At 38.1% G+C, this 144179-nt stretch overlaps 4 protein-coding genes and 1 long non-coding RNA gene across 7 annotated transcripts in view; 3 read left to right on the top strand and 2 right to left on the bottom strand.

Moving 5' to 3' along the window:
• Window positions 1-51436, top strand: part of LOC120417459 (LIM homeobox transcription factor 1-alpha) — a 58355-nt gene extending 6919 nt beyond the window's left edge. The window contains exons 2-7 of the mRNA XM_039579516.2: window positions 14089-14554; window positions 22199-22419; window positions 22489-22679; window positions 22753-22924; window positions 29416-29604; window positions 50551-51436. Coding sequence (XP_039435450.1) covers window positions 14089-14554; window positions 22199-22419; window positions 22489-22679; window positions 22753-22924; window positions 29416-29604; window positions 50551-50963 — 1652 coding nt within the window. The 3' untranslated portion in view covers window positions 50964-51436. The remainder of the gene's footprint in view (window positions 1-14088; window positions 14555-22198; window positions 22420-22488; window positions 22680-22752; window positions 22925-29415; window positions 29605-50550) is intronic.
• Window positions 51437-79421: 27985 nt separating this feature from the next.
• Window positions 79422-109554, top strand: LOC120417450 (LIM homeobox transcription factor 1-beta). Of its 2 annotated transcripts, none has more exons than XM_039579501.2 (4): window positions 79422-79789; window positions 106286-106490; window positions 108427-109127; window positions 109195-109554. In XM_039579501.2, the coding sequence occupies exons 2-4, from the start codon at window positions 106315-106317 to the stop codon at window positions 109482-109484; spliced, it is 1167 nt and encodes a 388-aa protein (XP_039435435.1). In that variant the 5' UTR covers window positions 79422-79789; window positions 106286-106314; the 3' UTR covers window positions 109485-109554. The 2 variants fall into 2 exon arrangements, with proteins under 2 accessions (XP_039435435.1, XP_039435433.1); XM_039579499.2 differs by lacking the exon at window positions 79422-79789 and adding an exon at window positions 86466-86721.
• A 3328-nt stretch (window positions 109555-112882) lies between these two features.
• On the bottom strand, window positions 112883-113513 carry LOC120417451 (U6 snRNA-associated Sm-like protein LSm2). The gene is made up of 3 exons (XM_039579502.2): window positions 113360-113513; window positions 113236-113303; window positions 112883-113175 (listed from the first exon to the last, which is right to left on the bottom strand). Exons 1-3 carry the CDS (start codon window positions 113360-113362, stop codon window positions 112959-112961), a joined length of 288 nt encoding a protein of 95 aa, XP_039435436.1. The 5' UTR covers window positions 113363-113513; the 3' UTR covers window positions 112883-112958.
• Window positions 113514-114941: 1428 nt separating this feature from the next.
• LOC120417449 (uncharacterized) lies at window positions 114942-129773 on the top strand. Of its 2 annotated transcripts, XM_039579498.2 has the most exons (13): window positions 114942-115099; window positions 115282-116237; window positions 116307-116397; window positions 119275-119425; window positions 119483-119659; window positions 119719-119894; window positions 122346-123149; window positions 123207-123324; window positions 123387-123563; window positions 123627-123802; window positions 126666-127640; window positions 127699-127836; window positions 127896-129773. In XM_039579498.2, the coding sequence occupies exons 1-13, from the start codon at window positions 115061-115063 to the stop codon at window positions 128667-128669; spliced, it is 4752 nt and encodes a 1583-aa protein (XP_039435432.1). In that variant the 5' UTR covers window positions 114942-115060; the 3' UTR covers window positions 128670-129773. The 2 variants fall into 2 exon arrangements, with proteins under 2 accessions (XP_039435432.1, XP_039435427.1); XM_039579493.2 differs by having other exon boundaries at window positions 122346-123324.
• Window positions 129774-131197: 1424 nt separating this feature from the next.
• On the bottom strand, window positions 131198-140932 carry LOC128093227 (uncharacterized). Its single transcript, XR_008212333.1, has 2 exons — window positions 137868-140932; window positions 131198-134530 (listed from the first exon to the last, which is right to left on the bottom strand). It is a non-coding gene; the product is annotated as an uncharacterized LOC128093227 (long non-coding RNA).
• Window positions 140933-144179: the final 3247 nt, after the last annotated feature.

Below are 144179 nucleotides of genomic sequence, written 5' to 3'. Positions count from 1 at the left end.
CATACGAACGCGTAGAACTTCTCAGCATACGAACGCGTCGATCATCCTTGTGTTTCGTCTCCCGTCTCTGCCATATTTTACTTCAGTTTTTAGTTTTGTTTCTCCCACAAAAATTTCTTACTTGTTTTCTTCGCATGAACAATATTTTATAATTTTCAAGAATCTATCATTTAATTTCTGTGCAAAATTGAGATTCAAATTTACTTACAATCTTATAAATCTTGTTGATATTTTTATATGAAATCAGTTCTATTATTTTTAATACTAAAAAAAAAATCAGTTCTAATCAACTATTATTTTTATACTTGAATAAAAATAATTACTCTATAAAGTTTTTCATTGATCTATACATCCTATCATCTTATCATTGCAAAACTGCGTATGTTAAAATATCCTTTCTGTTATTCCAACTTTTTATGAAATCTGTACATCACTTTGTGTTTTCAAATTTGTCAAACCCATTAAATTAATTTGTTTATTTTAGCAATTTGCAATAAATGCTGAATTTGCAAGATAATTAGTTGGTTCAATTATCATTCTAATGATAACGATCTGATTTTTTTCCTCTGAATTTTATCAGTTTAAAGGTGTTTTTCCCTTGAAGCATTATTTTATCCCTTGATTTTCCCTTGAAGCGTTATTTATCCATTCCCTTTTATTTTCATTTGACTATCCCCGTAAAGTGCAAATGTTTTGAAATGTTTTTAACATATTGAATCCCCCCATGGATTACAACTGTTTGAAGCTTTATTCGACATAAAACTCTCCCCATAGAGTACAATTGTCTACTTTTTAATCCCTTTGGCGTTGCTTTATCAGTTTATGTATCCCTAGATCGGAACTTATACCGTTCTTTCCGATCTTTTTAGATTCCCCACGATGTACTCACAAATTTTACCCTTTCTTGAGCTGTAGTCCATATTCGTCTTTGCAAGCGTCCTTGCTGATATTGTTGTCTTCTTGATTGTTTTCCAATGGTTTCCTGTAAATCCTTCGTATAAGCGTATGACATTCTGAAAATATATTCTTAATATTTTGTTAAGTAAATTATAAAACACATGTTTACATTCAACATTCATTCTGGGGTGCACCTCCCTTGTCCAATTATTCTCACACACATTCTTACTTGCATACATGTTGTTTTGAAACATTTAATAATCACACCATCTTCATTTGCCTGTCGTTCAAATTTCATTATTGTTCAGTCCGTTTGATTTGTTTTTATTTGTAGTTAAAAATTGCGTCATTGTTTTTCTAATACCCTGTTAACCCATTTTAGCTCAATTAAGTATATTCCCAAAATTGCAACCCAACAGCTTCTTAATTGTTTTAACGTGTTTCATCACTGCTTCATTATTATGTTTATATTTGATCATAATCGCTTCACGTGTCAAAAAAAAAAATTATGTATAAACTCAGTACTGGTATTTTTCTTAATCTGTTTCTTGTTTAAATCCCATCAATTTTATCATTTGTAAAACATCTTTCATCACAATTCATAACATTCTTGTTTGCGCATTTCTTTTTTTTTTTTAAATGATCATTCATATTTTGTTTAACTCAACATTCATTTATCATATCAAATCAATCATATATTCTTTTTTCATGTTTATTTTTCTATATAAAAAATCGGTATTTATAACACATTTGTTTGATTCATTTAGTTCTCTTGATAACAATCGTTTTTTTTCTAATTCATCAATCATATCAGTTCAATAAGTTTATTATTATTATTATTTTTTTTAATGTACATAAATAATCCCGTGTGTTAAAATAAATATTTTAATTCATTGCAGTCTTTAGATATTGATCGTTTATGATACTATGTCATTCATTGCATAACTCGCTTATTTTTTTTTTTACTTTATTTTAATGGTACTGTAATTGTCAAAAATATTTGTCTTGTATTGGAGCATTTAATTTTAAATTATGTTAATTGTATATTGTTAAAAATATGTTAAATGTATTTTAATACGGGTACATTCTGAACTATCATTTAGTGATATGTTAATCATTATATTTTCTTAGTCTATTATTATGTACATCTTCAAATTTGTTTCCATTTTTAATAGTGGTCGTTTGATCGCTGTTGAATTTAACGATATCATAAGGGCCTCGCCACTTATTTTGTAACTTTTGACCAATTCCTGTTTGTACCATTTGTACCAAAACTCTATCTCCCCACATTGGTACCCAATCATTTGTCTTTTTGTCATAAATTTCCTTTCTCTTTTCTTTTGACAATATTAAGTTGTTTCTAGCAGTTTCATGAGCCTCCTTGAATATATCTTTCATTGAACAAATATAGTCGTCATAATTTAAATCTGAATCATTGATTTTATAAATTGTGCTTGGTATAGTAGCTTTTCTTCCATACAAAAGTTCATAGGGAGAATATCCAGTTGATGAATTTTCTGTAGTATTGTATTCAAACATAAAATATGGTATCAATTCATCCCAACATTGTGGATCTTTGCCAATAAAATTTCGTAAATAAATTTTTAACTCTCTATTTGATCTCTCAACTAAATTAGCTTGAGGATGATATGCACTTGTAACGATCTTTTTAATGTGTAATATTTTGCATGTATGTTGCAATAATTTGCTTACAAAGTTTGTACCTCGATCGGTTACAACTTCTTTAGGAGCACCAAATTTACAAACAAAGTTTTCGACAAAAGTTCTAGCAACAGTAGTACTTTCTTGGTTTTCCATGGGAGCTACAATCAAAAATCTTGTCAAATCATCTTGTATCACAAGACCACAATTGTTTCCATTATTAGAAATTGGTAACATAACCACATCCATATAAATTTTATCAAAGGGTTCATACGATGTTGTCGTAATTTTCATTGGCATCTTATTTGCTGGCCATATTTTATTCTTTTGACAAGAATCACATTGCTTTACATAATTCAAAACATCTCTTCGCATATTTTCCCATGTAAATAGAGGACTCATTCTTTTAATCATTCGTTTACCTCCGACATGACCACCCAACGGTGCGTCGTGAAAATCTTTAAGCACTTGATCTCTATCTTCTGGCTTTACATAAATTCGTTCATTTTCTGTTGCATATAGTGTAAATGACTTTGAAAGTTTCATTGCAAAAAATCGTAATAAGTTTAGTTCCAACTCTGTTTTAAATATTCTATGAGAAATAATTTGTATAACTGATGCATCTTTAGCAAAATCAGGATAATCTTTAAAACTTTTAAATAAACCATCGAAAAATTCTTCATTTTTAACTGCTGAACGATATGTTCCATTCAAAATTAAACCCCAAATTTTCTTTTGCGGGAATACAAATATATTTTCATTGGTGTAATCCTTAATACCATGTGGAAGGTCAATGTATTTACTCAATTCTTTGTGTACCGTAACACTGTTTAATATCATAAAAGTAGCTTCGGCTTGTTCAAATGGTATAATATTTTTAGAAAATTTTAAAACGTTAAAATCGATATCTGTATCTTGGAAATCCTTGTAGGTAAATGTTTTATCGTTGCTATCATCGTCATTATCTAAATTTATGTCAATTTGTTGAAGTCCATTCATATTATTATTCCAATTAGTGTTGTTTCTAGATAAATTCTTTCTGTTTGAAGTATTTGTTGTGTTTTGATTATCTGAAATATTTTGTCTATTTTGTTTTGCTTGTTGACGAGTTGTAATTGCTACTAATTTTGATGCTTGTTTATCATCTGCATGATCTTCATCATTATTTAAACGTGAGAGAAAATCTGCAACCACATTTTCCTTTCCTTGCTTGTAGCGAATTTCACATCCAATGCCTTGGATTTTCAAACGAAGCTTTGTCAACGTTGGTGAAGTTTCCTTCAAATGCCATAGAGCTACCAACGGTCTATGATCTGTGTAAACGATAAAATCTTGGTTATAAATAAAATGTTTGAAGTGGTCTACTGCCCAAACAATTTCAAGTAGTTCTTTCTCAATAGTAAAATAGTTTCTTTCAGCCCCGATAAGCGCACGACTTGCGTAAGCGATGGGGTGATCATTTGATTTCTCATTAGTAAGAACTGCTCCGATAGCATAATCGCTAGCATCAGTTGTCAAAACAAATTTGTCATTATAGTTCGGTCTAACTAAAACTGGTTCTGAAATTAAATAGTTTTTTAATTATTCAAAAGCATTTTCACATTCTTCTGTCCAAATAAATTTCACATTTTTCTTTAGTAATGCATTAAGTGGCTTACGTTTATCTGCAATGTTTGGAATAAATTTTCCATAAAAATTAACAGTTCCCAAAAATGATCTCACATTTTTAAATTTCGGTATAACTTTTGTTTACTCACCCTAAACTGCCAGATTTCCATGGTCGTCTTCTTGGGTGTTCGATGCGGCTGAATTTCGTCTCCAGTTGATCCAGATGATCTCGTCATTGTTGAATCCCTAGTGTTGTCCATCGTTGGCCGGTTTTGAAATTTTCGATGCTTCTGCCATTGGTCGAGCCCGTTTTGGTTCCATCTCGTAATGCTGCACATTTGCTTCCATCTTAGAACTCCTCACATAACATTTTCTTCAATTTAACGTTTTTTTTATTTTTACACTATTTTAACTGTTTGTTACTTCGCGACATCATTTTGTTCATTAACTTTCACACATAGTCACATTTTCAACTCTCGGTTTTGTCCAATCATAATGGCATGTCCAAACACACACAGCGTTGCTTTCCGCTAGTCACCACCTGAACGGCCCGAGCGGTTTAGGCTTTCAGGATTTTTGTGATATTTACTTGCAGAATCAAAACAGATCAGTAAACATCACTTATTTGTCTATTACACTTTTTAAAGATTACATTTTTTTCGGTAACACGCTTAACTTTTACGCGCACGATCACATCACTTTGCATTAAGATCTTCGTCGAGCCAGTTCTCTATGTTGAAGCCAGACTTGCCCTCCAGACCTCTGCGCCGAGCCATGCCAGACCCGAACTCTGCTACGTCCCTGGTTGACTCCACGGCGGCTAAGTCCCGGCGGACTCTTCCCAGCGGCTAAGTCCCGGCGGACTCTTCACGGCGGCTAAGTCCCGGCGGACTGCGGCCTCCACCGCTAAGTCCGGCTGGACTGGGGCCTCTGCTACTGGTGGCTGCTGGCGGGTCCGGCTGGTCTGGAGCTTCTTCAGGATCTGGAACTGGACTGGGCTTGAACTGGCTGGAACTGACTGGAACTAACTGGAACTGATTGCCCTCCTCAAGAATTTTGGGGTTTTTATAGTCAGTCTCCGAAAACTCTACTAAATTTTGTTCTACTAAAAGTGGTCCGTTTCGATGAGAAGCATCGATGAACCTCATGAATTAAATTATGCAGACCTCTGCAATTCTTCATGACTTTCCGTATGGTGTAGTGAGTACACCTCAAAATCGGAAGTCATGGGTTCGAACCATTGTCGTGAAACTTTAAATTATGTTATTGGAATATCAAAATTATGTTCCTAAAACATTCTCAAAAATGTTGGTCAATAATGAGAAGGTCGAATTCTCCATTGAACAAACATGCCAATGAATTTGGTTAAGCCACACCCTCAATTTCCCCTGTGTAATAACATCGCACATTCATAATTGAAAGCTTAACCATTTTTTGATTGCCTAACAATTGGCGAAATTTAATAAAGGGCTTTTCAGGTGAGGATGACTCATGATCCACACCTGTACATAAGCTTAATTATTTGTCGCGCAACGCGAGTCGACGGGTAAAATTATTTATGCTTGCGTAAGCGCGCATGGTCAGAACTGTGGTGAGGATCGATAAATGGACAAATTTAATGATTTAAATTTGAGGTCGCTGCAACATGAAGGTAAAAGCAAATCATTATGTTTGTTGAACATTGGCCGATCTGTAAACTGTTCCGAATATGAGGGATGGCTGTACTTCCAGAGATATAGCCTTATTAGTGTTTTACGTCTTATTTTTACCCTATTTTTTCCTATAATAACATCAAATTCATGTCATTTAAATTCAGTTCCGGCTCATTTTCACTCGACAAGTCGTCAAGTCGAAGCATAAAACGCCAGCACATGTTTTTTTTTGGCTTTTCATAAAAGATCAACTAAGTGCGCTTTTTTTTGTTTTTCTTAATTGAATATAATTATCTTGCGACCCATAATGTACCCCTGAAATTTTGAAAAATGGCATTCGAAATTTATCCTAAAGAGATTCGAAGCTTTAGGTCAAATTCTCACTGGGAGCTAAAATTATGTTTCTGAAAAATTAATTGCACAAGTATTTTTGTCGGAGTTACATCATTTTGTAAGAGAGGCTCTATTTCACCTCTTGGTGATATTAAATCGTTTTTTTAAATTAACATTTTGAAAATCCTTGGTCATGCATACAGGAATGGTTTGATGAGTCTTCACAACAATTTTGAGCCGATTTGGTCAAGAAAGTTTTGAGATATCGTGGCACCCGTTTTTTTAAACTGATTACTTCAATTTGCTATATCTCGGCAATGATACAACCAAATGACTCCAAATTTATTTTGTTAATAGATGAAAATGTAAATTTCAATGCCCATCAACAGATTTTAAATAATATTAAGTGTGTGCTCATACCAACCTTTGACTTTTTTCCGATTTACATGTATGTAACCCCTTAAAAACCTAATTTCAAAGCTTATCCCTAGCTCAATGGAACACTTCCATTCGAGCAGTATTTGCTTTTTTCTACAATGTATTTCTTATAGAGCATTCTACGTGCGTATGTATTGCGTGTAAGTACACAAAAAAGTGAGGTTAAATTTTGTCCGGCCAGCAAAATCAAATTGTGCGCTAGTGTGCGTACGCGAAACATCATAAAGCTCTATGGAGCGAACTGTCAAAAAATGCTCGACTACGGGTGCTCCATTTTGAAACACAAAATTCTTTATACACTGCTACTATAGTTATGCTGCTGTAAAAAATGCAAAATGGTAGTGAATTTATGAAAACATTTATTATTATTGTGGTTAACCCTCTACAACCCAACCCCGCCTCTAGACGGACTTCGATCTAAAAAAATCGCCAAAATCAAATTTTCAACCAATTTTTGAAAAGCACTGGAAAGAAAAACTCTCAAATTTTTAAGGATGGAAGTTTGACTTCCGGTGTTTTGCCTTCCTCACCTTACTGAGGAAAGGCTATAAAATCACTCGAAAAATGAACTAATTAATTTGACTTCGTAGACCCACCTTCACGTATACATATCGACTCAGAATCATGTTCTGAGCAAATGTCTGTGTGGATTAGCACTTAAGTGTTTTTTATACACTTTTTGGAGGCCGGATCTCAGATATTTCAATGAAAATGATGTCCGGGTCCATCATGCGACCTGTCGTTAGTTAGATAATCGAAAGACCTTCTTAATGAGCCTAGAACATCAATGATCTGACAACCCTATCAAAAGTTATTAGCACTTTACTGCCCATGATCGCATAAATGTCCCATATGCATTTTCATCACTTTTGAGTTATTAATGCAGTTTGGTTCAAAATCGTGTGCTTTTTCTAAAGAGCCTATAACATCCAGTACTTTGTTCTAGAAATCAGGAGGAAATCCAGTTTTTTCGTCAAAACTTAACACGTAGCCTTATGTGTGAGACAAACTTACCTTGCGTTTTTCTCAGGTTGCTGTTTTTGCATATGGGACATTTATGCGATCATGGGCAGTTTAGTAATATTAATACACTTTTTGGAGCCCGGATCTCAGATATTTCAATGAAAATAGTGCCCGGGTCCCTCATGCTACCCGTCGTTAGTTAGATAATTGAAAACCCTTTCAAATGAGTTTAAAACATCGAAGATTTGACAACCCTATCAAAAGTTATTAGCACTTTAGTGTTATTTATACACTTTTTGGACACCGGATCTCAGATATTTCAATGAAAATGATATCTGGGTCCCTGATGCTACCCGTCGTTAGTTAGATAATTGAAATACCTTTCAACTGAGTTTAAAACATCGAAGATCTGACCACCCTATCAAAAGTTATTAACACTTAAGTGTTATTTTTACGCTTTTTGGAGGCCGGGTTTCAGATATTGTGATAGAAATATTGTCTGAATCTTCCATGCGAACTATCGTTGAATAGGTTTTTTATCAGACCTTGCGATGAGCCAGAAATATTGAAGGTCTGCGAACCCTATCAAAAGAAATGAGTAATAAAGTTGATTTGTTAAACATGTTAAGGGGGAATGTTGCTATTTTTACTGAATGTATTGACTTTATGAATGTGAGGAAGGCACCAACCACCTAAGGGTGGATTAAGTAACGTTTTTTTTTAAAAGGTCCAATAAACCAAATTGTAAGTTTTTGCTTTTTGGGTGTTTTTGAAACCGCCTTGAGTCAGGGGTATTAAAAAACACCCAAAAAGCAAAAACTGACAATTTGGTTTATTGGACCTTTTCAAAAAAAAAAAAAAAACTCCAGACTTGTTTTAGGGTATTTTAACCATTAGTGGACCCCCTAGTAGAGCCGAAGCACATTTTTTACAAATTTTCAATATTTTAAGCACTTTTTCATAACCCTTTGAACAAAATAATGGAATCTGGAGTGTTTTGAACAATTTTGCGTATTTGTTTCATCAGTTTTTTGTTTTTGAGCAGAAAAATAGCCATTTGAAAAAAAGTTTTGTTTTGCCTGTTATGGACCCCCTTTTCCTATAGTGGACCCGGGTCCATAATCCGATTGTGGACCCGGGTCCACTATAGGCAAACTGTTATTTTTATACCTAATTTAACCGATATTTGATGTTTTGATGCATTGTGTAGGTCTAATGATAGATATAATGAATAAAAGATGGATTTTGCTCACTTTTAATCATGAACAAATATGTTTTGTTAACAAATTTGGCTTAAAACAACAAAAAAACCTAACAGACATTTAAACACATTTATTTCCGAAAAAGATCAGAGAAAACGTTTCAAAAACCACTGTAAACATACAAATAATTTAAAAAAGTAATTTTGATGCAATTTTTTCCATATTAATTACATAAATGATTGACCGAAACTAACAATAGATTTGTTTACAGTTGCTGATAAAACTACGCATGTTTATTTAAAAAAAATGTTTTGTGATTGATTTATTATTATAAAATATCATTTCAAACTGCAACTATGATGCTTCAGTTAAGTACCATTAACTAATGTTTTGATTAATTATAAATTCTTTCGGCTTCAGCATATTTGGTACTTTTAACATTAAAACATTTTGGAAAAGTTTAGATTTTCGTTGTCCTATATTGGACCCCCATAATTTTTGCTCGAAAATGAGCAGTTTTTCGCTTTATTTTAGTAAAGTTTCTTAAACTTACATTATTTCGACCTGCTGAAGTTGAATAATCAGTCAAAAAATGATTGGATAGTTAATTCAATCATTAAATATAAATGCAGTTTTGTTGTGAAAATGCTAGTGGCCATGGCTGATTTCAGATGTCGAACTCAAAACACTTATTTTGGCTGAAAGGACACGTCAATGTCAGCCAACATTGTTTTAAATTATGCTGAACATACCAAATAAAAGATTTGTAGACAAAAACACGCTCGAAATTGTGATTTTATTGATTTTTTCATCAAAAACACTTCAGAGGGTCCACTATAGGAAAGGGGTCCACTAATGGATAACGTACCCTATGTGACTTTGCCAATGTTTTTAATAATGACATTTTTTTTCCATTTTCTATATTTTAAGTAAAAAGAAGTATGCAGTAATTTTTGTAGTGTACCAGACTATGCCGCTAGGCATTTTTTGACAATTAAAATAATAATTAGGTCATTCTATAGCAGAAGATGTGAAAAACAAGCAAAAAATTTAAAAAGTGGCTATGAAAACATGAAAAAAAAATAGAAAAGCAAAATGTAACGATAAGAGGTGGTAGAATAGGCCAAACACTAAAAAAAACTAAGATAAATTAAAATAAAATAAATGCAAATTAAAATACTAAAAATAAAACAAGAAAAACATAAAACAAGATAAGTAAAGTTTTTCGTAGAACAAAAGTTAAATACCCGAAGAAAAATTGGTCAGTACATTGTTAAAACAACGTTTTACATAATAAAATGTTTTACACTTCTAAACATCTGTTCGACAAACTGTTAATGCTGCCATGAATGATCTATGTCTGTGCGTAACATTTCCTTCGCTCTTTAATCTATTTCATTCACCGGTGCTGGAAAAGTTTCTCGCAACTCTTTCGCCTTTCGATACAAACCCCAGCAGACGATTCTTCGTCACGCGAGTCCGTAAAGTGACGACAGACTTAAAAGTGTTACACAATGTCTCAGACACGACAGGGCTCGGGAATGGTTATTTAAGTATTTATACATAATACAACATCATTTCCCGACTTTCAACATCTCCGCCGACACTTCCGAAACAATGACTGGAATTAGGATTAAATTTCATGCGTTTCTAAACGACGACAAAGAGTTGAAGGCGACATCGCGCCACGTGGAGAAAGGGAGAACACGAGCCAGCCCAGACGCCTCAGAAGTTTTCCTTGGAGTGCAAAAAGGCCAGAAAGGGTTTAACAAGGGCGAGGCTGAGGAGCCGATATTTATGTTTATGGTACCTAATTATTTCAGGGCCGCCGAAAACGAAAACAAAACAAAAGGCGATAAATTACGCCGGTGAAGAAATGAACGAAGACGACGCGCGTCGACGCATGTGGCACCATGCTGAAGGATGGGCTACTGATTGACAAAGGCAGCAGAGACCGACCGACGGCGCACAATCCAACTGGCCAACTTGTTCCGGTGCTACCGGCTGGCTGGGGAAAGTTTTCTTCCGTCGTCATTGGTGTGGGTTGTGTGATACGCTTTGGAAGTAATTTTACACCCGATGACTGCTAAATGATCTGTGAATGGGTTTTGGTTGTCGGTGAATGGGTTAAAAACAAGATTGTTTTGGTGGAAGTTGGCATTCCTATTTAGGGTCTCTAATTCATTCCGCTAAAACGCTCAACCGAACCACAAGTGTAACTATGTGTAAAATAAAAATATATTATTTAAAATTTTATTCTTTTTCAGCCTCGGATAAAAACTTGAAAAACAAATAACATTTTTAAACATTTTAGAGCCCATAAAATAGTAGTTTATGCAACAAGTTGCAAAAAGAAGATTTTTTCAGCACGAGTCGTACATTTATCCAACGAGGTTCACCGAGTTGGATAAATACGAAGAGTGCTGAAAAAATCAAGTTTTGCAACGAGTTCCATACAACATTTTTTGCAATTACAAAAAACACACACTGAGTGAAATTTTATGTCAAATTGGTCATGTATTTTGTCAATAAAACGTTTAAATCAAAAAAATGTTGAAAAGTGTTACTTTTCGAAACAAGTGCTGAAAAGTTCAACTTTTCAGCACCCATTTGAGTGCTGAAAAGTAGAACTTTTCAGCATTTATTTTGAAAAGTGTTGCTATTCGATTCTGTTATTTTTGGTACAGAAAAGTAGGCTGTTTCGTCGTTCAAGAATGACAGGAAAAGTAAGTAGTTTCACGACGGAATTGCAAAAATGTTTTTTTCCTCATTTATCAAATTACAGTTCCAGGTTCCATCAAGTTCATGCTTAGAATTAAAGCAGAAAAAAACCCACCAGCACAACTTGTATGCCACCTGTTCAATTTCACTTGATGTCTGTTTACAAACAGTAGCAAATTAATCCTTTCTGATCAACACTTTTCACGCGCCCAAATCTGTTACAGTCAAACTGTATCCGATTACTGTCTCAGTCATTTTTTTCACCGACACTTTACCACCTATCACCCACTGGTTAAGCTACAAAGGACTCCCCTCAAGTTTCATTCATTGGCGGAAAACTGTGAGGAGAGAAGGGAAAACGCACGATTATGCATGCACATTAGGGTGGTCCAAATCCGGACTTTTTTGGGGCTACCCCCTGAAATCAAAGATTGACCCATCACTAGGCTAAATTCCAAATTTGAGCTCATTCTGACCACGGGAACCCCTCCCTCCAATCGCTTAAGGTTTGTATGGGAAAAATCGTCAAAATGTATGGAGAAAAGCAACTGTTTTACTTTTTTACCTGTGGAAGGCGCCATAGTTATCCGATTCTTACCATTTCTCAAATGTAGAACCTTCATTAAATTTAGAACAACTTTCCCGAAGACACCATATTTTTAGGATTTTTTCCCGCGAAGTTATTAGCGCTCAAAACTGACCATTTTTGCGCGGCTAGCTGTAAGGGGCTACCTAACAACGATGTTTAATTACAATTCGTACACGCACGTGCTCTCTCTCAGGTTCAAACTCTCTCACGAGCTTGCTCGCCTGCCTGCCTGCCTGCCTGTTTGCCTACAAGCGCGCGCGCTGTTTCTCTGCTTGGACTTTTGTCGTCGTCGTCGTTTTCGTTTGCTATCCGCTGCGCTGCGTTCCTGGCATGTTTTTTTTATAATTTTCAACTAAAATAGCAGGTTTGTTTTGAGATATATTTAGCATATAAATTCTTAGATCACGTCAAAATTTTTTTTTTAAGGTGCACTGAAAAAAAATAATTTGAATAAAAGGCAGCTTAGGCTTTGGCTTAGGCTCATTTAAAAGATTGAAGCAAATGAACAGGGTTTGTTCGTTTTTCCAAGCATTACAAGCAGTTGTTCGTATATGCTCATTAGAGTTATTTAAAAAAAAATCTTCAGGTAATACAAATTTTGTTTTTTTACTCTAAATATCATCCGACCAACTGCTTGTCCATTCGAAGGCAATTTGATTTCAGATATAAAACTAGCTAACTCAACAATCTCTATTTTTGAGGCACATCGTTGCACTTTTTGGATGTTTCGGAATCTGACATAAACTTCTAATAATCGTCAAAAGCAAAATATACCACAATTTGTTGTAAGGAAGTTTGTTATATTTTCGGCAGATTAAAATATTTTGTATGGAATGAAAAATAGTCGTGATCATAGGGCTACGAAAAAACTTCAAATATTTTCTTTTTAAGCTTGTTTGATGGTATACAAAAGTGGAAAAAACAGTTCCCATAATCGATGAATTGTCTAAGTATATTGTTCTTTCTGAAATCTATACTTGACTAAGTTAAAAATAGTCTTTTATTTTTTCTAGAATAGTTAAAATCCCAGTCTTGAGTTTGATATGGTACCTTTTTAAAAAAACTAGAAATAAATTTAAATTACAATATCCCTATTTAAAAATTTACTCAATAATAACAGATGACAATTCATGGAGGAACTAATTTATCGAAAATTGTATTCTCTCACACACGCTCTGATAATATGATATCTATTGTTAATCACATATTACATTTAATTTTATATCTCGAAATAAATATCGAAATATATCCTGAAAATTATAATAAACATGCCAGGAAAGCAGCGCAGCGGAACGAAAACGATGACGACGACAAAAGTTCAAGCAGAGAAACAGCGCGCGCGCTTGTAGGCAAACAGGCAGGCAGGCAGGCAGGCGAGCAAGCTCGTGAGAGAGTTTGAACCTGAGAGAGAGCACGTGCGTGTACGAATTGTAATTAAACATCGTTGTTAGGTAGCCCCTTACAGCTAGCCGTGCAAAAATGGTCAGTTTTGAGCGCTAATAACTTCGCGGGAAAAAATCCTAAAAATATGATGTCTTCGGGAAAGTTGTTCTAAATTTAATGAAGGTTCTACATTTGAGAAATGGTAAGAATCGGATAACTATGGCGCCTTCCACAGGTAAAAAAGTAAAACAGTTGCTTTTCTCCATACATTTTGACGATTTTTCCCATACAAACTTTAAGCGATTGGAGGGAGGGGTTCCCGTGGTCAGAATGAGCTCAAATTTGGAATTTAGCCTAGTGATGGGTCAATCTTTGATTTCAGGGGGTAGCCCCAAAAAAGTGCGAATTTGGACCACCCTAATGCACATATTGATTAAATCGTGTTATTTTTACGGTAATCGCATTATCTCTCGTGACAAAAAGGGCGCGAACCACGTGGTGCCCATGGCATTGTCGTCAAATGCTATGAGTTTTAGATAAAAAAAGGAATTCTATTTCTAAATGTTCAGGTATCTAGTCCTACAACGTGGCAAATGTTAAAATTTTAATGATTTTTTTTTATCTCTCCTCATTCTCGTAGTTCCCATGGATATGAAGTGCTCGTTGGTGACCGGTCCGCCGTCGTCGGTTCATGGTGACGGTGGTGGCCACCCGGGGATGCCGCCAGCAAATGAAAATAACAACAATTTAAACAACGTCATCAATAACAATGCCGGCACCAATAACAATAGTTGTAGTGGCGCTAGTAAAACATCCTCTCTACAACAGGCATCAACAACAACCTGTTCACCGGTGCAATCAACCACAGCCGGAACGACCAACCCGGAAGCGTCCACGCCGGGCACGGGTGCGGCGTCAAATACGATGTCCATGGCCACCACCCTCTGCGGTCAGTGCTGCAGCCCCATCTGCGATCGATACATAATGAAAGTGGTGGACATCTCTTACCACGAGAACTGTTTGCAGTGCACATCCTGCGCCATCCGGCTGATGCATTCCTGTTTCATGCGGGACGGCAAGCTGTACTGCCGGTTCGACTATGAGAGGTGAGTCCGGTGGTTGTTGGTCAGGGCCTACTAGCGTGCAGTTTGCTTTGTAGTGTGGTTCAATTGAACTTGTCATTGCCAGCCGGGAATGGGGTGTGAGCGTTACATTGTTACACGGATCTCATCGGGAGGTTCCGAGCAGAATAGTGCTTTTCCGGTTTGGTCTATACTCCATGAAAACAAAAGTCACTACCATAACAGTTTAAAATCCGTAATACATCCATTTTCAGCCACCATGCGTCTCCACAATGTTAAATTCCAAGTTAAGTTTTTTTTGCGAAACCTAATGAAGCTGTCTAATTTTGCTCATCATGTTTTGCAAATTAAAATAAATATGTCCTGTTACATTTTAGTTCGTACAATTTACCCATAATCCGGATAATAAAAAAACTAATTTCGGAATCCTGTAAATGGATATTCACCATTTTTAGATAGGCGACGTTAAAAATCACCTTCCTTATTATTATTAGTTTTATTAAAGACACTTTACCATTGCAATGGCATTCGTGTCGTCACCTTCCTTATGCAACGCGGCGAAAATGTAGTTCAAGCGAAAATCGTCAAAACCACCCTTATCGCAAAAAAAAAAAACAAAAAACAAAAAAGAAAAGATCTGATTAAAACAACCTTTTATCTACCATCTATATTCTGTGAATACAAAGAGACGAGTTGTTCCTTTTAATTCCGCTATATATTTTTAATATCTTGACAGATACGTATTTCGTCTACTACTTGCAGACTTCATCAGTGTTCTGTTCTCGAGAACAGAACACTGATGAAGTCTGCAAGTAGTAGACGAAATACGTATCTGTCAAGATATTAAACATATATAGCGGAATTAAAAGGAACAACTCGTCTCTTTGTATTCACAGTAATGCATTCTGCTAAAACGCTCAACCAAACCACAATCTATATTCTGTTTATTTTGTTTCACTGATTCTCTAACACGCCTTCTGTTTATTATCGTCTATTTGTTTTCGATTTTATTTTCTTGATTCTCTTATTTCTCAACGCTTCTCCACTCTATTTACTAATTGATGCTGCTGTAACAAACTGTCTGTTTTCCCTTAATTTGGCAGCGACGTCAATTTTGTTTATCTTTATTTATCTATTTGAATACTTTTTCATCTGCCATCTTTTTCAATCTAAGCTTGTTTGTTGCCTCTATTTTAACTATTGTTAATTTCTTTATCTACTTCATAAATTACTATCTTTCTTTTACTATTGATTCTTCAAATAGTATGTTTCTTTCACTGTCCAGTTTTGGGTAATGATTTTTAACCTTATTTATTTTAAATTATATACTGGATTTATTCAATTTTTAATTTTGTAAAATAAATATTACAAACTTTTCCCGAAGATATAGATATTAGAATGTGTATCAAAAACTATTATTGGGGCTTGTTCTGGTGGGCGCCAAATATGAGCTTGATTGGACGTAACAGAAGGTGGCCTCCACTTGCAAATTTTGGAATGGAATTTAATCGGTAGAATTTTTCTTTCTAAATTTAAACATTCTTTGCAAAAATAGAAAGAACAGATTATTCAAAATTCAAAGCATCAGAAATTCAAAAAATCGAAAAAAATTGTTATGATAGTTTTTATTATAACAAAAAAAATCTAAATACATATTAATTTTTTTTTCGAAATTTCTTTAAAACATCTGAAATTTCGAAATACAAAATTTTAGCAGTCTGAAATTCAAAATACCAAAAATTATGGTAATCAAAAATTTGAAGATTTAAAAAAATATTAAAAAGTCAAAATTTAAAAACTAAAAAATATCAAATTCAAAACAATGTAGAAAAAAAACCTCAAATCTAAAATAATTTTAGAATTCTTGAGCTTATAAATTCTAAAATTCTTTAATGCAAAAACCTAAAATCTTAAAATCTTAAATTCTTTAATTCTTAGATTCTAAAATTCTTGAATTCTTAAATTCTAAAATCTTAAAGCCTTAAATTCTTATATTCGTAAATTCTTAAATGTTTTTATTTTTAAATTTTTGAATTCCACAATTTTTGAAGTCCTATTTTATGTAAGAGATTTTGAAATTATGAGAAGAAATTATTTTAAATATCGGAAATTAAATTTCTTTCGGAGTGAAATTTTAGCTAGGATTTGGATTACAAACTGTATAAAAATTCTTAGATTTTGAATATTTAGTCTTTCGAAATTTAAAATTTTATCATATTATAATTTTAGATTTTGATTTAATTTTGAGGTTTTATTTTTGAAGTTAAATGTTTAGGTATTTAAATATTGTATTTCCATTTTAATTTTTTTTTCTTGACCCTTGCCTTGAACGTCTCTTTAGGATTTTTTTTAAATGGATTTATTGCTTTCATTCTTTTGGAGCCTTTAAACATAAAACGAGTTTTTTTAATCAAATACATTCTGAATTAGTTTTTCTTCATTAAAAAATAAAATTTCTTAAATGTTGGTCGCGAAATTTTTTTATATGGCGTGGATTTCGCGCGGTTTTGGATTTTAGGTCGGCGCGGATTTGGCGCGGATTTTTTTTCGACTCTCCCGTAACAACCCTGCATCATATTAACACGACTCAACACTAGGAAAGATTTCAGGAGAAAAAAATACACGGTAAAATAACGACTAGTTTTTGAATTTAAACTAAAAATAAAACAGTTTTTGCTTCAATAAATGTTGATAGGCACACTATAAATGGTTAGGCACGCTTATACTTGCATCAAACCCTACGTATAATTGTCCAATGTTCACAAAAGTGCATCTGAGAAAAACGCGAATGAAATTTTTCAAATGTTTTCTGTGTTTCTACGCATAATTGTCCTGTGGGTCCCTATCCGCCCTATATGTCCCTAATCACCCCGGTTAACATTTTATCATCCTTATTTGTAATCCTCTTGAAGGTAAAAAGGTAAAAAAGATAAAATGCTTCGTAAAACTTGATAGAAAATACTTGCGTAGAAGTTCAACGATGGGACAAACAGACTAGGTGTTGTTTTCAATGATTTTCTGAACAAAGTACTAGATTTTAAGTGTTTTTCTGAAAGTATACGTAAAACTAAACTTAAAAATGATAGAAAGTCAGAATCGTCCAAAAATGACATGGGACAATTATGCGTAGAACGGCAGTAAACCTAATAATAAATTATTTGAAGAGTACTTCTAGTTTAACAACGAAATCATAAGCTATGTTGATTCTTAGCATTTTTGTACTTTTTTTATATTGTGTGTGAAAAAATATTAGAATCAACATGACATCGGTTAACTATTGATTCTGTTAGAAGAATATTCCTAAACACAATTTCATTTTCTATCGATTTAACATAAGTCTGACCCAATCGCCCATTTCTGCCAAAAGTAGGTAAAACAATCATTTTCCTAACGACAGCAACGAATGTTGTCACGACATTTTTGCGTTCCCTCAACGAGACCTCAACTCATAAAATTGTTTCGAAATGATCCATGAATGATGTGTCCGCATATTGGGGCTGCCTGGCCAACCAGAAGAAGTGAAAAAAAAATAAACCCCAAATGCCATAAGAAGGCAAAGACATGACTTCGAGCTGTGGCACCAACAACCGGACCCAACCAACGATCCCAAAGACAAATAGCCGCCATCCGTTTTATGACCGTTTCTGGTTCGGACCGAAGGACTTTTCTAGGGAAGGGTGTCCGGTGCGGCCATCGAAGAGCCGTTTCGGCAAATAGAAATAAAAATTGCACTAGATGGCTTGGCCTTTTTTTTTGGTCTACGGAATGTTACGTCGCCTTGGGTCGTGAACCACTTGCCCGACGGATCCTAACGAGGGTGAAAATCTCCTCGCCCCGAGAGTTCGGGAACTTCGGGGCCATCAGTTTTTATCTTACGACCTATTTCATTTCCACAGCCCCGGTCGTTAAGATGACATAAACAGATTTGCCCCTGCCGTAAAGATGTACTTTCATTCAAAATTTCGCCCGAGCTCCGGAACAAGTGTTCGTTCAAAAGTTGTGAAAAAGAACGTGAGCATTGAATTAATCGCCGAATTTTGCTCAACGTCAAACACCAAACGGAATTAGAAAGGGGTACTGCATCTCCCTCCTTTAAACAGCTTCGGCTTCGAATCAGCATAAATTTGATCGATTCTCCCTTCACAGCAGCCTCAGCAAAAGAAGGGTGGTGGTGGTACAATATGTTTCATCCTTTTGACCACCGTACGATGTATGACTTCAACCCCTAACGCCAATGCCAGCTTCAAGGTGACTTGTGCGGCACGTTGCATTGTTTGAGCAGATGATAAATTGAAATTTAATGACATTCTGAATGTGCGGTGTAAAATAAATCGTGTACAATTTGTCATTTTTTATGTTGCACGTGTGTTGATGGAAACGCGGCGCGGCGTCTAAGGGAGGTTTAAAACTAACCTCAATAATATTACAGAACTGTATTTTTTTTATGTACTACATAAACTTGGAATCATGAATGGAATAATAGCTTACAAATCTTTTTCTCTTGCGAACTTTCTTCACCCGCGAAAGAGAGAGGAAGCGAAACATGCCAAAGAAAAACGCTCCCGAACTTCTCGAAGAAAATCAATCAGTTGAAGATTTTTTTGTGAATTTCCTTGTCCTTTGCCTTGTAACATTGCCTATCAACAAAAAGTGACAGGTCATTTTTCGACGTGTGACGTTGCACCTTCAAGTGTAGTGGTGAGACAATGTCACTGAGACATGTTCCCTTCCGACTTTTCTCTTGATGAGCGTCAAAAGATTTTCTTTTGAAGTTCCATCGGATTTCCATCGCTGCTTGGAATTTATCGTCACGAAATATGATTTATACGTAAAAAGTGGTGTTTTACCCTCCTGAATAAGAATATGTGTCGCCCAAAATGTTCTACCTGTGAAAATTGCGGTTTTCCCAAAAACAAAAAAAAACTTTTTTTTATAAGAACAGAGACGTCTGGTAAAAAGTAATAAATATTAATTAAAAAACGTTACTTAATCCACCCTTAGGTGATTGGTGCCTTCCTCACATTTAGAGGGTAATGTTATTCAAAATCTGGTGCAACCTTCCATCGGATGAGGAAGTAAAATGTCGGTCCCGGCCTTGGTTGTTAGGCCGTTAAGTCATTCCAGGTGTAGGAGTCGTCTCCATGCCATAAGTACAAACAACACACCAAACCAAGCCTACTCCGGTGGAATCGCTGGCGGCGGTTGGACCCTAAGACGGATCGAATGAGACCAAAACGGTCCAAATCGGTTCAGCCAGTGCCGAGATAATCCAGTGCAATTTTTTTATCAACATCCCACCACACACACAGACATTTGCTCAGAATTTGATTCTTAGTCGATATGTTTACATGAAGGTGGGTCAAAGAACACCCACAAATTCGGAACACTTTTATGATAATTTGTCAATAGCATGCCAAAAGTAGCTTTTCTGTCGACCCTACTATTTTTAGAACCTTCATTTGGACATTATCTTGCTATTTCACTAGTAAAAGTAATACTTTTTGAACAAAAAACTTCATTTCAAGACTATTTTGTCCAGAGCAGCAAAACACTGCCTCCAAATGGCCTGTTTCATAATTGTGGGATGTTATTGTGCCTCCCACAATTGTGGAACACCTGAATTTAACTGATATTTTCACAAAAAAAGTTTTCAAACCATGTATAAGACATCACTAAGCTTGAGTTTCATTGGTTTCAGTGTGTGAAGTCATTATTTGATGATAAATATGTACTCCTGGAGAGATCGAAAGTTTGTTTACATTCGTAAGAAAAAAGTGTTCCGAATTTGTGGATTTCAAGGGTCAAAGTAATTCTTCAAAAACTTCATATAATAGTTAAAATTTTCAGATGTTCGATACAGCATTCAAAAGATCGCAAGAAAAGCTTTCAAATGAAGGTAAAAGCGAATCATTAAGTTCAATTATTGATTTGCTATGATTTTTTGAACATTGGCCGATCTGGAAACCGTTCCGAATATGTGGGATGACTGTACTTTATAACTCAACCCCAAAAAAAAAAATCAAACCATCCACATTAACGACCCTCGGGTCTTTTGTGGTCTCTATTGCAAGTTTCTGCTCGAACCTAGGAGTCCGAAGGCTTGAATGGGGAGAGCACCCAAACCTCTTTTACTCCAAGGAACCTTCCACCCCAGTGTTTGAACTGACGACCTTTGGATTGTGAGTCCAACCGCCGCCAGCGATTCCACCGGAGTAGGCTTGGTTTGGTGTGTTGTTTGTACTTATGGCATGGAGACGACTCCTACACCTGGAATGACTTAACGGCCTAACAACTAAGGCCGGGACCGACATTTTACTTCCTCATCCGATGGAAGGTTGGAGCAGATGGGAATCGAACCCAGAATCATCCGCTTACAAAGCGGACAGCGCAACCATTCGGCCACGCACTGCCACTCAACCCCCGGTGGTTGGTCAAAAAAATCTAAAAATATGATGTCTTCGAAAAAATCGTTCAAATTTAATGAAAATCTTAGTTCCGAGAACTGGTAAGAATTGGATAGTTATTGCGCCTTTCACCGGTAAAAAACTGAAACAGTTCCTTTTCTCCATACATTTTGACGATTATTCCCAAACAAACTTCAAGGGCTTAGAAGCAGGGGTTCCCGTGGTCAGAATGAGTTCTAATTTGGAATTTAGCCTAGTGATGTGTTGATCTTTGATTGGCCCAATTTGGACCACCCTAAAGGTTACTTTTCAACAAAAGCGGCTTATTTGGATTTTTTTCACATATACTGCTATTCTACGCATAATTTTCCCATGTAATTTTTCGCCGATTTTGACTTTTCAACATTTTTATGTTTAGTTTGACCTATACTTTTAGAAAAACACATAAAATCTAGTACATTGTTCGGCAACTCATTGCAAACCATACCAAGTCTGTTTGTTCCATCGTTACACATCTACGCATACTGTTGTGTAGCAAGAGGATTGCAACAAAGTGCTTATCTGCTAACTGGGGCGATTAGAGGCACATGGGGCGAATAGGGAACCCCGGGACAATAATGCGTGGAAACACCGAAATCGGTCGAAAAATTGTAAACTCGTTTTTCTCAGTTGCACTTGCAGTGTAACGATATGTTGTAACTATTAATTTTATAAGCAAAGCAAAACGCGTAAACGTGAACAAAGTTTATGCCGTCGGGACACAGGCAGAAACCTGTTCAACTTTCATGGCGGAAAATTCAATGAATCATAATAAAATGTGAACAGTTCCTTTCTGATTCCCGATGGCAAGAACCTTGTTCACGTTTGGGGGAACTCGTTATTTGCATGTTGTCATACTGCACTGCGTTAGTAAAAATGTCCTGATTTTGAGTCTCGGGCTTTTTTTTTAAATTGAAATGTGCCATGTTCAAGGAAGTGAGGCCAATGATGAATAATTTCAAAGTTTGTGTTAGTTTTGGGACTATCTAAAACTCATGAGTTTCAATCAAAACTTTGGTTAAATAAAAACAATTTTACACGAGATGCCAAAGAGGGATGTTTTGCAAAAAACTTTGGCAGCTTAAATTTTCCAAACTTTTTTTTCGCTTCACATTCATTACGAAGAGTATAGACAAATATAATCGGAAAAATGAATTTCAATTCAATAAATTAAATTTATGTAAAAGCATTTATTCTAATTTTGCGCTTGCTTCCACCTCCATAGGTTGTACGGCCGCAATCGATGTCTCGGCTGTGGCGAGAAAATTGGCGCCGATGAGCTGGTAATGCGCGCCCTCGACAACGTGTTCCATCTAAAGTGCTTCATCTGCGTCGTCTGCGGAATCCGGCTCCAGAAGGGCGATCAGTACGTCATCAAGCAGAGCCAGCTGTTCTGCCGGCCGGACTACGAGAAGGAGGTGGAAATGTTCCAGGGGTACAATTACGGTAAGGACAAATGCGTTTCAAAGCTTGTGTTTGTGCGTCATAACGAGCGTGATGGCCATTCCTCCGCAGATGATTACTGTTGTGATGATATATTCCAAACGCGGATCGACGGCCGACGGGGACCAAAACGGCCGCGAACCATCCTCACAACGCAGCAGCGCCGGGCCTTCAAGGCATCGTTCGAGGTGTCACCCAAGCCGTGCCGGAAGATACGCGAGGGCCTGGCCAAGGACACCGGGCTGAGCATTCGGATAGTACAGGTGAGGGATTAACAGTAGCTAAGTTTGGGTTTAGGTCATGCTTTAACAAAATCAATGCACTTTATTTGGACAGGTTTGGTTCCAAAATCAGCGTGCCAAGATGAAAAAGATCCAGAAAAAGCAGCTGAAGGAGGGCAACAAGGGCAACCACAACAGCAACAGCAGCAGCAAAGGCAACGAGTCCCAGGACGAACTTTCCGAAAACGAAACCAAACTTTCGGTAAAGATTAAGGACGAAAACTCAAGTGAGTAAAACAGGTCAGAAAACAACCTTTAATGTACTAACCGTGGGAGGTGCAAAAGTTTTTGCAAAACAGTCTCGGTGTAACCGCAAAGAATGAGTTTGGTAAATAAAATACCAACCATTCTGGCAGCTTCCGCTCGGATACTAGCACCTCTACACATGCCCCGGAAGGAACAGCTTTTACGCCCTCGGTTTCCCCCACTTAACCCAGAGTCAGTCAGTCAGTCAGATGAACTTCCTCGACAACCGACAAATCGACACCAGGACGACACGCACGGTGTCAAAAAGGTGTAAAGGAACTTTTCATTTACATTTCGGCATACTTTTGGCTCCGGGTGGAAATGTATTTTGACACTCTTCTCCGGGTGCCATTACTCTTTGTCAGGCTTTTTAGCCCAGAAGTGTGTTTGTGTACGAGTGTGTGTGTGTGTGGAAATAGCTACTTTCCAACCTTCCACATCCTCATTCCTTCTGTAATACCGGTAGGCACATACCTGACGCCTTGAAGTTGTTAGAAAGTCATTTGGAGTGGGGTGCACAAGTGTGGGAGACCGGGTGAAAGGTCGCTTTCACTCTGTTTTTTTGAAGATTTAGAAAATTAGATGACAAAGCTGTTTTAATGTTGTACTTTTTTTCTCAATTCATGTGTTGGTTTAGAAATTTGGCCCAAAAAAAATGTTTAAAATCAAAATGCAAAAAATTGAGTTTGTTTATACAAAATTAAAATGAAATGCGCAAAGTGTGAACGCAACCAATCGGTTCCAACTTTTAGGGGGTTGTTTTGATGGCACAAAGGCACCGGAAAAGCTTTTTTTTATTTACGTTATTTAATCTTCAACACAAAAAGTGTTATACAATGATTTGTATGATTTAAAATTCCTTGAAAAAACCATGGAAAAAAAAGTGTTTAGCTAAAATAAATGTAAATTGTGTGTATTTTGTTGCGAAATTACGTTTGATTTCCTACAAGTTTGCCTTTGATCATTTTTTGATACGATGAAATGGCTTCGATTATTTAAATAACGAAAAAAATCAACTCGGCATGATTTTTTTAATTTTCATTTTAACTTAGGCCAATGTAAAATTTATTTGAAATGTTTGTAAATTATCACAAAAAAATCAGGAGACAAAAGTATTTAACATTTATGACGCTTCCACCACTGATTTAAAACAAAGCCACTGTATCTCCTTGTGGAGAATGGATTTAGGACAATGATCAATATGGAGACTTTATGTAAATTTGTCTGAAAAATCGATTCCCGCGATTGGTGTTTGCAATTTTTCACGTTTAGACCACATTTAACAAAACCCAGTTTAATGAATGATTTTTGTATTTTTCAGGAGAGACTTATCATCTGGCATTTTTTGCGAGGCTTTTTGCATCATCTTAGGCTTTTTGCCTTCCTCACCTTACTGAGGCAAGGCTATAAAATCACTCGAAAAATGAACTTCACGCAGAAAAATCCGATAGTACATCCAGCAAAATGTTGGGGTTTCCCCACAAACATGATTGTCATCTCAGGGCCAGCAAACATGTTTATCAAATTCAACCTAACAAGTTTGTGGGTTTGATAAACAAGATAGTTGCCATTCAAATGTAGCTTGTTTGTAATTCCAATAATCATTATGGTCAGTGTAACAAACATGTTTGTTGAATCTACAAACATGTGTGGTTAAATGAAACATCACGATTTTTTATTCAATAAATCCTTTTAACTATTTTTTTTATCCAGCCAATCAATCAATGCAAACAATAAAAAAATGGAATAAATTGCTTTATTTTCAGTTAATATTCTAATTCAAGTTACAATATCGAAAGTCAGTTTTCCGTAAGTAAGAGGTTTGGATTTGGCAGTCTTGCCGAACGGATGTTTGCACGATAAAAAGTGATTCGACAACGATAGCAAGTTGACATTTTAAACATCTGAAATAAAGAACTGTAAATTTTTGTTCTTTTTGGGTTCACAATGATACTATTTACCTTCTGACAAGTTGCCGTCGAGTGAAGTAAGTCGCCTTTTCTTCTAAGAATCTGGATAATTGCACTGAAACTTCCCGAACTTGGTCCGGTAACCGGTAGTAGAACTCGACCATAGCAATGTTTGTAACCGCAATTCGGTCCTCCCGGGTTAGAAACATTTGTTCCAATGAGTTGTAATGATCGATATCTCTTAAGAAGTTCGTAAGTGGCCGTCCACTGCTCTCGATAGACGGCGGTTTGTGCCGTCGTCTCCGGATCGACCGCTGGAAGGAACGATTCGGTCGTCACGCTTGGAGACCCTGGAATGATATTTTCCGGATTATTGTTTATGAAAAAGCAGACAACCATCGTTTTACCATTCTCTAAGAAAGGTGGCTGGACCAAGGCTTTTACTTCCGATCGCTCGATAATCTGTAGAGTAGAAAGTATGTAACGATTTGCTTTACAAAATTTCCTTCCTAATCCTTCCAACAAACAACAAATACTTACTTTTGAACGCTGAAATCACCTCCACCTGCACTAGAATCTCACTAGAATCCTGCGATTTAAACACGAATTCTTCCACAACTTCCACTTCGTCTTTGAAATCGCTTTCGTCCGCCATATTGATCTGAGCAGCGAAAAGTTTTCACAAGTACACTGTAAAATTTGGCTACACGCTAGAAAAAAGGAACGCGCAAATGGCAAACCAGTTTGTTAAACTAATAAAAATCATGGTAGCGTTGATAAAATATGTTTATTAAATTGGTAAATATGGTTTGTTCGCCTAATAAAACATGATTGCTGGTGTTAAGAAACATGTTTGTTGTTTCAAGCTTACACAATTTCTGTGCGTGTACGTTATGTACCACCCCCGGCCGAGTTAAAATGCGTAACCGGAAAAGAAGGTGTGCATGCCTGGCACGAACACTCAAAGCGTGTTCTAGCGTGCTGCTCGTACTGACTCAGAGCAAGGGTGAGATGTAGGTGTAAGGGCAGTGCGTGTTCGTCGGGAACCTAGTGCATAAGATCGGTCAAGGCCCGTTCTTACACTGAAAATTGCGAATTGCGAATTGCGACAACACGAACTTTTTACTGAAATATATAACTCATGAGACTTTATTTTTATTTTGAAGAGTTGGTAAACAAAAAAGAATTGAAAATTGCTGTTCAAGTAAAATCAATAATTAAAAAAACAAATGAAAAAAATAATTTAAAAAAAATAAAAAAAAACTCTTAAATTAATTTGTAAATACCACCTGAAATACAACATGAATGCGAGGAAGGCACCAACCACCTTAAGGTAGATTAAGTAACGTTTTTTCCAAATAAACCAAATTTCTTTAAACTTAAACATCAAAAAATCTTATAAAAGCGGCGTGTTTTTTTCGAAACGCTCTATTTTCTACTCCAAAATGAGAATAATGTTGTAAGCAATGGTTTTTCGACGGGTTTTGTTTGAACATGTTTAGTATGTTTAAATTTTTTATGTTCAATGCTTTAAAATGTTTGGTAGGTATTCTTCTGACTTAAAAAAAAAAATGTTGTAAAAATCTTAGTAAAAATAGTTGTTTGAAATGTTTCGTAAAATGTTATAAAAAAAAGTAACCATAAAAAGTCAATTTTTACTGAATTTTTATATAAAGTTATTAAACAAAGTTTTCACAAGTTTAAAATTTTTTGGAACATCAATACCAGGGTTGAAATGAGGACTTTCTCCCGGAATAACATTTTTTGTTATGGAAGAATAACTCCAACTGTTATAAGGATGATAGAATTAGTTGTTAAAATAACAAAACATAATTACAAATGAGCAATTCTCTACCAAAACTGGAAATGGATTTTATTTGTATTTTTAGATTTGGCTCAAACTTTGAAACCTTCTCTATGACCAAATAAGCTATTTTGTGTCATTGGTTCACCCATACAAGTCTCCATACAATTTTGACTACTGTCCATACAAAAATGGTATGTAAATATTCAAACAGCTGTAACTTTTGAGTGAATTTTCTGATCATATTGGTGTCTTTGACAAAGTTGTAGGTATTGTTGAGGACTATTGAGAAAAAATAGGTAGACGGAAAATAAATGCAGATTTTTTTTATCAACTTTTTTTCACTAAAACTCAATTTCCCAAAATACGTATTTTTTTTATTTTCGAGATTTTTTGATATGTTTTAGGGGCAAAAATCAGCAACTTTTGAGCCATAGAGAAACATGGTCAAAAAATCTGCTGAAGTTTTATGCAAAAACAAGTCTGACATTATTTTTTAATGCAAAATTGAATTTGCAATCGAAAAGTACTTTACAGATTTTTTGATAAAGGGCTCCGTTTTCAAGATATAGCCACCGAAAGTTTGATTTTAGCGAAATATTTGCAGTTTTTCGATTTTTAAAAATAGTGGCAATAAGTGACCATTTCTAATTTTTTTTTAAGTTTAGAAAATTTACTATAAACTTGTTTAAGAGAAATTGAAGATTGGACCTCGGGTTGCTGAGATAGAACCGCTTTAAGAAAAAGAAACATGAAAATTTCGTTAAATTTTCTGATCTTTTCGAAAAAACGTATTTTGAAAATTTTGAAATCAAGACTAGCATTTTAAATGGGCGTAATATTCAATGTTTGGTCCTTTTAAAATGTTAGTATTGATTAAAAAAAAATCAAAATATTTTTTCGAAAAGATCGAATTTCAAGAATGTTTAATGCATTAACATTGAAAATCGGACCATTAGTTGCTGAGATATCGACATTAGAAAATGGTGGCTTGTTTTGGTGAGATTTAGAAAACTTCAATTTTCGTGTTTCTTTTTCTTAAAGCGGCTCTATCTGAGCAACCTGAGGTCTAATCTTCAATGTCTCTTACAAAATTTTATAGCAAATTTTCTGAACTCAAAAAAAAAATATTTTTAGAAGTGCTCACTCATGGTCACTATTTTTAAAAATTGAAAAACTGCAAATATTTCACTAAAATCAAACTTTCGGTGGTTATATCTTGAAAACGGAGCACCTTATCAAAAAATCTGAAAAGTACTTTTTGATTGCAAATTCAATTTGCATAAAAAAATAATGTCAGACTTGTTTTTGCATAAAACTTCGATTTTTTCCAAAAGTCACTATTTTTTCAAAAATTTATAACTCGGCGGCAGATTTTTTGACCATGTTTCTCTATGGCTCAAAGTTGCGGATTTTTGTCCCCTAAAACATATCAAAAAATCTCGAAATTCAAAAAAATACGTCAAATGCAATTTTTTTCGTGTACCTATTTTTTCTCAATGGTCCTCAACAATACCTACAACTTTGCCGAAGACATCAATATGATCAGAAAATTCAGTCAAAAGTTACAGCTGTTTGAATATTTACATACCATTTTTGTATGGACAGCAATCAAAATTGTATGGAGACTTGTATGGGTGAACCAATGACACAAAATAGCTTATTTGGTCATAGAAAAGGCCCCCACAAAGTTTGAGTCAAATCAAAAAATACAAAAAAATGGTCGAAATCGGCCGATTTCGTAGAGAGTTGCTCAAATATATGTTCGAAGAATAACTAAAAATGTTATTAGTCTGTTATTACAATAACAATCCCATAGCAAAAAATCCTAACGACGAATAATAAATCCTGTTATAAAATATTAGGTATTGGCCTAGTATTTTCAAATATCAAAAAATGTTATTCCCAAGTTATTTCCGTCTGTTCGTGGTAAGTTTACTAAGATTTTAGCTATTATTACAGCGAATAATGTTTCCCTACAGGGCTGTACGGACAATTTTTTGATACACTGTATTATTTAGAAGATTCCTCTCACCTTGTCACCTTATCTCTTAGACAAAAATATAACTCATCGACTAAAAGCATACGGAAACCACCCTCACAAAACACTTCTCCCGTCGAATGCCGTGAGTGGTTCATAAAGTTTCATAAAAGTCAAAAAATCGTGAAATATGCTGAAACAATGACCGATTGTGTCATCACCATTAAGGGTTCGCGAAATGGCGCGCTCCGTGAAAAACACCCTTGCAAAAAAGAAAAGGACTCATTTCACGCGGGGGACTTATTGAAATGGAAATTTTCATGCTGAGTGAAGGGGGGAGGAAAATGGCTAGACAGCATTCGAGAATAGAGTCGTTCACACATATTCGTATTTCCCCGCTTGGTTCACTGCTCAGTGCACACACATACTGTGGCATTATTTTCCTATTAGGAAGCTGAAGGGTGGATTTTCACTTGTCGTCGAGTTGTTCGCATTGGCCTGCGGAAAATCTTTCGACCGTCGGAAAAGTCGGCAAAACTTTGGCCACACAATAATGGCTGACTGGCGGGAAGAAAAGTGGGGCGCGTGCGTCGTATGTGTGGCCACAATCGATGCGAAAAGTTTTGCCATTCGGAGAAGGGGATTTCTTTCTTTTCTTGTTCTTACTTTTTTGGAGTCGCCATTATCGATTGGACATGATCTTGAAGATGATGGCGGCAAATTAATTGGCTGATCCGTGACGCGTTTTCTTTGGCTTTTATTTATATTTGTTTCCAGGATCAAATAATTATCTCCATGACAGCTGCAGTGACACCGAGGGAGGCATCAACGATAACGATTCGTTTGGGTCTCGGATCAGTTCGGGTGCGGAGGCATTCAAGCCGGTCAAGGAGGAGCTGGAAATGGACGAGGAGTACTTTCGACTGATGAATGCGGCGACGAGATTTGGCGGGAAGGCGTTTGATGGTAGGTTTACAGTGATATTATTTGTTTTTTAAATATAACTTTCCAAGTAGCATCTCGCAACAACAATTTTACTAAGTACGATTCTTGTTGTGATGCAATATTTAGCGCTTTTGACATGTTTAATCTTGATTTTAATGTTTTCAAATATCTTTTTTCGAAGAGATTTAATTTTTAAAATTTGACCGTTAGTTGTTAAGATATTGGTACTAGAAATGGGGGCTTATTGGGTGAGACTTCAAAACGTCAATCCGCTGTATCAGTAACCAGAGGTTCTATCTGCCAAATCTCTTAGATTTTATTTAGACACTATTTTAAACATCGTAAAACTTTTTTAATTTTGAATCTAACTTTAAACACTTTAGGAAAATTTCTGTAAAATACTTTTCACTTGCAAATTTTATTATACATTGAAAACTGAAGCCTAAACAAATTTAAGCTATAATTTATATAAAAATTAACAAAGCTCTACGGCAAAATTTTGGTCCGTACTTCTCTATGGCATAAATGTAACGTAAACTGAGTTCAAATTAAATACATACAGGGTCAGTATGATTCCATACCATTCCGTCTTTATTTTTCGCGCAAAAAAAACCGAAAAAAAACGAAGTGCGAAAAAATCTATTAAGCCGATAAAAAATGTTGTGGTTTGTCATTAGTGTCTACATCAGCCTATGGCGCAAAAACCGTGACAGGTTGCGCTCGTATTTTGATTTTTGTCTGCTTTCACAATAATTTGAACTTTTAATTTTGCGCAAAAATCTAAAACCTATCAAAGTTTCCCTGGTTATCAATGTCACTCCGGTTTACGGTAGCGTGTTTTTGTCCCCTAAAACATATTTTAAAAGTTAAAAAACAAACAAAAAATACGCGGTTCTTGGATTAGAGTACTCATTTTTGCCTTCCTCACCTCAATGAAGAAAGGCTATAAAATCACTCGAAAAATGAACTTCTTAATTTGGCAACCCAGACCCACCTTCACATATCGACTCAGGGCCAAAATCTGAGCAAACTTATGTGTGTGTTGTGGGATGTTGATCAAAAGATTGTCACTCGATTATCTCAGCACTGGCTTAGCTGTTTTGGACCGAATTGGTCTCATTTGATTTATCTTGGGGTCCCATAAATTGTTATTGAAAATTTTAAAGTTTAGTTAAGTACTTTAATAGTTATGCTAAAAAACGATTTTGACTAAGGTCTGGAAGATTGTAAAAAGGTGGTTTTTGAAAATATAAGTACATCATGTTATATATTGTTAGAAAGGTATTTATAAGACCTTTCCAAAGAACTTAAAACATTGAAAATCTTACAACCCCATCAAGAGTTATAAGCACTTAAGTGTTATTTTAACACTTTTTCAGGCTGGATCTCAGATATTTTGATGAAAATTTTGTCCGGATCTATCATGCGACCTATCGTTGGATAAAAAGTAAATCTTTCCCAGTTCCTGAGGGGAACATCCTTGAAGAGTATCGGGGCCGGCATTTACAAAGCGGATTCAGTGGCAGTTTCATTCTCAACTTAATGTTAACATGTTATGGTTAATGATAACATTCCATATGTCGCCTCCCTAAGGTGTCGTGATAAGGTCCAGTTTGTGACGATACACTACCTTCCCTTTACTAAGCAATCGATTCCAGAAGGGAAAAGATCACCAGTTGTGTTGGTCCGAGCCGGGATTTGAACCCCGATCTACCGCTTACGAGGCGGAAGCGTTACCACTGGGCTACGTGGCTCGGTCATCGTTGGATGGGTATTCAGAAAACATTTCCAAAGAGTCAAAAAGAATGAAGATCTGACAACCCCATCAAAAGTTATGATTAATCAATTGTTAGTCAAACAAATTTGGAGGCGGATCTCAAACATTTTGATGAAAATGATAAAAATGGAAACGAAACCGTGCAAACTATCGTTGGATGCACAATAGATTGAAAATCTCTGGAGCAACATTTGAAAGAGGCGGTACGACATTGCTCTTACGGAATTTCATTACACGTGTTTAAATAGGACGAAATGCCGTAAGAGCAATGTCGTACCGCCCCTTTCAAATGTTGCTCCAGATCTGACAACCATTTCAAAATTAGGATTAGGAAGGCACCAACCACCTTAAAGTGGATTAAGTAACGTTTTTTTAAATATCTACAACTTTGTCGAAGACACTAAATTGATCAGAAAATTCCATGTGCCCCCTTTCGACAGATATTTGCTCTTTTTTGGGGGGTCATTCACAAATACCGTAATCCAACATTTTCTCATGCGATAGTACCACCAGTGATCGACCGCCTGTCCATTTGAAAGCCTTTTTTAAACATTGAAGTATCGTGAAACGGGGTGACTTTGATAGGCTTGAAATTTTTCCGCAAACTGAAGAGTACAAATTAACCCTTTCAGGCCTGATGGGTCATATATGACCCATACCGAAATTCGGTTGTATAAAATCACACAGTGCTCAAAACATATAACATTGTTCAGCAAAGTTGTAATTTATGAGTTTCTCTACCTATGCAGCGACCTCAAATTTAAATCATTAAATTTGTCCATTTTTCGAACCTCACCACAGTTCTGACCATGCGCGCTTACGCAAGCATAAATAATTTTACCCGTCGACTCGCGTTGCGCGACAAATAATTAAGCTTATGTACAGGTGTGGATCATGAGTCATCCTCACTTGAAAAGCCCTTTATTAAATTTCGCCAATTGTTAGGCAATCAAAAAAATGGTTAAGCTTTCAATTATGAATGTGCGATGTTATTACACAGGGGAAATTGAGGGTGTGGCTTAACCAAATTCATTGGCATGTTTGTTCAATGGAGAATTCGACCTTCTCATTATTGACCAACATTTTTGAGAATGTTTTAGGAACATAATTTTGATATTCCAATAACATAATTTAAAGTTTCACGACAATGGTTCGAACCCATGACTTCCGATTTTGAGGTGTACTCACTACACCATACGGAAAGTCATGAAGAATTGCAGAGGTCTGCATAATTTAATTCATGAGGTTCATCGATGCTTCTCATCGAAACGGACCACTTTTAGTAGAACAAAATTTAGTAGAGTTTTCGGGGACTGACTATAAAAACCCCAAAATTCTTGAGGAGGGCAATTAGTTCCGGTTAGTTGCAGTTAGTTCCAGTTAGTTCCAGTCAGTTCCAGTCAGTTCCAGCCAGTTCAAGCCCAGTCCAGTTCCAGATCCTGAAGAAGCCCCAGACCAGCCGGACCCGCCAGCAGCCACCAGTAGCAGAGGCCCCAGTCCAGCCGGACTTAGCGGTGGAGGCCGCAGTCCGCCGGGACTTAGCCGCTGTGAAGAGTCCGCCGGGACTTAGCCGCTGTGAAGAGTCCGCCGGGACTTAGCCGCTGTGAAGAGTCCGCCGGGACTTAGCCGCTGTGAAGAGTCCGCCGGGACTTAGCCGCCGTGAAGAGTCCACCCGGGACTTAGGAGTTCGGGTCTGGCATGGCTCGGCGAAGAGGTCTGGAGGACAAGTCTGGCTTCAACGTAGAGAATTGGCTCGACGAAGGTCTTAATGAAATTAGCAACAAATAGTTGAGTGATATGATCGTGCGCGTAAAAGTTGAGAGTGTTACCGCAAAAATGTAATCTTTAAAAAGTGTAATATACAAATAAGTGAAGCTTAAAAAAAAAAAAAAAAAAAAAAAAAAAAAAAAAAAAAAAAAAAAAAAAAAAAACGAATATGGACTACAGCTCAAGAAAGGGTAAAATTTGTGAGTACATCGTGGGGAATCTAAAAAGATCGGAAAGAACGGTAAAATTTCCGATCTAGGGATACATTAACTGATAAAGCAACGCCAAAGGGATTACAAAGTAGACAATTGTACTCTATGGGGAGAGTTTTCATGTCGAATATAGCTTCAAAACAGTTGTAATCCATGGGGGGATTCAATATGTTAAAAACATTTCAAAACATTTGCACTTTAAGGGGATAGTCAAATGAAAATTAAAGGGAATGGATAAATAACGCTTCAAGGGAAAATCAAGGGATAAAATAATGCTTCAAGGGAAAAACAACTTTAAACTGATAAAATTCAGTGGGAAACAATTCAGAAAATTTCTACATAGATTATTGAACCAAATACTTTCGTGCAAATTCAGCTTTATTGCGAATTGCTCAAATAAACAAATTAATTTAATGGGTTTGACAAATTTGAAAACACAAAGTGATGTACAGATTTCAAAAAAAAAAAAAAAACTGGAAGAACAGAATGGATATTTTAACATGCGCAGTTTTGCAATGACAAGATGATAGGATGTATAGATCAATGAAAAACTTTATAGAGTAATTTTTTTATTCAAGTATAAAAATAATAGTCAATTAGAACTGATTTTTTTTAGTACTAAAAATAATAGAACTGATTTCATTTAAAAATATCAACAAGATTTATAAGATTGTAAGTAAATTTGAATCTCAATTTTGCACAGAAAGTAAATGATAGATTCCTGAAAATTATAAAATATTGTTCATGCGAAGAAAACAAGTAAGAAATTTTTGTGGGAGAAACAAAACTAAAAACTGAAGTAAAATATGGCAGAGACGGGAGACGAAACACAAGGATGATCGACGCGTTCGTATGCTGAGAGGTTCTACGCGTTCGTATGCAGAAGTTTGTGATGGCAAGATGGTGAGTGGCAAAGTCATGCGGGAGGTTGGACAGGTAACGGTGTTGATGTTGTTGTAAAAGGTCATATCAATGAGGATCAAGTCGAATTAAAACGCAAGTTTAGTAACGAGACATTCACGTAAAACAAATTACTAAATCGAAATGTGCAATTAAGCGAAGTAAAGATGATTTGAATGCGAAACATCAATTATGGAACAAAAATGCAAGTTGAGATCACACTGCACGTCTGAAACTATTGAAAAGGAGAAGATAAACAAATGATAACATCATCCGATGTCATTAATTTACAAAAGCCAAAGTTGCAAATTACACGAAAAGACAATTTTGGACAAACAACATGTTCTAAACATTTGAAAAAAAAAAAAATTACACCAGCCGATGTAAATAATTTGAGAATGTCAAAGATGCAAATCAACTGGAAAAGTCAATTTTGGACAAAAATACTGGATTTACGAACAATTCACAATACTCAGCAAGTGAGAAGTCAATGCACTCTCAAAACTGACCATAGTAAACTCACAGCTGAGTTATGAAGCATAATTCATTATGGAAACGACAATTGCACTAATCGACGAAATTCAACACCTTAGCCTCGAAAACTGACCAATTGATCAAGTCACTGTGGAATGAATAGCCTCACGATAAAGACGATTTTTAATGGAAGACGACGACGATAACAACCAGCCGATCAACACAGTTCTACAACAACAACAAATTTTGCTTACAGTGGGAAAAATGCAATTATTTTTTTAGGAGAGATAATGAAAATTAATTTCAAATGCAAGTTTATTTAAATCAGTTTCAACGAAAAAATTTTTACAAGAGAAGTTCAAAACAGTAATTCAAGTAATTTAACAGGACAGAAGATCAAAAGAGTAATGAAAAGTAGAAAAATCAAAAGAGCAATTATAATTATAAAGCAATTTACAAGAAAGCACAAGAAGAACAAATTGTAAACCGCACGATCACTACACCCGACAATATTCTTTCCATAGATGATCATTTCTTTCAGACGATCATCTAGCTGATAAGTGTGGGGGAGATTAACCGAACCATTTTTTTAAAATCATTTTTTTATAGCCAGCCATTAAAGTATCTTTTTATGATTTTTTGCAAAGTATTTTTTTTACAATTTAAATTATTAACTTTGGGAATATTATTTCAACCTACAAATAACTTTCGATAGATGTTCTTAATGCTTTTCAAGAATACAAACATCTAGCTGGTAAGTGTGGGGGAATGCAGCGACCTCAAATTTAAATCATTAAATTTGTCCATTTTTCGAACCTCACCACAGTTCTGACCATGCGCGCTTACGCAAGCATAAATAATTTTACCCGTCGACTCGCGTTGCGCGACAAATAATTAAGCTTATGTACAGGTGTGGATCATGAGTCATCCTCACTTGAAAAGCCCTTTATTAAATTTCGCCAATTGTTAGGCAATCAAAAAAATGGTTAAGCTTTCAATTATGAATGTGCGATGTTATTACACAGGGGAAATTGAGGGTGTGGCTTAACCAAATTCATTGGCATGTTTGTTCAATGGAGAATTCGACCTTCTCATTATTGACCAACATTTTTGAGAATGTTTTAGGAACATAATTTTGATATTCCAATAACATAATTTAAAGTTTCACGACAATGGTTCGAACCCATGACTTCCGATTTTGAGGTGTACTCACTACACCATACGGAAAGTCATGAAGAATTGCAGAGGTCTGCATAATTTAATTCATGAGGTTCATCGATGCTTCTCATCGAAACGGACCACTTTTAGTAGAACAAAATTTAGTAGAGTTTTCGGGGACTGACTATAAAAACCCCAAAATTCTTGAGGAGGGCAATTAGTTCCGGTTAGTTGCAGTTAGTTCCAGTTAGTTCCAGTCAGTTCCAGTCAGTTCCAGCCAGTTCAAGCCCAGTCCAGTTCCAGATCCTGAAGAAGCCCCAGACCAGCCGGACCCGCCAGCAGCCACCAGTAGCAGAGGCCCCAGTCCAGCCGGACTTAGCGGTGGAGGCCGCAGTCCGCCGGGACTTAGCCGCTGTGAAGAGTCCGCCGGGACTTAGCCGCTGTGAAGAGTCCGCCGGGACTTAGCCGCTGTGAAGAGTCCGCCGGGACTTAGCCGCTGTGAAGAGTCCGCCGGGACTTAGCCGCCGTGAAGAGTCCACCCGGGACTTAGGAGTTCGGGTCTGGCATGGCTCGGCGAAGAGGTCTGGAGGACAAGTCTGGCTTCAACGTAGAGAATTGGCTCGACGAAGGTCTTAATGAAATTAGCAACAAATAGTTGAGTGATATGATCGTGCGCGTAAAAGTTGAGAGTGTTACCGCAAAAATGTAATCTTTAAAAAGTGTAATATACAAATAAGTGAAGTTTACTGATCTGTTTTGACTCTACAAGTAAATATCACAAAAATCCTGAAAGCCTAAACCGCTCGGGCCGTTCACCTAGGAAAAAATGTTTGAGTGGTTGTTAATGGCCTTTTTGACGACCTAGAACATCCTGAAAACCTGAAATTTGGAAACTTCAGAAAATGTTGAAGATAATTTAGGTTTACAACGATTTTTCAAGGCAAATGAAGTTTATTTATTACCAGTCACATCCCCTCGACCATTTGGGACCACTTCGATCCCTTTGGATCTCTTTTGGGATAATCTAGGTCCTTCAAAGTGTCCTGGAATACAGATCTTGAAGTCTACCGCCGTAACAACACGATTCTACCAAGTTTCCGATTATGGTTCATATTCGTATTATGGTTCATATTCGTACGGAATGGTATGGAATCATTCTGACCGTGGCAGAGAAGTGTTCAAAGTACTCCTAGAAGTAGTTCTCAAAAAATTTTCGGATTCTTTGGAGGTAAAATACGCTTGGAAATAATTGATATTATGTGTTTTTGGAACATAATCTAAAAAACTTTCCCATTTTATTAGCATTTTCAGTAGAACAAATTTCATAAAATATGGGAAAACTTCTGATTCTGGCTTCGATTTCAGTTTAATATTCAGTTCGGTTTCAGTTCAGTGCAATATGATTCGATAATTTTATAAACCAAACTAGTTCTAACGAATTTTATGCAATTTTTTTACTTTTTAACAATTTTAGCTGAAATTTATTTGTATTCTGTTAAAAAGCTAAACTAATTTTACACATTGCTTTTTTTTCTTAAATACTGTATTAGGAACCTTAGTAGTGGTACATTTGACTTAAAAATAAAATTTTTATGCATTAAATTAGATTTTTACACGAATATTTATGATTTTAGTCACCCCGGAATTCAATTTTAGAATTTTCAAAGCAACTATTTTTTAAAACACTATTGAAAAAAACTTTTTATCAAAAATAGTGCATGCACCTTGTGTGGTCTACCCCAGTAGGGTAGGGTAGTCATCAATGAGACACTTTTGGTTTTAACAATCAATGATATTTGTATTTTTTTCACTAACATGTTTCAATGAGCTTTTTTGTTGCATTTTTTTTCTTTAAATGTGTTCTAACATTGCCCAAAATATGAGGTCGATATGACGTCTACAGCCAGAGTTATTCAACTGTCTCATTGTAGACGCACTTGGCAGGAACAATGGGACAGCTGGGGAACAATGAGACACTCTACAAAAATCAATACGATTCTAGCTAAACATCATGTTTTTGTGTTGTTTCATTGCAGGTGACTTGTCTTGGAAATTTTGAAGTAATTTTGCCAACTTGAAACTTTAATTAACAAAAGTTATACTAAAAAGTATATCCAAATAACTTTATATTATTGATTAAGTGCCAAAAATAACTACCATTTCATGTTTTGAAAGATTTCTACACCCAAAACTGGCAGCGCTAGTCCGAGAGAATGATGGTCTCGAGTCGAGAGAATAGTAGTACCATTCACGGACGCAGAGAACGCAGCTCGAGATGGGTGATAGAACTATTCTCTCGAGGTTCATTTGCAAAAAAAAAGTTCATCCATCAAACAAAAAACCAAAAGTGTCGACAACGGGAATCGAACCAGAGGCCTTTGACAAACCAATCCAATGACTTAGCTGCCTCGGCCACCACAGCTTGGTGACCAAGGAGAAGTCAGAAGTCGATGTATGACACTTGTTGGAGATTTATTGATTCAACTAACGAATGAACTCATTTGTTATGATGGTGTGAGTTGGTACCATTATTCTATCGATTTTGGCACTGAGCCCTCAATAAATTTTGAGAGAACGACTATCTCGATTCTGAATTTTGGGTGTATAGGTTTTGAAAAGTTTAATGAAGAAAAATCAAAGTGTCTCATTGTTACCCATGGGTTGAAATGAGTGGGGAACAATGAGACAGCCCTGGTTTCTGGGTACATTCTAATTTTTGGTCAAATCTAATAAAAGGACATTGTAGCCCAACTCATTCCCTATGGAGCGTCGAAAAAAATCAGAAGAAATGTTAGTTTTGGTGTTAATGAAAGCCTACGAGCGAAAAAGTAATTTCTGTCCAAAATTTACTTTTACACCCCAGAATCAAATATTAATGATTAACTTTTCAAGGGAGCGTCCATAACCAAAGCCACTATTATGACATACGTGTATCCAGTAGACACACCTTTCCCCCAAATATGAGCCTGATTGGTTGAAACTACAACTTGTGAGAGCCATTTTATCATTGTTCCCCGTGTCTCATTGATGACTACTCTACCCTACATGTTTTAAAAATAATAATCTCAAGTTAAACCTTACCATTTGAAAAATATTCCAAAAATAAATCGAAATTCCATCAATGTCATCCCAGTTTACGGTAAATCGTTGACCTCCGTAATGCACAAATCTCGAACACTCATTCTTAGAGATGTCAACAAAACTGGATTCCTTCCAGGTGTACATATTTTCAACAAAATATAAAAAAAGTGTTCAAAATTCGCTCTGAAACCAATAAAACTGAAGCTTGTGAATAAAACTGAAGTTAATTAGGCTTCCCCTCACAATTTCTCTGAAAAAGCAGAGGGACAAAAAATACTAAAATTGTCATTTTCATTTTAAAAATAACTTGTGAAATAGATGGAAAATTCGAGGCGGACCCAGGGAGACGACTACTACACCTGGACTGAGCTAACGACCTAACCTCGAGGTTAGACCGGGCAAACAATTACTTCCCCATCCGACGGAAGGCTGATCTTTAAAGAAGGGAAAACTCTCTTGACTGCTGATACAAGTAGAATTTTCCCTTCTTTAAAGAAGGGAAAACTGTTTGACTGCTGATATAGGTGAATATTTTTAAAGAAGGGATAACTCCCCCAGCTTTTTTAGATTGGATCCAAAGCTGAAGACGGTGAATTAATATGTTCCTACAAAGTGGAATGCTTTACATTTCAAATAAAAATCTCACTTTTATATTCGAATGGAAGTAGCGCCACTTGCTGATCAAATCGTAGAAAAACTAGTTTCCAAAACTATTATTGTTTAAATTTTCTCAATTAATATACACCCTGTAATATAAATGAGTATATGTTGGTAGGATGTAACAAAATGAGTGAATTTTGCGTACATTTCAGGGCATGATCCCCTGCATAATAAGCCCGAATCCCAAATATGAGCTTGATTGGTTGTGACAGGGTGGGTCTCGTGGCGCAGGGGTAGCGGCTTCGGCTGCCGATCCCGATGATGCTATGAGACGCGGGTTCGATTCCCGCCTTATCCACTGAGCTTCTATCGGATGGTGAAGTAAAACGTCGGTCCCGGTTTCTCCTGTCTCGTCAGAGGCGCTGGAGCAGAAATCCCACGTTAGAGGAAGGCCATGCCCCGGGGGGCGTAGTGCCAATAGTTTCGTTTTGGTTGTGACAGGACCTGACTTTGAAATTTAAGGCCAGTATGGAAATCGGAAGGAAAGGGGTCAAGAAACGAACTTTACGAACAGCAGAATAAAGGAGAGCTGCCCGCCCATTTGAAATTTTTCTTGACCGATTCCTTCCGAAGTGCATACACCGCTTTAAATTGGATTTAGATCCGTATAATCGGTGCGTTTTGGTTTTGAGTTCCTTAATGATTTTTGAATTTTTCGTCAACCTCACGAGCTCATAGTTCGTGTTCCAGGGAACAACTTTGCCGAAGAGTGCGAAAGGATTCGTCAAATATTAAGAATGTTACAGAATTTATAACACCACCGCTGAAACTTCAACTTTTTCTTTAAGCTCTTCTGGCAGCACTTGCTGCTACTGCAGAAAAGATTGAGGCAGGCGTCGCGACTCTCATGTAACCACCCACTGAGAATTTTATTTGAGTCTCAACTCGATTCAGGCTCGATCTCGAACCAGGTTGATTCGAGGCTCGAGCCAAAACTCACAGTGGGCAAACAGCTGCCAAAAAAACTGAAGTTTTCAGCGGTGGTGTTATAAATTCTGTAACATTCAAAAAAGTGCATCGTTTCCTAAATGTCAAGTGTACTAAACAATGCTGTCCTCATTCAAACTGCAGACCCAATTGATATCAGTTTAAAAAATTTAAATAATTTTGAAAATTTAATATTATTATGCCAAATGACCATTATGCCAAATGACCGTTATGCCAAACGTCCATAATGCCAAACGGCATTTTGCCAAACGGCGTTATGCCAAACGGCATTATGCCAAATGGCATTATGCCAAATGGCATTATGCCAAATGGGATACACCCTGGAAAATTATCTCGGAATGCATTACACAATGCTTGTTTATTTATTTTTAATCAAATCCAGACTTTTGGGTCCACAGAGGAAAATGGGTATGAAAAAAATATTTTCATAAATTTAAAGTTTAACATTTTTTTGAAAGTAGCATAACGTGATACTTTACGCTAAAAAAATTAAAATCAGGCTTATAATCAATTTTGTTTTCGCCCAAAACAAATCACAGTTTAGCAAGTTTTCGAAAACATGTGTGGCTTTGAAAAAAAAAAACTTATGTAGGTAAACTCGTTGAAAAATATAAAAATATATCTTCCTCGGAAATGCTGAGAGATTGATTCAAGGGAAATAAAACGTCAAAAATGTTTGGTGAAATCGAGATTCATAGAAAACGAATTATTTCTCGCTTAGACTACGCTGAATATGCCTTGAAAAATGAATGAAATTCCTTGTTAATACCTTCCACAAATATCGTCTGTCAGCTCTCTTATACGGTTTCCAATGGTGAAATCTGTGTATCCAAGCATCCCCCCCCTTCAAGAAACCATTGCACAGAAGAGGACAGGACACCGAAACGTTTCAACACCATCTAAATCTTGCACAACCGTTCTGGATGCTAATAGGGGAGATGGGGGTAAGACGGCCACCCTAAGGGAGAAGTCTAATAAAATTTACACAACAGATTATTTTGATCTCAAATTACGTACATATTGTTCTACTACTAGTCCATTATAGAAATGACATAAATTAGTTGGTCTAAAAACCAATTTTCAATACTTTTCAGCAATTTTAAAAAAATAATTGAAATCGTATATATATGAAATACGCGGGGTAAGACGGCCACCCATGTGGGGTAAGACGGCCAGTGCTATAAATTAACTTAATAACTTTGCTAAATCCACCCAAACACCTACATGGTTGGTTCAACAGACTTCTCTGAACATCATAACTATTTTGGTTGAAAAAAATCAGGTTTCAAATGTGAAGAAAAATGCTGTTTAAAAAATTTCATATTTTGGCTCAGTGAATTTCATATCATTGAGACCACATTTTATGAAAAACTATGATTTTTTTATACAAAACAAACACAATTTGATACAAAAAAAATAGTTTGTGTATTTCGATTAGAATAAGCAAATCAAAATTATGTAAACAATATTAAATAAGCGATTTTTATAAAAAGTTTGATAGGATTTCATACTATTCAATGAGTTTTTCTATATCACAGTAAAGAATGTTGTCGAAACGGTAGTTAACAGCATTTTGATTAAATTTTGATAGTTTTATTGAAAATGCTTTTCCTTTATCTACAAATATGTCTTAATAGTCAAAAACCGTCAAAAATATAACCTATATCAAATAAAATCTACAAATTACGGGTGGCCGTCTTACCCCCGGAGGAGGTGGCCGTCTTGCCCCCAAATAAATTATTTTTTAAAACATTTTTTGTAAACAGTTCATCGCATTTTTTGAACTTTTTCGAGAGACATAATCTAGAGAAAACTTCAATTTAACGTGAAAAAATATTTGAAGACAGGAAAACATATTGTTATTTAACAAAAATGCCTAAGTTGTAATTCATCAAAATTACATCCAGTTTCAAGCTCAAAAATTATTTGTTTATTTTGAGCTATTTTTATACTATTTCAAACAATATTTCTGGCAAAGGTGACTCCATATGCATTATTTAGCATGAGGAACAGTATTGCTAAACATTTTAGTAATATTCATTAGTATACTTATTAAAACAGTTGGGTGGCCGTCTTACCCCGCCTGGCCGTCTTACCCCCAGCTCCCCTACTTGTTTTTTTTTCTCCTTAATACCGCCTGTCTGTGTGTTGCGAGAATATGCAAAAGTATTTTCCAAAAAATAAGCATTCACAGCATGCCTTCTTCCACCCTCTGGAATAAGACGACCAAGGAGCAAGCAAAATTCTTTATTGATTTTCGCAGTTTTATTCCTGGCACATCTTTGAACGTAACCGAGGCATGATAGCTGAGAATGATTTTTAAATGTATATTTCCTCACAAAGTAAAAAAACTATTGTAAAATACTCTTTAACTGTGATAAAAATTAGGCCAATTATGCGTTTAGTTTTTTAATCAATTTTATAATCATTCATAATCGTTGTTAATTACCTTTTGCTCTAAGGTCTGAAAACCCATCCATGCTTTACATTTTAAAAAGTTTCCTACAAAACTTTAAGACTATCGAATTCCTCAGAAAACCAGCGTCTATAAAGAAGTAAAAAATATTTGCGGCCTTATGACGGGACCACCCACTCCTCAATGCATTATCGCCATAAAAGCAGCATCGATTAACTTTAACTTCTTGCTGTTGTGACCCTTAAAGTTTGGGAACGTAGTGAATTTAAAGGTGAACTTTTTGAAGGAAATTTGATTATTTTGATCATACGTGTAGTCTGATTGTCGCTTAAGTGTTGTTTGATTTTTTTTTCTTCGAAGAAATCAACATTTGGCTTAAACTGTACCGTCAGTGGGGGTGACACTGGGTATGGGGGTGAGATTGGGTCAAAGTGATTTTTTTACGGATTTTACAATTTCTCAGGTTCTTCTCAATGAAAATGAATTCTGTTGAAAGGGTTGTGTAGGGGACATCTTAAGATGACTTCGCTGAAAAAATCTCGTTCCTTGAACAAATCCTGTTATTTTGGCAACTGTCTAAAATTGAGGTACGTTTTTGGCAAAAAAAATGACCTTTCGCAAATCATTTTTCTAATATTTTTGTTGGAATTGCTCGAAAACTACCCAAATGTTTGAAAATCTCCACTTCAAACATTGTAGCGTGTCAATACGATTCCCTCGAACAAAAAACACTGTTGGATGACTTGTTTTTACCATATCGTTGTATTTGAGCATCACTTTAGTTTCATTTGACCCAATGTCACCCCCTCTAAAGGGGTGAGATTGGGTCAATTTTCAAACTATTGGCATTTAAGGTAGTGTTCATCAAAATCCCCCATATTTTGGGAAAATGTTAGTAAACTATCTAAGAACAAATCTGCGTTGAAAGATTTTCGATGTTATTTAAATTGTTTTTGTTACTAAGCAATTACAAGAGTTGTATCGTTTTTTGACCCATAGTCACCCCCACTGACGGTATCAAAAAATTGATATCAAAATTTAAAAAAATATCGCAAAATATCAAAACATTCCTCCTACAACCTAGCTTCATAAAAAAAGAGAAGAAAAATCACCAACCAAACATAAATCTGTGCGGCATCAGCAGATTATGGAGTCGTGTAATGGATTAGCCACCTGTACGTGCAAACATATATCCCGCAACGCATGTGGCCGGAACAAGTTTGTCACCACAACCCGCGCCTCATGACGGTCGGTGGCGACGGCTGCAAACTTTTTTGCCCGCGCGTGAGCGGAAAACTCTCCGGTGGAGCATGGAGCATATATACGTTGCAAGAATGTGTTTGCCATAAACATAAATATTTATGAGCGATTTGTCACAACAAAAACAAAACAACACAAGGGGACAAACAATGGACACCCTCCCCGAAGGGTGGAGGGGCATGGGACGTTTTGTGAAGGTGTTTGCTTTATTGGGATATTGTTTTTTGTGTGTTTTTATCATGTTTTGCCCTATGCCCATGAGTTTGTAGAGCACTTTTTTTAGCCCTCAATAGAGAAAGTTTCTCCGTGACAAATTGTATGGCTTTGTACGCTGTGCCAGGTCGCCGATTGGTGGAAATGCATTTTTTTTAAATAAAAACGTTTGGTTTGGCCTTGATTGAATTGGTTATCGACTTTGACGCAAATTAAATCAGGGCTGCGGAGTCGGGTCATATTTCAAACGACTCCGACTCCGACTCCGACTCCGGCTTTCTCAGATGAGCCGACTCCGACTCCGACTCCGGCTCCGGCTTTCAACAAATGGTTGGCTCCGACTCCGACTCCGACTCCGGCCTACCAACTCTAGCCGACTCCGACTCCAACTCCGACTCCAGCTTTCAACAAATGGTTGGCTCCGACTCCGACTCCGACTCCACATATTTTTAAATGATTCAAAAGTTAGTTAACTATTATTAGTTAATTATTTTTAAAACATTGATAAATAGGATTATTTGAATACTCTCTAAGCGTCATGTTTTTTCTCAAAAAAAATAAGTTCGAAACACAAAACGAAAAAAAAGTTTCTAGGTTACAAGTTTTATACGTTATGGAAACAGAAATCAAAAAATATCTTCAGTTTTAGAGGCATTTTGAGAAGAACAGCTTTGTAAGTAAATTTGGATTTATTTGCTTAACCTCAAATTTGAAAAAAAAATTCAAAGCTAATAAATTTAAATATTAAATTGTTACTTTTGAAAGAATAACTAAAAGAAACCTGGCCTTAATGATGTATTGAACATTAAAATTCAATTTGCTCACTTTCAGGCTGACACTTGTAAAAAGCACAGTGACAGGCACCTTGTTTTTAAAATGACAATTTTAAACGAAACATTTTTTTTTGTTTTTTTAAGACGTACATGGATATCACGCCATGGCTGAAGGAGCACGATACTTCGTGAATCTTCACCAAAAACGAAACTTTATGAATGATCATGCGCCTCCATCAAAATATATGAAAAAACTTAAAATATAATAAAAAACAAATATCCACAAGTAAAATATTTTCTAGGTCACAAATATTTTTTTTATGTACAGTGCTATGCAATGATTATCACCTTGCGTCATATTGGTATGGTAAATTCGTACCAGTTGATAATATTTTGATTTTGTTTTTTGTATAATATTTGAAAAAAAAAAATAAAATCCTACATTTTGTTCTATACATTTTTTTTATTAGTTCATTTTTGTACTGAATTCTTGAGATTTGTTCAACGATAATTTGTAACGATATCAAAATAGTTTAACAAAAATCAACATCAACATCAACAACCAATGATTAATTCAAAATTTGTTGCAACTTTTTTTTGATATTTTTTGTTAGTTTCAATTATTTTAAATGCAACATATTGATTTTCTTGTACTTAGTGATAAACAAAATGCGCATGTTGAGTTCCAAGTAAGAGATTGTTATTATCGTTGATTATTTGTTACAAAAGTTAAACTGTCAGTGACTCTTTTTCGATTTGCAAAAACAGTGATTACTATTTTTAATCTTTTTATGTACCTCGTACCAAGACATATGCTATCGGGGTAAATGATGACTATGTGTGTACTTTTTTTCAGAAATAACTGGATGAAATTTGGTCAAATTTAAATTGAAAGTTCACATAAATATAGGCAAAAGGAAGCATTCAAGAATCAATTAGATATGTCTGACTACATAACCAATGTTTTTTATTATTTTTTTTTATTTTATGATACTATATACTTGGGTAAGAGGTTACTTTTAGTCATTATAGTGTAATAACACAATTAGAGCTTTTCAATCACAATAAAAAGCTTCAAAAACACAATGACATCTGATAAATCAATCAAAAATATAAGATGTTTTGTAAATTAAGCTGTTCTATAGGAAATACTGAACAATAAAAAAAAACATATTTTTTGTTGAATTTAAGATAACTCCGGCTCCGACTCCGGGTTATCAGAAATCCTCGGCTCCGACTCCGACTCCGACTCCAGCTCTTAAAATTTAGCCGACTCCGGCTCCGACTCCGACTCCAGCTGTTAGAGTTTTGACGACTCCGACTCCGACTCCGACTCCAGGTCCCCAAAAAGACCCGACTCCACCGACTCCGGCTCCGACTCCGACTCCGACTCCACAGCCCTGAATTAAATCTTAATTTACTTGAATGTGTCTTCAAACATTCGAGGATTTCTAATTTTGGTCAAATATTACAATCGGAAAAATGGTCTGGCTGTGGAGTCGCTCCATCAGCAGCTGGCTGGTTGACTTTTGCGAATTGTTACAATTATTTTGCAGTTTCAACTACTTTTTGTAGAATCGCACTTCCTAAAATTTCGCTGTTTAGTTATAAAATTAGCTGCCTAAAAAATGCCGTTGAATCACTTTTCCGCAAATCAGCAATCCCGCCAAGGGTTTCCAGAAGCGTTTATTACTTGCCAGTCTGCGAATTAATTACTCAAATTACTGGTCCAAATTATACATATATATACATATTTCTCGACTTTTTTTATTGAGCCCTATAAACATATAAAAGACAATAACTTATAAGTCCTTTAAAGAAAAAACTCTGGATTTTTACAATGATTTATTAAAAATAAATAGATTTTGGATTCATGAAACATTTTTCACTGGGTAATATATCATGGCGTTGCCTCTTGTTGTTAACCAACTTCGCTAAACAACATGTTGAAAATAAATGAATAAGGCCTTCTAACGGTTGTCGGATTATGATTGTATCGACCAATGCGAATCGAGAATCTACTGGAATTCTGACGATCAAATGGTCGTCTCTTTTTCAATTCACGACTTGTAAAGTATGAACTGTTAATCTATTATTTTTTTGGTTTTTAAAAGAAACCAGACAGGTTTTAAATGAAACGAACTAGAATGTTTGGCAATTAATTAAAAATTCAATTCAAGTTAGGTAGTTATCCGCAAATGAATATTTGGACTTGAATGAATTGTGATTATGAATAACACACAACTGTGCATTTATTCTAGAGTCAGATCCATACAGCGTCGTTTAGTTGGTCGAAGTATATTAATTTATTGGCAAATCTGTTTCTAGTTGTAATGTACGACAAGACTACTGACGAACGTGACAGGACGAGTTCCCAGTTTAGAGGATTCGACATCAACAATGTGCGACTGGATCACCCTCCCAAAAAAAAATAGGCTTTACTATCATCAGGGATGACTTTGGATCTGGGGTTGAGATTAGTTAATCTTCTAAGATACCGTCATCTGGAACGAATTGGGACAGCAGTTTTTGCGTTGTTTTTCCACAATATTTTAGCATTTTTTATTGGTTTCGACTAGAACAGACACAGAACAATAAAAGTAGTACATTGGTTTCCGAATTTTTAGCTTTTAAGAGCTCTTAACACTGCTGTCCCTATTTAGACTACAGTCAGCATTGCAACTTTTATGGCCAGCACTTTTATTTCTAGCTGAAATTTGGAATTCTATGAAAACTCGGTTATTTGTTAAAAGTTCTCAGAACACTCTCTTCTAAACTGGACAGTCGCACAGTGTATTTTCTAGGCCAACTAAAAAAATCGGGTTGTATGATGTTTGGTCCCGTGAGTTATTTTTTCTAAGAAAAATTGTACAATCGGTTGCAATAGTTTGGAGAAAAAATGTGTTCATGAAATCATTAAAATTTAAATAAAAATTTACCGGTAGCATTAATAAGGTTGTTACCAATATGATGTTGCGCCCTCCTCAAAATCGTTCAAAAAAATTAAGTGACAAAACAATTTTTATCAACTAAAAACAATATAACTCTTTAAACATATTTTGATCTTTTCAATTCGAACGCACAGTTCCGATATCAAAATAATGATTGCCTTTTCAAAATCAGAAAGTACCTGACACATTCTCCGGCAATGTACACCTTGGGATGAATTTTTGAAAAGCGTGTATGAGCTATTTGGATATTTTTCCTCGATTCTAGACTACTTGAAGCTTCAAAAATCATGGTTTTCATTAATTGATCATTTGAATATAATTTTGTACAAGTTGGTTAAGTTATGCATCAATTCGTGATAAAATCATCGTATTAAAACATTTTTCTAAAAACTCCTGGTTTTCAGCGAAATAAAATCCAAAAATTATTCTTTTGATTGCATTTTGTAGGTTTTTAGATGTACTAAACGGAAATGTCATGGATTTGCAGTTTATCTTAAGTTAAGTATTTTTTCAAACTAGTGTAAGTTTACCATTTTATTGCGTTGCAACGTCACGAAAAAGGGACAGTTGTTTATGCCAACAGAAAACTAAACATTCAATCATTTTGATATTTTGGATGCTCTTTGTACTTGGAAAGAGCTTTCAAATGCAACCTAGAGCGACTAAATTGGTTGTCTAGATCCAAAGTTACAACAGGTTTAAGTTTGCGTTGCAACGTCACGAAATTTTAAATCATATTAGTCACATGGCAAAAAAGGTGTATGCGTAGTTGGTTTTTGAAAATAAAAGGATACTAAATATTATATATTTTTTATATAATGATTCCGAGCATATTTACAGAAGAATTGTACATGGGTCATTCACAAATTCCGTTACTTAAGTTTGTATGCAACTCGAATAAAAGTAGATATTTTATGACACTTGTTGAACAAATCAAAATAGACCGATAGACCAGGGGTAAAAATTCTAAAACTTTCTTAAAAGTAATCACGTGGTAACTGAATGGCCCCTTTATGATAAACTGATTTACGTAAGGGTTCATTCTCATACAACGCAACGATTTTTTTATCCCACACCCTTATGTAGGCCAAATTACAGTGAAATTACCTTATCAATAAAAATCACGCGATTCGATTGTTTTTTTACAAAATTTTGTCACTTTGTTGTTGGACGAACCCTTACCTAAATTAGTTGTATGCATCGTTTAGTTGTTCGCAATTAAATATGTTATGTTGCGCAGGTAAACAGTTTTATTATTTCCTCAAATTTTATTTAAAAAGCACAAAAGTCAACAAAATAAGTTACGTTGTTTGCAGATCACTCCTAAGGGGCCATCAACAAACGATATGGGCACTTTATTCATAAATTTCAGCCATCCTGAAAACTTGAAGCTCCTTTCCTCCCTTCTAAAACTTCCACGTGTTTTGTAAATTGCTCAAAACCATTAAAATATTAAGGGAGCGTTCTTGCATTACGTAACAAAACATTTATATTTTTAGACCCCCTCCACCCCCTGGTAATACATTTCCGATATTTTTTTTTGTATAAATCTTGGACCCCCCCCCCTTGGTATTACCCCGTTACGTAATGCATGGACGTCCCATTACATGGATAGTGAAGGGGTGAGGGGGGGGGGGTCCTTCGTGATAATGGAATAATACAAATATTTATTTTTACTTTGAAACGCATTGGAAAACTGCGTAAATCGTACTGCTACTGTGAAAGCGGTATAGGGGGAGGGGGGGAGGGGGTCTTACATGGGCGGGCCAGTCAATTCACATATCCTTGTACTGTGTATTAATGTCTTATAATAAAATCTTAACCTAAAGTTGTTCAAACTAACAAAAACTATGATATATTTTGAAACTAAAATTTCGTGACGTTGCAACGCAACGAAAAACCCTGTTTTCAAAAACAGAGCGTTGCAACGTCACGAAATGTAAGTGGTCTTTAAAAATCGAGGTTTGATTTTTTCGAAAAACTAATGATTGCATTCGATTTGTTAGTCAATTTTACATTAAAAATGGAAGAAGAACTCAAAATTTGCCGTTTAACAGAGCAGAGTTAATGGCAAAACATAAATTGGGTCAGGATTGAGAAAAAGTCACGCGTTGCAACGTCACGCTACATATTCCCCTCTCAAAAATAGAATATTTGCATAAAATAATGTTTCAACACTGCTTCTTATAGGAAATTTAATGCCCTTTCCGAATCTGTAATAACATATATACCTTTTTTAAGTATTTTTTGAGTTACAGCCGAAATACTGAAAAAAAGAAAAGTCAAAGCGTTGCAACGTCACGGCGGAATGTGTCACCTATATATGCCCGAAACACTCTCACAGCTTGAAACCTTTTCCCTCTCCATGTATTTGCAGACCCATCGACGATCGTGAAAAGCGAAAATATTCCACTCAGCGCCGCCATGATGGGCATCGAGTACCCTTCACTGCAACAACTGACATCGACATCGATGACCCCTCCGCATGCCAACCAACTTTTGAACCCCATCGACCGGCTCTACTCGATGCAGAATTCATACTTTTGCAATCCTCCACCGCCATCGGACGGGGGTGGCCCTTCCGCTGACCAACCCCATCCACCGTCCCTTCCCCCGGCAGGGCACATGCACCACCCCCATCACCACCTGCTGCCCCCGCACCATCACCACCATCCAATGTCGTCGGGCCAGGTCCCGTCGCCACATCACGGAAATCACGGTCTTCCGTTACATCCACTACAACAGCAGCAGCACCACCCTCATCACCATCAGCAGCAGCAGCAGCCGTAAATCAATCAAAACGCTCGAAACACGTGGTTCTACACAATAAAATGAGTGATTCAATTTCCATCTCTTCGGTTCACGTGGACTGGAAAAAAACAAGTGTGTGTGTGTGTGAGTGCACGTGGTTAGGGTGGCAGGAAAAGAGTAACAAAATGTTAATCGATATATTGTTACATTTGATGAACAGGGGGCAATTATGCTAATGGCCATCATCGATAGGAGCTCGTTCGCGTGGTTCGGAAGAATTTTCCGCGCCCCGTTCCCGAATGACGGTTGATGATGCTAATTTCCTCGACAACTTGGTCAACTTCCGCCGTGATTGGACAGCGATTGAGATTGATGACTGATTGATTAGCTCTTTAGGTGCATAATCCGGCGATTGCATGTGATTGATTTAGAGGATTGTTTCGACAGCTGCGCAAATCTCTGCGGTTGGGCGTAAATCGACATGGTGATGGACTGGTGAAAATCGAATGCAACGTTTGTAAAAATATGGTTGTGTAAATAAATGGTGATTGTAATTGCTGAGGGACTGGAGTCAGTGAAATACGTTTTTGAAGATATTCAAAAGTTCGGACGCATGTGTTTATGTAGCTCAATTATACCAACAATATTCTCATAGCAACACAATAAAATCAAGTAATATTTGGAAAAAATAGTTTCGTTATTTCATAATATATTATCACTACACTACCTGTCTACGCATAATTGTCCTGTGTAAAAAGAACGAGTTTTAATTTTACCACACTTTCATATCTTTCTTCGCATAATGTTTACAGCTGTCTGCATACTCCATGAGGAGTGTTCTTTTATTACGTAATGCAAAATTTTTGACTTTGCCCCCCTATCTCTTGTAACAACATTACAAATTAAAAAAAAAAAATTATGAAGCGTGATTTTGCCGTGGACCTATCCGGAATGACGTTGAGTAACATAATAAATGTCTGTTTCGTAAAAATTGTGACATCTCCACTGCCGTTCTACGCATAATTTTCCCATGTTCAAAAAAGGGCAACAGAGAAAAACGCGATTGAAATTTTTCGATTGATTTCTGTGTTTCTACGCAGTGGGTCCAGTGGCTAAAATGGCGGTGATGAAATATTGAAAAAAATACATTTTCAAATTTAATAGGCATTTAAAAATTCAAATTTGACTAAAATAGGGTTTCAAAACTAGAATTTGATGTAAAAAGTAAGAAAATAAAAAAATACGCTTTTTTTGTTCGTGATTCGATTATCTGAAGTCTTATACAAACCATCGGATAATCGATTTTTTACTATAATATATTTGATAACATATTCAAATCAATTTTGATAAAAAAAATTCGCCCTATCTGTCCCTAATCACCCCGGATAGAATTTTATCACCCTTATTTGTAATCCTCTTGCAGGTAAACAGGTAAACAAGCTAAAATACTTCATAAAACTCGTGATTTTGTGATAGAAAATACTTGGCGGGACAATTATGCGTAGAAGTTCAACGATGGGACAAACAGACTTGATGTTGTTTTCAATGATTTTCTGAACAAAGCACTAGATTTTATGTGTTTTTTTTTTTTGAAAATATACATAAAACTAAACTTAAATAGTAGTTTATGCAATAAGTTGCAAAAAGAGGATTTTTTCAGCACGAGTCGTACATTTATCTAACGAGATTCACCGAGTTAGATAAATACGACGAGTGATGAAAAATCAAGTTTTGCAACGAGTTCCATACAACGTTTTTTGCAATTCCGAAAAACACCCTTTGGACAGAATTATAGGACAAATGTCCATGCATTGAGTCAATGAATCGCTCAAATAAAAAAAAAATTGAAAGGTATAACTATTCCTAACAAGTGCTGAAAAGTTCAACTTTTCAGCATCCATTTCAGTGCTGAAAAGTAGAACTTTTCAGCATTTGTTTTGAAAAGGGTTACTATTCAATTCTGTTATTTTTGGTACAGAAAAGTAGGCTGTTTCGTCGTTCACGAATGACAGGAAAAGTAAGTAGTTTCACGACGGAATTGCAAAAAATAATAAAAAATCAGAATCGTCAAAAAATGACATGGGACATTATGCGTAGAACGGCAGTCCACGACGTTGAAAATGTCTCGATATTTACACACCTGAAGACTAACTAGCAAGATGATGTTATACATTTAGGTAGGTAACTGGGGTGAAATTGATAGCCAATTTATAAGGTTGACTTTTAAAGAAAAATGAATCGACCTCTATTATTGCTACATTGAAAAAATAATTAACTGTTTTTTTTTTTGCGATGTTTTAGCCCACACTGAGCGATTTCCCTATGTTTCCGATGTTTAATGTATCGTAGTTGGTCATAGTAGACGTCAACTTGTTAATTGTTTTTTTCAAAAGTAAAAAAAAAATCTTAAAGTAAAATCATTTTTCAAAGATTGGAATTTTAGCTAAATGACAAATAACGATCCAAAGTAACATTGTAAAATTTTCTTTTCTTTCTTATGCCTTGAATATCCAGCAAAGGAATAGTTATAGCATTTTTATGTTACTATAGGACCCCCAAAGTGGTTATGTCGGCAATTACAGTTTTTGGGTTTTTAACAAGTTTACATTTTCACTTCGGGTAATCTAAACTTCGGATAATCGAATCACGAAAAAAAAATATTTGTCTTATTTTTTATTGTTGAGCTTAAGTATGGCCCCTAAACTACTCTAAAATTGTAAAATATCCAAGATGAAGGCCAAAAAGGAGGTGATGAAATATTGAAAAAATACATTTTCTAATTTAATAGGCATTCAACAATTCAAATTTGACTAAAATAGGGTTGCAGAACTAGAATTTGATGTGAAAAGTAAGAAAATAAAAAATACGTTTTTTTTGTTCGTAATTCGATTATCTGAATTCTTATACAAACATTTGGATAATCGAACTTCGAATACTCGCGTTTTTACTATAATATATCTGATAACATATTCAAATCAATTTTGATTAAAAAAACATGTCCAGTAAAGTAAAAAGCAAATGGATGAGGCAAATGGTATTTTTACAAATTTTCAAATCTCTCAAACTGTGAGACAATCGACGTACCTAAACGATTATGGTATCAAGCTGTTTCGGCCATTTACTGCTGGCTAGCGGAATCGATTTTCGATGGTCGTAATGTCGACCAACGATAATGGTAATGATATCGCTATTGCTTTCCTTTTTTATTTCATTGCACATAATTTGCCGAGGATAGCTCTTCACAAAACCTTTTTATCGTCCAGTTCCTTGTCGTCTCCCATCCCTGCAGCATGGTCAGTGGTTGAATCTAGAGGGGTTTTAAGCAGTGCTCACTCCGTATATCGGGAAAGCAGATGGAATGCTAGATTTTTTAATAAACCCAAACATGCTAAAAATGATTTTAAACGCAGAAGAATGTATTTTAATTTGATTTCAGCTGGTTGCACTTGAATTTTCATTGAAATGTTGAAGTTTATTGTGAAAATATTTTTTTTTGCCCCATGATTTTTCGGGCCAATTTCGAAGGGGGGGGGGGGGGGGTGACAAAAACTTTTAAAAATATTTGTACCAGCCTAAACAGTACATAAACAAGAAGACAAGAACAAGAAGACAAGAACAAGAATCACTATCAAAATCACCACCGCGCTGAAAATTTGAGGATGTATTACGATCAAATCACAACCGGGACGGAGTAAATTTCCAACATTTCCAAAGCAACTTGTCAACATTTCCTCAAATAAATTGAAGTCAAAGCTCCTTTGCATGGGTTTCGTAAACAATTTGTAAAGGATATCGAGTGTTATTCGAAAGGAAAGAAACCTTGTGTATTCCATTGAAATTAATTCAACGATTTTTTATTATGCTTATCATCACACAGCTGTAAAGTTCCACGGATCACGAAATATTGTCGCTCTGGCACTAAATCGAACTGAGCGATTTCCACTCTCACCGCGCTTTTTCTCTCCGCCTTTTTCTGTCTAGCCTAATTCGGTATTACTCGATCAGTGTGTAGGCCAAGTTTGTTGTGATTCCTCCATCTTGTTTTGATTGGCGAAAACTTATGTCGATGGATTTTAGCTGATTTAATTAAAAACGAAAGGAAATATGTACTTTTTTTACTTGCATAAATGGCCAACATCATCATCCAAAACCTACGACAACAACACGCAAGCACTGATACTATTTAGTTAGACAAAAAAATGCGGAGAGAAAAAGTGCGGCGAGAGTGGAAATCGCTCGTTTCGGTTTGGTGCCAGAGCGACAAAATGTTTTTCAGTGACGTTTAACCTCGCGTTCAACACAACATCTCGTTGCACTCAAAATTAGAGTTGATCAGTTTGCGGAGCGTAGTGTCAGATAAGTCGCCGCGAAAATTCGATTTATTTCCGAAACCACAATACAAACATCCCAAAAGCGGCCACGGCTGCGTAAGAGGCGGACAGCAAAACATTTATCATCACAGGTTGATCGTTATCGTCGAGTTGCACAACTCCTCCATCCGGATAGCAAAGTACGAAAACCGGAAACTTGTTGAAGTCCAGGAAATCTTTGAAACTTTGGTAGATTCGGTCATTCAAATCAATGTAATAGTTATCGCCTTTATCTGATTTTTGAAATTTTATCAACAGCGAACTGTAAGCCTTCCAACTGCCGTTATGTTCTTTAATACCAAATATCAGTGGGATCAGCAAGAATTGCTTGGACCATATTTGAAATGCATTTCTTTGCATTAATCTCTGAACCTGAACCTGGATGAGATATCTCTCTTATTTTTGTTGAATTTAACTTCAATTTGTAATGAACCATTATCATTTACGAATGACCTGCGATCGTTTCCATGTAGCAGTATAAAGTTAAAACGTAATAACTCTTTCTCAAAGATTTAAGTAACTTCTGACTCGTTTGTTTCATTAAAATTGTAGGCCATTACTAAAAAACATGGAAATGTCAAAACTTATTTAAAGCAATGTTTGTCTATTAATACCTTCTCTAAACGAAGTGCCACACCATTACAATTAAGAAGGAACAAATTTAGCGTGACGAATGTTTGGCGTCTTTTCGAGAACTGCCACCATATATTACATCAGCCTGTTTGCTGATAAAGGCTTGCTCATACTTACTACGTATGACTGTGCTACCTCACATTTAGTTTAATATATCAGCAATTCCCCACGAAAACAGCATGGAAAAAAACAAAAGTCCTCGGATCGGGCTCAAAATTTTTCTGGGGGTTCCCTGGCCGAAATAATTAGACCCGTATTTTTTTGTTTGGCCATTAGGGTGACCTACGTCGTGTTAGGGTGGTCTGAAAACTGGCCATTTTCATCGATTTTCGCAAAAACCACTTTTTTTCAAAAAATCATATCTCCGCGTCATTTCATCCGATTCTAGCTGTCTTAGACGCAAAAGAAAGGTGATAAGTTGGTCTTTCAAAGTGTTGGGGTTTTAAAAAGTTTCAAAAATCTAGCCTAACATTCGAAAAGGGCGTATGAAACATTAAAATGCCGTTTTGACGGTGTCTGGACCAAAGAGCCTATGTCTGGAAATATTTTTATCGGATTCCCCGAACATTTTTACTAAAAAATGGGAGGAGTTCATTAACAGGATTCCGAGATATGATTTTTTGAAAATAAAATCCGTGTTTTTCGACGCGCCGCGCGCAAGAACCGGAAAATGACGAAATCGGCAAAAAATCAACTTTTTTCACTAAAACTGCGATAACTTCAAAATTTTAGCGATGACCTATACATGTCTGGGTACCAAAAGTTGCGTCTTTTAATTACAAAAATGTTGGTACCCAAACATCTATAGGTCATCGCTGAAATTTTAAAGTTATCGCAGTTTTAGGGAAAAAAGTTGATTTTTTGCAAATTTCGTCATTCTCCGGTTTTTGCGCACGGTGCGTCAAAAAACACGGATTTTATTTTCAAAAAATCATATCTCGGAATCCTGTTAATGAACTCCTCCCATTTTTTAGTATGTTATTTAAAAATGTCCGGGGAATCCAATAAAATTATTTCCAGACATAGGCTTTTTGGTCCAGACACCGTCAAAACGGCATTTTAAAGTTTCATGCGTCCTTTTCATATGTTAGGCTAGATTTTTGAAACTTCTTACTATTTTTCTTTGAAAGGCCGACTTATCACCTTTCATTTGCGTATAAGACAATTGAAATCGGTTAAAATGGCGAGGAGTTATGATTTTTCGAAAAAAGTGGTTTTTGCGAAAATCGACGAAAATGGCAATTGTTCAGACCACCCTAACACGGCGTAGGTCACCCTAATGGCCAGACAAAAAAATACGGGTCTAATTATTTCGGCCAAGGAACCCCCAGACAAATTTTGAGCCCGATCCGAGGACTTTTGTTTTTTTTTCATGCTGTTTTCGTGGGGAATTGCTGATATGTTACTTAAAAATGTATTTTCTGAATGAATGCCATTACCAATTTTTTTTTGGGTAAGTAGATACTATGGAAAGAATATCGTCTACTCGGCAGGTTAGTGATCCGGTTCTATTTCCACCTAAATTGCAGTTTATCACTATATGAACAATTCATTTTGCAAATCGGTTTGTATCTACATGCTTGCTCATTAGGGTGCCCAGAAAAAATGACCCCCTGCTCCACAAGCAGAAAACGGTTTTTTGGGTTTTTTTAAGCATCTGTGCAAATTTTGAGCAAAATTGGTTGAGATTAACCCATTGATACCCGAGCCTAAAGCTGGTGAAAAAAATGTTTTTCATACAAAAATGACTTTTTTAAATCGCTAATAACTTTTCAGGGTCAAGTTTTACAGCTTTGGTATGTTCTACAAAGTTGTAGAGCATTAATTTTTCAATAAAAATCTCACTTTTGGGAATATTTGGATGGAAGTTGCGCACCGTGCAGATCAAACCGTAAGAAAGTTGAGTTTTCCATACATTTTTTAAATTTTTCCCATACAAACTTCACCTTCGAGTATCAATGGGTAAATGTTGACTAATTTTGCTCATATTTGGCCCAGAGTCCTAAAATAGCTCAAGGAACAATAATCAGCTTGTGGAGCGAGGTTTTGAGAAAAAGTCCCATATTCTGGGCACCCTATTGCTCATATTAAATACATGATTCCCCAAGATTTAAGTAAATATTTTTTTTTGTTTTGAGCTTGCCAGCACAATTTTGAATTGAAAATTCACCAAAACTTAACGTTTTTACATGACTCCTGATTTTTTTTCCAGAAAGAGACATAGATTTTTTTTTGTTTTAGACCGGATGTTTATTTTTATTTTTTTCAATCGGTTGAGGGCTTAATCCTCTCGACCCTCTGAAACTAAACTGTGCCATTATTCTCTCGGACAATTGCTGCTCAGTTTTGGGTGTAAGCAAGCCAAACGGATAAAATTTTGCAAACTTTTTATAGGTCGTTAAACCACAACTGCGACGATCTATTGATTCATTCAACGCTTATCAGTATTCTTGGAGTTATGTAGATAACATAACATAGCGGAATCAGTCAGATAAAAACCATATATATCTGGGAGTAAACAATTATAGATTTGCTTCCTGATTACTTATCAATTTGAAAATTAAACATTATGAATAATACCTAGATTAAATAAAATTTAAAATATTTTGAAATATGCCCATCTCAGAACCTGTTGAACATGTTAAAGTTGACTTTTTAACAGTTTGTCTCAGTAATAGAATCTTTAAATCTATTCTCCTTCGAAATAAATGCGTCTGGATCGATCAACCTATCAACTGATGAGTCTGAGAATACGAAAACAACCAAATCACACCCAAAAGCATCGGGATTTTCCCTGCTTTATTTGTTTTGCTCGGATTTATCCCGATTTTATTTTTATGAGGCGCATGTTCATGAACGCAGGCGAGGAGCGTCGAGCAAAAACAAACAACCCAAAGGACATCTCATTCTGTGGGCATCCAGTACCGTATTTGAGTAAACAAGTCAACCTTTTCCAGGGCCGGTTGACTGTTGTCTACAAATATCCGAGGGGCGCCCGTCGACCGTCCGGATCACTCATCCGTTGACGCAGGCTGATGCTGCTGCGGATATGTAAGAGCATCGCAGTTCACAAAAGCGCAAACGACAAAAGTGAGCAAACAGTCAAGTACCGTAAGTAAAATAAATATTGGCAGCAGTTTCCAATGCAAACAGTGTTGTAAATAAATGATTGTACCTTTTTTCTCGTGTGACAAATATTGGCTGGTGCGAGCGCGACCGCGGCCTCGATTCGATACTTTTATGTGGTTGTTTATCCGAGATGACATCGCTTGGTTTTCGGGTTTTGATTTCGAACACGTTGGAAAAATAAAGCCATTCTAGATTGGTGGACCTTTTTACATCCTAAATAGTTACTACACTGTCGTTCTACGCATAATTGTCCCATGTCGAAAAGTTGCAACTGAGAAAAACGCGATTGAAATTACTTCAACCTTCTGTGTGTTTCCACGCATAACTGTCACAACCTTCTCCATTCACCCTGTATTTCCCTATTACAGTCGACTCTGTGGATGTCGATCTTCTCGATATCAATATTGCTTCAGCCGTCAATAAAATTGTCAGTCCCTTCAAATAGATTGCTTTGGTTTTGCGTTCTATAATTTGATAACTCCCGCTCTCGGCGGTCCCTTCAATATCGACAACGAGAAAGTCCACTGTAACTCCAGTTAACAGATTTTAGCTTCGTTTACTTTGTTAACTTTGTAACAATCTAATCTAATCTAATCAGACCCTGGCGCAGCCAACCTTTCGAAGGGATCCTGGAGAGTGCCTTATGTAAGATTACGCCGATAGCACTCTTCTTGTCATTTATTAACATTTGTAGTGCGCCAATACATCATGCATTGAAACATCACAAGCGTTAAAGCGGCCAGGCCTACTGGGTAAAGCCGTATCGCAGAGACATGATTTGTTTGAAGCGGGTTACGTTTGAGCACAGAGTGTTCAAACAACAACACAATTCTGAATCGACAGGGAAGGAAGAAGCGTGGGGACACACCACCATACGCTCCGAGATTTTGGTTGTCTTCGTTGGGAGCACCATGCTAAGAAGGTTTGGTACTCCGGGACCCTCTGGGATGGGAAATTGTATTTCCACGAATGCCCTGGACACTATTTGCCGTGGTTATATCGCCACAACTCGCTCATTACTTTGTTAACTTTGTAACAAGGCAAACAATTCTTCGTTAAATTATGATTCCAAAAAAGAAAATACTTTGTGGGACAATTATGTGTCACAATTATACATGCCGATTAAAACTTTTCAAATAACTTATTTTGCAAAGCTTTTGAAAGAAACTTCATTATCATTAATCATTATAACTACGTTCTACGGATTTTCACTAGAAAATCGGGTGATAGATAGTTCAATAGGAAGTGAGCAAGCATGTTTCTAAAAACAGTTTTCCTAAATAAGTTGTTTAAATAGTGAAAATCACAAATTTCGAGAATCTCCCCCAATATATAACTATAAGCTTATTTCAATGAGGAATTATTTATAGCATTAAACTCACCGAAATAAGCAAAATCTTGGAAAGCACTTCGTTTTGAGGAATGTACGTAATGTTTTTTTCGTGTTTAACTCAAAATATTACCCCCACACTGAGTTCTGCCTTGTTCCAACTCAAAATCTTGGCACAACTATTGCAAAAATGACTAACATGTGAGTCAACTATGCCATTATGGGCAGTATACTACCCCTGTTCGCATTAATGTCCCATATGCATTTTCATAGCAGGTTGGTTCAAAATCATGTCGTCGATGTCATGCTATCTTGTCGCACGTGCATTTTGGGCTAACTTTAGTTAGAAACTCCAGGAGCCTCGTGGCGCGGTGGTTAGCGGCTTCGGCTGCCGATCCCTGAGTTGCTATGGGGCGCGGGTTCAATTGCCGCCTTATCCTCCTGACCTTCTATCGGATGGGGAAGTAAACGTCGGTCCATTTGCGTAAAAGAGGTTTTGAGTGACTCACCACACATAGCCTTCGGACGCCTAGAAATGAGCAGAAACTTGCAACAGAGGGGGTCGTTAAAGTGGATTGCTTTGCTTCTGCCATTTTGTGCAGCTTTCAATGCCTCACCTCTTGACCATCACATAACCCCAAAAATTTGATTTTAATCCTGAGATATTTAATAAAAACAAAAACAAACTCCTTGAAGTGTTGTCACTCTTCATAGAAGTTTCAATCTTGTTGTGCTATCTTTACAACCCTGAAACCTGCTGTAAGTGCAGCTGGTCAAAGGTAATTCATTCAGAAACAGTTTGAGATACACCCAAAACTGGGCAGCAACGAACGAGAGAACAATGGCCTCGAATCGAGAGAATAGTGGTACCATTCACGAACACAGAGAACACAGCTCGAGATGAGCGAAAGAATTATTCTCGCGAGGTTCATTTGCAAAAAAAGTTCATCCGTCAAACAAAAAACCAAAAGTGTCGACTACGGGAATCGAACCCGAGACCTTTGACAGACTAACCCGATGACTTAACTGCCTCGGCCAACACAGCTTGGTGACTCAGGAGCGGTCAGATGTCAATGTAAGACACTTGTTGGAGATTATCGGTTTCAGTTAACGAATGAACACATTTGTTATGAAGGTGTGCGTTGGTAGAATTATTCTATCGATTTTGGCACTGAGCCCTCAATAAATTTTGAGGGAACGATTCTCTCGACTTTGAATTTTGGGTGTACTTACTTGCTTAACTATTGTATCCTTTATTAATTATAACTCGGAACTCCGGCAACCAAATTCAACCAACAAAACGCCAAAGAAAACGTGTTTGGTGTCGAATACCTTTATGCTCTCAGACAGATCTGAAGCCTTATTACTCTCGACCATCGGCGGTGTCCACAATTTTCCAACCTTTTCAATATCTTTTTTGCCATAAAGTGCCATTGCAGCTTTAAGAAATGCCAAGCAGCTATCCATCGACGACGTCACAGTGTATCCACATTCAACCAAAGAACACGGAAAGAAGGTTTATCGTGAATCTCACTGAAATATAGTTAGAAATCCCAAATTGGTAAATTTAACTGCAATTTTAGCTAGTTCAACCAAAAACATTACTGTTTTACCAATTTCAAGCCAGCTAATTTGGATTGTTAAATTTTAGATGTAACTCCTTTCCGTGAAGAAGTGATGATATCATCCGACACACGCCACGTTGCTAAACTTTTTGTGCCCTTCATGGGCGGCTGTCGTCGTCGTCGAATAGGGGAGCCCGTGGTACCACGTGGACTTATCCGGCCAGCCTAGCCACGTTTTCTCTTCACGCGAGGGGTAAAATATTTCAGCATCCTATCCTAGCACCACCTAGTGCGCATCCCGACACAGTCAGTCTTGTCGAGGATTAGAAGCTAATACCTGCGGCGTAAGGGAAGAACCAGACAATAAAACATCGTGATGTTCGTTCCCCCAACTCATCCCAACTGAACAAAAAAAAAACTCCCATGCCGAGGGCTTTAAGCCCCGTTTCCGTGGCACGGGTTTGGCCAAAAGATCGGAACAGCAGACGACACGGAGGCAATAGCAACGCGCCATGCGGACTATTTGATTTGGCGTTCGAATGGAAGACTATAGAGCCAGGCAAAAATAGGAGAGGGCGGCAAAAAACGCCATGATACCACTTGAAATTGGATGTTCTTTGCTCGTTTCGGCACATGTCGTTCGAACTCGTGCAGGAAGTGGATCGTGCTGAAAAAGTTGATTTCTGAACTGCGAAGCGCCATAAGGTCGTCACCGCCAGTTGGCAGAAAGAGAGAGATCTCAAAATTATTCCCGGATAATCCGTATCATCGCTAGTCATCGACAATATGCGCTGTTTTGGCTTTACATATTTGTATACCGGTCGTCCGGAAGGGGGTTTGGAAAACAAAAAACAGTGACGACGCATGCTGCCGGACACGAGGCGCTACTTAGAGCTGGTTGATTGATTTTTCATATGATGGTGAAGATCTAGCCAGGTCAGAGGTTATGGGAAATTGATAGAATACAAATGTCATTTCAATCCAGGTTTTTAAGCGAAGATGGCGTTCGAATTATGAACGTCCGAAATGTCAAAATCACTCAGTAGAACCAACATTCGAAAAAAATGTGGCTGTCATGCCATGGCACACTTTTGGTACCACTGTGTGATTTTGACATTTCGGGCGTTCACAATTCGAACGCCATCTTCGCTTAAAAATCTGGATACACACATCGAAGTATAAAACTGCTTTCAGGAAAAATCAAGGAAGTAGTTTTGTCATTCTTTTGTAAAATTTTCTAAACATTGAAAAGCATAATAAATGACTTTGCATTAAATGTAACAAATACTGCCATTTCAGAGAAAAATGTCTCAAGTCAAACCTTGATTTCTTAGCAGAGTGCGGACATTTTTCTCTGAATCGGCAATATACTAAATGTTTGTATCTAGACTTTGTCTCAAGAATAAACTGGTAATGTTTTATGCTGTGCCGATCTAGACAAGCCAGCAGTGATGTCAACCATCGCGACGTTCATTTTTGGTTCGCGGCACATTTTTTGTTTGTAGTGCTTTTCAGTTACGGAATTTGACAAAGTTGTGTATGAAGGACTTGTAGAACACACCAAATCGTACAACTTTGCTGAACAAAGTGTTAATTTTTGATGAAAACAAAAAAAGTTACAACCAAAAATGCGTTGGGCAAACAAAAGCATCGTGAACCATTGGTCCTGAGGTCTGAAATCTTCTTGTAACATTTTGCGTAAGAATTTTACAGCTATACAATGTTCTGAAGAAATGTTGCTGTTGGTGAGTTCTACAAATGCTTCGAACACCATTTTGTCGAATTCCGTGACTGAAAAGCACCACAAAACGAAAAATGTGCCGCGAATAAAAAATGAGCACCGCGATGGTTGACATCACTGTTAACCAGGAAGAAAAAACTTCAGAGGATTCAGAACAAAATTCTGAAAATGATTCTGAAACTTCCTCCCTGGTTCAGCACCAGTGAACTTCATCAATTAGCTGAAGTTAACACTTTGGATGTTATGTCCAATAAGATAATTGATGCATTTTGACAAAAATCATTGCAGCCTTCAGCTGCATTGATCCGCTCTTTATATAGTTTATAAGTTAGTTTTAAGGTATCCCTTTTCTCTTTTGTACATGTAGGATCTCCTACATTTGAAATCACTGAATAGCGAAAGCTATTCAAAAATTGCTAGTATTTATAATTGAGGTGAAAAGTCATCGATTGTGATTGGACACTCAATAATATTTTAACTGAATGAATGTACATGGCAAAAAAATCTGAATAAATATAAATTACAAAAAAACGACTTTACATAACCATTTACACAAATTCCATTTGAAAAGAGCCTAAACTGAAAATTTGGATCTTTACGTACATTATTTCCATCAAAATTACTGACTTCGGATTTCAAATAAATACTTTAATTTCACAACTTAGAAAGGTCTTTTGATTACCTACCCATCAAAGCATCGTATGGTGGATCTGGTCATAATTTTCTCCCGAATAACTAAGATTTGGCATCAAAAAAGTTTAGAAATATCACTCAAAAAATCATAACTTAACATGTGTTGCGTAGTTGGTAACACTTTAACCTTTTAAACTGAAACGCCCAACGCATGTCCAACTTACACGGACGCCCAAAAAAGTTGTTAGTATGTCTAGATGATCCTAATATTTTGCAGAAATTGATTTGAAAAAAATTGTAATTTCTGCGACCGAAAACATCGTTCCACCTTTTTAAAAAGGACTGCATCCGCGGAATTTTTGGCGAATTCTTGTTACACGCAAAAAAAAGATGGAACGATGTTTTTGATCGCAAAAATTACAGATTTGATCTAATTGAGTTCTGCAAATTCTAGGATCATCTAGACATCCTAACAAATCACTGGAAAAACGAATGGAAAAGATTGGGTGAGTTATGCTCGAGAACCAGCGATCTGAAGTTACCGTTCCAACTTTTTGGGAGTCTTGGGCGTTGGAATGTTAATTCATTTCATGGCTTGACTTATTTAACGTGCGTACGTAAAACTATCAACTATTAACTTTAAAATCAACAAAATATTGGAATATTGTTAGCTTAAAAAACACTTTAAGAAAGATCAATAATTGCTAAGGATGTTCAGACTAAAACCAATGCTGAATGAAGCTTATATGTATCTGCAGTAGCATTTTTCATCACAAGAGCAGAACCAATAAAAATGAGTCCAATATGTGAGTTTTCAAGTGTTGCCAAAAAAGCTGCATACTCAGATTCATTAAACGTCTTTTTTGGAAAGTGCTCTGGCTGTTGTTAATCAACAAACCCCGTACCCGCAGCAGAACGGGGTCGGTCAACCTTCAAACAAGCTACCGAGTATCGTTCTGCGGATGAGCATTTTAGGTTTTCCATGCAGCAACGAGGAGTTTTTCCTCACTCGTCAGGACTGAAGCCATCAACTATGAGGAGCCACTTTTCGCGCCAATTACCCTGACCAAGCTTCAAACGGTGCAACATCAGCCAGTTTCGCTCTGCAATCAAAGGTTTTCCCCAAACGAGAAACGCAATATCCGTTTTTCGGAGGTTCGCGGAAAGGTTAAATTGGCCCTAACGGATTGCTCGGTTTTAATTTGATGAGAACTCCTGGAAAAACGCGGTGTTTAGGGGTACTTTTGCGGTTCCCACATTGCACGAGCAATAAGCATGTATCCATCATCGAGGGTAATTTATGTACGCCCCCTTATGGTTGTTGTTTAAAGTTGCACCTTAAATTCAAATTCCGTTCTTCCCAAGTGATGTGAACCAGCTACTTATTTAAATAAAATACACATTAAAGCCAACATTGAAACGTCACCATTAATGTCTAATTTAGAACGCTAAGCTTACGTCTTTTATGGGCTGAAACCACTGATGGATGCTATAAATATTTAATAAGTTGCTGGGAGTGTGCCAGGAGCCATATTCGCAGTTTCCGCCTCCCTGCCGCAGGGAGATATCGGGGAATGAAGACCGTTAAGAAAGTTAATCGCCGAAGGATTATGCTGTGGCCGTAGACGCGTGTCCCACCGCCTTCAGCTGCAAAGTACCAGCCGAATAGACAAAACGACAGTCACCAGTGATGACGAAGAGTAAGGCTAAATATTGTCACCGCATAAATGCTCGCTGGCGCGTGTTTGGGCTACAGAACTGAGCTGCTGACTATAGGGAATATGTTTCGCCTGTAATGACGAAAAGATGCGTTCTCAGAAAAAGGGGGAAAAGCTTATGAACTATTTTGGTTGATTTTCATATCTTTGAAACAAAATACAAGTACCATTCATACATTCATACTATTTTTTATTTCAGCTGATATGTTTCCACAGCAGCACTGTGAAAGTGAAAGTAATTGTGGAAAAAAATCCTTTTTTCAGCACGCATCGCATTTTTAAAAATGGTTCAAACTGCAGTAAGTCATCAAAATATATCGTGGAGGTTTTTTGCAGCACTTTAAAAAAAGAAATGTGTGCATTCCAAACATTTTTTTAATTTTTTTTTTATTTCCATAATGAGTTTGAGACAATTTTGCATAAACTTTCTAGAACAAAGCTAATTTTTACCCACATGCTGAAGGGATACAGGCTTGTAATATTTGTGTCCCCGAGGATCAAGTCTTCCCACTCTCACTACTGAATTATTTATTGAAAATTAATTCAATTCAATTCGGTTTTATTGGTGAATACTCAAGGTACAATAAGTTCTTTTGAGGTACGTAACAAAGTTTTGGAGTTCCTTACAGCTGTGTGTTTCATTATAACCCATGTTGGAACAGTTTTTGCTTGTAAATAAAGGTGTCACCAAGAGTAAAAAAAAATAAAAAATTAACTAACTAAAACTGCAAGGGAAAGGGGATAGAAATAGAGAAAGCTTAAAACTAGATCACAGTTTTTTATCCTTTATAGATGTGCTTGATCATCAGCTCTTCAAGGGCCAGGAATTGCTCCGCCTTGTTACGGCAGGTCCGAAACCGCGTCATCATCTCCCCTGCGAGAGCAAAGAACTCTGGCAGGGTAAAGAGATCTTCCCAGTAACTTCTTGCTGGGCCGTATTGCCATTGCCGGCAGCGACCACGCTGGCGAACGATCGCCCCATCCAGGAGGGAACGCTGAGTTGTCCGCTGGAACCGTACGATGACCAGCTGCCGACACGGTTACGCTCGTACTTCGCTGAGGAGGGTGGGACCAGTAGCGTGTCCAGCTCCTCGAGGAAGGTGGGGCAATTATATGGACGTTTAGAAAATTTTGTCGTTTATGGACGCCCCCTGACTAAAATTAGAACAAATTTCTAAGGATGGTTGGGCAGTTGCCCCACCCTGTGCACGCTAGTGGGTGGGACGCTGTTGCTTTTTTTTCCTCTTTTCCTGCTCCTCGAGGTAGTTTTTCCGTGCGCTTCATCCACGGTAGTTGCTGGTATGGTTACCTCCACAGTTGGCACACTTTATGCGCGCCTTCGTTTGCTCTGCCTTGTCCCCCAAGTCCGCTTTGCACGGCAGTGCACACGCCTCAGAGAGGTGTGATTCACCGCACTGCACACAGCGGGGCGGGAGGTTGCAGTTTCTGGCAACGGTGGCATTGTGCTGCTTCCGACGGGTTCTTTGAGTAGAACCGCCAGTTTACCCAAAAACCGTCCAACGCCTTAGTTCACCGCAGGTCTTGAATTTTGACGGTGCCGCGGTCGAAGTACAACAGGTACAGTGTGTGTGTACCTGTGACTGTTGACTTCCGCGAGAGGACTTTCATGTCACGCGGTGTTATGCCAGCACCCGAGAGGTCCTTCTTGAGGTCGGAGATCGGGCGGTCTTGGTACCCCTTCAGTCTTCTGCACGGGGTCGAATGTGTAAAACTTGAAGTTTTGACGCTTCAATTTCTTCACAACCAGGTCGAAGTTCTTTTCGTCCAATGTGTAAACTTACACTGACTACTTACCGAATTTCAGACAGTATCCGAGGCCTTCCAGCAACTCGTCAACATCGTCCGCCAACGGGTCCAAAACAAAAATTGGAGGTGGTCTAGGTACGTTCTTTTGGAGGATTGTTCTTTTTTGACGTCGTCACTTTCTTCCGTGAACGACCATCGTCGTCGTCGTCGTCGGTAGTGCTGCTACCGTCGGTGTTGTTGTTTTCTTCGTCGTCGCTCAGCATCTGGAACTCGTTCCTGATGGGGATGTTGGCGGATGTTGATGTGCCACTGGTCGTGGCACCGGAGGTACCCGAACGGATTCGCACTGGTGATCTTGGAACATATCCGGGGTGTAGTAACTTTTTGTCGATTCCATCTGCGCTCACGCTCCCCTGCGCGATGGCGGCCGACACGGCGTTGGTTTGTTTACCTTTTTGCACACGGCCGGTAAACGAACTTCGCAGGTTTTTCGAGGCCGTACTCAAACTGTCACGGCCACAGCCGGCCTTTGGCATGCCGGAGAAGCAAACTCGCGGATAATCACAATCAATTACGGCGAAAAAATCCGAAAAAAACGATAGAGCACTGAGCACTTCACTGCTGCTTGCTCTCGTGCGTACATGGAGGAATGATGTAAAATATTAAAAAACTTAAAATATTCTTTTTTAAATCATGTTTACAAAAGCTGGTAATTTTTGTTTATACAACATTTGAAAAATGGTTCAAACTGCAGTAAGTAGTCAAAAGATATCGTGAAGGTTTTTTGCAGCACTTTAGAAAAAGGAATGTGTGCATTCCAAACATGTTTTTTTTTTCATTTTTTATTTATTTCTACAATGAGTTTGAAACAATTTTGAAAACTTTTCTAGAATAAAGCTAATTTTTTGACCCACATGCTGAAGAGATACAGGCTTGTACTAGTTGTGTCCCCGAGGATCAAGTGTCCCCACTTTCCCTACTGAATTATTTACTGAATAAAAAAATTAAGCATAACATTTTAAAAGATTTATCCCATTTGCCATAATAATGTAATAGTGGTGATAATGGGTTTTATTACTTTTCAAATCAAACCAAGATTCTGAACATGACAAAATTAGGACCATAAAATGCTCATTTTTATTTCCACAAAACGGTAATTTCAACTCGCTGCTTCCCGGCCTAACTCAACCAATCGGGACTATTCTTATTTCCAGTAATTTGTAAGAATGTCTAGATGATCCTTAAAATGTTGCAGAACTTGATTTGAACAAAACTGTGATTTCTGCGACCGAAAACATCGTTCCAACTTTTTCAAAACAGCTGCCGCGGAATTTTTGGCGATTTTTTTACGAGCGAAATAATTTTGGAACAATGTTTTTGATCACAAAAATTATAGATTTGATCAAATTGAGTTCTGAAATGTTTTGGCCGATTTTAGCGTGACTTACTTTATGGATGAAGCCAATGTCAATAGGTCACTTAGTTTTTTTTTTTCTATAATAAATCTTCAATCAAACTTTATGCAAATCACATCACACCACAAATGCGCTATTTATCCCAATTTGAGAAAGACAAAAAAAAGTTTTCGCTTTGTGAAATTGTATAAATTTTCATTAATGAGGAAAAGCTTCCACCCACCTACCGTTCATTCATTAAACCAGAAAGCAAAGAGCATCGAAACAAAAGCTGCCCTTTTCCGTTTTTCTTTCTTTGTTTCAATCTTAGTCAAATGTGTCAACCATGCATAAATATTCATAGAACGTCAATACTTTGGCTATCTCCGCCCGTATTTTTTCTTTTCTCCTTTGACTGTTGCAAATCAACTTGGTCCCAAACAAAAAGAAAACGGCAAAATTTTAATGTGAATCTTCGAGGAATTGCGGATCGGTTGGTTTTCCTTTTTAATTAATTTCCACGCACAAATGAGATTCAGTGGGTGGAGCTGGGGGGAGGATTGGCGTTGATGTTCAAGATGCATGATTTTAAGGATTTTTCGGGGATCATCCGCCCTCATAAAAAAGCCAAGATGTCACTCGCACCCCGGAAAAGTAATTAAGCGATATGGATCATCGAGCAACGCTGGGGGTTGGGTGAGAAGAGAAAAGTTATTTTCTTTCGGTTTTTATTGGTCAAGAATTTGCATAGTTTATTAAAATCATCCCTGGTTTTCCTTCTCCTTATAAACTGAGGCTACTTAATTGTATTCTGCAAATATGGAATGAGAGTTGGAAAATTTTAAAAGGTAAGGAATAAAAACTTTCGCATTTCTTTTTAACACGTTGAAGGGTTATATAAAATTGTTTTTCATTAAGGTTATGCCACACATTGTTTTGAATTCTTCAAAAAGTTGCTAGCTTTAATTCCTTTTTCCTGTGATCCAAAGCAGATTGCAGTGATCTCGTTACTCTTTCTGATGACATAATTGTGCCGAAATTGAAATGCATATCGGCGCATTCAAACCCAAACTGAGGGGTCATATCAATTGCTTGCACGTGTTACCACCATACCAAATCTTACCCAAATCCAACAGTGCTCGGTAAGGTGGACTTGGTGACACTTGGCTCGACTCAACGTCGAAAGAGAAAAGGGACCAACGCTCTGCCTTCACCGGGGTCGCCCCAGAAAAACCCTCGTTACGTAAAACGAACCCAGCAGCGGTGGAGGGCGCGTCACCTGTTTTGGCTGTGACAAATCCGGAATTTTGCGTGTCATCCGGACCCGGTCGGCGTTGATGGGGTGGGGGATGATTCCTTTTGCCCGTAGGAGTGTTGCAGATACGGCCTTCAGCGGTAATATGGCGAAGCGAATTTATTACGACCTTATAAAATTTTATCCGCGCGTCCCTCGCCGGGGACTGGTTAGGTCCTTCCTCGTTTTGCTTGTTCTGACGATTTTTGTTATTCATGCTGGGCTAGCATTTGGAAGGACACAGTAAAAAAAAATATCATGAAAAATGCACAATTATTTTTTTTCTATATTCTTTCTAACTAAATTATCAATTAAAGTATTATAGACGTGTTATGTATATTCTTTCAAAACCAAACAAGTTTACGACAAATTATATTTTACTGTGTTTACTGAAACATACAGAGTAGCTTTTCTTCAGACTAAGTTTCCCTTACTGTCACTGGATGTTAATTTATAATTATCATGAAAATTAAACAAATTTTTAATTGTGAAAAACGAAATCAAAGTTGAGATAGTTTAGGTCGGTAAACCCTTTGTCAAAATGATCAAAATTTTACTGAAAATCGAGTTTTTATGTTGATTACTGGTATTTTTCGATAAAAATTCACCACATCGACTCGAGAGGAGAAACAGAATTGTAAATTATTCATAAATAAAGCAGTCAAATAGTTACAGTCATGAAATCTAAATTTAAAACAATCCCAACTACACCCCTCGGCACGGTAACCCTCCGTGAACCGGGTGTGATTTTATGCCACCACGACCTATGTGCCGTCCCAACCAACCCGGTCGGGCACCCCCGGAATACATAAAAGTCAAAGAGGGAGCAGCCAGGCAGCGTTGTAGCAAGTGTTGTTGGACAAATCGTAAAAAAATACAAACTATACGTGCATAATTCGGCACCCTTCCCAATCCACGTAAAGGGGCGCAACCGATAAGGCAAATTTTCTTCTGGCGGATCTTCTGAAATCGGATGAAATAGAACGATATACTGCGACAAAACAAAAACCGGCGTCCAACGACACATGAAGGTTAGAATACAGAAATTGGTTACGGTAAATTTTATGCTACTCAAATAACCATTTAAAGTGATTATGCTTATCCGGTTGCCAGTGCAGTGCAGGAAAAACTTGACAAACACAGAGGGGCACTGGGCCGTGTTGATGGTGACAAAGTTAAAGCCACGATTGAAGGGCTGCAAAGTGTTTTAATGATACAAACGATTTAGCAGAACATTGATTCTGACGTGGCATGATATTTAGGCGAACAAATCGGATCAATCCAGGACATCAGATTGTTCAATAAGCCCTCATGAGTTTTGTAAGGATTTGTTCCAATCTAATTCTAAATAAAAATTGAAACTTTTGATGGAATGAGCATCGAGCGTATCATTCTGATGCCCATTTAACTTAAACATAAACAAAACAAACTCAAACTGATCAAAAATGAAAGATAACTAGAAATCAAAACGTATATGGTCCCAACTAAGTAAGTTTCCAGGTACTTTTTACTCGACATTTGCAATATCAATGAAACTTTGTAGACATGCGGTTAAAGGTAAACTTATGGGAAATTGTTAGATCGACCAATTTCCCGGGGTTACAAATTTCTCGGGAAACGAGAAATTTTAAACAAATTTCCCGGGAATTTTCGGGAAATTTAAAATTTATTGAAAAATGAAAACCGTATAGGACAGTGACTTTAATAGTTGAAATAAGTGTTAAGATCAATTAACAGCTTGACTGCTGGTAAAAAATCATAAAAATTCAAGTAAATGTATAAATTTTCTAATTTTAAAAGCTAAAACAGTACAATAAATCAAATCCATACGCCACAATCTCAAAATTTCTTTCAAACTTGTCTTTGTGACAAGTTTGAAAAAGTGTGGCTTAACATATAAAGTTGAAATGAAAAAAAAAACTTGTAGAATTTATATTTTTCATGACAAATTACTTTTCTGAAACAAATCATACTGGTTTCAGCTCTTGAACAAAAAAGTAGAGGTTTATAGCCTTTCCTTGAAAATTTAACTTCTGGTAATTGTTTAACTTCCCGCCCGTGTGGATCAATCGGACCGCGCACTGGCTCACAATCCAGAGTTTGCTGGTTCGTCGCTCCGTGCAATACTCTAGTACACTTAGGAGCCCAGGGCGGCGAAGTCCTTGTAGTTAAAAAGGAAGACACTAGTGGTTGGTACTAGCCAATGGTGGCCGACAGCTATAAAGTCAACTTCGTTTCAATTGTTTAACTTCAATCAACTCAAAATTTTCAAATATTTGGAGCACCACTCAGACAATACACAGTAGATTTTCAATGAGTTTTTCAATGGTTTTATTATGCCACATGGTTTAGGTTTATAATTGACTCCGGTTGAGTGTTTTGTCATGGCAAACAAACATGATTTAAATTATACTATAAATTAACATCGTTCCACAATCAGTCTGCACCGGTGGTCCATAATTCTTTTACTTCAAATTATATGTCAAATATATGTCTAAATCTGAAATATCAAGTATTTCATATAAACTTCGCCAAAAACCACAAAAAAATTAATCCCTTGTTTTTCAACATTTCTATTTTTAAACCGTATTTTCATAAGGATTTTCCCTAGAACAATGGTCAATATAGAGATTTTTTTGTCTGTAGAATCGATCATCACGATAAATTAAGCAAAAATTTAAAAAACAACTTTTTGATCATTAATTAAATTACGAAATATAAAAAATATTTGAATGAAATACGACCTTCTTGAATGCCAGTCTCGAGTACAACTGGTTCCATCAGCCCTCTGTCACGACGGCCATGTTTATGAAACCTAAATGTTCGACGCGAACATGAAAACAACAAAGAAGATGAAGAACGCATTTGCTGTCAAAATTTGAAAATAAACAAACTGCGTGGTAAAAAAGGCATAATCTCGGGCATAATTTCATAATGTTGAAATGATTTCCATGAAAAAATAACGACACGGGACAGATTTCCAAACACAAGTTCCCGAAGGACCCTATCCGCCAGAGACTATGGATATATGCCCCGCGAAGTGGCGATGAAGGCTTGGCAAGTTCAAAGTTCAGATTTTTTCGGACCACTTCACGATGAACTTTTTGTGAGTCCACAAAAGGTCGGATTGTACACAAGCACGCGATTTCTTGGATTCCCTGTGCGAGTCGACAGCGGGAGTGGGCCAGTTCGTTCTCGGAGAAGGTTATCGAAGGATGCTCGGAAAGACCAGCTCCGCCACAATCACCGGAATCACGGATGTTTCTGCACTTGGTCGGTTACTCCCTGCCAGAGATTGCAACGAGTTGTTCGGAAGGATCAACAGCGGGACTTGGCCAGTCCCCGGTCCAGTAATACCCGGCAAATCTTCCCGGTCAATCGGAAGCAACAGTTCTCATCTTTTTTCGTAACAGATTTGCACACACAAAAAGTGATGTTTCTTGAAGATTTGGTTCCATAGACACCAACATGGTTATTAAAGATACGTATTGAACTCTTGCAAAAAAAAATATTTCTGACATAACAAAGTATAAAATTTTTAAAACATTTTCGAATGTTCGTAGAAATGATGCATCATCAACTCAAAAGTGATAAAAATGTATATAAAACTTATGCGACGGACAACATTGAGCCAATAATTCCAGCAAAGACGAAAAACTTTCAATCAAGATCTTTGATAATGTTATAAAAATCATCCATTCGCTACTTTCCCCCTTAAAAATCATTCTCACGGTCAGACACCTTCACTGTTTACCTTTTTCCATACAGAAAACATCCCGCTCAACTGATAACAATTGAATCAAACATACCGAAGCGAGAGCGATAAAAATCGTAAACATCGGCACGCGTCGCATTTTTAATTTCACACATTCATGACTTCATTATTTAATATTCATCTTCCAAGCGCCGAACGCCCCTTTTCCAAAATCCCACACTCTTTCCTTTTCGAGCCTAGAACTCCGGCACGAGGTCGTCAATGGGCCTGCTGCCGGCTATTAGCATTATCCGGAGATCAGTTGAAACGTACACCTCACCCCTGCTGGTGTGGCCTGATTCATCTCCAACAAAAGGAAGGACACAAGCCTCCGGGCGGGGTGGACCTGCCGTTTAAATCAATATGTCCCAAAGTCTCACGTGGCCGGCCCCGGTACCCTGCAGGAGAATCAACAAATTGCTAACTGCCTCCCACCCTCCCTGGTGTGACCGACGACGACACGTGACTTTGTGCGCGCTCGGCTGTAAACAGTAGAATTAATATATTAAACTACAAACAGTTTAACGGTTGAGCAAAATTTACAAACATCCCGCTCGTATCGGTTCGGGAAAATCTCAAACGGTTCATGACCACCACCGGTGACGAGGGCCGCCCCTTTTCGCCACACATCCAGGAGGAGGACGCCGCGCCTCTCCCCTTGGCAGAGTGTTTTACTTTTGATGTGTAGCATATTTTTATAACTGTATCAATACAACCGAACCGGAAGGAAGCAAAGGAGCGAACGTCCTCGCTAGGAGTTAGGGTGGTTGTTTGAAAACATTGTCTAATTTTTTTTGAACGTCATGGGAAAATGTTTTGATAAGGAAATTGAGAAATTAACACAATTAAAGAAAACAATAGAAAAAACCACATGGAAACATCAGATAATTTAAACAAAAATCAATAGGATACAGTTTACAGGTCAATGTTCAAAAAATCATAGAAAATCGATAATTGAACTTAATGATTCGTTTTTACCTTCATTTGAAAGCTTTTCATGCGATCTTTCGAATACTGTAAAGAACAACTTCAATTTTTAACTTTTATATCAAGTTTTTGAAGAAATACTTTGACCCTTGAAATCCACAAATCTCGGAACACTTTTTTCTTACGGATGTAAACAAACTTTGGATCTCTCCAGGAGTACATATTTGTAACATAATAATGCCTTCACACACTGTAACCAGTGAAACTCAAGCTTAGTGATGTTTTATCCATGGTCTGATAACTTTTTTTTGTGAAAATATCAGTTAAATTCAGGTGTTCCACAATTGGAAATTGGAACAAACAATTTGTGGCAGTGTTTTCTGCTCTGGATAAAATAGTCTAGAAATGAAGTTTTTTGTTTTTGAAAAACTACTTTTACTAGTGAAATTGCAAGAAAATGTCCAAATAATGGTCCTAAAAATAGTAGGGTTGAGAGAAAAGCTACATTTGGCATGCTAGTGACAAATTATCACAAAAGTGTTCCGAATTTGTTGGTGTTCCAAATATGTGGTACTCTGTTCCAAATTTTACCAAAAAAAATAGGGAAAAAATCGTTGAAAAATATTTATAAATCGATTGAGCAAATGTGTTACAGCACAGCAAATTCTGATGTTCGTTTTCAGTTAATATTTACTGAAAACTGCACTACTGAAATTTTCAGTTAGTTTTTCGCTGAACTTGTATGGAGCTGTCAAAGTTTGCTGAAATTTCAGCAAGTTTTCATTTACTGAAAATTTCAGTAGTGCAGATTTTAGTAAATTTAACTGAATTCAGTAATGAGAAATTGGTGTGAGTACACAGCAAATTTTGGGTTGCCATTTCAGTAAAATAAATAACTGAATGCGATTCAGTAATCATCACATTTGCTGAAATTCGGTGATAAACAAAAACATTACTGAAAAAGCAGTAACTGCATATCTGTCAAACTGAAATGTCACTTCTGACTTATTGTTTGGATGCTGCCGAGAGAAAATCCTCTTTCAAGTGTGTTGTTTTTTAAATTTTGTATTATGATCTTCAGAAACAAAGGTAAGAAAACTGTTAGTAACAAATGCTTCGATGCTAACCACCAGTCTTTTTATAGTTTTGGACAATTGATGAAATAAATGAATTAATAACAGTATTTTTAATGAAAACCAAAATCTAATTTTGATAACTGAAATACCAGTAAAGCTTGCTGAATCTTCAGCAAATGATTTGTCAAACTGCTACAAGATAATTACTGAATTTTCAGCAAAATAATTTGACGTTTCTTTTACTAAAATTTCAGTTGTTTTGACAACTTTTTTACTTAAATTTCAGTAAATCATCTGTCAAAGTGACAAATATCAGTTAACTGAGAATTCAGTAAAATATAAATTACTGAATCGTTTACTGAAATTTCAGTAGATGAAAATTTAGTAAAACTTTACTGAATTTCAGCAAAAAAAAATTGGTTTGTGGCATAACTGTAATAATTCTGAAAATTTGAGCAGAGCACAGTATGTGATTTGAGCATTTAAAATACAAGGTATGTGGGGAAAGATAAAGTAAAATTTTAAAGTATGTGGGTAATTCTCCGCCAACTCACACAGCAGTTGCCCCGACCCCTCTTTGATTTGCGTGAAACTTTGTCCTAAGGAGTAACTTTTGTCCCTGATCACGAATCCGAGGTCCGTTTTTTGATATCTCGTGACGGAGGGGCGGTACGACCCCTTCCATTTTTGAACATGCGAAAAAAGAGGTGTTTTTCAATAATTTGCAGCCTGAAACGGTGAAGAGATAGAAATTTGGTGTCAAAGGGACTTTTATGTAAAATTAGACGCCCGATTTGATGGCCTACTCAAAATTCCGAAAAAACGTATTTTTCATCGAAAAAAACACTAAAAACGTTTTAAAAATTCTCCCATTTTCCGTTACTCGACTGTAAAAAATTTTGGAACATGTCATTTTATGGGAAATTAATGTACTTTTCGAATCTACATTGACCCAGAAGGGTCATTTTTTCATTTAGAACAAAATTTTTCATTTTAAAATTTCGTGTTTTTTCTAACTTTGCAGGGTTATTTTTTAGAGTGTAACAATGTTCTACAAAGTTGTAGAGCAGACAATTACAAATATTTTGATATATAGACATAAGGAGTTTGCTCATAAACATCACGAGTTATCGCGATTTTACGAAAAAAAAGTTTTGAAAAAGTTGGTCGTCATCGATCATGGCCGTTCATGGTCACCCGCGACAGACACGGACAACGAAACAAAGAGAAACGCAAAAAGTAACTTTTTCAAAACTTTTTTTCGTAAAATCGCAATAACTCGCGTTTTTATAAGCAAACCCCTTATGTCTATATATCAAAATTTTTCTAATTGTCTGCTCTACAACTTTGTAGAACATTGTTACACTCTAAAAAATAACCCTGCAAAGTTAGAAAAAACACGAAATTTTAAAATGAAAAATTTTGTGCTAAATGAAAAAATGACCCTTCTGGGTCAATAAAGATTCGAAAAGAACATTAAATTTCCCTTAAAATGACATGTTCCAAATTTTTTAACAGTCAAGTAACGGAAAATGGGAGAATTTTTAAAACGTTTTTAGTGTTTTTTTCGATGAAAAATACGTTTTTTCGGAATTCTGAGTAGGCCATCAAATCGGGCGTCTAATTTTACATAAAAGTCCCTTTGACACCAAATTTCTATCTCTTCACCGTTTCAGGCTGCAAATTATTGAAAAACACCTCTTTTTTCGCATGTTCAAAAATGGAAGGGGTCGTACCGCCCCTCCGTCACGAGATATCAAAAAACGGACCTCGGATTCGTGATCAGGGACAAAAGTTACCCCTTAGGACAAAGTTTCACGCAAATCGAAGAGGGGTCGGGGCAACTTTTCCCGATTTCGTGTGAGTTGGTAGAGAATTACCCATGTATAACACTATTTTTTGTAACGATTCATTCATTTTGATTCATTGATCACGTGAATGCATCAAATCCAGAGTTTTTTTTTTAATCGGTCCTATAAACATATGGAAGACAAAAGCTTATTGGACCTTTTAAAAAAAAACTCAAGAAATCATTTTAAAATAAGCGTGAGTTAAGTTTTTCATCTCTTCCTTATAGGAACAACCCTAGTGCGAGTCTAGAGCGCACAATGTTAATATCTCTGGCAAAGAGATCAGCAGAGGTCGGTCCCAGCCATCCCAGCAAATATCAAAGGCAAACGCACCTCACCGGAAAACGATTCACTTTAGGCGGCAAGTTGTGAATCGTGCACAAAGCGGCTAGATATTTGCGTTGCGCCCGGTGAATGATTAAAGATAATAAAATGGTTAGAAAATTGCTTTTTAAAACCGGGGAATCGTCATGGTTTCTCGTGGGGAAAACAAACGCACGGGGAAAAATGGCGAGACACGTGGCGCTGACTTCTGCCAGGCTTATTGGCACGTGATTCGAACTCATCTTTTGTGCGACTTCGGGAGTATTATACGTTTTTATATTGGACGTTCTCAAACAGACAGGTATCTTGAGTAATGTAGGAAGATTCTAGAATACGTTAAGTAAAATTGTTTAGATGTAAAAATGTTTAGTTAAGTGCTAATATTGTTTTTTCATGAGTGAAAAGCGTTAAAACATGGCGGAGAATAAATAAATATACAAACACTTTTAGAAGACTTGAATAACACGATAAAATGTTAAGCATAAAAAGCGGTACTAAAAGGAACTCTTAACCCCTTAACACTTGGGAAACTTTACTTCTGACCGATTCTTAGCGAAGCAACAATAATTTTCACTTCTTTCAATATTAGATTATTTTTTTCTGGCTGGTACAAATATTTTTAAAAGTTTTTGTCAAAAACTTAATGTTTGCCTTTCAATGTTTTGAAAATCGATTAAAAACCAATAGAGTTTTAAGTTCAACAGGACTTCTACTTATTCTGTAGCCAAACAAGTGAAATTTGAGCTGGTAAGGTTGGGCCTACCGTTTTTAGGCCAAGACTATGGTTTGATGACACATTTATGCAGTTGTAAAAAATCTCAAAAGGATTGGAAATAAAATCCTATCAAATTAAAGATCCAATCCATTCCATAACATTGCTGGCCTCCCAATAGGAATATAAATTTTATTCGGTTTCATTTCCCTTCTCCGGTGCAGGACTCTCGAGTTGATTTTTATTAAAAATTTACAAAGCGAATAAAATGCGAACAAATCGTCGTTCTGTCTGCTCGTACCCGGGCTCGAAATTGGACCCTCCGCTCGAACTCAATGGCACAATTGAAGGCGATGAGACTGCAGCTTGGGATGTGATTCAACAGGACTAGAAATTGGCGCGGCAGGATGGGCGAGAAAAAAATGCTGGAAATTCCTCTCCTTTTTTTATTCTTCGAAGGCGGCATAGCAGCAGAAAAACGCCACCAAAAAGCCAGGCTCAAACGAGCGGAAAAACAACCCTTGTTAGTGCTCGACTTGGGGGGAAACGCGATACGGATATGTATTAAGATGAGGAAAAATGGAAGCAGTTCAGTCGCTGGAACGAGAAACGGTCGCGTCGTTTAGCAGAACTCGCAAACAACTTAAGGTGGGTACTTGCGTTTTTTTTTGCTTTTCACGAGTGGTGCCATTTTTCCATATTTATTCAAACAACGTGTTTTGAATCGAAAGACTAGCTTTAGGGATTATTGTTTGCATACAAGTGTGATTCACTTTCTTCTTAGAATAGTTGAGATGCTGAAAACAGCTTACCAGAAAAACAGCCAAATTTTTACCTGTCTAGTTTATTTATTAAGCAAGTTATTATTATCATACGATTTATGTATTATTATGATATTGATAAATTACTCAAACTATCGAAGCTCGGATACCATTTTTTGAAATTTTTGTGGCATTTCAGTTTTTACAAATTTTAATGTTGTTTCGAAACTAATGCATTTATTAATCAATGAGTTGATTCTTGAAATCTTAAACCCCATGCATACACATGACTTGTCTTGAAGTGCAAACTTTTTTCACATTTAGTTGCACGGTTCCATTTATTATTCAAAGCTTTAATTAGGAAAAATGCATTGGATTGGTAAATCTTGTTATGTTTTGTTCAAATAGTTTGTATTCAGCTCTTTCAAATATTGTTCAACATTGTTTGTGTTGGTTGTGTAGATCTTTCAAACAATGTTCAACATTGTTTGTTTAAAATTGAAACGTTTTTTAGTTTAATAAGTCAGAGATAAACAGCTGAATTTGATAAATCTTTACTGAACTCTTCACTCCTTTTACCCTCCAACATCTGCCCTAAACGGACTTTTGCTAACAATTACTGGATCATCTTTGGCAATGCTCGAAACTCAAGTGGTTGAACTATTATGGAATAGAAAATTAATTTCAACTGCTGCAAAACTGCAAAACAACCCTCTCGCTCCTTTTCCGCTGCCGCTGGTTGCAATTCAACCATTTCAGAGAACCAACCCCGGGTGTAGAAAAAGCCACTCTCGATTTCCATTGTCCCGAGGAAATCCTTCAACCCTTATTAATTTGTTAACACATCACTCATTCATGCGGTACAAAATATGTGCGTTGCTGCTTTTTGAGCCCGTAATTACGATTAGCTCACTTTTCCATGATGATATCATCCCTTTTTGCTGTTTCTCAAGTGTGCGTCAAGGGGTCCATCCACATGGAGTTGGAGTTTTTTGTTTGCGCTATTGTTTGGACTTTTAAAAGTGCCACTATAAATCCTTGAGTAAACATTGTTATGACTCCGGGAGATCCGCAGCCGAGTGTTGTCCTGTGCTGAGGAGTACCGATGGATGTAGTCAACATTTGTGTCATCCAGGTTTTTGTCCGATGAGGCTAATTACAGTCGGAAGTTGGGAAACATAACCGCGTGCAAACCGAACAGCCGTTGGAGTGTGGAATCCCCGGTGACACACTTGACTGGTTGTTTTGTAGTGCGGTTTTTAGTTGAGTGCAGCTGTGGTTTGAGCCCTGCTGCCTTCGGAGGATAAAACGGGTTATAATGTGAAGTTTTACATTAGGACATTATTCAAAATATGTTTTCAACGGTTCATACTTAAGTTCATCATAACTCTCCATTTTCCTATTTTTATATTTTTCCGTGTTCAGAAGTTAGTTTTGATCAACTTTAGTTCTTCTGTGTTCAGAAGTTCGTTTTGATCAACATAAGTGCTCAAAGAAGAAAAAACTCTTGTTTTATGTATTTCTTGCAAATTTTCATTGATTTCAAATGCATTTATCTTGTTGACAGAGTTTTTTTTTTCAATATTTATTCATCTCAAATTGGAAAACTTTTTGCTTCAATATTTTGAAAACAACAGATAAGTGTATACGAAAATAAATTAGCCGTTTTATTAAAAGTTTATGACACCTACCCTCCCTCCCCTGCTTCAAAATGAAAACTTAAATGGAAAAAGAAGTGTAATTCACAGAAACTAGTTTAAGGTCGTAGAAGGTGTCCTTCACTCTTGGGGCAATGACTGTCAATGATGGTTCTCAATTCAGGGGCCAGACATAGTAAATTGAAATAAAAGTTATAATCACCCTTCAAAATCGGGCTGAGGGCAAAATTTTTTTTTTTTTTTAAACTTCAAAATTTTTATGAAAATATAGGTGTAATCGGCTGAAAACAATTTAAAATGCATTTTCGTGGGTTTAAAATCATATTAAGCATGTTTGGGATCAAATGAAAATATTTTGAATTTTGGTGAATTTCCGATGCACAGTACCGCGAAAAGTTTTTTTCGGACAAAAAAAAAATTTCGGTTATACTTAGATGCTTTGGAAACTAATAATTGCAAAAAAATTGGGCAGGTGTATTATGCATTTTGAAAAACTTTTTCCATTGAAATGTTGAAATAAAGACTTGTCATTTCAATTTTTATTTTTTTTTTTGCCCCCCCCCCCCCCCCCTTCGCGACTTTGGCAAGAGCCGAGGGACATAAACTTCGAAAAATATTTGCAACGGCCTAATTTATTTGCTTGACTTTTGATAGTTTTTAGAAAATAAAGGTGATCAATCTGAACAAATCAACATTCAAAATCAATTAGACACTTTTGGTTTTTAACATTCAACAATTTATATTTATTCATATCTTAATGAGCTTTTTGTTGCATTTTCTTTCATTTATAGTGTTCTTACATTGTCCAAAATATGAGATCGATTCGACCTCTACAGCCAGAGTTATGCCACAGTCTCATTGTAGGTAGACGCACTTGGCAGGAACAACTAGACAGCAGGGGAACAATGAGACACTCTACGAAAATCAATACATTTCTGATAAAAAATCATGTTTTTGTATTGTTCCATTGCAGGTGACTTGCCTTGAACATTTTTAAGCAATTTTGCCAACATAAAACTTTAATTTACAAAAGTTATACTAAGAAGTATTTATATTTTAAACCCATATACTGCTGTTCTATGCATAATTGTCCCATGTTAAAAAAAGTGCAACTGAGAAAAACGCGATTGAAATTTTTCGACCGATTTCTGTGTTTCTACGCATAATTGTCCCGTGGGTTCATATTAGACCTATGCTGCCGTTCCATGCATAATTGTCCCATGTCATTTTTATACGTTTTTGACTTTTTAACATTTTTAAGTATAGTTCGACGTATACTATTAGAAAAACCCATAAAATCTAGTACTTTGTTAGGAAAAACTGTAAAAACAACAACAAGTCTGTTTGTCCCATCGTTACACTTCTACGCATAATTGTCCCACCAACTATTTTCTATCACGGAATCATTAGTTTTACGAAGCATTGTGGCTTGTTTACCTGTTGTATAGCAAGAGGATAACAATTAATAGTGATAAAGTGTTGACTGGGGTGATTAGGGACATACAGGGCGAACAGGGACCCACGGGACAATTATGCGTAGAACCACAGAAATCAGTCGAAAAATTTCAATCGCGTTTTCTCAGTTGCACTATTTTGAACATGGGACAATTATGCGTAGAACGGCAGTATGTGTCCCCAATCGCCCCAGTTAGCAGTTTATCAACCTTATTTGTGATTCTCTTGCTATACAACAGGTAAACAAGACATAATGCTTAGTAAAACTAATGATTCCATGTAAGAAAATACTTGGTGGGACAATTATGCGTAGAAGTTCAACGATGGGACAAACAGACTTGGTGTTGTTTTTAATGAGTTTCCCAACAAAGTACCAGATTTTATGTGTTTTTCCTAAAGTACACATCAGACTAAACTTTAAACTGTCATAAAGTCAAAATCGTCCAAAACCTACAAGCGAAAAAGTATTTTTGCTGACCATAATTTACTTTTAAATGAATCAAACATTTATGAATGACTTTTTAAGGGAGCGTCCATAACCAAAGCCACTGTTATGGCAGACGAGTATCCAGTAAACATACCTATCCCCCAAATATAAGCCTGATTGGTTGAAACTTGTGAGGGCCATTTTATCATTGTTCCCGTCTCATTGATGACTACTCTATCCTAACCATGGGCGTTAGAAGGTTATTATGGACTAATAAAATATTTTCTTTCGATCAATGTAACTTTTTACCCTTTTCGACTTGCTTTGCTTAATGTAGTATATTTGTTGTGATATTGGTAAGACGCATTTAAAAATGTATATTTGGGCAATTTATTCCATTCCTAAAAATTATAAGCATTCAGATTTTTTTTTTCAGTCTGGAAGCTATGCTGCTCTCCTGCATAATTTGTTACATGATTTAACTATTCTTACTGTATATTATTTTGTAGATCGCGTCAATTCAACTCTTGTGCATCGACGTAACCTTTTAAAAGTTCAAACTAATAAAATAAATGAGAAACGATTCCATGCAATACAAGCCATGCGATGTTTTTTCGCTCTTTTCAGTGCAAAGGCGTGGCTTACGCTCTCTCTTTTTATCCTCTCTTTGGACTATTCTCTCTTTCTCTGTTGAAAACAGTATCCTTGGCGCCTTCACCCGATTGCTGCGATGTTAATCGTTTGAGCATGCGCTCCTCTAGGCAACCGCCAGGAAATAGGACGACTTCTCCTCATTTCGCGCAAAAAGTTTTTCCACAGCCTGGCTGTCGCAGGAATGCTTGGAATCGGTATCGATCGTCGTGCTTCACATGTGTGTGGCCGTAACAGATTGCGCGCCTTTTTCCGAGTCTGACTCTGTCCTCTCTCACTCCCCTCGGATTTTCCCTCCTCTTTAATGGCGGCACCCTCCGGCCAGATAGCACCGCCAGGGAATCGGTACAGATGTTTCTTCCCCTACTCCGTGGCCGTGGGCACGTTGCTGTTGACATTTTTCGATTCCACACACATATCCATTCCCTACTTTTGATTATTCTTTCGTTTTTATTTCGGTTCTTCCATGGATCTGCCGCCGGACGGGGACGGGCTCTTCTGTCTCACCATGGTGCACATAGTTGGCATTTTATCGGAGGACGTCGTCGCGATCGGACGTGGTTTTTGCGTGCTCTCTTGCGTTCGTTCGGTAGTGCAGTTTGTTATTGCTAGTTTGCGATCTTCCGAGTTTCCCCCATTACCTACCTTTTAAGCACCAAAGTTGGGATAAAGTTGAGACAAACTTTTTAAGAATTTATTTATTTATTAATCCATCGAACCAAGGGTCTACATGGATGTTTTGGTTGGCGAGGGCAAAAGCCGATGTGAGTTGAAACATTAGAATCATTCTCACAAAGGCACAAAACCTCACTTCTTTTAAAATAAATTACATCGAGATTGATAACATGACAACATACGTGGTAAATTACAATACATTTTAAAAATTAGTCAAGTCATTGTCGTCCTATGCGTAACCGGCCAACGACGGGATCCTGGCGAGGCGCACCAAGCAAAGTTCTTGTGCGCTCCTGGAACTCGATGCGTAGTTTTTCGCGAAATCTTGGAATGGGCTCGTGAAATTCAAACAGGAAGTACATTTCGTTGAACGCCGCCGACATCGATCGAACTGGTGAGTTGTTGTGGAACTCGGTCCTGACACGCGGTCGTGCGAGGAAGTTTGGACGATTTCGCAGGTCCCTAGAAGAAATTTGGGTATTAAGTAAGTTTAACAGATTGGGGGAGTCGATTTGCGCAGTCAGTATTTTAGCAGCGAAGATAGATTTCGATATTGTCCGACGATTTTCCAGGGTCTCGAGTCCAATCAGGTTACAGCGTGCCTCGTAGCGTGGTAGTCTAGTTGGGTCCGTCCATGGCATTCTCCTACAGGCAAACCAGACAAACTTTTTCTGGATCCTTTCGATACGATCGATCCAATTCTGGTGGTAGGGAGCCCATATAACTGCCGATGATTCCAGGTGTGAGCGGACTAGCGCGCAGTACAGCGAGCGTAAACAGAGGGGGTCGTCGAATTCGCGGGTCATTCTAAACAGAAAACCAAGCTGTCTGTTGGCCTTGTCCACGACTGCTGCTTGTTGTGGGCGAAAAGATAAGGGTTCGTCTAGTAGAGCTCCTAGATCTTTCACTACTTTCAGACGTTCGAGTGCGTGTCCATCCAGTGTGTATTCAAATGTAAAAACCTCCCGGCTGGTCTTGCGATGAAACGATATCGTAGTGCATTTAGAGACGCTCAGCTCCAAACGATTCAACGCACACCAGTTGGCAAATTTGTCTAGGCAGGACTGCAGTCTGTAGCAATCAGGTAAGTTGTCAATAGCGAGGAAGATCTTGAAGTCATCAGCATACGAGAGATTGCAGTTGTCGTTGAAGAGAGAGTTGGAGTCGTTGAAGAAAGTGTTGAAAACAATCGGGCCGAGGTTGCTACCCTGTGCCACTCCTGAACCGTTGGAGAACTCCATCGACAGCGATGTTCCAATTTTCACCTGAATGATCCGATTTTTGAGATAAGACTCAAGCCAGCGACAAAGACGTGCAGAGAAACCGAGTTTTGCAAATTTTTGAAGGGCAATGTCGTGGTCAATTCGATCGAATGCGGCTTTCAAGTCGGTGTAGACAGCATCCACTTGACGCCCAGCTGCCAGATTTTCAATGCAGAAATTGGTAAATTCCATCAAATTAGTAGTGACGGAGCGACCAGGTGTAAATCCATGCTGCTCAGAACTGATGAACGGTCGGCAGTTAAACATGATGACTTCCCCGACCACGATCTCGAGAAGTTTTGAACCAGAGCACAGCGACGTAATTCCTCTGTAGTTCTCGACCGACCGTTTTGCACCTTTCTTAAACACTGGAAACATTACGGATCTTTTCCACTCCTCAGGAAACTTGCACTGCGACATGGAGAGGTTGAAAACTCGGAGCAGTGGGGCAGTAATCATGTGCAAATGGTCGAAGCCAGTGTTGCAAAAGTGTTAATTAGCGTGTCGTCGAAACCGCCAGGGGAGCGCAAAAGGATAGCCAAAAGTGTCGCCAGAATGTTGGAATTTTACCACAACCTGAACCTCAGTACAGGAATACCGCAACCACAACAACAGGGTCAGCCAACGTCGGCGGAGGAGACTAATTTGCTGCGGGATAATCCGGCAGCAGACGGTAGCAACGAGCGAACAGGTAACGAAAGGGTGCTGAGTGTAGTGTAGTGAGTGTGCTTTAAAAGTGCTACTTAATCGTACTTGGACTTATGGACAACGGACTTTATATACTCGTTTATGGGGTTTTGTATATTATTTATGTTGTTGGTGTATGATGTTTAGTTACAAGGTTACTGTAATAAATTTATATTATTTTTACCACTGCATTGCATCACAGCTGAGTTATGTAAATTAATTTTATATGTTTGCGAAACATTTGCATTTTTCAAATTTAGATTTGATTAAGTGTCAATGATTTGGGACAATTAATAAATAACTTTAAACATTTCAACAAGATAGTTTGATTTATTTTCGTTGATATTAAGGATCGATTCAGATTTGTTAAACGTGTAAAATCATATCGAATAAAAAGTACCATCAACTAGGGCGAATCAAACTACATTTTGAATTGAGACAATAAGGCCAGTGGCTGAAATAAATTCTATATTCTAAGGACTGTATCGAAAATAATACGAGACACAAAAATGCGTCGCAAAAATAATCGAAGCAATTGAGGTTTTGCAGCGCGACTGCGTTTCAAATGTAGGTGGCGCCAAAATGAGGTTACTTGCCTAAAGTCGTATGCTTTTCTGTCGATTAAAGAACAAAATCGCTTATTTCTCATGATTTCCTGCATCAATCTTCATGAAACTGGTTGCAAAAGACGAGAAAATTTTTTTGCTTTAAAATAATGAACATCAACTTTTGGGCGCGCAAAAATTTGTGACCTTTTTCTTTAAAAAACATGTTTTGGAACACGAGAAAATGAGTTTCCCCGTATATATCAATGAAATAAACAGTTATATAGTTGATAACAGATGTGTTAACGTATATTCAACAATTTGTATTATTTTTTGACAGACTTTCTTGCCAAATAGTCCAAATTACTATCTTTTTCTAAATCTACAGTTTTCTCATAGAAAAATCAAACAAATATTGGAAAGTTGTACACCAAATTGATGGAAATAATTTTTCTCATTCGAATCCGGCATAAGTTTCATAAAAATGTTGATTGTGAAGGAAAAAACTCATTTTTTCAAAAAATCATAGGTTTACGCTATTTGTTCATAGGTGGCGACACGCGTCTTTTAGCTTTGCTGCAAATTCTCTATTGCTATAGAGAATTTGCAGCAAAGCTAAAAGACGCGTGTCGCCACCTATGAACAAATAGCGTAAACCTATGATTTTTAGAAAAAATGTGTTTTTTCCTTCCTAATCAACATTTTTATAAAACTTATGCCGGATTCGGGTGAGAAAAATTATTTCCAACAATTTGGTGTATAACTTTCCAATATTTGTTTGATTTTTCTATGAGAAAACTGTAAATTTAGAAAAAGATAGTAATTTGGACTATTTGGCAAGAAAGTCTGTCAAAAATCAATACAAATTGTTGAATATACGTTAACACATCTTTTATCAACTATATAACTGTTTATTTTACTGATATATACGGGGAAACTCATTTTTTCGTGTTCCAAAACATGTTTTTTAAAGAAAAAGGTCACAAATTTTTGCGCGCCCAAAAGTTGATGTTCATTATTTTAAAGCAAAAAATTTTTCTCGTCTTTTGCAACCAGTTTCATGATGATTGATGCAGGGAATCATGAGAAATAAGCGATTTTGTTCTTTAATCGACAGAAAGGCATACGACTTTAGGCAAGTAACCTCATTTTGGCGCCACCTACATTTGAAACGCAGTCGCGCTGCAAAACCTCAATTGCGACTTGTCAAACTGGCTTGGGAAATTTTAATTTTCTCAAAAAATGATCAAAGCGAGCCGATGTTACTCACCTGTCAATCGCAATTTTAAAAAGCGAATGTCCAGTTTGGTGTAAACTGCGACTGGAAATTTAAATAAACAACTGCTGGTTGCCTAGTTTTGCTTTAGATAGTTAATTATGTTTAGTGTTTTTTTATGTTTCTTCCATGAATCACCTGTTTTGAGGCATTATTTAATGTTTTGAAAAAATAAATTTTAACCAATTTGAAAAATTTTAACTCTATGTGAAGTTGCATAAGATGTTACCTAAAAGATGCTTACAACAGAAATCAAAAATATTCTTTCTGTTAATTAAACGACGCATTTTCACATGTCGCTCTGCTTTTTCATACAATTCTTATGTTAGTATTTTTGTTGCTAAAATTTTGGCTGGTACAAATTTTATCTAAAGTTTTTGTCTCTACTCTAGTGTGCATTTTTTTAAATGCATTTTAAAACACTTTTTCCATGTAAATGCTGAAATTATGCCTTGTTTTTTCAATATTTATATTTTTTTCATTTTTTTGCAAAGACATTCTCCAATCAAATTCTTGCCAGTTCACTTTTTGTTAAGGTATTTACTGTCCATGTTCGCATAATTCAACTTTGTCCGTCCCATATGTAATTTCGTAAATTTTAAGGTAATGATGCAGTTTGGTTCGAAATCATGTAAACTATCAGAAAAAACCTATAAAATTTAGTACCTTGTTCTAGAAACCCGTATAATATCCACTTTTTCGTGAAATTCTAACACGTAGCCTTATGGGCGGGACAACATTGAAATGCTTTTTTCTCGGCTTGCTGTTTTTACATATGGGACGGACTCGATTAGAGCGGCAGTATGGCTCATGTTTTTTTTTTTTTGTGAAAAATTTGGATGTTCTCCGGTTTTGGGGAACAAAATACTGCATATTTTTATTTTTTTTTCTGAATGTGCTAATGATTTTGAACATTGATATCGGTTGGAAACGAATTTTAAAAGTTGTAACTAAATGCCATCATGGCAATACATGTTGTTACCCCTCATTGGGTCATTGAATAACCATTCCAATAAGTCGTAAAAAGGCTCTTTTTTTCTTTTTTTGTATGGAGCGTGGATTAACGCCATACCCCCCCCCCCCCCCCCCAAATTGTCCAGGTGGTTTATGGATGACCCCCTATCCATAATTATGAGTACAAATGTGAAACAAAACAATTTAGCCAGAATTTCAACAGTTCTATATAAAAAAGTTGTTGGAGAATGCGTTATATAATAGTACACTTTGTTTGCAATCATTAGTTTAAAATTAAAAAAAATAAGTTCTGACAACAAAACAACAAAATTTTGTGAAAAAAAACTTGTTGCGGTGCTGTACAGAAGAAAAATAAGCATATTTGCTTCAACAAAACGTTTTGTTGATTTAAAAATCATAATTTTTGTTGAATCAACGCTAAACGTCAAAGCAGCTTTTTCAAAACAACAAAAGACTTTTGTTGATCCGATAAAATCAAGGTTTGTTCAACGCAAAATCGGCGTTGATTATATTCAACAAAAAAATTGTTGATTCGAACCTCGTACAGGCTGATTCTACAAAACTTTTTTCTGCGTGCGGAAATACGTAAAAGTAAATTTTCTCAGTTCCTGAGGGGAACACCCTTGAAGAGTACCGGGGCCGGCATTAACAAAGCGGATTCAATGGCAATTTAATTCCCAACTTAATGTTTACATGTTAAGGTTAACGTTAACATTCCATAGGTCGCCTTCCTAAGTTGTCGTGATAAGGTCCAGTTTTTGACGATACACTACCTTCCCTTTACTAAGCAATTGAATCCAGAAGAGAAACGATCACCAGTTGTGTTGGACCGAGCCGGGATTTGAACCCCGATCTACCGCTTACTAGGCGGGAGCGTTACCACTAGGCTACGTGGCTCGGTCGGAAATACGCTACAATGGAAAGTATTTTTAAACGAACTTAATAAACATGTTAAAAATGTTTATAAACACAGGGGAATGCATTTTAAAATGATTCGAGCTGATTGCACTCAAAATTTTGTTAACATTTTGAAGTATTTCGAAAAAATATCTTTTGTCCCCTGGTTTTTGGGGCCGATCAGATTTCGAACTTGTGATATAACAATTGCATTAATATATCAAAACAATAAAAAAAAACATTTCTGTAGTGTAGCAATTTAACTAAATAAAAGTGAAATATTTTCAATAAGCAAACTTCCCTTGTAACGAAATTTACCTGTTGCTGAGTAATCTCTGAACAGAAGCCAAATTTCCCTATATGATATAAACGCAATCGAAAAAGGCCATAAATCATAATTAATTTCCCCTTTTCAGCCGCGTTATCTTCGAACATATCATCACAGACAAACAGACGGGACACTCGAGTGCCGAACCATCGTCCTCCTAAAACGGTTATTTCAAATGCAATTTTGTTTCGGCATCCACTCACCCGGCGCTGATGGCGCTGCTGTCGTGACAGCTCACCCGTCTTTTCTCAGTGTGTGTGATGCGTGTTTTTGTTTAGCCTCTTGTCCCACAATTAACCCGGTAGGCCTCAAGGTAGGCCTGCTCAACTGCCTGCCGATGTCGAGGTTGCTGCTGAGGCGCCGGCTACTGCGGAGGAAGCCGGATCCTGTGGTGGAGTCATCTCCTTGGGAGCAACCTGCTTACCCTTCGTGGACTGCTGCTCAGATTGCTGCTACTGCCATGGTCAGCCTTTTGGCGATGTTGCGCCACTCAATCTTTTTCCAGTTCAGTTTCTGTGGTTCTATTTCGATGTAAATTTTGCGGCAGCGTTTTTTTGGAATCTTTGCCACTTTTTGCTTTTTTTGTTTGACGTGACCGTGTTCATGTTGATGATGGCGTCAGGTGTGATGATTCGAGGTTTCGGTGGAGGAGAAATCTTCGACAGAACTTGGTAGCAACTGGGAGGACCAGTGATTTGGTCTCTGTCGTTGCGGTTGTGGTGCGTCATTGTCGTTGCTGCCACATGATTTGGCTCATAAGGTTCTGCTATTGGAAACGGAACCAACCCGCCGTCATCTTCGGCCTTCGGTGTTGATTTTTATTCTTTTCATCGAGTAGCAACAACAACATTATTTTGATCAGCTGTTAATGTTTACAATCGTTTAGGCTTGATTGTCTCACGCATACACTGACGTGGCACATGACAGTAATGGGTTTGTATTGGTATGTTTGGGCTGCGCTTCGGCATCAGCTCACCAGGCAGCGCTGGCGTCGCCGTGATTTGGTGATTTGATGAAGGACGATGGATTTCAAAAATAATTTGTATGGAGAGTCACGTCTGTTTGTCTGTGATATCATCATCTGTTTGGATTCCCGCGTGCTGCAACCATGTGATAAAGTTGGCAAATAGATATGAACGCGGTGTGCCTCAGATGAAAGATAACGCGGATCAATACCTAGTTTTTTTTCGTGGAAACATTTGCTCAAGTGCTGAAACTTCAAACAGGTCGAAAAATCGATATGCAACTCAATACCGTCGGTCGCTTACATTAGTCACTCAAGCATCTCTTTGGATTGCATTTGTCCTGGCGGATATTAGATCCACGAAAAAACATAACCGCCACCAGCACCCAACCGACTCAGCTGATGTTTGAACAACGCCGAGAGACGACACTCGAAACGGGGAGTGATTAAAGTTTAAAATGTTCTCCTTGCACCCGGAGAGACGACTCTTGAATTGCTTGCAAGACAAACTGATTAAAATTCAAGATTGCTCCGCCCAACGGCAAGGATCCGTGCGCTCTTCGGTCGTGTTTGTATTTGGCTTGGAAGGGATATTGGCGCCGGTTCCGTGCTAGCGAGCGAGCTCTCCTTGGTTTATGTTTCCTTGTGGGCGAGAACCTTTTGTCAAAGGAAATGAGAGTGTTTTCGGTTTAAATATTTAAACAGAGAAGCTTGCACACTGGAAGCGCTTTGGATCAGAAGGGATAGTGTTTCTTGCTGATTCATTTGCATATCAGAGGACTTTTGAAGAAAATGAAACTTTTGGTCACCATGTACAGTGAATCTTTTGTATTGGTTTTGAATCGCCTTAGACAAATCAAAGCTCAAAACCAACATAAACATCTATAAATTTTGCACCTCAGTTCAAATTTCCCGAATACATACTCATTTGTTTTTCCTATTGACCTGAACATAACGCAAAAACATATTGTTTGTACGTGTTTGGAAAAAAAATCAACCGTTCGCCTTTCCCACCCCTTTGAACCCACCCACTTGCTCATTTGTATTCCGTGGAAGTTTAACAGGTGCCACCGCATGTTCGACATTGGACAATATGTGGTAAAACAACCATTCAACGCTGTGGCGAAAACATATACGACTGATAAGCTCACTGGACTTTTTTGCTGTTTTTTTTTTATTTCGTTGATAAGCTTTTTACAGATTTTGTTATTTTGCTATGTTTCACTTAATTTAAATATTTCATTTACCGAATTTTTTTAATCATATTTTTTCTAACAGGGTAAAAAAACTAGCAAGCTTCGTACAAGAGAGCACTGAGGCAACGATTTATTATTTTTGACGTTAAATAACCACTTACTTGAAGGAATTGTTTTTGGATATTTTTTACTTTTTGTATGGACCGTGAATTTTTTCTCATCGAAATTTTATACACCGTAAGTGGGGGTGACATTAGGTCTGGGGGTGAGATTGGGTCAAAGTAATTTTTTACGGATTTTAGATTTTCTGTTAACGTGAAGACTTCCATCATTGCCAAGATTTTTCGTTCAAAGATATAAATTTTGCGTCCCTATCAATATTTTGACAAAATTCCTTCTACAAGTTGTTTAGAATAGTGCCCTACATGTGCTGATACTTTTTGGTAATGAATGATTATCCCATTCCTTGCGAAGTTATGCAAATCGTCATTAATCAATGATTGCCGACTAGGACGTCAATGACTGTTCCACAAAATTATATAAATCGATAGCGGTGTGCTCTAATGTTCTAACTGAAAATTGGGCCAAAATGAGTTAATGATGCCATCTTTTAGCTAATTAAATTCCCTACAAAACGCTTATAACAGATCTGAAAAATTCGTTTCCTACGCGGAGATATCGCCTTGCAACCATTTGTACTAACTGACATTTTCGAACGCATCATGGATGTGCTCTCTTATTTTTCATCATGGCTTGACCTTTTGAAAACACGCAAATCCATAAAAATACGATTACACTATAATATTATGGTAAATTGCCAGGTGTCCTTACTAGTTTGAGCAATATTATGGAGCACTATTTTGGAAGGCAAATAGCCAGGCCCGTGATACTGACGTAGCTTGCTGAAGCCGCCACCAAATGTTTGGTGGCGCTGTTTCGGGAATAACATTTCAGAGGGTCACAAATCAAAATACAATAAGTTTTATTCAATTTTTTTTCGAAAATGATCCTGTAGCTGCTCAAAATGATTCTTTTCATTAAATAAACCAAAAATGCCGCCAACAACAATATATGTTTAGCATCAGGTCTCAGGCAAAGCTTCCCAGCAGGTGTCTTTTTCAAATCCTCTGAAATGTCTTCCGCAAATTCTTATTTGTCCAATGAACTTACAGATCATCATAATGTTAATTTAAATCTAAAATTTGAGGCGGTTAAACCAATATGTGAGCTCAACCATGTTGTTGGGAAACCTTAAGAGCGAGTCCACGAACAAGGCACAACCCATTGTTAGGGACGTTGTGGAGCTCACCAATCTTCCTGAAATTCAGGGGTTGTTTGAACTTATAGAATTTTCGACAAGAAAGCCTTCTATGAACAGCTGTTTTTAGACATAAAAGTTCATGTTTAGAAACTAATTTTGTTGTGTTGTGTCTATTCGAACTGAAACCATTAAAAAATATTCAAATATTGTGCAAAAACATTGCTAAAATCTCTCCTCAAAATAAATTAAAAAAATATTTTCGTCTTTTCGATTTTGCGCCCTTTTCTTCATGTTACTCCCCATAATTTTGACACTAGACACCAAAACTTTGGTACTTTTTAGGCTTCAGTGACATTGTATGCAGATGACAGCCGAAGCATCCCCGTGCAAATAGCACAAGTGTGCACATTTGGAAGCGAGAAGGAATTATCAGTTAGGTGTAGTGTGTTAAAATGGTTTAGTGGAGTAGTTTTTTTTTATTGGACGACCCATTGATTAGGATGAGTGTATTTAGGTTCTGTAGGTTAGTTTAAAATGTTGTTACGTAGTTTTCTTTGCATGGACGACCCCTGCAGTTGTACTAAGAGTGCACAACGACTTGAAGAATGTTTCAAACTGGACTTTTGGGTTGGGCTAAGTGGGCATTGGGTTGGGGAAAATTATTGTTACGTCGTTTTTTTTGCATGGACGACCCCTTCAGTTGTGTTAGGAGTGCACAACGACTTGAAGAATGTTTCAAATTGGACTTTTGGGTTAGGCTAAGTGGGTAATGGGTTGGGGAAAAATGTTGTTACGTCGTTTTGTTTTCATGGACGACCCCTACAGTTGTGCTAAGAGTGCACAACGACTTGAAGAATGTTAAAATTTGACTTTTAGGTTGGGCTAAGTGAGTAATGGGTTGGGGAAAAATGTTGTTACGTCGTTTTTTTGCATGGACGACCCCTTCAGTTGTGCTAAGAGTGCTCAACGACTTGAAGAATGTTTCAAACTGGACTTTTGGGTTGGGCTAAGTGGGCAAAGGGTTGGGGAAAAATGTTGTTACGTCGTTTTTTTTCATGGACGACCCCTTCAGTTGTGCTAAGAGTGCACAACGACTTGAAGAATGTTTCAAACTGGACTTTTGGGTTGGGCTAAGTGGGCATTGGGTTGGGGAAAATTATTGTTACGTCGTTTTTTTTGCATGGACGACCCCTTCAGTTGTGTTAGGAGTGCACAACGACTTGAAGAATGTTTCAAACTGGACTTTTGGGTTGGGCTAAGTGGGCATTGGGTTGGGAAAAATTATTGTTACGTCGTTTTTTTTTGCATGGACGACCCCTACAGTTGTGCTAAGAGTGCACAACGATTTGAAGAATGTTTCAAATTGGACTTTTGGGTTAGGCTAAGTGGGTAATGGGTTGGGGAAAAATTTTGTTACGTCGTTTTGTTTTCATGGACGACCCCTACAGTTGTGCTAAGAGTGCACAACGACTTGAAGAATGTTAAAATTTGACTTTTAGGTTGGGCTAAGTGAGTAATGGGTTGGGGAAAAATGTTGTTACGTCGTTTTTTTGCATGGACGACCCCTTCAGTTGTGCTAAGAGTGCACAACGACTTGAAGAATGTTTCAAACTGGACTTTTGGGTTGGGCTAAGTGGGCAAAGGGTTGGGGAAAAATGTTGTTACGTCGTTTTTTTTCATGGACGACCCCTTCAGTTGTGCTAAGAGTGCACAACGACTTGAAGAATTTTTCAAACTGGACTTTTGGGTTGGGCTAAGTGGGCATTGGGTTGGGGAAAATTATTGTTACGTCGTTTTTTTTGCATGGACGACCCCTTCAGTTGTGTTAGGAGTGCACAACGACTTGAAGAATGTTTCAAACTGGACTTTTGGGTTGGGCTAAGTGGGCATTGGGTTGGGGAAAATTATTGTTACGTCGTTTTTTTTGCATGGACGACCCCTACAGTTGTGCTAAGAGTGCACAACGATTTGAAGAATGTTTCAAATTGGACTTTTGGGTTAGGCTAAGTGGGTAATGGGTTGGGGAAAAATTTTGTTACGTCGTTTTGTTTTCATGGACGACCCCTACAGTTGTGCTAAGAGTGCACAACGACTTGAAGAATGTTAAAATTTGACTTTTAGGTTGGGCTAAGTGAGTAATGGGTTGGGGAAAAAATGTTGTTACGTCGTTTTTTTGCATGGACGACCCCTTCAGTTGTGCTAAGAGTGCACAACGACTTGAAGAATGTTTCAAACTGGACTTTTGGGTTGGGCTAAGTGGGCAAAGGGTTGGGGAAAAATGTTGTTACGTCGTTTTTTTTCATGGACGACCCCTTCAGTTGTGCTAAGAGTGCACAACGACTTGAAGAATTTTTCAAACTGGACTTTTGGGTTGGGCTAAGTGGGCATTGGGTTGGGGAAAATTATTGTTACGTCGTTTTTTTTGCATGGACGACCCCTTCAGTTGTGTTAGGAGTGCACAACGACTTGAAGAATGTTTCAAACTGGACTTTTGGGTTGGGCTAAGTGCGTAATGGGTTGGGGAAAAATGTTTTTACGTCGTTTTTTTCATGGACGACCCCTACAGTTGTGCTAAGAGTGCACAACGATTTGAAGAATGTTTCAAATTGGACTTTTGGGTTAGGCTAAGTGGGTAATGGGTTGGGGAAAAATGTTGTTACGTCGTTTTTTTTTTCATGGACGACCCCTACAGTTGTGCTAAGAGTGCACAACGACTTGAAGAATGTTCAAATTTGACTTTTAGGTTGGGCTAAGTGAGTAATGGGTTGGGGAAAAATGTTGTTACGTCGTTTTTTTTCATGGACGACCCCTTCAGTTGTGCTAAGAGTTTACAACGACTTGAAGAATGTTTCAAACTGGACTTTTGGGTTGGGATAAGTGGGCAATGGGTTGGGGAAAAATGTTGTTACATCGTTTTTTTTCATGGACGACCCCTGCAGTTGTGCTAGGAGTGCACAACGACTTGAAGAATATTAAATTGAACTTTTGGGTTGGGCTAAGTGGGTAATGGGTTGGAGGAAAATGTTGTTACGTCGTTTTTTTTTGCATGGACGACCCCTGTAGGTGAGCTAGGAGTGCACAACGACATGAAGAATGGTTCAAATTGGACTTTTGGGTTGGGATAAGTGGGCAATGAGTTGGGGAAAATTGTTGTTACGTCGTTTTTTTGCATGGACGACCCCTACAGTTGAGCTAAGCGTGCACAACGACATGAATAATGTTTCAAATTGGACTTTTGAGTTGGGCTACTATATCATATTATACAATTTTTACAGAATTTAGAGTCATAGAGACGCACCTGAGAAATGGTAAAATCCGTAAAAAAATATTTTGAATCAATCTCACCCCCCAGACCCAGTGTCACCCCCACTAACGGTACGTAGTATTTTTTTTGCATAAACGAACCCTGCAGTTAAGCTGAGAGTGGACAACGACTTAAAGAATGTTTTCAATTTGGTCTTTTGGGTTGGAAACCACTTGTAAAATGTTGTTACGTAGCTGAAACTTTGCTTACATGTTTCCTGCACAATGAAGCTCATCAAGTCGTTGTGCATCCTATACAAAGTACTTAAAAAGATTAAAAAAAAACTCACGACCCACTTAGCCCAACCCAAAATCCAATTTAATATTCTTCAAGTCGTTGTGCACTCTTAGCTCAACAGAAGGGGTCGTCCAGGCAAAAAAAAGCAATGTAACAACAATTTTCCCAAACCCATTACCTACTTAGCCCAACCTAAAAGGCAAATTTTAACATTCTTCAAGTCGTTGTGCACTCCTAGCTCAACTGCAGGGGTCGTCCATGCAAAAAAACGACGTAACAACATTTTTCCCCAACCCATTACTCACTTAGCCCAACCTAAAAGGCAAATTTTAACATTCTTCAAGTCGTTGTGCACTCTTAGCTCAACTGTAGGGGACGTCCAGGCAAAAAAACGACGTAACAACATTTTTCCCCAACCTATTACCCACTTAGCCCAACCTAAAAGGCAAATTTTAACATTCTTCAAGTCGTTGTGCACTCTTAGCTCAACTGCAGGGGTCGTCCATGCAAAAAAACGACGTAACGACATTTTTCCCCAACCCATTACCCACTTAGCCCAACCTAAAAGGCAAATTTTAACATTCTTCAAGTCGTTGTGCACTCCTAGCTCAACTGCAGGGGTCGTCCAAGCAAAAAAAACGACGTAACAATTTTTTTTTCCCAAACCCATTACCTACTTAGCCCAACTTAAAAGTCAAATTTTAACATTCTTCAAGTCGTTGTGCACTTCTAGCTCAACTGCAGGTGTCGTCCATGCAAAAAAAAAGACGTAACAACATTTTTCCCCAACCCATTACCCACTTAACCCAACCCATAAGTCAAATTTTAACATTCTTCAAGTCGTTGTGCACTCCTAGCTCAACTGCAGGGGTCGTCCATGCAAAAAAAAACGACGTAACAACATTTTTCCCCAACCCATTACCCACTTAGCCCAACCTAAAAGGCAAATTTTAACATTCTTCAAGTCGTTGTGCACTTCTAGCTCAACTGCAGGGGTCGTCCAAGCAAAAAAAAAACGACGTAACAATTTTTTTTCCCAAACCCATTACCTACTTAGCCCAACCTAAAAGTCAAATTTTAACATTCTTCAAGTCGTTGTGCACTTCTAGCTCAACTGCAGGGGTCGTCCATGCAAAAAAAAAGACGTAACAACATTTTTCCATAACCTATTACCCACTTAACCCAACCCATAAGTCAAATTTTAACATTCTTCAAGTCGTTGTGCACTCCTAGCTCAACTGCAGGGGTCGTCCGTGCAAAAAAAAACGAAGTAACAACATTTTTCCCCAACCCATTACCCACTTAGCCCAACCTAAAAGGCAAATTTTAACATTCTTCAAGTCGTTGTGCACTCTTAGCTCAACTGCAGGGGTCGTCCAAGAAAAAAAAAACGACGTAACAACAATTTCCCCAACCCATTACCCACTTAGCCCAACCTAAAAGTCAAATTTTTACATTCTTCAAGTCGTTGTGCACTTCTAGCTCAACTGCAGGGGTCGTCCATGCAAAAAAAAACGACGTAACAACATTTTTCCCCAACCCATTACCCACTTAGCCCAACCCAAAAGTCCAATTTAATATTATTCAAGTCGTTGTGCACTCTTAGCTCAACTGCAGGGGTCGTCCATGCAAAAAACTACGTAACAACATCTCCCATAGTTGATGTGCACACTTGGCACAACTGTATGGGTCGTCCATACTTAAAAATATTACGTATTTAATTTGTTTGAGGCACATTTGTTCTATTCAATACATTCATCGATTCCATTGCATGAGACACACTTGTTCCAACTGCAATTCACCATAAATCTAAATAACGGTTTGTGCCTTGGATACCATTCGTTTTTGAAAGGTCGTATGATATAATTGAAATAAAATAAACGAGCTAAAAGTTTTTACAACATAATTTTCTTATGTTTTTAGGAATACATCAACCTAGTATTCGTCATAGTTGATGTATTATGGATGGTTTTACATTATATTCATAAAAAAATATAATTTCACTAATTTTTTCAAGCAAAAATTTTGATTTAAATGCTATTTTTTCCAAAAGGTTAATTTTCCTACCAAATTCAAACTAAAATAAGTGTTTGAAAAAAGTTTTGATATAAATAGTTTTTCTTACGCTTAAATTAACCAACTCGTGAAAAAATAACATTGAAACAACTAATTTGAACTATTTTAACAATAAAATTACTTTGCACGCTTTTGTACCAAAGCCCTGTGCACGTTTGTGCTAACTCATACAAATTACCTCCCAAAACACACTTGTGCCAATTGCAAGCATGATTTTTTTTCGTACTTTCCCTGCCAAAATTTTTCTAGCATTTCTAAAGTTTTTATATTTCACAATGTCTTTAAGTAATGTCAGGTGCATACTTTAAAATTGTTAGAACAATTGTTTGTCGAATAGTTTTCCAGAAACAGTAATTCAAAGTTTAAAAATCTATTTTCTCGCAACTACCAAAATGTCAGTTAGTATAAGAGAGCACACCGCTATCGAAATGTTGACGTACAATTGATTTAGATCAAAAATTCTTTCAGTGGCTTCAAGAAGGCACCAACCGGCACATGCTGATTCATTTTGGTGCAGAAATTCGTTAAATTGGATTCAATACAGATCATTTTTCAACGGCTTCACCTTAAAAGGGTTGTGTATTGGACATCATAAGATGACTTAGCTCCTGGAACAAATCCTGTCATTTTGGCAGCTGTCTAAAGTTGAGGTACGTTTTTTGCACCCAATCTAAAGGGTGAGATTGGGTCAATTTTCAAACGATTGGCATTTAAGGTAGAGTTCATCAAATTTTACCATATTTTGTTAAAATGTTATTAAACTATCTAAGAACAATTCGACGTTCAAAGATTTTCGATGATATTAAAATTGTTTTTGTTATTGAGAAATTACGAGAAGTGTATCGTTTTTTGATCCGTAGTCACCCCCACTGACGGTGTTAAGAAGATTTTTTTCAGAAGTGCTTTTCCTTAAAGAAATAATTTTAAACTTAATATTTTCCAAAAAAAAAAACTCCAATTCTGTGACTTTACACAAGATATTTGATAAATACATACATTATCATAAATATAATGCACCATGTCCCGCCCGTGTGGATCAATCGGACCGCGCACTGGACTCACAATCCAGAGGTCGCCGGTTCGAATCCCGCGGCGGGCGCTCTAAAATTCTTTGTGTAAATATGGGTATTCGGCGCCGTCGCTCCGTGCCATACTTTCATACACTTAGGAGCCCAGGGCGGCGAAGTCCTTGTAGATAAAAAGGAAGACACTAGTGGTTGGTACTAGCAATGGTGGCCGACAGCTATAAAGTCAACTTCGTTTTTTTTTTAATGCACCATGGAAAAACTTATGAAGGTAAAAAAATTACGTTAATTTTTTTAGACTTTTCTAATAGAATTGTAATTGTAATTATAATTGTAATTTTATTGAAACGAAATCCTGTATATCAGGGCAAGGAGGTAATGTGGACCTGAATTAAACTTTAGGAGTGATATCTGGTTTTGAAAAACAGTCCTTTATAGAACTTTTTTAAGAAAATGCTGCCTGTAAATGTATAACTCAAACAAAGTTAATAGAGGTTTTTATGTGACGCAATTTGTTGCAAGTTGTTAACTTTTTAATTTTATTTCAAAAATGTGAAAAACCGATGAAAAAAAGAAAAGTGTCCAGGAAAATAAATGAAAACACCAATAGCCATTGTTATCCGAGCATTCGTTGGTGAAGGTTGTCTGAATCAACATGACTCGTCGCGTCCCGGCGCAAAACGCCGGCAATATTGCCCTACCTGCGGCTCAAGCAGGCAAAAAAGTGGGAATTTCCAAAAGGAAGGTTGAGGCCTCAACTGATGGCCAAAAACCGGGAATTTCCAAAAGGAAGGTGCTTTTGGAAGTGACATCGAACAGCAAAAAGACGAAAAAGAGCGACGGTACTGTACCGATGGATGAGGAGGAGGAGAACTCTTCGTCGCACGAGGAGCAGCTATTGAAGAACAACAAGTTTGCTGGACTGCCTGACGAGGACCAGGTAGCGAAAGCAAAGGAGAATGAAGTGAAACAGCGAAAGGAGAAACTGCCTCCTTTTTATGTGCGGCAATCAACAGCAACGATCGACTTTCGAGCGGGGCTGGTTGAACTCATCAAGTCTGGGAAAGTCCTAGGCAACATTCGTCTGTGTCAGGACGGATTTAAGGTGCTGGTGCAATCCAGGCAGCACTATCAACTGGTCAAGGATTACTTGACCGAAAACGAGGCGGAGTACTTCACCCATGATGTCGCCATGGATAAGCCGTACAAAATCGTCGTCAGAGGTCTGTACGACATGCCAGTGGAGGAATTAGCTGCCGAGCTAAAAGTTTTGAAACTGGATGTGTTGGCCGTGCACAAAATGAGCCGACGCAACAAAGACATCAAGTACCGTGACCAGCTCTACCTGCTGCATTTGGCTAAGGGATCGACGACGCTTCCTGAGCTGAAGGCAATCCGAGCGGTTTTCAACATTATCGTGTCGTGGGAGCGATACCGACCAGTGCACCGTGACGTCACACAATGCTTCAACTGCCTGGGTTTCGGGCACGGAGGTAAGAACTGCCACCTAAGGCGTCGTTGCGGCAAATGTGGTACCGATGCGCACATCACATCCCAGTGCATCCAAGATTCGCTGGTGAAGTGCCTCAACTGCAACGGTGAGCACTCGTCAACCGACCAAAAGTGCCCCAAGAGAGCTGAGTTCGTGAAAATTCGGCAGCAAGCATCGACGAAGAATCAGCCTCAGCGTCGTAGAACTCCTCCAGCCCTGGTGGAGCAAAATTTTCCACCTCTTCAACCGCGACGCCAGGTCCCAAACTTGGCACCGTTGCCGTTGGATCCCAGGAAGAGAGCTGAGATGAATCATCCACGGCCGGGTTCCAGCCAGGAGCCGAGACCGCCACCACCGGGCTTCAGCCAGGAGCCAAGACCAACCCAAGAACCAGCAGTTGAGGAAAATGGTAATGATCTTTACACCTCAACCGAACTCCTCAATATTTTCCAACAGATGTCCGCTGCACTGCGTGGATGCAAAACCAAGACCCAGCAGATTGAAGTGCTGACCTCGTTCGTCATCCAGTATGGATCGTAGGTCCCTCAAGCTGCTGAATTGGAACGCTTGCTCCATTAGGAGGAAGAACTTAGAGCTGGTGGATTTTCTTCGCGAGAAGGAGATCGACGTAGCTGCCATCACGGAAACTCATCTGAAGCCCGGTGAAAAAGTTTATCTGCAAAACTACAAGATCGCAACGCAGCTCGACAGGACCACCTCTGGAGGAGGAGGTGTGCTTGTCGCTGTTCATCGTGATCTCAAGCCACGCCGGCTGCCACACTTCAAGCTGGACATCATCGAGGCTGTTGGAGTGGAACTTCCCACTTCTGCTGGCCCAGTACTCTTCATTGCTGCATACTGCCCACGTCAGGTGAATTCCAGAGATGGTTCAGCAGCAAAACTGAAGAGCGATATCCAGAAGCTGACACGGCGGAGCGCAAAGTACATCATCGCTGGTGACCTCAACGCGAAGCATGAAGTTTGGGGCAACAGCAGGAGGAATCGGAACGGAGTGATTCTGCACAACGATCTGCAAAACGGATACTACAACGTTGTGAGTCCGGATCGTCCAACGAGGGTGGCTCGGTCTGGGAATCACTCAATCATCGACTTCTTCATTACCAATATGGCTGAGAACGTGGCTCATCCTGAGGTGTTTGAAGAGTTGAGTTCTGATCACTATCCGGTGGTTGTGGAGGTTGGAGCTTCCGTTACTCCGCAGCGGCAACCAACCCGGAAAGATTACCACAACGTTGACTGGCAGCAGTTTCAGCAAGTGGTAGACAGCAACATCGACTATGATCAACACCCGGAAACTTCTGCTGATATTGATCGTTCGCTGGAGGTGATCCAGCAGGCTATCAACCAAGCAGAGGCTGCCAACGTTCGGGAGGTTCCTGTTAATTTTAAGGTAACTGATATTGACGTAGATACTAAACACTTGATTAGACTTAGGAATGTTTATAGGAGACAATATCAACGGACTGGGGACTATGACAAAAAGATTTCAGTGAACAATTTGAACAAAATCATACAAGACCGACTTGACAATATCAGAAATCAAGAATTTTCAAAACATGTAAGCCAGCTTGGGAATTATTCAAAACCATTTTGGAAACTTTCAAAAGTTCTTAAAAACAAACCAAAGCCTATTCCTCCTCTTATTGTTGAGGATTCTCCCTTGATTACATCTGAGGAAAAGGCAAATGCACTTGGGCTTCATTTTGTTAGTTCACATAATCTTGGCGCTTCCATGACCAGCCGTAAAGAAACATCAGTTGCCAATAGTATTTCAACAATCAATGACTCTACCTTTGAATTTCCTGCAGATTCCCATGTTTCTGGTGAGGAAGTCAAAGTTGCAGTTAAACAAATGAAAAATATGAAAGCTCCAGGCTTTGATAACATTTTTAATCTAGTGTTGAAAAAACAGAGTGATCAGTTCTTTCAACATCTAGCCAATATTTTCAATAAATGTTTGCAACTTGGTTACTTCCCCACCAATTGGAAACTGGGCAAAGTCATACCAATTTTGAAGCCTCAAAAAGATCCAACATCGCCAACAAGTTATCGTCCCATTAGTCTTTTGAGTAGTCTGTCCAAACTCTTTGAGAAGGTCATCTATTCAAGGCTTTTGGATTTTACCAACGATAATAATATAATTTTGAATGAGCAGTTTGGCTTCCGAAAGGGACATAATACTGCTCATCAGCTTACGAGAGTAACTAAAATCATCAAGCAGAACAAGCTTGAGTCTAAATCAACTGCTATGGCTTTGTTGGATGTTGAGAAGGCTTTTGACAATGTTTGGCATGATGGTTTGATACATAAACTGTATTTATACGGTTTTCCAATGTATCTTATCAAAATTATCCAGCACTATCTTTCGGAGAGATCGTTCAGGGTTTTTCTGAATGGGATTGCTTCTGGATTATTCAACATTGATGCTGGGGTTCCCCAAGGAAGTATTCTTGGCCCACTTCTGTACAATATTTTTACATCTGATTTGCCTACTCTTCCTGGTAATGGTGAGTTGTCACTTTTTGCTGATGACACTACCGTTATTTATAAGGGTAAAATAACCAGATATTTAGTTGGCCGTCTTCAGAAGGGTCTTGACGTTCTTTCCGAATACTTTGGCGACTGGAAAATTCGCATAAATGCAGCCAAAACTCAAACCATCATTTTTCCACTTTCCAAATCGGCCCGATTTGTCCCAAAGGATGATGTTTTGATTAAAATGAATGATGTTTCAATACCCTGGTCAAAGGAAGTTGTCTATTTAGGTCTCATACTTGACTCGAAACTATTGTTTCGGCAGCATGTAGATAAAATATTGAACAAGTGCAGCATTCTCATCAGGTGTTTGTATCCTTTAATTAACAGAAAATCAAAGCTATCTTTGAAAAATAAGCTAGCAGTTTACAAACAAATAATTTACCCCGTTATTGAGTATGCAGTACCTGTTTGGGAGTGTTGCGCTAGAACTCATAAATTGAAGCTCCAGCGAGTCCAAAACAAGGTACTTAAAATGGTTTTGAATGTTCCTGGCTGGACAAGATCAAGTGAGGTTCATGAATTAGCAGAAGTAAAAATGTTGGATCAGAAGATTCAAGAAAAATGTTTGAAATTCAGGGAAAAATGTGCTATATCTGAATACCCCTTGATTCAAGGATTGGTTTAGTTTATGTTAAGATTAAGTTAGTTTTAAGTTAGGTTATGTTTTCTTAAATTTTTTTTTCCTCGTTGTACCTAGTGTTACAAAAATGATAAATCATATACTTTTAAAGTTAAGAAAATGAACAGTGTTTAAATCACGAAAAGCAAACTAAAGCTGAAGAGCCACAGCTGACCACTTATTATGTAAACCAAATGTAATTATTATAAGAAAGATTCAATAAAGTATATTTAATTCAAAAAAAAATTCAAAAAACACCAATAGCCAAAGGATATTTCTTGAAGAACTAAGGCTAAGGCTAAGAAGTTGAAACCATGCAAAGTTAAAGAACGGAATTTGAAAAAAAATGCAAAAAAAAACTACTGAAGGTAAAAGTGGACGGGAAATTTTAAAACAATATGAGTTCAATCAAATTAGTTTTTGTTAAATGCAACAGATCTGCAACAGAAAATAACGTTTGAAATTAAGAAATTTTAGTTATCTTTCTCCTTAAAACTCAACTTAACTTTTACGAATGTTTTAATGATAGAGAACACCAAGGCAATGTAGAGCGAATAATTTATTTTTTTATTTTATTTATTTAAAACCTTCATATGGAAAAAACCAAATATTTTAAAATAAAAAAAGGAATATTTCCAATTTTAATGAAAAGTCATCAACGCTGTAAAATACTTTTGAATCTGGTTAAACTTTTCCAATATGCCTTAAATTTTCAGAGGATTGATTACTCAGGCAAAATTCATTTCTCAGGTACACGTACCACCGTTATACGATGTTATTAATCAATTACGTTTTGTCTCTCTATCTCTTGCAGACATCGTCGGAACCATCAAATGCGAAAAGATGCAGGAAATCTGCGAAGGGTGTGGCCAAAAAATCAAAGACCGCTACTTTATGAAGATTTCCCCCGACCAGTACTGGCACGAGCAGTGTCTGCTCTGCTGCATCTGCAACATCCAGCTCAACCATTCCTGCTTTACCAAGAACACGAAAGTCTACTGCAAAGACGATTACTACCGGTAAGCTGCGCACACAATTTAATGGAATTAAGTGATTTTCCCTGGCAAACAATATTCCGCCGACGAGTTTCTTCCTGGAATAACTTAATCATGATACATGTGTACTGCCGTTCTACGCATAATTGTCCCATGTCAGTTTTGGACGATTTTGACTTTATGACATTTTTAAGTTTAGTTTGATGTGTACTTTAAGGAAAACACATAAAATCTGGTACTTTGTTCGGAAACTCATTAAAAACAACACCAATTCTGTTTGTCCCATCGTTAAACTTCTACGCATAATTGTCCCACCAAGTTTTTTCCTACACGGAATCATTAGTTTTACTAAGCATTATGTCTTGTTTACCTTTTTTATAGCAAGAGAATCACAAATAAGGGTGATAAAATGCTAACTGGGGCGATTAGGGACACATAGGGCGAACAGGAACCCACGGGACAATTATGCGTAGAAACACAGAAATCGGTCGAAAAATTTCAATCGAGTTTTTCTCAGTTGCACTTTTTTGAATATGGGACAATTATGCGTAGAACGGCAGTGTAGTACCCACCACAACCTCTTTAAATCTTCGCTACGTAACTTTTCCCGGGAGAAAAAACTCCAACTTCTGCAAGAAAACAAGATGAAAAAGTTTCCCTAACAAGGATTATGATTATCATCGAAACGCATCGCCACGTCGTCATCGTTCTGGAAGTTTTCCAAGAAACGGCAAAGAAAACCACATCACGCCCTCTCCAGGAAAATGGGTGGAAAACCACCGTTTTTTTCCGTGAGCCAAAAAAAGACGAGCAAAATAAACACCATAATCTTTCGTTGGTAGTTTACGCGAATGGGAATGTTTTCAAGCAAAACAATTTGGATAGGCCAAATCCGAAGTGTAAACAGTTTGTCCTGCTCACGTCAGTTGATATTTACGATAGGAATGAAAAAGAGGGACTGTTTGTTTCTACTTCGGCTTTGGCCTATTTACATTGTTTTGCTTGGTTTATATGGTGAGTTTTATGCGGTTCTAACCACGCCTTTGGCGGACGGGCTCATAAAGCGTTTCTATTAAATCGTGAGACCATTATTCGTGTCTACCATTGCCATGGCAATTGAAGTCAGGACACTTAATATACGAAGTGGCTTCAGCGTCTTTTTCAGCCTGATTTTTTTTCTATGGTTTAAAACTATTATTGTTATTAATTTTTTTCTTGCTTTTTTTTTTGTAAAATTTGAAAGAAACTTTTTTGTAGCTTTTCGAAACGTCTTTCGGAGCACTTTTAAATTTAAAATATTTTTTCTAAATGGCAATTTAAAAAATCAAATTTACCACTAAAATACTTCAAACATAAGTGAAATTATGCGAAGATTCTGAATATGTTGAAATACCTATCAAAAAGTTCCAAAAAATTAAACTTAAATTTTCCGTAAGAAAACAATAACACATATAATTGAATAATTGAACAATTTTTTTTTATTGAATCTTAATCCGTAATTAGTTTTTGAATCAACATTAAAATTGTAAAACAGTTTAAATCTGGAGATAGTTCGAGTTATCAACAAATTTATCAAAATGTTAAAGTTTTGATTTAATTATTTGAAATTTAACAAAGCTTTTTGAATTTTGAATTATGATGTAGTTGCATGGACTGAATTAGAACTTTTTTGTGAGTTTTATTTCATTTAAAAGAAAAAAAAAAACAATGTTACGAAGAATTACTGAAGGTTTCAATCACAAAATTGGCACTCGTCAGTTTCGTCTCCAACAAGTTTGCTAGTTTCCCGTCCAAAAGTGCAATGCTTCTCATTTCTTATCGAGCCAAAATCAAACCACAAGCCTCGTCCAAGCATACCTGCCAGAACATCAATAGATGTTCGCCGCGATAGTCTAGTCCAAAAAAAACCGGTCCAACCAGCGCGTACCTTGTACTCAAATTTTTTTTTCGTTCATTTCAGAATATACGGCCTTTCTCAACTGCAACAGAAACAGCAGAACCAACAGCACCAGCCAAAAGTATCCCGCGAATGTTACGGCTGCGGAGAACGCATTGCGCCCAACGAGATGGTTATGCGCGCGAAAAACCACGTGTTCCACCTGAACTGTTTCCTGTGCTACACGTGCAATAGGCCTCTGCAGAAGGGCGAACCGTTTTCGCTCAAGTCCGGCAAGCTGATCTGCCAGCATGATCTCGAAAAGGACATGTACAGCAGTTTGCATCCGATTCACTCGCACCACCTGTACGGTGATGATGACTACCTGATGGAGGACGGATTGCGGTCGCGAGATGGTCGCAGAGGTCCCAAAAGGCCACGCACCATACTAACGTCGGCCCAGCGGCGCCAGTTCAAAGCTTCGTTCGACGTGTCACCCAAACCATGCCGGAAAGTGCGGGAAGCACTGGCAAAAGATACCGGTCTTTCGGTGCGGGTCGTCCAGGTTTGGTTTCAAAATCAACGCGCCAAAATGAAGAAAATCTCCCGAAAGAGCAAATCTAACCACAACAGCAGCGCTGATGCGGACAAGAACCACTCGGATAAGGATGAGAAGTCAATCAAGCTGGAATCGCCTAGCAGTGACCACGGTCACTACCTGAGCGTCGAAGGGTCGTACGGATCGTCGGGACAACCGCTGAACCCCAATCTGCCCTACTCTCCTGGTAAGTCCGAATCATTTAAGCTTTTGAAGTTTAAAAAACTATAACGTCTTTCTCTCCCAAATTCCAGATTTCGCCGAAAACTCCGACGCAAGCATGTGCAGCAGCGACATCTCGCTGGACGAAAGCTTCGACAATTTGGACGAAGCCACCTCGGACACCATGTCGCTGCAGAACCTGGACCTGCAGACCACCCTCAACAACAGCAGCAATAGCAACGCCAGTGCCAACAACAACAGCTTAGTAAATCACAACAACAACAACATCAACGGACTGCTGTCCGGAACTAGCATAACCCACATCGATAAGCTGTATCTGATGCAAAACTCGTACTTTAATGCGTCGATGATCGAGCAGTGATCGAACCAGGATGGCGTACGATCCAATCCGGCTGGGTCACGGAGATTTACGCCCTTCAGCTAGTTGCAACTGAACAAAAAAAACGTGCTCACTCATACTAGTCAATAGCAATAAATAAATGCATGTGCAGTACGGTGTTTAGTTGGATCAAAAATAAATCAATTTCATGATTTTATTTGTGGAGCGACGATAAATCTTTCCTTCCCTGTTGAGCTGTAAATATTGTAACTTATTTTCTACGTTCTACGTTCTGTGTACATAAAATAAAGAGCACGGTGAAATGTGTTTGTATGAAGATAAATTAATTAAAGTAATTAATTATTGTCGCATTGGGAGTCGATTGTTACGTTGCAACACAGGATGCAAAGTAACGCAGAAACATGTCGTGCAATGCAGTACGGATGAAAAATTGAAAAGCAATTTAAAAATATTTAGATAAAATAAAAATTCAAATAAACAACAGCTAGTTAAGACAATATTCTTCGAAATTCCTGTGACCTTGACTCCTGTGACCGGATCCAAATTGTTAAAATAACTGCAAAGCTCCCAAACGGCTAAATCCTTAAAAAATGCTGTGAATCTTATTTTCAACCAATTTGTTCTGTACAAAGCATTTTATATAAGAATTATGTTTTTGGTATTGTGTGGGTTACACCTGGGCGCCTGTACGCTATTAGGTTTTACAGCGTGACGTCACGAGCGCACACGCACACACATTTTTACTTAGACACACGTGCAAAAAATGTAAACAGTGCAGCCGAACTGTCAAATTTCTAACCTAAAAATCGAGTCGGCGTAAAACCTAATTTGTCGACATGATCACTGTTTTGAAGTTGTGTGGCAAGAAAATTTGCGTTGTCAAGAAAGCGCGATGTTGTTTGGCAGGAATTCTAAATAAGAGGAAAATTATCAAATTATCAAAAACAACAACAAGAAAATAAAAATGAATAAGAAGACCTCTTCGCTTCTCCATCCCAAGTCGGGACGTCTGCTTTTTAAACTGTGTTTCCTTTACAAAGCTTGCTGTGAGTGTACATATAATTTTTTTGCTTGAATTTTTTCCGCAGTGTTGGCACTCAAATTTTGGTCCAGCGTGCTCGGCTTGGTGGCGGTTCCTCGATCTTCTGTCTGCAAAATGCTTGCCGCACACGCTGCACTTGAAACCCAGTGTGTGTGTGTGTGCCTTCATGGCCTTAGATGAACAAAACCACGTTTTGCAGTTTTGGCATTTGTATTTTCATTCAGGATTTGCATGGATAGTTGGACGATGGTTCAGCAGGAGTTTGTATGTGCTGAACAAACATCCACACGTTCTACACACATATCGACTGTCTAGTCCATGCAATTCGTCACAAGCACACGGCAAGTGCCATCGTCATCCCCAAGGCCAGCCGGATTGGACACCGAGGATCCCGTGGACGCACATCCAGCATCGTCGGACACGGCTACAACGTCATTGCCGAGGCCAGCCGGAATGGACACCGGAGATCCCGGGGACACGTCAGCATTTTCTTTAGCGGACACGGCCGCCGGATTAAGGACGACTGCTTCTGTCGCGGCGAAGGATGATGAAGGTTTGAGCTGCTCATTGATTCCTTTGTTTATTCTTCAATCGTTAGTTTTTCAACCTATTCGATAAAGGACAAGTAACATTTTGGTTCATAATACATCTTGAGTTTTAGTATTTTTAGTTAATACATCACTGGTAATAAGTAACCAATTCAGATTGAGATTTTCAAAAAAGTGTCCACGTGGTTTATGAATGGTCCCTTTTCCCCGTGTCCAGTAGGGACCCTAAATCAGGGGTGCTCAAAGTTTTTGAGTGGCGGGCCAAATTTAAAGCTCACATAAGCTTGCGGGCCAAATGTTAAAAAATGTGTATTTAATAAAATATAAAGTTATATAAACTATAAAAACAAATTAAATTGTAGGTATTTGTTGGACATTTTTGTCAATATTAGAGAGCAAAAAAAATGAATATTTCCAACAGTATCATTCAATTGGTTAATTTTTTAAATAAAAGATACAAAAAAACATAAATATTGCAATTTGTATGCCTCAACCAACAGATCAGATGAGGTTGACACTGAAGACATTTGCGTTTCCCTATAAAAATGTTGCGTCATGACTTTTCAATTAATACCTATGGAACACCAATATTTTTGCTGCCTTTACAGTTTTTCACTTAAGTAAAAAACGTTTCATTACTCATTGTCATTTCCACAAATGTTTGAAGAAGTTGTTGATAAAATTTACTGTCTTCAATCAGGTGTGTTTCAATAAGTTAGATTTTTCTACAAATTATCTGTTTCGTATATTCAGGAACAAAGTATGGATAAATCATTGGTTTCATATTATTCAACTAAAACTAAAAATGTCCACTAAACCAAAGGGTCATTCTACATGATCATTCAAAATGGGTCCGCGGGCCACAAAAAATCTGGCCCGCGGGCCATACTTTGGTCACCCCTGCCCTAAATAAATATTACGTAATTCGACGCCAACATTTCAAAAAGCATCATGTACAAACCATGCGTTTTGAGGGAAACGCATTTGAATGTTGAGCATCCATTTTCAATTCCCATTTTAATATAAAAGCAAAATAAGATGTTTTAATAATAACAAACGATGAAAAACGTTGCTTTTATTGATAATTTATCATCCAAATTCAATAAAACATCATTTCCGTAATTTTATTTGAGTAAAACAAACATAACTCCTTTTGAAATCACCAACGTCGATATCACCCTGCTGTCATTGAGGGGGGCGCTTTGTTATGATTCGTTTTTCTTCGCCGAATGTACATGGCGCTTTGTTCATGATGCTTTTTTTTCGTCACGAGGTTCATGTTGTCTTTTGTTTGACAGGTTGACAGGGCTATATAAACAGGGACTGCTGATGGCAGAGATTTTGTTTATGTTACTTTTGCTCATTTTTGGTGGAGAGGTAGCTTATTAGGAGTACATTCAGAATATGCAATAACCCAGAAAGTGTTAAAATGTACATGATGCCTTTTGAAATGTTACCGTCGAATTATTAAAAATTGAGGTTTTTGACATTTTTTGCGAAAAAAGCGAAATTATGGGGTGGTGTCATAAAGTAGGAGGTAATCCAATTTGTGCGAAAATCGAGATTCTTGCTTATTCTGATGGTATCAACAGCCTCACAAAATTTGAACTTAATCTTAAAATCTTGACTTTTTTTTGATAAGGTCCTATAAACAAATGTAAACATTGAGTGTATCCCGCTTACTCCGATGGACTTTGACATAAGGTGTGAAAGGGATACACTCAATGTTTACATTTGCTTATAGGACCTTATCAAAAAAAAGTCATTTAATGATGATTTCGAGTGCTGTGTACGTTTGAGGTGGAATTCAATGTGATTATGGACCAAAATTAGGTAAACACTTTAATTGAGTACACAGTTTATTGTAGGAAAATATCTAAGCAATATGATTGAAACAAAATACGCTTATCGAACACTGGTGACGGCCTCCTTTCTAGCGGCATCCTGCAGCAGCTGCGTGTCCACTTCATCGCCAGGAAGCTGCACGTACCGAACGACCGACCCTCGGATGAAGCAATTCTTTACCGACAGCATGTGCGGGTACTTTTCCGGGTCGGTTACGCTGATGTCCGTCAGTTTGATATTGAGGTACTGATCCACTGAATGCAACGTACCACAGATGCTGCAACGATTTGGTTTGTATTTTTACTGAAATGGGGTAAAATTCACAAAATGCTTTTACCTCAGGTCATTTTTCAGCTCCACGACCACGTCCTTCCCGACCAACGATTTGAAGAATGAATAGAAAAGCTGAAATTGCAAGATTTAACTAATGTAATCCGTTTAAATATAAGTAGTTTTCTTACCATTTCCCTGCTTTAAGCTTAGAAACCTCAAAACGTTTAGAATTTACAAACTTTGGATGATTTCCTTAAAAAATCCTTCGTACTTTGCCGCGTCAGTTTGGTTAGGGCACAAATTGATGTTTTTGTTTGATCTGTCAGCAATCCCCAAACAAAACGCTACACGCTCGTTGGAAACACTCAAAAAATTTAAACCAAAATTGGGTACTTTACACAGATTGTGTAAACCGACAAAACGGAAACCACGCAATTCACAAATTACGTAGCACAGAAGTGTACCCTGAATTATGGTTCTTCTTTTCTTATCTTTCCCTCTCTCCCATATGTCTTCCAAAAATTTCACATTTCAGAGGAAGGGGGCTGTGGGTGTGTGAAAAAGGCGTCTGGAAGCGTTCTTTTATTACGTGATGCAAAAAGATAATTTTTAACATTGAACATTTCATTAGGGCCATCCCTATTCCTAGCCTATATCCAACGTAACGCAAAAATGGATGCTGGCCGTACTCTATAGAGTTATCTACGTGCGCATGTATTGCGTGTACGTACACAAAAAAGTGAGGTTAAATTTTGTACCAGCCAGCAAAACAAATTGTGTGCTAGTGTGTGTGTGAGATTGGGCTTAGATAGCTCTATAAGGCTTTCTAGTCAGAAATTTACCAACACATTCAAAGTATGTTTACATGACAGCTGGACGTTTGTTTGCATCAGAAAGCCCTATAAGGCTTTCCAGGCCCAAAAAAAAATAATTTAACTCACAAATTACGAACTCCTCGTTACAGAGGCCCTGCTGCAAACAAAAATCGAGCTCGGGCGGTAGGCTTTTAAAAACCAGTCATAAATCGTCTGACAAAAAAAAAACTTTCGAAATCAGATCTGATGTAAACACACCAACTTCTGTGGCACTTACACAGAGGAGGTTGTTAAAATATTACGCTCTAAAATTTGCGGGATTTCAGACCCCCTCTCCCCTGACACGCACTTTTCCTATCCAGGTTTTTAAGCGAAGATGGCGTTCGAATCTTGAACGTCCGAAATGTCAAAATCGCGCAGTAGCACCAATATTAGAAAAAATGCGGCTGTCATGCCATGGCACTGCGTGATTTTGACATTTCGGGCGTTCACCATTCGAACGCCAGTTTCGCTTAAAAAGCTGGATACCTTTCATGGGCTGTCACAAACCCCGGTCCCCTTTCCTCCACTCCCTCCACCGCCTTTGAACGAACCCAGAGGTTAATGTGTTAGAACTTGTCGACTAGAAAGCCTGATCGAGAAATTACGGCGTTAGTTTTCAGTGTACCCATTTTGGGGTAATTTGAATTTGAGCAAATTCATACTGGAAACAATCCAAAAACGCATCATTTTGCTTAATCGTGCACTCTGACGTTTTTGTCAAACTGGTGACCGTTCCTTTATTACGTAACGCCAATTTGTGATAATCAAACCCCCGCCCCTCTCGTAACGCGTTTAACATGTGATTTTTATATGAAACGTAACGTGAACGTAACACAGTAATCAAAATTCTCACACAAACTACGTTACGTAATTGAAGAACGTTCCCCAAAATGCTTTGGTAGTGGTGCAAGCTTTTTTTAATCGTTGATGTCAAAAACTGTGAAAAACAATATGTCAATAGGGAGATTTTTCGTAAACAATCGGATGAAATTCTGAATTTCCAGGTGCTTTCCGGCCTTCGAGGAGGTGAAAATGCAGCACAACTCCCAGGCGCACTTGTTCCAGATACAGGTAAGTGTTCGCGGGTGGCCATTTGAGCGCTGGAATGCATCACCCACAGCACACCAATCGAGGCCTGATTTACCCACTTTTTCCTCTCTTGTCTTCTTCTTATTTCATGGCTTTGCTACGCTTCGGAACTGGCCACTGGAACTGCCAAAATGCTTGCCGTCGGGGGACAATGGCATCTGCAGGTCAAATCCCTGATCAAAACGTTAAAGTGTCTACAATCGGACGATAAATACCAGGCTTTACTGTTTCTCATCTCGGCCATTAAGTTGTACGTGAAATTCTTGTACAACGACAACCAGCAGGAGCGAATTTATAAGCCGTCAATACTCAAAGAGTTGAGCAACATCCAGAATGTGATTATTGCGAATCTGTTAAAGTGCCGTAGTGCGGCCGGGACATCGTCCTCGTCGTCGGCAGTGGCATGTGAACTGCGAACCAGTGTGCGGAACAACCTCGCCGGGGCGTCCGGCAGTGATGGAATTCTGCTCTTCCGCCATGGTGGCTCCCGTCCGCTTCGGTCGCTGTCCGCGTACGACCTCAAGGGGAAGCTGCTACGTGGTGGTCTTTTCGACGGAATCCCGCTGTCCGGAGCGGTCAACATCAAACCACGCAACCGCCTTGGAACCATCACCTGCTTCGGAAGTGTCCAGCTGAACCGTTCGCTGGTGCGATTGATCGCATCGCGTAACTTTAAGCTGCTGTTCAACATGTTCGAGCAGAACGTTTTCCCGACGTGGAAGATCTTCAAGGAGAACCGCCCAGGTGGGGGTGGCCGGTCCCGGACACGACCATCGATGCCGGCGATTTGCTACAGCGGCGGATCGTCCCACTCTCCGCCGGCGGCCTACATCAAGAAGGAAGACTTTGACTTTGACGCGCCGTACTCGCTGGCCGTGGACGATCCCTGCTTCGAGGAGCTCAAGGACGACATGGACCTGGAACTGCTGAAGGACGAGGACGATGACGACGACGACGATGACGATTCGATTTCCAACGAAATCTACTCGGAAGAATCGTCCACCAACAACACGCTGATGCTTTCGTCCGACACCAACACGCTGGACACGAACGATTCGAACTTGGTGTCGGGGGAGCGAAGCAAAGAACAGGTTTACCAGTGTTTGCTGTGCGACAAGAGGTAGGGCGTTGCATCGTTGCTTGATTGGAAGCGGATTGCTAATTGGGGGTTTCGATTGCTCTTTTTCAGCTACCGGAAACGAAAATCCTTGGTTATTCACTTCAGCCACCATCCGGGATTCTGTCCGGACTGTGGAAAGCAACGAGGCGCTACTTCATTGGTAAGTTTTTTTTAAAGCTCCTTCATTTGTTTGTTTGAAAAATTAACACTTAATTTAAATTACCTGTTCATTGAAGTAAACATTTTCTTGATTGAATATTTAAAAAGTGCAAATTATTTGCTAAAGCTTTAACATTGCCGACATTTGATTTATATTTAGATGATTTCGAGACTGTGACACATCGTCAACTCTTAATTTGTTCAAGTGTGCGACAAAATTGCGCAATTACCTGTGACTTATTGGATCAGGCAGATTCGATATTCCTAGATGTATTTTGATAACGTTTTAAGTCCATTTCTCATTCAGTACAGTTGTTGTTGATGTTAGTTAATTTATTTCTGGCAGCCTCAACGTTCTTGGTCATTCGCTGTGCTTAAAACATAGTACATGAACACAAATTATTGCCTAAAAACAATACAAACTTATTTTTGATGACATGACTCGTGAGACATTTTAAAATCAAACAGAGAAGCTACTGTACTGTAGTCCAGTCAACGCGCTTTGTATAACATAGTTCTATCGGCGGATAGGAACAAGCAAGAACGGAGTGGCACTGCAATTTAAAAGTCAAAGCGTCGCAGATCACGCGTGAACGGCTGACATCTCTTCGGACTGCTAAGGTTTTAAAGATCTTCACTCCGTGCTCAAACTCAACCCACTTCAACGAATCATCTCTGCGGTAAACTTTACGAAGTGGGCTTGGCCGAGTTAGCGTTTATGATGTTTCAATGCAATGCATAATGGTGCGTAATCTAACCTAAGGCCAGGATCCCTTCAAAAGATTGGCTGCGCTAGGGTTTAATTAGGTTAGTTAAATAAACAAACAAACAATTTTGGCGGATGTAAAAAAGGGTTGATTTTCAAATAACCTCAACAGTTTCTACTCGGATGTTGTAAATCACCTTTTGGACGACCTCTTGCGGACAGCATTCAGCCGTAATCCATTACAAACAAGAAGCTTATGCAATTGATTTTGTGAGGAAGGCATCAATCACTGCGGTGGTTTAAAAAGGTTTTTGCCTTCCTCACTTTACTGAGGAAAGGCTATAAAATCACTCGAAAAATGAACTTTTGAATTAGACCTCCTAGACCTACCGTAATTTATACATATCGACTCAGAATCACCAGCCGAGCAAATGTCTGTGTGTTTGGCTGTATGTAGACATGTGTACCGAATCAATGTCACTGGAATATCTCGTCACTGACTGAGCCGATTTTGTACGTATTGACCTCATTCGATTCGTCTTGGGGTCCCAATAGTCCTTATTGAAATTTATAAGATTTAGTAAAGCACATCAAAAGTTATGCTTAAAAAACTGCTGCATATAAATTTCACAATTTGCAAAAAAAGGTGGTTTTTGCATGGAAACCTGCCATATTATATATTTTAAGAATGGGTTTGAAATTACCTTTCTTGTGGATTAAGAATTTTCAGTTTAAAAAATGCTCTGAATTTACATAACCTCAATCTATTTCCCCACGGCGTAGTATGTACATTGTACAATCTTGTCAAAAAGTCTGTAGGCAGTCTGTGTTTTTTTACTCATCACTTATTTTAATTAAGACCTCTTTGGTGCTGCGATTATGTTAGGGGCAATCCATAAACCATGTGAACACTTTCGGGGGGTTGGAATCACTCTATAAATTTTAAGGAAGGCACCAACCACCTAAAGGTGGATTAAGTAACTTTTTTTTCGTATGAATGGCCAGCCCAATTCGTCATAGCTTGCGTCTTCAAGTCGGTGTAAGCCCTTTCCATCGTCTCTAGGTCTCTCGCAATGTCTTTAGCATAAGGGACCATCCATAAACCACGCGGGCACTTTGGGAGGGGGGGTTAAGGCGATTGTTCACGATTTTGTTTATCCTCAAGAAGAGATGATTTTTGAACAGAACCTGGGTTTCTGCCTTTGATTTACCCCGCAGAAAGATTTTTTTCTAAATTTAAACATGTTTGGGGAAAAAATAAAAAGATAAAAATATTCGAAAATGAAAGCTCCAGCATTCAAAATACAAAGTTTCAGAAATTCTGAATTTAAAAACGTTTTTGATTTTTATAGTTGTATAATCCAAAAATTAGAAAAAATCAGTTTTTTTATATCCAAAAAAAATCTAAATTAGAAAAAAATAAAACTCTAAAAATTCAAAATTCAAAGATAAATCAGGAGTTTTTTTTTTTTTTGAAAAGGTCCAATTAACCAAAATTCCAGTTTTTGCTTTTTGGGTGTTTTTGAAACCGCCTTGAGTCAGGGGTATTAAAAAACACCCTAAAAGCAAAAACTGAAAATTTGGTTTATTGGACCTTTTCCAAAAAAAATTCCAGAAATTGACAATCAATAGAACAAAAACTTATAAATTCTTAAATTCTTTAATTCTTTAATACTTAAATTCATAAACCCCGATGGTTTGACAGCGACTGTTGTCAAACGAACGGGGTCACTTTTTAGTTTGACACCCCTTTTAAACGGAGTTCACACACACTACCAAACGTTTGTTTTGATAGTGTGCATGAGCGCCGTGTAAAAAGTGACAGTTCGTCACTTTTAAGTTTAACTTTGACCATCCAACAACGGGGTACAAACTAAAAAAGTGTCAAACGAAAAAGTGACCACCACCGGGGGTTGAGTGTATTTGGGTCTTAAATTTAAGTTGTGTATTGTATAACGATAAAGCATATTTTCCTAAGCGCAATGTAACTTTGTGCGACCAAAAATTGTATAATTGATTTTTAAATGAATTTGTGAAAAAATAATCTTTCCTTGAACCTCTTGAAACTAATCTGAAGGTTTATCCAACTTCCACCTATTGAAGTAAGAGAGAGAGAAACGCTCATTAAATTAAGTTTATTTTTCTGTAAAATTGAAACTTCTTCCCAAACAGGAAATCATTGAGCACAACAAAATACACCACAAAAATCGGCCCCACATCTGCGAGCACTGCGGCGAAACCTTCTCGCGCAACCAACAGTACCAGGTCCACGTGCAGGGACACTTTATCAACAAGATGAAAATGCAGGAGCAAAACAGTAAAAGTATGTTGTGAAACTGTAAACTGGGCCGGAAATGAGCTAACGAGAATCTCTTTTCAGAAACGTACAAGTACAGCTGCCGCTCGTGCGGGATCGTCTTCAACAACCAGAAGTATCTGGAGAAGCACGTCCAGAAGACGGGCCACCAGGCCGAGGGGGTGATCTGCGAGACGTGCGGGGCCGTCTTTTCGTCCAACATCAAGCTGCACCAGCACGTGGCGAGGACCCACAAAAATGGTGAGTAGTAGCTTCTTTTTTTAAAACGCAGAAATACTTAAAATTGTGCTTCTTTGCAGAAAAACGTTTCACGTGCGAGCACTGCTCGAAGGTGTTCAACCAGAAAGCGAATCTCGACCGGCACCTGCTGCTGCACACCAACATCAGCGAAAAGAGCTACCCGTGCGAGCAGTGCAGCGCGTCGTACCTCTCGATGGCCTCGCTGCGGGAGCACATCAAGGTGGCGCACATTGGGGTAAGTTATTATAGGTTTCTTTCTTATTCTGGAAATAATCACCAGCGGCCATCGGTGACCGGTTTCCGGAGTGGACAAGTTGAGTCAGAAAACAACGGAATTTAATGAAATGTTTCTAGTCCTTCAGTTTCATTAAGTTTGATATGTCGCATGTTAAGGTTTCTTCTATTCCTGAAGTGTTCCTTAGCGGCCACCGGTAACCTATTCCTATATGCATAATGACACTGCCGTATGTGGAAGGTTAAAACGCACAAAATTAATGTTTAGAGATCGAATTGAAGCTGCCTACTAGCAGAAATGTACTAACATTCCTCCTAACCTTGGGATCTATGTTGTAACATGGCCAGCGCCACTATTGGTCGCAGATAACAGCTCAGCAGGGTTGTTACGGAGAAGTCGAAAAAAAATCCGCGCCGTCTCAAAAACCAATCCGCGCCATAATAAGAAAAATAATTTCGCGACAAACAAACAAGAGAATTTCATAATAATTTCTTTTTAATGAAAAAAGAGAGTATTTGAGAACATAAATTAAACTCGTTTTATGTTCAGCGGCTCCGTCGAATGGAATGCAAAAAATAACAAACGTTTAAATAATTTTGCATTCAATAAAAACAAATTCTAATCCAGAATAGCCTCATGAGGCCGAATCTCAGAACGCAGAATCTTGAAACGCCGAAAATAATATGGACAAAATTATTTTTGCTAGGATGAAGTAAACCAGAGGGAAGAGCCATAACAATAATTTTGGCAAAAAGAAATTAAAAATAGAATTTTAAACATTTCGAAATCTAGATATAAAAACTAAAAAAAATCAAAAATTTAAACAAATTTAAAAAAATCATGGAATTCATAACTCAAGGGAAATGAAAATTTAATTACTGTTCGTATTCGATAACTGTCGCCAAAGTGTCACTCAGAAAAATCGAAGCACGAAATTTGTAGTATTTTTATTTTATTCTCAAAATTTCTCTAACCTAAAATATGACTTTGGATGCTCCAATGTTATCATCCTTTCTGTAATCTACGATAATGACAAAATCGTAGCACCTAAGAATTCTGCAGTTATTTTTTTACAGAATTTAGGTCTTTTAAGAATTTAAGAGTTTACGAATTTAAAAAAAATGAATTTAAGAATGTAACTTAAATTTCAGAATTTAAGATGTTATGAATTTAATAACTTTAGAATTTAAGAATTTAAGCATTTGATAAATCAAATTTTTATTGTCTTGCTTGTTTTTAATTTTCAATTTTAGATTTTTTTTACATGAACTTTTTGAATTTTTGATTTTTGAAATTTTTGGAGTGTTGAGTTTTAGATATTTAAAATTTTCCATTCCGAAATTATTGATTTTAATATTTCAAATCTGAATTTTATTTTTTTGTATAAAACAAAAAATTAATATCAAAAATCTTTTCAATTTTTGAATTTCTCGAACTTCGAATTTTGAGTTTTGGAGCTTCATTTTTGAAGGTTTGGATCTTTTTTTCCCAAGAATGTTAAAATTTTGAAAAAAAATGCCTTTCTACAGGTTAAACCCTGGGTGCTGAAAAGACAGAATGCGTAACGTGATTTTTGAAAGCTCTCCACTGCTCCCCACTACTACAGCTGTAAACATAAACAAAGTAGAAGGCTATGTTCAAGCTCAAGCGTGACAAATTTTTTGCTGCTGAAGTGAATTGTTTTGAAAATTTTTGGATCGGCTAATATTAAAGTTTTCGCTGAAAAATTAAGTGCTTCGCACTTTTTTTCTTAGTAAACTAAACGATAGGAGACCAAAAGAGGCTTTTTTTGTTTTCCATGTGATGACAAAACAAAATAAATTATAGATCGATCACAATACTTGCCACTTCTTGGTAGCATTTTGCAAACAGTAAATTGGTTCCGCATTGACAGTTCTAAATTGAGGTCGCTTTGCGAACCACTATTCAGCACCCAGGTTAAACCCCATCTAAAATTCAAAGGTAGAGATCTAGCTTCTGTTACGTCCAATCAAGCTCATATTTAGGATTTGAGCACAGTACGCCTACAGGAATAAGCCCTAAAAATCCTTCTTGTTACATCCAAATATCTCTATCTTCGGGAAAAGTTTTACAATGATTCACAGGGTTAAAAATGGAATGTGTCCAGCATAAAATAAACAAAAAAGCAAGGTTAAATCATTACTCAAAACTTAACAAATTAACAAATTAAAAATTCAAAGCCGGTAAGCAGATGTCAAAAAATCAATTGAGTGTAGCAATAAATTAATTTAAGAAATCCTCAACAATACCTTTTAAAAACTAATCCCTTCATAAAGATTATTTCGATGATATTTACTGAGAAAATACAAACTAACATTTTTAGAAGAAAACTCAATTTTGTTACAGTAACAACTTCTATGAATTCGAAGTTTTTGCACTAAACGAAAAAAAGCGAACGAAAAAAGCAAGCTGATTTTCTTTCTATTGCAGGACGAAAAATTCGAGTGCAACATTTGCCACAAGCTGTTTGCGGCGAAGCGGTCCCTCAAGCGCCACAAGCTATGCCACTCGGAAGAGCGACCCTTCCCCTGTACGGTGGAGAACTGCAAAGAGGCCTACAAGAACCAATCTCACCTGGTGCGGCACATGAAAACGGCGCACCACATCGAGACGCCGCCCAAGCGGATACAGAAGGTGATCAAGAGCATCAGCGAGCAGAGCACAGATTTCGTCCCGCTGGATCCGATCGGAACCGGTGACTCCAGCGCCAGCAAAAGCAACCCCATCAACAAGAAACCAGTGATTGGCGGCAGTGACAAGTCCATCGGCGACAGCAGCACCAACTTTAGCGATAACATGTCCGCGTTCAACTACGACTACGTCGATCCGGTTCCGGCGGCCGCTCCGGTCACTGCGATCGTAGACCAAGGCCAGCAGCGACTTCAGATGCTGGGTCCGGCAGGGCCGCGAATGGGCGTCCACTCCAGTGCAACGGCAGGCTTCAGTGATCACTCCGCCACCACCGCCATGGGTTACGGTGGCCAAAGCTCAAGCGATCACTTCGAATGGCAGAATCTCGAATTCGGTGGTGGCAACGGGCCGGGAACCTCGCAACAGCCCCACCACCACCACCATCACCATCAACAACACCAACATCAGCAGCAGCACCCGCCGTCAATGATGACCATGGAGCACATGAGCCAGGGCTACATGGACAATGCCCACAGCAAAGGCGGCTTCATGGCCGGTGCTCAAGCTGGGGGCGGTGGTCTTCCGGGAATGAGGGTATTTCCGGTAAGCTTCTCGAATAACAGTGACTTTGAGAGCATTGAGTCCAATTCGTTTGCGCAGGATCCGAATCTCATTTGCGAGCACTGTGACGAAACCAACTTCCTAAACAGTCAACAGCTGCAGGTTCACATACAGGACCACTTTTCCGCCAAGGACGGCAAGGAACCGACTGGAAAGAGTATGTCAAACCTCTATTTTATCAAACTATCGCAAAACTAACGCTCCCTCTTCTTCCCACAGAACTGCAACGATTGCACTGCAAAACGTGCAACCTGGTGTTTGCCACCGGCGCTCAGCTAGATCGTCACATCCTGAAAACGAACCACCACACCGACTGTGTCGCGTGTGACCTCTGTAGTGCAATATTCAACTCTAATCTCAAAGTTTATCAGCATATGCTCAAGTGTCATAAGAATGGTAAGGGAGCGGTTGTAGACCCCCTTAAACACACTAAACCAATGCTCGACTCTTTACTTTTAGAAACCTGGTACGCGTGTGAACAGTGCTCGAAAGTTTTCATATTGAAACACGAGTACGACAAGCACCAGCTGGTACACCAGACCGTCACGGACAAGTCCGTCATCTGTGAGCACTGTGCGTCGTCCTTTTTCTCGCAGGAAGCGCTCAAGGAACATATCAAAATTTCGCACACAGTGGTGAGTACGGCTTTGCTAGGTTATTGGGTGTTCGCAGGTCCGCGGGAGTATTCGCATTCTTTCCGAGGAAGTACATAGCTCAAGACTTAAACGCTCAAGTTGGCCAGGAGGAGAAGTTTAGACCGCTTATTGGGAGGTTTAGCAATCACCAGCAGACGAACGAGAACGGCCTACGACTCATAGATTTCGCTACATCCCGAAACAGGGCCATATGTAGTACCTTCTTCCAACACAGCATCCTCTACAAGTACATCTGGAGATCACCAAACGACACGGAGACGCAAATCGACCATGTTCTCATCGATGGTCGGCACTCTCGGCATAATCGACGTCAGAACCTACCGCGGACATCGACTCGGACCATTATCTGGTGGTGGCAAAGTGGCGCCAACGCCTGTCTGAGGTCAACAAAATCCGGTACCGTCGCCCGCAGTGGTATAATCTGGAGCGGTTCAAGGGTCCTGAGGTCGCTACCCAGTACGCACGGGGACTCGAAGGTGCGTTGCCAGACGATGGTGAACTTGCCGAAGTCTCTCTTGAAGCCTGATGGAGCCATATGGAAGCAGCCATCAACGCAGCGGCATCGAGCGCCATCGGGTACGTGGCCCGAGTTCAATGAAACGGCTGGTTCGACGAGGAATGTCGGGCGATTTGGGACGAGAAGAAACACCTGTGGGAACAAGGAGTCGTACAAACAGTTGCGAAGACAGCAAACCCATCCGCCGCCTGGAAGAGTTGGAGTGCCAGCACTTGGAACAGCTGTATCGCTCCAACGAAACGCGCAAGTTCTACACGAAATTTAGACAATCCCGGACTGGCTTCATGCCGCGGGCCGAAATGTGCCGGGATAAGGATGGAGGAATCGCGAAGTGGCGGCCTAGAAAGGGAGTACCAGAGTGACGGCAGGAACGACGTCAGCGGTGTGGTGGACGACGGGGACGAGCCAGCCCCCACGATGAGGGAAGTTAAGGATGCCATCAAAAAGCTAAGGAACAACAAAGCAGCTGGTAAGAATGGTATCGGTGCGGAATTCACCAATATAGGCCCGGATAAACTGACGGCCTACGCAAAATCCTCCAAAAATGTCGCGAGTAACAGATCCCGATGCACCACCTGTTCATCGATTTCAAAGCTGCGTACGACTCGGTCGATCGCGAAGAGCTATGGAACTCATACATGAGCTTTCCCGGGAATCAGAATGGTGAAATCAACGATGGACGGGGCATAGTACTGCGTGAAGATTTCGGGTTGGATGTCCGACACGATCGAATCACGCAAGGGACTTCGACAAGACGATGGTATCTCCGGCCATTATCAACCGATCCAGCCAGTTCATCTGCTATGCCGACGTTCGAGGAGGTGGCTAGGAAGTACACCGAATTGAAGACGAAGACGAAGTATCTGCTAGCAGGAGGAACCGAGTCCATAGGGCTCGCATAGGACAGAACGCATAGGACAAAACGAGTTCGAGGTTATCGAGGAGTTTGTGTACCTCGGATCTTTGGTGACGTCGGACAACAACTTTAGTAGGGAAATTCTGAGACGCATCATCACCGGTAGTCGTGTCTACTGTGGACACCACAAGACCCTACGGTTTGGTCACCTTTCCCGGCGTACAAAGTGTACCATGTCGTTCTCTACGGGCACGAGACGTGGACGATGCTCGAGGAGGACCTGCAAGCACTTGAAGTTTTCGAACGGCGTGTGCTTAGAACGATCTTTGGCGCTGGATGTGCGCCATCCTATCCAGACGATCAATCCGGTGAAGCTGGTGTTTAATTCAGAGCCAGTTAGATCGCGGTGGAGGGGGGGCGCAACGTGCAAGGTGGTTGAACCAAGTGGAGGAAGATATAGAAAGTGTGAGATTTCCAAGCATCTCAGAACCGAGTTAAATGGCAACGCATATCTCAGTAAACATCGTCCTTCAGGGATATACAGACCGTCCGATCTCCGACCTGGAGAGACACCTGGCGGGTGTCAGAGTGAAGCCTCGGAAGATTAAGGTGCTTGCTCTTTCTGTACTTGCTCGTAGGTCTGTCAAAATCCTGGACCTAAAAAACGAATTAACGCACTGGACGGCTTCAATGTAACGTGGCGATTCTACACAAAGAATCCGACCGACGCAGCCCAATGCTACTACTGTCAAAAAATTGGACACGGCTCCAGGAACAGCAATTTCTCGCCCAAGTGCGTATAGTACGGCGGTGAGACCCACCCGAAAGGGAAAGTTAAAGCATATGGCTGCGGAACGTTCTCATCAGCCAACACAGCGTTCCCTCCCGGCTGGGATGGTTCGTACGCTAGAGTAACCACTTCTGCGAGCGATTCTCACCCGGAACAAGCTGATGTTACCGGTGATGTTTTCTTACTGAGTTTTTACACTTTTTCTGGAGAGATGCTTTTCCCGCTTTTGTGCCTACCGGAACAAGTCAGACCAATTCCAAGCTCTCAGTGAGCTGATGACGAAGTACATCTACAACGGATAAACTGTCTTGTGCAGTGAAGTTTTTCAACGTCAAAAAAGCATGAGCATTAGAGACCACCCATGGTTGTCACTCCGTTGCTGATTAGGACTGCAATATTCTTTCAGCACTACTGATCATAGGCTTCGACGATCTAGTGGTGTTCCCCTTATCAACAGTATGTATGAATGCGCTGAAAAGATAAAACACCATGATTGCTAAAACTAGATTAGTTGCGAATAGGCAACAGTCATTGCCCACCAACGGCGCACGCCATGTTAGTTTGTAGATCTTGAGTTTAAAGGACAGGAAAGTTAGTAAGCTGAATTAGAGCTGAACTAAAACTTTTTGATTATTTTCTTTTGAGACGGTTCTAATCGCCTAACAATGTTTATTTTCAGGAAAAGAAGTACGAGTGCAACATTTGCAACAAGCTGTTCGCGGCGAAACGCTCGCTAAAACGCCATAAACTATGCCATGAGGAGGAGGGTGCCTTCCCCTGCCCGGTCGAGGACTGCAAGGAATCGTTCAAGACGCCCACCAGCCTGGCCAAGCACAAAAAGATGGTCCACAGTATCGGGCCCGAACCGGGCGAAAAGGGTGGCGCCAAGGGGAAGGCCGCGGCGGCGGCCAAGGCGGCAAGTGAAAAGCTGCTTCCGGAACCGCCGCCAGTGGCTGCGGCGCTGCAATCAGCATCGATGCAGCCGGGAACTCCGACTCCGACGGGCATGGGAATGGGTCCGGCGGCGATGGCGATGAAGATGGAACCTAGGACGCCCACCGGGATGCTGGTGCCTCCGTCGCGGACGAGTAGCACGAGCAGTGCCGGTGCCGGAAGCAACCCGAACACGATTCCGTATGGGGATCCGTACGGAGCGGCGGCCGGGATGCACTACAACAACGTGATGGGTCAGCAAGGTCAACAGCCGCAACAGCAAGGGCACTTTGCAGTGCAGCAGAACCCGGCACTACACTACGGCGCGGGAGTGGTTCCCGGTGCCGGGCGGGTTGCCGCCGGCGACCAATCCATGACATACCGAATGGACCCGAACGCGGCCGGTCAGTATGGCCACGGGACGGGAGGTGGAAGCGGTGGCGGCTACGGCCACATGAACAGTTCGTTCGAGTGGCGAGGAATGGAGCTGCCCAACAGTATTGATCCCGGCATGGGCACGTCTAGTGGGACGGGCGGGCAGTCCGTGCAGTCGGTGGCTGCCACGATGAAAGCCAACAAGTACTACCCGGTGATGGATCCGAACGGCGCTGCCGGCGGGAACTTTATCCAAGGACAACAACAACCATCACAACAGCATCAATCTCCGCATCACCACCATCAACATCAGCAGCAGATGCACGCGCAACACATCAAGCAAGAGGTGAGATTTGCAATTGATTAGTTTATTCGGTAGATTAACGCTTGCTTCCTATCCGCAGCACGTTCATCACCAGCAGGCTCAACAACAGCAAGTAAAGCAAGAACCTCAACAACAACCGCCCCAGCAACATCACCCGCAGCAGCAGCAGCAGCCACAAATGATGGGCATGAACAATCAGGAGTTTATGGGCTACCAGGTAAGATTGCTTTAAAAGGCGACCTGTGAATAGAGTTGACTCTTGGTTGTGTTTAACAGGAAATTTGGAACTCCAACATGGTAAAGATGGAATACCAGCAACAGCAGCAGCAGCAACAGGATGACGGAAGTAGCCCGAACGTTGCGGGAAGCTCCTACAACAACATTGGCAACATTCTGTCGAACCTGGAGTTGATTGGCAACAACAGCACCTACGAGCAAACGTATGACATTGTTCCGCCAAACGCCCAGCATGCGGCAACGGATCAACAACAACAACAAGCCGCTCAGGTCTCTCAAGCTCACGTGCAGCAACAGATGGCACCCAAGAACAACTACCACAAGCAGCAGCCGCCGCCGCAGGCCGTTCACCACCAGCAGCAATATTTCCAAGAACAGCACCATCCCCATGCCGGTGGCGCCGCCACCGGTCTTCACCATCACGTGCAAATGCAACACGGCCACCACAGCCAGCAGCAAACGCCCAGTCCGCATCACCACCCGCCGCACATGCAGCAGCAGCAGTTCCAGGGAGCGCAACACCAACAACAGCTGCAGCAACAGCAACAGCACCAGTACAATGCACATCTTCCGCACCATCACGCGACGGGTCCCCCCGGAGGAGGTGCCGCAGTACATCACACGGCGGCTGGTCCCTCGTCGGCCGGTCTTCCGCACCAGCAACAGCAACCGGGAATGTACCCGCAGCAAGCCCAGCAGCAGCAACAGCAGGACCACACCCTCACAGACATATCGAAAACGAACAACCTGCAGTTTGTGGACAGCTTCACCGAGTCGATCGACTATCTGCAGCAGTCGTTCCAGTACGTGTAATGTAGAGGTGCGATCGTCTGTGAGTCCCATCCCATCTCTGTGTTTCTCTCTATCTATCTCTTATTATCTCTCTCTCTCTTGACTCGACGGAGACGCGGATTAGCGTGTGCGCGGACCGGTTCGACGCTTGGTATTCACCCAGGTAGCATGCAAGTTGAACAGTTGTTATTAAAACTGTTGTCTAACTTAAAAGGTTTTAACAGTCGGGTGTTGCAACGGCGGTGCAACATTTTTGCTAATAGCTTGGTCTTGATTGCAAACATTTTAGAACTCATGTGCCCGAAACGCAGGCGTGGCGGCACGATGAAACAGAACTTTATTGCTATCGAAAATAATTTAGCACCAGAAGTTGGTTACCAACATTTACAAAATACGACCACAACAATCGCTGATTACTCATAACGGGGTTGCGGGTTGGGATGGCCATTTAAAATTTCAGCGGCAGCGAAAGCAAGCCACAGCAGTTGAAGAAAAGTCCCAAGAAATCGCTCCCTCTTCTCCGTTCCGTAAAGCCATTTATTGACCCCTTGAAGCTGCATACTGGCCTTACCAGGGTACAGCGTAGATTCGCTAATTCGAATAGAACTGCTTTCGAATAGGCGATTCCGAATTCGCTGATTGAAACGACTGACAGCTGTCAAAAGCTTGAAACCACGTGCTCGGAAACAGCCATGCCAGCATATACAGATAAATCAGTATTTTACAGATTTTCCGTTGCAAAAAATCAAAAAATCACAAAAATCTGTATATACAGATTTTTTAAAATTGATTATCTTTAAAAAATCAATAATTTAATAATTGCATTATGCTTTAATATCACTAAAAATCTTAAATCTGCTGTTAAAATTTTAAAAATGTCTTGTATGACTTCGAATTTGATATGATACAGATTTATTTTTAAGAAAATACAGATCTCCCATAAAATCAGTTTGAATACGTTTAGGTGCTTTTCAATTCGAATACGTTGGAATTGGGTCCTAAAATGAAGCTTAAATTGCTGATTATATTGTTTACAACGATAAAGCTTATTTTTCTGAGTACAATTACCCTTTGTACGACCGCAAAGGATTAAAATGGATTTAAAATCAATTTAAAAAAAAATAACTTTTCGGCCCTTCTAGACAGAAAAGGCCCTACTTGACAGCTCGTTTCAAGAGAACCAAACAAATGTTGTCTTGTCAATTTATTTTTTTGCATGAAAATAAAAAAAAAAGTTATCAGAAATGGTTTTTAATTGTGTTTGCGGACATTTGAAGTAGCGAAGTATGTAGTACGGATGAAATTGAAAAAAAATATTTTTGATTTTGAGTGTACTAATAATTTGTGATAATTTGGACTCGTTGAAAAGATCTTTTGATTACGCATACAACGATGGGTCGTATGATTGATCTAGACATCATTTTCATCAAAATGTCTGAGATCTGGCATTAAAAAAAGTGTATAATTAACACTTAAGTGGACTTGTGAAAGGGTGCAAAGGGAAACCTAATCATTAAGAATTTTTAGGTTAGATAACGCATGGGAGCAGTTTTTAGAATTTCTCAATAAAAAATCCTAATTTTTGTTTGAAGTTTTGTCCATCGATTCCTTATGTCCAAACAAGCCATTTTGCATCATTAGTTTCTTAATACAGTCTCCATCCAAATTTGAAGCCTGTCCATAGAAAAGTGCTTCGAAAACATTCGAAAATCTGCAAACATTTTTCATAGCTTATGTAAAATTTAATTCTAAATCGAAAAGTACCTTTGTGAAATTTTAATAAAGTGCACCGTTTTGGAGTTTATAGCCATTGTTAGGTTTAAAACCAGTGTTGACATTCTCGCACCCTCGCGAGAAAAAAATCATCTCTCTTGAGTTGTCGTCGCTAGTCCCGAACTGCCGAGAGCTACTCGCCGATTGCCCGCTCGCGAGAAGTAAAACGAGTTGGCAACGAAAACAAAAACAACACAACTATTGAAATTACACCTCTTTACCATCGTGTCGTTCGCTTTAATTAACCTGATAAACAAACTGCTATCTTGGCTAGCATGAGGCGCTCGCGACGAGAGCGAGAACGCGAGAAAAAACGCGAGCGAGGAGAGGAAGGGACTACAAGTTCTCTCCCTCGCTCGAAAGTGAGAAGAAGCAAAGCTTTTCTCACTCGAATCCCAACACTGTTTAAAACGGTATACGCACTTCCGAAGAAACCGGTCAAGAAAATTCAAATGAGCAGCGAAAGCAAGCCAGAGAGGTTGAAGAAAAGCCCCAAGAAAACGTTCCCTCCTCATTGTTCTGCTGTTCGTAAAGTCATTTCTTGACCCCTTTTCTTGGGTGGTGCGTATTGGCCCTAATTATTCAACAAAATGTTTATTTTTTTTTCATTATAAATAGTGGCCACCCTTGTTCATCTTTGAAATAATACACACTTACACCTTGATGGTTTGACACCAATTGACAACCCCGTTAAGATTAATGAGCGGTGAACGGCCCGAGCGGTTTAGGCTTTCAGGATTTTTGTGATATTTACTCGTAGAGTCAAAACAGATCAGTAAACTTCACTTATCTGTATATTACACTTTTTGAAGATTACATTTTTGCGGTAACACTTTCAACTTTTACGCGCACGATCACATCACTTTGCATTGAGATCTTCGTCGAACCAGTTCTCTACGTTGAAGCCAGACTTGTCCTCCAGACCTCTTCGCCGAGCCATGCCAGACCCGAACTCTGCTACGTCCCTGGTTGACTCCACGGCGGCTAAGTCCCGGCGGACTCTTCCCAGCGGCTAAGTCCCGGCGGACTCTTCACAGCGGCTAAGTCCCGGCGGACTCTTCACAGCGGCTAAGTCCCGGCGGACTCTTCACAGCGGCTAAGTCCCGGCGGACTGCGGCCTCCACCGCTAAGTCCGGCTGGACTGGGGCCTCTGCTACTGGTGGCTGCTGGCGGGTCCGGCTGGTCTGGGGCTTCTTCAGGATCTGGAACTGGACTGGGCTTGAACTGGCAGGAACTGACTGGAACTAACTGGAACTAACTGGAACTAATTGCCCTCCTCAAGAATTTTGGGGTTTTTATAGTCAGTCCCCGAAACTTTGTTCTAACAAAAATGGTCAGTTTCGATGAGAAGCATCGATGAACCTCATGAATTAAATTATGCAGACCTCTGCAATTCTTCATGACTTTCCGTATGGTGTAGTGAGTACACCTCAAAATCGGAAGTCATGGGTTCGAACCATTGTCGTGAAACTTTAAATTATGTTATTGGAATATCAAAATTATGTTCCCAAAACATTCTCAAAAATGTTGGTCAATAATGAGAAGGTCGAATTCTCCATTGAACAAACATGCCAATGAATTTGGTTAAGCCACACCCTCAATTTCCCCTGTGTAATAACATCGCACATTCATAATTGAAAGCTTAACCATTTTTTTGATTGCCTAACAATTGGCGAAATTTAATAAAGGGCTTTTCAGGTGAGGATGACTCATGATCCACACCTGTACATAAGCTTAATTATTTGTCGCGCAACGCGAGTCGACGGGTAAAATTATTTATGCTTGCGTAAGCGCGCATGGTCAGAACTGTGGTGAGGATCGATAAATGGACAAATTTAATGATTTAAATTTGAGGTCGCTGCATTCCCCCACACTTACCAGCTAGATGTTTGTATACTTGAAAAGCATTAAGAACATCTATCGAAAGTTATTTGTAGGTTGGAAGAATATTCCCAAAACTAATAATTTGATTTGTGAAAAAAAAAACTTTGCAAAAAATCATAAAAAATATAATTGGCTGGCTATAAAAAAAATTATTTAAAAAAATTGGTTCGGTTAATCTCCCCCACACTTATCAGCTAGATGATCGTCTGAAAGAAATGATCATCTATGGAAAGAATATTGTCGGGTGTAGTGATCGTGCGGTTTACAATTTGTTCTTCTTGTGGTTTCTTGAAAATTGCTTTATAATTATAATTGCTCTTTTGATTTTTCTACTGTAAAATTATTTTCATTACTCTTTTGATCTTTGGTCCTGTTAAATTACTTGATTTACTGTTTTGAACTTCTCTTGTAAAATTATTTTCGTTGAAACTGATTTACATAAACTTGCATTTGAAATTAATTTTCATTATCTCTTCTAAAAAAAATCATTGCATTTTTTTCACTGTAAGCAAAATTTGTTGTTGTTGTAGAACTTTGTTGATCGGCTGGTTGTTATCGTTGTCGTCTTCCATCAAAAATCGTCTCTATCGTGAGGCTATTCATTCCACAGTGACTTGGTCAATTGGTCAGTTTTCGAGGCTAAGGTGTTGAATTTCGCCGATTAGTGCAATTGTCGTTTCCATCATGAATTATGCTTCATAACTCAACTGTGAGTTGACTGTGGTCAATTTTGAGAGTGCATTGACTTTTCACTTGCTGAGTATTGTGAATTGTTTGTAAATCCAGTATTTTTTTTTTTTTTTCAATTGACTTTTCCAGTTGCTTTGTATCTTTGACAATCTCAAAATATTGACATCGGTTGATGTAATTCGTTTTTCAAATGTTTAGGAAATGTTGTTTGTCCAAAATTGTCTTTTCGTGTAATTTGCAACTTTGGTTTTTGTGAATTAATGACATCGGATGATGTTATCATTTGTTTATCTTGAACTTCTCCTTTTCAATAGTTTCAGACGTGCAGTATGATCTCAACTTGCATTTTTGTTCCATAATTGATGTTTCGCATTTCAATCATCTTTACTTCGCATAATTCCTCATTTCGATTGGTAATTTGTTTTACGTGAATGTCTCGTTACTAGAATTGTGTCTTTATTCGACTTGATCCTCATTGATATGACCTTTTACAACTACATCAACACCGTTACCTGTCCAACCTCCCGCATGACTTTGCCACTCACCATCTTGCCATCACAAACTTCTGCATACGAACGCGTAGAACTTCTCAGCATACGAACGCGTCGATCATCCTTGTGTCTCTGCCATACTTCAGTTTTTTAGTTTTGTTTCTCCCACACAAATTTCTTACTTGTTTTCTTCGCATGAATACTATTTTATAATTTTCAGGAATCTATCATTTAATTTATGTGCAAAATTGAAATTAAAGTTTACTTACAATTTTATAAATCTTGTTGATATTTTTATATGAAATCAGTTCTATTATTTTTAATACAAAAAGAAATCAGTTCTAATTGACTATTATTTTTATACTTGAATAAAAAAAAAATTACTCTATAAAGTTTTTCATTGATCTATACATCCTATCATCTTGTCATTGCAATACTGCGTATGTTAAAATATCCATTCTGTTCTTCCAACTTTTTATGAAATCTGTACATCACTTTGTGTTTTCAAATTTGTCAAACCCATTAAATTAATTTGTTTATTTGAGCAATTCGCAATAAATGCTGAATTTGCAAGATAATTAGTTGGTTCAATTATCATTCTAATGATAACGATCTGATTTTTTCCTCTGAATTTTATCAGTTTAAAGGTGTTTTTCCCTTGAAGCATTATTTTATCCCTTGATTTTCCCCTTGAAGCGTTATTTATCCATTCCCTTTAATTTTCATTTGACTATCCCCGTAAAGTGCAAATGTTTTGAAATGTTTTTAACTTATTGAATCCCCCCATGGATTACAACTGTTTGAAGCTTTATTCGACATAAAACTCTCCCCATAGAGTACAATTGTCTACTTTTTTAATCCCTTTGGCGTTGCTTTATCAGTTTATGTATCCCTAGATCGGAACTTTTACCGTCCTTTTCGATCTTTTTAGATTCCCCACGATATACTCACAAATTTTACCCTTCCTTGAGCTGAGTTCCATATTCGTCCTTGCAAGCGTCCTTGCTGATATTGTTGTCTTCTTGATCGTCTTCCAATGGTTTCCTGTAAATCCTTCGTATTAGCGTATAAAAAGTCTGAAAATAAATTCTTAATACTTTGTTAAGTAAATTATAAAACACATGTTTACATTCAACAATCATTCTGGGTGGCCTTCCCTTGTCCAATTATTCTCACACACATTCTTACTTGCATACATGTTGTTTTGGAACATTTAATAATCATACTATCTTCATTTGCTTGTCGATGAAATTTAATTATTGCTTAGTCATGGTATATTTTTTTTTTAGTAAAAAGTGCGTCATTGTTCTTCTTCAACCCTGTTATCCCATTTCAGCTCAATTTAGTATATTCCCAAATATTGCAACCCAACAGCTTCTTAATTGTTTTAACGTGTTTTATCACTGCTTCATTGTTATGTTTATATTTGATCATAATCGCTTCACGTGTTTTTCACAAAAAATATGTATAAACTCAGTACTGGTATTTTTCTTAATCTGTTTCTTGTTTAAACCCCATCAATTCAATCATTTATAAAAATTATCTTTCATCCCCAATTCATAACATTCTTGTTTGCGCATTTTTTTGATAATAATCATTCATATTTTGTTTAACTCAACATTAATTCATTTATCATATCAAATCAATCATATAGTATTTTTTTTCATGTTTATTTTTCTATATAAAAATCAGTATTTGTAACACATTTGTTAGATTCATTTAATTCTCTTGATAACACTCGTTTTTTTTCTAATTCATCAATCATATCAGTTCAATAAGTTTTTTTTTTTATTATTTTTTTTTTGTTCAATATACATAAATAATCCCGTGATTAAAATAAATATTTTCATTCATTGTAATCTTTTGATATTAATCGTTTATGATACTAAGTCATTCATTGCATAAATCGCTTATTTTTTCTTTATTTTAATTGTACTGTAATTTTCATTTCAAAATATTTTTCTTGTATTGGAGCATTTAATTTTAAATTTAAATTATGTTAAATGTATAATGTTAAAAAAATTTAAATGTATTTAATACGGGTACATTGTGAACTATCATTTAGTGTTATTTTAATCATTATATTTTCTTAGTCTATTATTATGTACATCTTCGAATTTGTTGCCATTTTTAATAGTGGTCGTTTGATCGCTGTTAAATTTAACGATATCGTAAGGGCCTCGCCACTTATTTTGTAACTTTTGACCAATTCCTGTCTGTACCATTTGTACCAAAACTCTATCTCCCCACATTGGTACCCAATCATTTGTCTTTTTGTCATAAATTTCCTTTCTCTTTTCTTTTGACAATATTAAGTTGTTTCTAGCAGTTTCATGAGCATCCTTGAATATATCTTTCATTGAACAAATATAGTCGTCATAATTTAAATCTGAATCATTGATTTTATAAATTGTGCTTGGTATAGTAGCTTTTCTTCCATACAAAAGTTCATAGGGAGAATATCCAGTTGATGAATTTTCTGTAGTGTTGTATTCAAACATAAAATATGGTATTAATTCATCCCAACATTTTGGATCTTTGCCAATAAAATTTCGTAAATAAACTTTCAACTCTCTATTTGATCTCTCTACTAAATTAGCTTGAGGATGATATGCACTTGTAATGATCTTTTTAATGTGTAATATTTTGCATGTATGTTGCAATAATTTGCTTACAAAGTTTGTACCTCGATCGGTTACAACTTCTTTAGGAGCACCAAATTTACAAACAAAGTTTTCAACAAAAGTTCTAGCAACAGTAGTACTTTCTTGGTTTTCCATGGGAGCTACAATCAAAAATCTTGTCAAATCATCTTGTATCACAAGACCACAATTGTTTCCATTATTAGAAATTGGTAACATAACCACATCCATATAAATTTTATCAAAGGGTTCATACGATGTTGTCGTAATTTTCATTGGCATCTTATTTGCTGGCCATATTTTATTCTTTTGACAAGAATCACATTGCTTTACATAATTCAAAACATCTCTTCGCATATTTTCCCATGTAAATAGAGGACTCATTCTTTTAATCATTCTTTTACCTCCGACATGACCACCCAACGGTGCGTCGTGAAAATCTTTAAGCACTTGATCTCTGTCTTCTGGCTTTACATAAATTCGTTCATTTTCTGTTGCATATAGTGTAAATGACTTTGAAAGTTTCATTGCAAAAAATCGTAATAAGTTTAGTTCCAACTCTGTTTTAAATATTCTATGAGAAATAATTTGTATAACTGATGCATCTTTAGCAAAATCAGGATAATCTTTAAAGCTTTTAAATAAACCATCGAAAAATTCTTCATTCTTAACTGCTGAACGATATGTTCCATTCAAAATTAAACCCCACATTTTCTTTTGCGGGAATACAAATATATTTTCATTGGTGTAATCCTTAATACCATGTGGAAGGTCAATGTATTTACTCAATTCTTTGTGTACCGTAACACTGTTTAATATCATAAATGTAGCTTCGGCTTGTTCAAATGGTATAATATTTTTAGAAAATTTTAAAACGTTAAAATCGATATCTGTATCTTGGAAATCCTTGTAGGTAAATGTTTTATCGTTGCTATCATCGTCGTTATCTAAATTTATGTCAATTTGTTGAAGTCCATTCATATTATTATTCCAATTAGTATTGTTTCTAGATGAATTCTGTCTGTTTTGAGTATTTGTTGAGTTTTGATTATCTGAAATATTTTGTCTATTTAGTTTTGCTTGTTGACGAGTTGTAATTGCTACCAATTTTGATGCCTGTTTATCATCTGCATGAATTTCATCATTATTTAAACGTGAGAGAAAATCTGCAACCACATTGTCCTTTCCTTGCTTGTAACGAATTTCACATCCAATGCCTTGGATTTTCAAACGAAGTTTTGTCAAAGTTGGTGATGTTTCCTTCAAATGCCATAGAGCTACCAACGGTCTATGATCTGTGTAAACGATAAAATCTTGGTTATAAATAAAATGTTTGAAGTGGTCTACAGCCCAAACAATAGCTAGTAGTTCCTTCTCGATAGTAAAATAATTTCTTTCTGCCCCGATAAGCGCACGACTTGCGTAAGCGATGGGGTGATCATTTGACTTCTCATTAGTAAGAACTGCTCCGATAGCATAATCGCTAGCATCAGTTGTCAAAACAAATTTGTCATTGTAGTTCGGTCTAACTAAAACTGGTTCTGAAATTAAATAGTTCTTTAATTCTTCAAAAGCATTTTCACATTCTTCTGTCCAAATAAATTTCACATTTTTCTTTAATAATGCATTAAGTGGCTTACGTTTATCTGCAATGTTTGGAATAAATTTTCCATAAAAATTAACAGTTCCCAAAAATGATCTCACATTTTTAAATTTCGGTATAACTTTTGTTTACTCACCCTAAACTGCCAGATTTCCATGGTCGTCTTCTTGGGTGTTCGATGCGGCTGAATTTCGTCTCCAGTTGATCCAGATGATCTCGTCATTGTTGAATCCCTAGTGTTGTCCATCGTTGGCCGGTTTTGAAATTTTCGATGCTTCTGCCATTGGTCGAGCCCGTTTTGGTTCCATCTCGTGATGCTGCACATTTGCTTCCATCTTAGAACTCCTCACATAACATTTTCTTCAATTTAACGTTTTTTTTTATTTTTACACTATTTTAACTGTTTGTTACTTCGCGACATCATTTTGTTCATTAACTTTCACACATAGTCACATTTTCAACTCTCGGTTTTGTCCAATCATAATGGCGTGTCCAAACACACACAGCGTTGCTTTCCGCTAGTCACCACCTGAACAGCCCGAGCGGTTTAGGCTTTCAGGATTTTTGTGATATTTACTCGTAGAGTCAAAACAGATCAGTAAACTTCACTTATCTGTATATTACACTTTTTGAAGATTACATTTTTGCGGTAACACTTTCAACTTTTACGCGCACGATCACATCACTTTGCATTGAGATCTTCGTCGAACCAGTTCTCTACGTTGAAGCCAGACTTGTCCTCCAGACCTCTTCGCCGAGCCATGCCAGACCCGAACTCTGCTACGTCCCTGGTTGACTCCACGGCGGCTAAGTCCCGGCGGACTCTTCCCAGCGGCTAAGTCCCGGCGGACTCTTCACAGCGGCTAAGTCCCGGCGGACTCTTCACAGCGGCTAAGTCCCGGCGGACTCTTCACAGCGGCTAAGTCCCGGCGGACTGCGGCCTCCACCGCTAAGTCCGGCTGGACTGGGGCCTCTGCTACTGGTGGCTGCTGGCGGGTCCGGCTGGTCTGGGGCTTCTTCAGGATCTGGAACTGGACTGGGCTTGAACTGGCAGGAACTGACTGGAACTAACTGGAACTAACTGGAACTAATTGCCCTCCTCAAGAATTTTGGGTTTTTTATAGTCAGTCCCCGAAACTTTGTTCTAACAAAAATGGTCAGTTTCGATGAGAAGCATCGATGAACCTCATGAATTAAATTATGCAGACCTCTGCAATTCTTCATGACTTTCCGTATGGTGTAGTGAGTACACCTCAAAATCGGAAGTCATGGGTTCGAACCATTGTCGTGAAACTTTAAATTATGTTATTGGAATATCAAAATTATGTTCCCAAAACATTCTCAAAAATGTTGGTCAATAATGAGAAGGTCGAATTCTCCATTGAACAAACATGCCAATGAATTTGGTTAAGCCACACCCTCAATTTCCCCTGTGTAATAACATCGCACATTCATAATTGAAAGCTTAACCATTTTTTTGATTGCCTAACAATTGGCGAAATTTAATAAAGGGCTTTTCAGGTGAGGATGACTCATGATCCACACCTGTACATAAGCTTAATTATTTGTCGCGCAACGCGAGTCGACGGGTAAAATTATTTATGCTTGCGTAAGCGCGCATGGTCAGAACTGTGGTGAGGATCGATAAATGGACAAATTTAATGATTTAAATTTGAGGTCGCTGCAGCGGCTTTAATTGAAATAAAGAAACAACTTCTAGATTATTCTAAATTTTACTTCCCAGCAATTTCAAATATACAAGCGTCGATGCTGTCCCGCAAATCCGTGTCTCTGAACGACGAGAAGCCATTTTTGTTAACAAAAAAACAAACAAATCACCCGTACTATCCCTTTTTACATCAAATAATTATATAATCATATACAGTAACATCCACACAAATGCTCGAGATTGTTTTGTCACGAACCAACACTCACTCATCATATATATTGAATTCATTGACCTTCTCTACTAGCACTTATAAATAAGAAGGAGAACAATGAAAAAAGTAAGAACATGCATCCAGATTTCATCTCACAACACATTTAAATTAAGAATTTAAACAAAAAAAGTGCAAAGCTGCTTGAGCCCTCAAAGGGTCTCCGCGTAACTTTGACCAAACTCATCTCAAGTGCATAAGTTTGAAAGTGCAAACAGTGGATGATTTATTGTGCAAGAATAATATGAAAAAAAAACACACACACACACATACAGAGCATAGTGACCGATACAGAATTAAAAATATATATTATTTGCGTAGAGTTGTAGAAAGAGAAACGTAACTTTTAAGTGTATGCAAAGAATCGAAAGTGTACATGTGAAGAATGGATGAGCAAAGTAAAACAAAATAGAGATTTATAGCGTGCAAGAGGAAAAAGAGTTTGAACGAGCGAGCAGCAGCAGGTTTTTTAAAACTATCTCTATAATATTTAGTTTTTACCGTTTTTCATAAACAAAAACATAGATCACGTAAGAGAGAAAATATAGATGGTAAGCAAGCAAACACTAATAATAACTTTAAAACGAACGGGAGTCGATGCAAAGCTAAGAGGAAACGAAAAAGTGCGAATGCAGAATAAAATAAAAGAGAAGAATATTGTAATATAACTTTAATAGTAAGTAAGTGTTGAACAACCGAAAAGAGATCAAACCTTTGTATTATGGTCACAATTTAACTGTGACAATGCAAAAAACACACACAGGCACGTAAGGAGAAGAAAGTAAAACAAAAGAATCGCAAAGTATGATTAGCCCCAGAGAGACATAACAACAATATATATATTTAAATGTCCGTGTATGCGTGTGGTGTGCGTAGAAGGAAAAGATGTGTTTTACAAAAACGCAAAGTGGAAACTTGTACACATTTCAGAATAAAAAAAAAACAGTTTTTACTTCCGTAACTCGTAGTAAAGCGGTAGGAATGTGCAGCATGGAAATGTGGGATGCAATTTTTGAAACCAGAAATCATACACACACACACACTCAAACAATACACGATATTTGCTAACAATAACCAGAAAAATACACAAAACACACACAGAAAAGCATACTGTAATGAATAACATACTTGCATAAGAATAATATATTGATAAACAAGTGAAAAAAACTATTATATACACACAACACAATTATTACATTATTGATTATTATTATATCATTATTGCTATTATTATTGCGAATAAATGCTAAAAGTAATTGTGACATAATATCGACGAATGTTTGTTTACTGAATGCCGAAATGATAACTTTTTACAATTCCGTTCCCCAGTGATTCTATTCCGTCTCCAAAAATAACAGTTCTGAAATGGAGCCTACCATTTCAAAAGGGCACATAACTTTTGTAAACAATAGTGTATCCCTTTCACTCGAATTACAGTTTACATAAGGTGTGAAAGGGACACACTCTTGCCTAAAAAAGTTATGTGCCCTAATGAAATGGCAAGCACGAAATATTCATTATAGTACTCATTTGATTGCTGAAAATTTCATTTTTGCAATTCCGTCGTGAAAGTACTTACTTTTCCTGTCATTCTTGAACGATGAAAAAGCCTACTTTTCTGTACCAAAAATAACTGAATCGAATAGTAACACTTTTCAAAATAAATGCTGAAAAGTTGTACTAGATGAACTTTTCAGCACTTGTTTCGAAAAGTAATACTTTTCAACATTATTTTGTTTTAAAAGGTTAATTGACAGAATACATGAACATTTTACTTATAATTCCACTCAAAGGGTGTTTTTTCGGAATTGCAAAAAATGTATGGAACTCGAAGCAAAAGTTGATTTTTTCAGCACTTGTCATATTTATCCAACTCGGTGAACCTCGTTGGATAAATGTATGACTCGTGCTGAAAAAATCTTCTTTTTGCAACTTGTTGCATAAACTACTATTTTTTCAGCACTTGTATAAAATGTTATACTTTTCGACACTGTTTCGGGGTTTGAACTGACAAAACATACGGAAACCAAACTAAAGCGGCGATAAAACAACAACTAGGCCGTTCCAAATATTTTTCAAAAATCGCCCTGAAAAATCTGAGGGCAGAACTTTTTTTGTTCAGAAGACTTGAAGTTGTATTTTAATTTATATTTCAGAAAAATAATTATTTTTTTTCAAATTCCGATGTACAGAACCGCGAATTCATTTTTTTCGGGAAAGTTATGATTGCAAAACAACTGAACTAATGCCTTTAACATAACTAAACTCTAAAAAAAACAATTTCAGTGGCCTTAAGGTGAAACGGGAAGGCATCGTCATATTGACGCCACGACTCGATTTATTGGAAGCACCTTTAAGGAAAAACATTTTAAATATGAAGATAGCAAGCAATCTGTCGAGTTCAGAAATTAATTTCAGTTGATCAGAAGTTGTCCCGTTAAACCTCAACATTTTGAAAAAAAAAAAGTTACTTAATCCACCTGGTTGGTGCCTCCTCACATTCATATGTTGAATACATCCAGTCGGAATTTACATCATCTTTCAATCTTTCATCAGATTTTCAATATTTTGGACGCGTTGGTTAGATGAAACCAGAGTCTCGGCCCGAAACTTCAAACACGAACAAAAGTAGCGAACCGAAGATTGGCAATGAGGTTTTGGAATTTTGACAGTTTGGAACGCATGAATTACCCCATTATCGGTTTCCCGCATGGGTGATGTGGAAATTGTTGCACATGGCTGAAGTTGGGAATTTTGCAATTTATGTTAATTTATGCTAAATTTCAAAATTTAAACACGAATCTACAGCGAATCGATGTGAAAACTAAAGATACACTAAAGGCACGATGATTTGATGTGCAATCTTGATCAGAATCGCGATAAAAGCGGTTTAAATTGAAAAATAATAATAAAACAAATTCTGGTCTAGAATTTAACGAAATTTTGTCTGTTTTGTAAGACTTAATGTTATTGCACAATGGTTATAGAATTTTGTTGGATCCCGGTAATTAGCCCTTTCGGAGGGGTAATAAAACACACGATTAACACGCAACGAATTAAAACTACATTTATTCTGACAATAACAAACATAAATAAAACAAGACGTGTTCTCGCGGGAGAAGTCGATGGCCATCTGACGAGCTGTGTTGACGTCAACATGGTGATATATAGGCAAATATCACCAGTGAGTCCAGCTGTAGTGGTGTTCTGTGGATAGGGATCCTCAAGAATCCCATATCCAACATCTCCCCTCGGAAATTGTGAAGGCGGGCCGTGCGACAGTCTTCACGGGATGAAGAGCGACGAGGCGATGACGACGATTGTCATCCGGAGACCAATTCCGGTTAATGGATGAGCGAGAGGGTGGCGGTGCCCTCTCCAGAGGCGACGATCACCGTCCGTGATCGCGCGGCACCTTCCAGTCCGACTTGGCAAGGACGTCAGCTGCGTTCTTTGTCCAGCTGCTCCTTCGGTGTCGCGTACCTGGAAGTGCTACGGCGGCTGCTCCGTCCGGTTGTGGATGCGACGTCCTATGTGGCCATCCACTATGCTGGTAGCAACCGGAGAATAGGCCGGCAGACATCGGGTCTGCAACGTTGTTGAGGGTGCTGCCGTTTTGAGCACCCCTCCTTTGCGGGAGATCACTCACTGCTGGTGGAGTCGATTCCCGGTGACTGTTGCTGATGCTGAAGTGTCGTCGAGGGAAAAACGGTCGACCTCGAGACCACTTCGTGACGATCCAGCCAAAATGGCCCACCCCAAACAGTTGCTTCTGTTGACGATGGCGGTGGCGCCATCGCTGATCGACACTGATGATGCAGCACGGTTGAGATGGCCCTGATGATGCTGCTCTACCAGGTGGAATTGGCTCCACCGCGACGGCAGACTCAGGCAGCGATGCTCTGGCGGATGCTCTCCGGTGTGCACTGGACCGGCGGCAGGTGCGCTCGTTGGACCTGACGGCCACTGGACCGGATGGTTGCAGCAATCCGCCATCTTCTCCCTCCTCCGATTGGGCTCGCGCGCGGGTTCTAGGAATCGGCCTCCGACGCTGGCCGGTTCCTTCACTACTCGTCGCCACTGTTGGATCCCGGTATCTATAGATAGCTATAGCCCTTTCGGAGGGGTAATAAAACACACGATTAACACGCAACGAATTAAAACTACATTTATTCTGACAATAACAAACATAAATAAAACAAGACGTGTTCTCGCGGGAGAAGTCGATGGCCATCTGACGAGCTGTGTTGACGTCAACATGGTGATAGGCAAATATCACCAGTGAGTCCAGCTGTAGTGGTGTTCTGTGGACAGGGATCCTCAAGAATCCCATATCCAACAAATTTTTTACAAAAAAGTATTTTTTTTGGTTCGTCCACAAACAATCTCATGTTTGTAAACAAACGACGCCATATTGCCAATGCTGTTCGGTAGCTCATATCAGGCCATCGCCGGGGCCCTGGATGAAACGATGGGTCACATGGCAGATCCTGACAACATTTTCATCAACA

The sequence above is a fragment of the Culex pipiens genome, chromosome 3 (genome assembly GCF_016801865.2).
Source record: "Culex pipiens pallens isolate TS chromosome 3, TS_CPP_V2, whole genome shotgun sequence".
NCBI classification, from domain to species: domain Eukaryota; kingdom Metazoa; phylum Arthropoda; class Insecta; order Diptera; family Culicidae; genus Culex; species Culex pipiens.
This window is presented reverse-complemented; position numbering and strand designations above follow the sequence as displayed.

Bases quoted from the DNA above. Each gene is read 5' to 3' on its own strand.
- LOC120417450 (XM_039579499.2), top strand. From the start codon at position 86,496: ATGGTCGAAGCCAGTGTTGCAAAAGTGTTAATTAGCGTGTCGTCGAAA. The intron at 86,722-106,285 runs GTAACGAAAGGG...TATCTCTTGCAG, and splicing joins CGGTAGCAACGAGCGAACAG to ACATCGTCGGAACCATCAAA. The intron at 109,128-109,194 runs GTAAGTCCGAAT...CCCAAATTCCAG, and splicing joins CAATCTGCCCTACTCTCCTG to ATTTCGCCGAAAACTCCGAC.
- LOC120417451 (XM_039579502.2), bottom strand. The intron at 113,176-113,235 runs GTAAAAGCATTT...AAATCGTTGCAG, and splicing joins GAGCTGAAAAATGACCTGAG to CATCTGTGGTACGTTGCATT.
- LOC120417449 (XM_039579493.2), top strand. From the start codon at position 115,061: ATGCAGCACAACTCCCAGGCGCACTTGTTCCAGATACAG. The intron at 119,426-119,482 runs GTATGTTGTGAA...ATCTCTTTTCAG, and splicing joins GCAGGAGCAAAACAGTAAAA to AAACGTACAAGTACAGCTGC. The intron at 119,895-122,345 runs GTAAGTTATTAT...TTTCTATTGCAG, and splicing joins TCAAGGTGGCGCACATTGGG to GACGAAAAATTCGAGTGCAA.